This window comes from Erinaceus europaeus, chromosome 8, assembly GCF_950295315.1.
Source record: "Erinaceus europaeus chromosome 8, mEriEur2.1, whole genome shotgun sequence".
In the NCBI taxonomy this organism is placed as follows: Eukaryota; Metazoa; Chordata; class Mammalia; order Eulipotyphla; family Erinaceidae; genus Erinaceus; species Erinaceus europaeus.
This window is the reverse complement of record NC_080169.1, coordinates 32,683,136-32,827,314: the sequence shown is the minus strand read 5'-3', so window position 1 is coordinate 32,827,314 and position 144,179 is coordinate 32,683,136. Positions and strand designations below refer to the sequence as shown.

At 37.0% G+C, this 144,179-nt stretch overlaps 1 long non-coding RNA gene and 1 other non-coding gene across 2 annotated transcripts; both read right to left on the bottom strand.

The window, feature by feature from the left end:
* Window positions 1-76,086: 76,086 nt before the first annotated feature.
* LOC132539975 (U1 spliceosomal RNA) lies at window positions 76,087-76,251 on the bottom strand. Its single transcript, XR_009551277.1, has one exon. It is a non-coding gene; the product is annotated as a U1 spliceosomal RNA (small nuclear RNA).
* Window positions 76,252-90,396: 14,145 nt separating this feature from the next.
* On the bottom strand, window positions 90,397-125,602 carry LOC132539772 (uncharacterized). The gene is made up of 2 exons (XR_009551072.1): window positions 125,369-125,602; window positions 90,397-92,774 (listed from the first exon to the last, which is right to left on the bottom strand). It is a non-coding gene; the product is annotated as an uncharacterized LOC132539772 (long non-coding RNA).
* Window positions 125,603-144,179: the final 18,577 nt, after the last annotated feature.

Here is a 144,179-nt window from a genome sequence, read left to right as displayed (position 1 = left end):
ATTTGGACATTTTTTATTCTGTTAACAACATATCTTACACCATTCTTCAGCAAAATTGTCACTGCTATTAGTGAAATCACACTGATAAAAATATGAAAACCTTTACAAGCATCTTATTTTGTCTGCCTGCCATCAATTACAGACTAAACCATTATTGGTGCTAAGAAAGAAAGATTTATTAATTAAAACCAAGTATTAAACAAGCAAGCCCATTGTACCATGCAGAGGCTGATATAAATTCTTCCACCTTTCTCCCCCACCACTATTCTATAGGCCCTTGGCTCCAGCCACATGGCCCCCCTGTCCAGTGAAATGGCATGGGGACAAACCAGTTGTTCTGTTGTTCTCAGTCAGGTTATGGAGCCAAGTTCTGTGCTATTCCAGTGTATATGTAACTAAATATCCATTTATGTACTCAGTTATAATTTCTTCCTCTAACAATTTCTTCTCCCTTTCCTAGTCTATTACATTATTTTATTTATTTATTTATTTACTTGGGTAGAGATAGAGATATATCAAGAGGTAAGATAGAGAAGGAGAGAACTAGAGAGACACCTACAGCATGGCTTCACCACTTGTGAAGTTTTCCTCCTGTAGGTGGGGGCCAGGGACTTGAACCTGGACCCTTGTGCATTGTAGTATGTGTGCTCAAGCAGAAGAGCCACCATCTGGTCCCTTTTTAAAATTTGTATTTTATTTATTTTTATTTTGTTTACATTATTTTAAACAATAAACTTAATTTCATGTTGAGCAGAATGTTTCTAGTGAAAATCAGACTATATTGATGTCATTTCACAAAAGACTTTGAGTTTGAATTGAAAAGTATAATTGGCATTTACTGAATTTGGGGAAAAAAACAATAATATGCTTCATAAAGGTAATGCATAAAATTGGAAGAGAAGTAATTTACACACTTTCAAATAAGAAATTAATCTTAAATACTTTCTCTTTATGTTCTTTATTAAAACAACCAATATTAAAGGGTCTTTACAAAAGTATACAACAATTACTAGATATTTTTTTCTTCTAAAAATATCAGCTAGCACAGGAGCAAAGGAATCTGAAACTTCTACATTTAAATTTCTGTAAATGGATATAAAGGGAGTAAAAGTCACTTTCACGTGAACTGAGATGCCATTGGCCTCCACTGGAAATAATTGCACTGCACACAAAATAACTCTCTATAAGATGGATTTTATTTGTGTTTTTATTATGTATCAGGCAGTAACACTGAGAAATTTAGGAATAATAAAAAACAATTCTCAAAATAGATGAGAGATTTCTTTCACTGGGTTATTAATTATGGGAACTATCTTTGAATCTTTGGACCTGCTGCTGAGTTGCTCACATTGAGAAGTACAAAGTGAAGACCCTGCTGTGTGGGTAAACTGATGACTCACTTTTAATATCAGGTTGAGCCAGGAACTCAAACACTGCCAAGTTTACTCCACAGGGAGTCACACTTCAACCCACTCACATTTCCTAATAACAGCCCTCTATTTCAACAATGCTGAAATAAACTGAGCTCCTTTCTGGCATTTTGATTTGTAAATGAAGGTAGCATGTAAAATAATGAATCACAATGATTTCTAGGATTCAGTTTTAAAGCAACAAGTTGAGGGGACACCTGTGTTACAATAATGACCTGGAATTTCTTAATAAAAATTAAGAAAGATTCAAATTTAGCATATGGTTTGCCTCTAAGTTTCAAAATTATTTTACCTGCAGGACAAGAATATAATTTTGCTGTTGTTTATAACTATGAAGATGGTGGAAGAGGAAGGGGAGCATTTATAAATTTATGCTTGTAAAAATAGTAGTTTGAAAGAAGTTTAATTTATAAACCTGGGCCAAAGAAGTTTCATGGGATATAGGCTATGCTGTGCTGTGTTTTGACATTGGGATTTAAGCTATCACACTAGTCAGGATTTTTATGACTTCTTTAGATGTGTTTATTTGAAATCTCTCTGGCATTGCCTGGTGAACTCTAGACATGCAAAAGTACCCTGAGGGCACACATTCACATCTGCCAGATTTGTTTCCCATTTTTCTCCTTTTAGAACTTCAACTTTGCCACCACTGCCACCCAGATCAAAAGTCTTGTGTTTATTGTCCTGGCCACATGGTGGAAAATATATCTTTGAGTAAGCCTTGCATTGGATTTCCTGCCTGAAAAGACAAACTACTTTTCTGTCCAGACACAGAGATTGTTCTTAAAAGTGGCTCGTGTTTGCAAATGAAGCTGCAATGCCACACTGATTGCAAATCCAGCAAACTTTCTAAATGGTAACAAATCACTGCTTTGGTTTTGTTTCTTTAATATCCATGTCCCTTTTCTTTCCACCGCGGCAGTTTGTAAAAGTCATCCTAAGTACATGTTGTTCTTCCTTAGAAATCAGATCGGATTGGAAGAGGCAGTTGGGAGTGAAAGCATTCATAACTGAAATGAATCAACTGAGGTTTTTGGTTTTATTTGTTGATTTATTTTTATTTGTTTGCTTGCTTTGTTTTCCATCCCAGGGCATCACTGGGACTTCCTGCCTATAAAAATCCATCATTCTAGGGGGACTTTTTGGTTGTTGTTGTTTGTTGATTTTCTTTGATTTTTTTTTTTTCCATACAGAGGGAGGTGACAGAAGAACAGAAGAACGGCATTACGGCACTGCTTCACTGCTCATGAAGCTTTCCTTTTGTGTGGTGTTCTTGTGTCGTGATTGAACACCAGAGCCTTGGTCCTTGCACATAGTAAAGTATATTTTTCTACTGGGTGAGATATCTCTAAAGCCTGAATTTTTAGAGAAAAGCCACATATCAATCACACTTCTTAAGTTATAATAGTGTGGTACCTTCGTGATACTACAGATATTCAGAAAATTAAATAAATAACTCTAATTGATCATATATCCAAGACTAGTATCATACCAAGGGGAACATTATTATTCAACAATTATCAAGACAGAAGCAGCCAGTGTGGTGATTGATGCAGACATCTGTCATTCTGACTACATTAGATACAGAAGCATTGGCTTCTCTGTTTAGAAATCCTATTTTGTGGCCTGACCTTTGTTTTCCTTCCCTTTCTTTTCCTTCTCTCTTTCCTTTCTTCTTCTCTCTTCCTTCTTCCTAAATAAATTATTTTTCAACTATAAGACTTCTGAATGAATTAGTAATATTCTAGTACTAAAATCTTAAATGCCAAAATGCCCACATTTTTAAAAATGGCTTTAAAGGGGCCAGGTGGTAGTACGCATGGTTAAGCACTCACATACAATGTGAAAGGACCTGGGTTCAAGTCCCTGGTCCCCATCTGCAGATGGAAAGCTTCACAGGTGGTGAGGCAGGTGTCTCTCTGTCTCTCTGGCTCTCTCCCTCTATATCTCTTCCCCCCTCTCAATTTCTGTCTGTCTCTATCCAATAATCAATAATTAAAATATAGAAAGGTATTAAAGACATGTATTCCATAACTGGTTTTTATTTTTAATAATTTACTTCCACTTTCATTGAAGGGTAATATAATGCTTTACTTACCTCCTTTGAAAGTGGTAGATGCTAATTTGATTTTATTTGCTTAAGGTTTCTTCTTCACAGATTCATCTGACTAAAATTGTATGCTATTTGGTTGATGCAAGAATAAAAATCATTTTATGTAACATGTATAGATTTTTTTTGGCTTAGTTAAAGAAAAAGTAGCTCTCTTGAAATCTAACACAAAGGAATGAAAATTTCTTAGAGAGAAACAAATGACTGTTAAAGCACCCCCTTTGGAATTTCCCATCTCCTTTTGGCTGGAAAAGGACAGAGAAAATATCATAAGAAATATCACAAGAGACCAGAATTTGAGTCACCAGATTTCTACTCCCACCTACCATCCTAAGACATTTGAAAAAAATACCATATGATACCGGGGCTAGAATGATTTGGGAGATATAAGGCTTCATTTAAATATTGTACAATATCTCTAAATACAATTTTCCCATTACACATAGTGCAGAGTTCTATTTTATTCTGCAGAAAGATGGATGAGCCATTCAAGACCCTGTAGATAACAGTTTAGAAATTTCTCAATATATTAAAAATAGAGTATCATATGATCCAGCAATTCCTTTCCTAGGTATGTATCCAAAGAAAAGCAGTTATCAACACAGATTTATGTATGCCTATGTTCATCATAGCACTTTGTATCATAGCTAAGATTTGAAAGCAACTCATGTTTCCAAGAACAGATAAAAGATGAAAAGCACAATGGAATATTACTGTGCTGTAATTTTTTTTGTTTTGTTTTTGATAATAGCATGGATGAACACAGAAAGCTCATACTAAGTAGAAGAAGCAAAAAAGGAGAAGGGTAAATACCTGATGATCTCCCTCATCAGTGAGATTTAAGAAAAAGCAAATGAAAATACAAGATGAAATTTAGTAAACTGATCAACACACCCAAGGATTCAAAAGTGGGAGGCAAGAGATGGATAAATGAGAGATAGAGGTCATAAAGGTCTGGGCAGTGGTGACTTTAATAGAGCACACACATTACCATGGGAACCCAGTTTCAAGTCCCATGCTCCCTACCTGCAAGAGGGAAGCTTCAGGAGTGGTGAAGCAGTGCTGCAGGTCTCTTTCTTCTTCTCTATCCCTCCTTCTTTGTCTATATCTATCAAAAAGAAAAAAGAAAATGGCGACCAGGAATCATGAGTTTTTTATGCATGCCCAAAGTCCCAGGGATAAATAACCTTGGTGCCCCCCCAAAAAAATTGGATGTCAAATTACCTATATGGGGGGAGATAGCATAATGATTATGTAAAGATATTTTCATGCCTGAGGCTTCAAAGTCACAGGCAGAACTGAGTGATACCCAGGTAAAAAAAATTCTACGGTAGAGAGAGATGATAAATTAGTGATGGGTGAGTTCTGCAGTCATCAGTTTTTGGCAGACAAGATGCTGTAGCCCTATAACAATAGCTTATAAAATAATATTACATAAATAAAATAATAAATAAAATTTATCTATTATTCAGAATAGCTATACAAACAAATGTCAGAATTTCAAGCCTTGAAGTCCAGAGGAGGAGACATTTACAAGGGAAATTTATGTATTCTGCACTCCTTTGAAAAATCAAAACATATGATGCAGAACAGAGAAGAGTGTAGACAAAAAAACAGACTTTTGTTTTCAAACATATGTCTTCTCCAATGTGAAGTTTTCTGTGAATATTTATACTGCTGTTATTGTTCTTTTAAATAATCAGTTTATATGCCATTGCTATTATCATTGAACTATCACTATTAATGCATCTCTCCCCATGAGAAGATGAGTACTTTCAGAAAGAGTAGGCATTCAATACAAGATTGTGAAACTCACAAACAATAATGTATACTAGGCAAAGCTCAAGAGTCTTTGAACTATCACTCTGTAGTAGGCATAAACTTTTCACTGGGTAGACTTGCAAATTTACTTTTCTCAGCAGGAATGTACTCAAGTGCAAGAGCAAGGAGTTGGACTTAGCTACTATACTATGTCAATAAAATTCAAGTTTCTATATACTGAGAGTTCTTTATATACCTTTAAATTACAAAATATTTCATTATTCATTATTTAAGCCTCCTTTAATCCCTTGGATTAGAACCATTTCACAAGTGGATAAATCTTTAATTACTATAGGAGTTTTCATTCACATTAAATTTTCTCTTCAGTATCACTCTTTTTCTCTTAGAGGTCATCCTGTACACTCACTCAACTGAAAATAATAATGAATTCTTAATGAAATTTCTTTCCAAATTAATATTGTAAGAGTTGGTATAAGCTTGAGAATATTATAAATTTTACAATCTTTCTTATTTTAAAAGCCACACAGGTAGTAAACCTATATTAAACTTTTAAGAGAAATTCTAGCTGTCTGGGAAGAGTAGTGAAATATATACATATAAAATAAAAAGAATTCCATACAAATATATAAAGAAATTTAGGTGATAGGACAATTGAAATTATAAATGTGTTGGGGACAATATATGAGACCACCTCTCTATCCCCCCTCATCTCTCTTCACCTCATATACAGATTCAGAAATACACTTCTCCTTTCCCTACTGGTGACCACCCATACTCAGTAATGATTACCTTAGGGGTAATTTAGTAACATGACACATGGAAATATGTGGGTCACACACAGTCTGAGATTATTACTCAGTACCAATACATTAAATTTTAAGGCATTTATTATATTTGATCCAATAATTATCTCATTAATATTGAGCACTCCATCCACAAAAGAAGTAGCATAGTGGAATTTCACATTGGAATGTGAACTAAAGAAGAGATTGAATTGAGATGTGGAGGGTAAAAGGGTTTCATAACTACTCAGTGGCCATATGAATCTCCTGTTTAGTGTAGTTGGTAATTACTCATGTGGCATGACCCCTAGAGGATAAGCATGCTTGTTTCCACAAGGACTATCAGGCCACAACAGTTAACAGAAATAGAATTTAGGATGGATGGATATAAGAGAAGGGGATGAAAGTATTTCATTGAGAAGATACCTAAAACTATTTAAGAGAAGCAGTGAAGGAGAGTGGGAAGACTTCTTTCCAAGCCACTTATATTTAGAGGTATATTAAAAAAATAAATTTTCACTATGAGATATTTAACTATGTAATAAAGCCTATCAGAAAGATGAAAAGTTTTAGTACATTCAAAATATATAATATGTTGATTTTTAAAAAATATATTCTTCACAGAATAGACTTAACCTTCTTATTTGAGGTACTCTAAAGTAATGAAAAAAAGTCACTATAAACTAGAAAGAATTTTGGCAGATCTAAGTTGTAGTGACTGATACTCATTTCATTCTTTTATGACTTTTAGAACTTACATCTTTATGAGCTTTTGGAATATTTACTAGCTGTTTGTCACTATCTGAGAACTGGGAGTAAAATAACAAATGATTAAATCTTGCTGTATATTATAGGCAAAAAAAAAAAAATCAACCATAATGAACTATTATAAGTGTTACGATAGGGAGGTAATAAATGTTGTGAAAGGCATAACAAAAATTCCAGAGTCAGTTTAAGGGTGGAAATAAGATTAAGTAAATTATATACTTCCTGAAATACGGAAGATGAGTAAAAGTGCACAGAATTGAAATTTTATTTAATATAGTTGCTAAGATGCTGATTTACATGAAGTAAGTCTTGAAGGCAGACAACCTGCTAGGCAAGGAAACCTCTATGACAACAAATAAATAACATCATGGAAACTGGAAATTATATATGATATATATCATATTACATATATATGCACATGTATACTCACCATATCATATCAAAATTTCAATTTGCATTTTGCTTTGATGATAAAACAGTTACTTAAGGGGTCAAATCAAATTATATTTCACAATTATTTCATTTGTTTTGCCTTGCAGAATCTGACAGATCTAGATACAAATATAAATTTCATTGGGTATTTGTTGTATGAATCAGGTAATCAGAAAAATTCTGTATTATGTTTTAATAGAAAGATTTTGGTGCAAGATAATACTTTTGGTGCAGATAATACTTCATCTCTTCTTTTTTCTTTATAAACTATATTTTGTTTTAATATTTACTGCTAGTTCAATTCCCACTGAAACCCATAAATTGTAGGGTTCTACTCTTGACTGACTCATCTAATCACACTGAAAATTTTGGAAGGAAAAATTACTATATAAGTTTGTTTATTTTCCAATACCTTGCTAATCTGAGGATGTCTTTATAGCACAATAAAATCATTGGGTCAGTATTCTCTCCATTATTAAATATTTAAATTATTCTGTCATCATCTTATGGAATTTCTCTGGTAACATTTTGGAAATATAAGAGTGCTTTGTTTTTCCTTTTTGATAGCTGCCCATTTTCTTTCTCCTGAATGCTATAATATACTTTTAATCTTGAAATGTTATGTTTTTACAGATTTTTGTGCTATTAAACTCAATGCACTAGCTTTACTTGAAAACTTTTATGGTCTAGGACTTGCAAATTACATCTTCTTGTTATCTAAAAAGTTCTCTACCCATGCAGTGAAACTGTTTTCTCTAAAGAATTTTAATTACTTTTCAAAATTATCTATATATTTTAAAAAATAATTTATTAATTTTAGTTTTTCAATTTTTATTTAAATTTTTATTAGTGATTTAATAATGATCAGCAGATTGTGGGTTAAAAGGGGCACAATTACATACAATTCCCACAACCAGAGTTCTGTATCCCATCCCCTCCATTGGAAGGTCCCCTATTCTTTATCCCTCTGGGAGTATGGGCCAAAATTCTTTATGGGGTGCAGAAGATGGGAGATCTGGCTTCTGTAATTGTTTCTCCACTGGACATGGGCATTGTCAGGTCAATCCATACCCCCAGACAGTTTCTATCTTTCTCTACGGAGTTAATGCACATGAAATACTAGACTTCAAACTGAAAGTTGCAGTCATAAAAATTCTGAGTTCTACCAAATAATATTTTCCCAGACACTAGTCTGTTCTATCTCTCTCTCTCTCTTTCCTTTCTACTTGTTTTCTGGGCTTCACTTTTTTGGATAGAAAAAGCTAGACAGGAGGACTGGGCAGTGGAATACATGGTCAAGTGTATATATTAAAGAACACAGGGACTTGGGATCAAGTCTCCAGTCCCCACATAAAGGGGGGAAGCCTCATGAGTGGTAAGGCAATATGAGGGAGCTCTCTCCTTATCTCACCTTTCCTCTCAATTTCTGTCTCTGCCCAACAGCAGACCACCCCATCATCTGAGGCCATAGTTAGTGAATCCTTGGATTCCCACACAGATATGAGGCCTAGACCTCGAATAAATAGATCCCTCTCTCTGCTCTCCTATCACTTCCATCGCAGATATCATGTAAGCCCTCTGTGGGTCCTCCCTATAAAGCAGCAATGGTAGAGACTACTCCACTTTCTGAATGGAGGTGATCCTACTCTGCCACTCAAGGAAAACTGGTCCTGAAATGTGTGCATCTAGAATGTTCCTAATGACTGTGTACTGCTCAGACTGACAGGGACTCCGAGATAACACAGGTTCCTATGCTAAGTATGAATGTGTAAGTGACCTAAATCACATTATGGGGGTAAACAGTTAATTTTATTCATAGATTTTCTTCAAGTTTGGGAGTTACTCTGCCCTACTCCAACTTTCTTGTCCTATTCTCAACTCTGACACCATCTTCCCAGACAATATTTTTGTCCAACTCCACATAGCTATAAAACCCAAGCAAAAAGTACAAAGTCATGGACACCTAGGAATATACTTAAAATAAACTTCCTTATGTCTTTATACCCTAAATCCCAATTTCCATATGCTCTATTCCTATTTTTTTGTTCCTGTTCATTAATCATTTTGTCCTGTTTTAAATCTTACCGCCTTCCAGCCATCAAGTTGCCGATGCAATCATGATTCCATTCTGACTTCCCTGGGTAGATGACCTCATCAATATGTCCCAGAATCTCATCTCTCCAGACCCCTACCCCACTAAGAAGATAGAAACAGGCTAGGAGTATGGATAAACTTGCCAATGCCCATGTCCGGCAGAGAAGAATTACAGAAGCCAGAACTCCTACCTTCTATACCCTAAAAAGAATTTTGGTTCATACTTTCAGAGGGGGAGAAACATTAGGGGAAAATGACCAGAGGGCTCTAAACTCCAATTCCATCAGGATCTAGAGAGAAAAGAGGGGGGAAAAAAGAAGAACATTCAAAAGTAGTACTAGGTGTATCTATGACTCAGAGAGAAAGAGAAGGCAGGATCATAGAGTAAATGGGCAAATACATATATAAATATAGACAGATAGTTATACAAATAATAGTTAACCCGTGTCTGTAACCTTGGGAGAGCTACTGTAGTTTTCATTGGAGGGTATGCTGATAGTGGGAATGGTGTGGAATTATACCCCTGCTATCTTATAATTTTGTAAATCAATATTAAGCAACTAGTAAAAAAAATTCTCTCTTGGGGCCAGGTGGTGACGTGCCTGGTTAAATGCACCTGGTTAAATGCACCTGGTTAAATGCACTTTAACGTGCCTGGTCCCCACCTGCTGTAGGAAAACTTCACAAGTGGTAAAATGGATGCAGGAGTCTCTCTCCCTCTATATCTCCCCATCTCAATTTCTCTCATCTCTATCAAATAATAAATAAAATATTTAAAAATGTTCTCTGCTTCTACCCACAATAAATAAAAATGAAATAATTAAATAAGTAATAAAATGCAAGACAGAGAAGCAGAGATAGAGTGGACGGAAGGAAACCACAGCACCAAATCTTTCACTGCTGTGGGAGCCAGGTTCAATCTGGATCACATACACCTTGTTCTTCTGACTGCTGTTTTTGTTGACACACATTTTGAAACATGATTTTCAATATTTTTAGTATCATTTAATTGTGTTTTAAATGTTTTTTCTCCCTCAGGACTTCACTGTTCTGCATGGGTTTTTTTCAGAAAGGAAAAGTCAGAGACAAGAAAGGGGAAAACACCACCGGAAAGAATTGTCCCTTAGTGCAACTGAGCTTAGCCGGATGCTTAGTTCCATGGAAGATAAGCAGGTAATCTCCCAGATGAGCTATCTTATTGGCATGTACATATATTTCTTCAAACTTTAGAGTGAAAAATAAGAAAATATTTAGAAAACTCTTACCCAATGTCCCCCAATTTCTCTTTTTTTCTTTTCTCTTCTTTTCTTTCTTTTCCCTCTTAAGTGAAGATAGGTTTGTACTGAGCATGAAGGTTGACAAACATGAATTGAGGACTGGGAAGATCAGAGAAATAATGACATCACCCTAGAATAAAACAGAAAGGAAATTAACCAAGACAAGAAAAAGAAGAGCTGAGAAAAACAGAATGTTTGATTAAAACCAAGAACTATAAATTTGTGGTTTCTGCCCTCAGGGAACATAAAAATCCAGTGGGGAAAATGAGAAGTGCTCAGACCATTACAACCCAAACAATGTACAATGGTACATAATTGTGAATAATCAATTCAAATAAATTTATGACTCAGACTTTTTCCATTTTTATGATGATCAGACATTCCCAAGAATAAAAAAATAAATATTTTCACAATCCCTCAAGATGTTTAAAAAGAATGACATACATGATCATATCTTCCATTCAGTCTATTCACTTTCAGGCAAGTTTATTTATAAACTTACCACTCATACTGATATTAAAGTTACCTATACTTAATTAAATTATTTTATACATTTAAGTATAAGCTGAACTAATTTCCTCTAAATTGTCATTACTTTCATTTTTCATTTTAATATAGGCATAGGTAAGTTGATAAAAACTGCGTTTTTTCTCTAAATATGCACTCATGTTCAGAGAATACTGCATATATTTGAGACTGTTATTACTATTTGAGATTTTTAGTTTTTACCTGGAAATGTTTCAAACAACTGTGCAAAAGAAGCCTAAATTATGAATTATAGTACCTATACTAAAACATAAAAAACCACCAAAATTGTCCTGTGAAATTACAAAATGTATATAAATACTTATAGTAAGACATTGAGAGCTATATGTTAATCTATTGAAACCTTTCAAGTATGATTTTTTCAAGCATTCTATGAAATTTTATTATTTTCAAGGATAAAAGTGGCACATATGATAATTAACACAGAAAAATGAGAAAAATACTCATTTTTAAGTTTTTCATGGGAAGTGGGATGAAAGCATGTCATCATCTTTACTATACACAGTTGCTTAGATATTTAAGTAATTACCTCCTTTTCTCTTTCCCTTAGCTCTATTCTGGTCATGTCAGAATTGCAGCAACTGTTGAATGACTGTGTAAGCCAACCAGGAAATTGAAGATTAATGTATCAAAATGGTGCTAAAAAATAAAGATAATAAAGTAAATTTAAAAAAGTTACCCCACTATCCAAACATGGTTACCAGTAATTTCTTTCTTCAGATGTTGTTTTTATATAACTATGTATTTTTGCTTTCTATTGAATTATGTACTTTTCAAAAAATACTTATATAAATAAGAAATATTATGCCCAGTTTTATACATCACAGAAAAATAATATAATTATGTAATGTTTATGTTTATATACTTAATATTTAGTTTTGTCTTTCATTACTATAAATTAAGCTACCTATAAAATATTATGTGTATATTGGCATGGAGGGTAAATATCACACTATTTTCTAGATATATATTTAAAATTTGATGAATTTAAGGAATTTTTTACATTACATGTCAGCATTAAATATGATAATTTAAATAGTACTACCAGTAAACTGTTGGTAAGAATTGACTTTTATTTTTTAAATTACATTTATATAATATGCAAATTTTTACATGTAACTATATACTAATCCTTTCCCTTTCTTTTTTAAACTTAATTTTAATAGTGATTTAATATTGTTTTATGAAATCATAAGATTAATGTGTATGGTTCCATTTTTAATAAGTCTATGTGTTTCAGTTCTTTGTATTTTTTGTGTATGAGTGAAGTTATAACTGTATTATCTTTCAGAGAAACTCAAGTCATTTGGTAACAGATAAAATTTAAAGTAACAAGAAAACTTGAACACAAACACCAAAACAAAGAACCTCACAACGTTATATATGATAACAAGGATAAGGAAAACAAAAAAGAAAGTTGTAAGAAAGAATAAAAATTACTAGAAAGAAAATGATATCATTTAACAAAGCATAGAGGACTACATGCATCTAAGTGTGTAATACACACGTGTGCTATACATACAATTTATATATAAATATAATATTTATCAACACATCTAAAAGAGTCTTAAACTATTGTCTCACCATTCTTTGCTTGAAGATCTTTTACCTATTTTTCTGTCCCTTTACATACTTTAAAGTTGTCTCAAATTTCTATGGCTATTGTTTTGGGGCCTGTTGGGGGGCCTGTAGATTACCTTTCTTTGTGGCACTCCTTTCAATAACGCTTGCAAGGCAGGTCTAGTAATGGAAAACTCTTTTAGTTTTTCTACATTCAGTATTGTTTAGATTGCTCTTTCATATCTGAATGATGGTCTTGTAAGGTAAAGTAAAGACAGCTGATAGTTGTTGTCTTTTAAAACTTTCAATATACCAATTGACACTCTCCAATCCTCCATGGATCCTGCAGAAAAATCAGATGCAAACCTAACTATGTTGCTTTAATAAGTCATTGTCTTCATTTTCCTGACAACTTTTAAAATGTTTTCTTTGTCCTTAACTTTTGATAGTTTCACAATGATGTGTTTTTGTGTAAGTCTATTCAAATTTAGGAATTTGGGAGTTTTTTGTTTGTTTTGTTTTTGCTTCTAGGACATCTATATCAATACAATGTCCCAAATTAGGTGATTTTGCCTGTTATTATTTCTTTGATATGGTTTCTGTTCCTTTCTCTCCTTTGGTTCTGATATTTCCTTTTGTAGTAGAGTCTTCCATCTCTCAGAGTTACTTCATTTTTTCCTAAGTAATTTCTCTCCTTTTAAGTCAAACACTGTGACCAGTTTGTCTTCTATTTATGATGCTCTCTCTTCTATATGGGTAAGTCTTCTTCAGTAACTTGCTATAGATTTACATGAAGTTTCTGGCCTTCATCTTGGTTTTGCAGAAGTAATGTTTTCCTAGTTTTATCCATCTGTTTTGGTTTCTGTTGTTTCCCACAGGTGGTGCTAGGTTCTGTTTTGTATGTGTGTTGTGAAGGGAGGGGAGGATCTTTGAAGTTATGTAGTATTATGGTGCTTGAAGTCCCTTAGAGACATAGCTGGGGGAAGGGAGGGGGTCCCAGACCTCCTTCTCTTCCCAGTCTGTTTCCTCAAAATAGGAACTCTGCTGTGAGGTCAAAGTCAGTTTTCTTGCCTGCAGGGCAGCCTGGCTTCAATTTTCAGGGTTTCTATAGCAGCTGAGACACCTTAGAGCTTGATAGGCTTCCCTAATACCACAAGGGTACTGTGTTCTCTTCCCCAGTTCCTCTGAACAATTTCCTGAAGTTTGCTCTGAGCCTGTGACTTCTCCATTCTAAAATGCAGTCCAAAGCTCCTTTTTTGAAGTCACATGGGCCCTTTGAAACTGCCATGTGGATTTGAAGCACTTGCCAAATACTGTGCCTGCTGGTGTCTCATACTGCTTGAGTCCTTCTCTTGCTCCCCTTCTACTCCTGCTATACACACACAATCACCATTTTCAGATAGTGATGTTCCTTTCTTACCAAAAATCAATGAAATTAATTGATTTTTTGTTGTGACATTTGTTTTCTAGGGGAGAGCCAACTTTCTGTGACTAGATCACCATAGCTCCTCCCAGGAAGTCCTCATATATATTTAAAGATTATCAGCAAACATGAGAAGATTCATTCACTATCTTACTTTATTGTATTAACACATAAACTCATGGTAAATGTAAAAAATCCACAGACTAATTGAGTCCTGGAGGTTCAAAAGTCTGAGGAATGAAGAAGAAGGAAGCAATGCCCAAATTCTGACAAGATGGAATGATTTTACAAATTTAAATAACAAAAATAATGTAGCTATTATGGGGTATGCACAGCATGGAAATAAACATGTTATACATAGCATACTGTATAACTTGATATATGTGTCAGGATATATTGTAAGATTCTGCCTCTCCTGAGGGCCATATTTGTCCCTTTCATCTAGATAGATTGTAAGAGATGGATACAGAGAGTGAACGAGATAGAAAAAGAGAGACACTGTAGCGTCAATTTACTGCTCATTGAACTTCATGCCTATAGGCACTCCCATGTGGCTGTCTCGGGTTCATGCCTATCCCAAGTCCTTTCACATAGTAATGTATGAACTCAGCCAGTTGAGCCAGCTGCTAGCCCCATAACTATATCAAATTTGACATAATATCAGTGAAATATGGAGAAGTTAGTATCTGTGCTAACTAATCCCTCCAAATATTATAGTCATTATCAAAGAAAATATTTTGATATTCTTAAATAGGTGATGGTTATGCCATACATCCATACAATCTGTATTTGTCCACTTGAGATGCTATAACAAAATACCACAGATAAAATGACAGGAACACGTGGCACAAAGCACAAGGACCGGCTCAAGGATCCCGGTTCAAGTCCCCGGCTCCCCACATGCAAGGGAGTTGCTTCACAAGTGGTGAAGCAGGTCTGCAGGTGACTATCTTTATCTCCCTCTCTCTGTCTTCCCCTCCTCTCTCCATTTCTCTCTGTCCTATCCAACAACGATGACATCAATAACAGCAATGATAATAATTACAACAATAAAACAAGGGCAACAAAAGGGAATAAATAAATATTTTAAAAAATCTTTAAAAAAGAACTTATAAAAAATGACAGGAACAACAGAAATATAACTTCTCAATTTCAGAGACTAGAAGTTCATGATTAAGAAGTAAGAAAAATCAGTTTTGGGAGAGAGTTCTCTTTTCATTCATACATTGCATTGCTGTCTTCATGACTTCTCTACTAGATCAGGACCTACTCTTAGGACCTTATTTGGCTATAATATTCTTAGACACCCTACTCTTCTGACCTTATTTGGTTATAATATTCTTAGACACTGTACTCTTATGACCATATTTAGTTATAATATTCTTAGACACCCTGTCTCCAGATGTAATCACACTAGTGATAAACACCCTAACATGTGACAGGTATAGGAGAAAATAGTCAATCAATAATATCCAGCGGAAACACTCAGTCCATAAGGGATAAGCTTATTGGTAAACATTTTAACTGTATTTAAAAGTAAGTCCTGGGGCCAGGTTGTGGCACAGCTGGTTGAGTGAACATGTTACAGTGCACAAGAACCCAGGTTCAAACCCCTGGTCCTCACCTACAGGGGGAAAGCTTCATGAGTGATGAAGTAGGGCTGCAGGTGTCTCTCCATTCCCTCTCAATTTCTAGCTGTCTTTATCCAATAAATAAAGATAACAAAAAAAAGTTTAAAAATATTTTTTAAAAAGTAAATCCCTCCATACTAATAAAACCATTTTTTTGTTTGCTTATTAGTGGTTTATGAGATTAAAGTGTATAGTTCCATACCACATCCACCACCAGAGTTTAACTAAATTAAAAGTAGTTACTTACAAATGCATCATTCTGAAACTATTTAAATAAGGTCTAAGTATTCTTCTTAAGTCGAAATATTAAAGCAAATTTAGAGACCATCAAAATAGCTCACGTGGATAGTTGCATTGCTTTGCCATATGTCTGACCCATGTTTGAGCCTGGCCCCAACAACACTAAAAAAGTGCTCTAGTTTCTCACACATACACACTATCTATCTGAAAAACTCAGCCCCTTAGGTCCAGTTGGTGGTTGACCTGGTTGAGTGCACATGTTACAGTACACAAAGACTAGGGTTCAAGCCCCCAGTCACCACCTGTGTGTGGGGGTGTTTCATGAGGGGTGAAATAATGCTGCATATATCTCTGTTTCTCTTTCCCTCTCTAACTCCCCTTCCCTTTCAGTTTCTCTGTCTCTATGAATAAATAGTAGATAAATAGAATAGTAAAAAAACAACTCAGCCCCTTCTTAGAGGTGAAATCTCTGATGACCAAAAGAGTGAAGACACATTTTAAAGCAGATTTAGTCATATCTCAATTTTGAAAACCATTTAAAAACTAATTTGAGTCTCAGTTTTACCTTTCAGTCTTACCATCATTTTCCAGAGCAGATAGCAGAGGTGGAGTTGGAAAAGTCTGAAATCACAGTACAAGTATCTCACTCTAATCATTGCGAATGATCAAAAACTACCCTCTGCACAGGTGAATAACCTGTTTGCACAATCATCCTTCCTTTTCCTAAAAATAACAATTACATTTATAAGTCAAATAAGGGGGTTGTGATTGACATATTTCAGCTTTGAATGAATATCTAACTTATGCACCTTAAGCCATGCAAGAATTTCTTCTTCTTAAGGATGAGTTTTTCTCAAGTTTACATGCTTAAGATGATAAGTCTTTGCCTTATGTACTTGCTTTGGAGTGTTATTGTGAGTAGTGCACTGTATATGTAAATTAATGCATATTGCAGCTTCCCAGTCTACCTTAAGTATCCTAGAAAAATTGCCTTCACTATGAATCTTTACTTTGTTTAATTTTGGCCTTGCTAATGTTCCTGTTACATAACTTTCCTAAGTCTAGTCATTAACAGAAACCCATTACATGAATAAACCCTCTTACTGTTTAATATTTCTAGTTAAATTTCAGAGCATTTTCTACTCTTGTAGCTGTGAAAATAATTTACTGCAATGTTTTCTACTTTCTTTTATTTCATTTAAGAGAAAATATCTTTCTGGAATGGATTATCACAAAGCAATTCTGTCAAAAGCAAAGTATCTAATAACCTCTTCGATGCTGTGCAACAGCTCACTATTACAATACTTGTCAGGGGTATTAAAATGACATACAGAGTGTTGTTTATTGCTCCAGAGTAAAAACCCCTGCCTGTTGTTTTTCAAGAAACTCTTTGTTTCTTCTCAAGGCGTGCTTGGATTTACTCCCTGATATGATTTCCATTCCTTGAGCCAAGGCCTCCGTGATATACCAACCATGATCTACTGACTACTCTCTTCTATACATCAAACAATGCAGGAATCATTGGAGCATATTATTTTTAAAAACAGGTCTGGTACTTTTTGGCTCTTTTGTAACTGTTATTATTGGAATTTTTACAATTTTATGGAATTCAATGGGACCCTACAATTTCCTTCAGTGTAGGATTTCTTCTTTCCTGTGTTTTTATGCCACAAAACTGAGTTTCAAAGAGAAACACGAGAAACATTCTTCATTCTGCAAAGAATAAAAAGGTCTCAGCAAATTCCTAATCTAATTAACATCTTTAACAACTCAGACAATAAATTGACTGCAACTGCTCTTGAAGCTCTGTGCCACCTTGTTAAGCTCCATTCCAAGACTGTTATAAATCAAAGGAGAAATGCGGGGTCGTTGCACATGTTTGTTGCTTGTTCCAATGTGAAAGGCTGATTGCTTTACCAACTGCTCATTTAGACTGGATCTTTTTTTTTTATACTTGTTTAGCATTTCATGTTCAGAAAAGAGGCCCCTCTGAATGCATAGGATTACAAATTGGCTACAGTTCCTTAGGCCAAAATCAAATAACCTGGTTACTTGGCTTATTATACTATGCACACTTTTTCAAAGAGAATCGTAGTCAAATTGAAACATAAAAATAAGGAAATACTACCATTCAATATTTGATCAGAAATGACAGGATGCTATCAAAAACTTATAATGCATTTTGTAGTAATAATTCTATAAGATACTACTTGAGAACTCTATTCATTCTGTCATTGTGATAAAGCTATTCCTCTGAAAGTACTGGATCATCATTTGTATGAAATCCATCTTTTTGTAAAAATGAACATTACCTCAGGGGAGGCTGCTCAGAGATAAGAGTCCTGGATAAAGTTAGCGCTTGAGTTCCAATTTCCAGTGCCACATGTATAGAGTAATGCACTGGTTCTCTTTCTTGAGTTAATATAAATACATCTTCTAAAGTATATATATAAACTAGATCTTTACACAAAATAGATGGATACAGAAAGCAAAGCATTGTTTAGTCATTTGAATGTGAATGCAAAATGTATTCTTTCACATACGTGACTATTGTGGAGAACCTAGCTGAATGTGTTTTAGTAGAATGTACTAATAGTGGTTATGCAAAATATGTTTATAGCTGAGGCTCTGAGATCCCAGGTTCAATCCCCAGTATCACCATAAACCAGAGCTAAGCAGTGTTCTGGTATTTCGCTCTATCTGCATCTTTCTCTATATCCCTTTCATTAAAACAATTTACTAGTATTTACAAAGACCAGCAGCCTGAGGTTATATCAACATTTTTAAGCTAGAGTTAGAGGATTCCTCCAGGATTTTTTTAAAAATTTTATTAGTGATTTAATAATTATTAACAAGATAGGTGTAAGATAACAGAGGTATAACTCCATACAGTTCCCACTATCAGAATTTCATGTCCCCTTTATTGGAAACTTTCCTACTCTTTATCCCTCTGGGAATCTGGACTAAAATTCTTTACAGGCTGCAGAAAGTGGAAGGTCTGGCTTCTATAACTGCTTCATGGACATCGGCATTAGCATGTAGATCCATGGCCCCAGCCTGTTTATATATTTTTTTTCCTAGTGCAGTATTCCTCTGGAGAGGTTAGGTTCCAGGGCACATTGGTGAGGATATCTGCACAGGGAAATTAGGATGGAATCATGGTAGCATCTGCATCTTTGTGACTGAAAGGTGGTCAACTTGATCAATAAACAGGAACCCAAAGGGAGGAATAAAGCAAAAAGAAGTAATGGAAATTACTTTTTTTATTTTTCCACTTTATTTGAGGTTAATGGTTTACAGTACAAGACAACTATCTGAAGAGATCTATGTACATGTTATGTTCTTAGCTCAATTTTTAATCATCCAAACTTGGAAGCAACCCCGATACTGAGCCCAAATGAGTGAGTAAGGAATTATTTTAATGTCCATTTCAAAAAAAACTTTTGAAATTATCATTGCATAATATTCAGTCACCAAATAACTTTGTAGAAATGGAAAAAGTCAATTAATTTGCATTGTATCAAGAACAAGGGAGGGTTTCTGTTCACAAAAAAAAGAAAGTGAAGCTATAAAGAATCTTATCCTATCACATTAATTGTTAAGCTAGTATGAATAATTGTATTTTTAAATAATAATTTTGTAGCTACTTATTTAAACAGATAGGTATATAGATAAATCTTGTGTTAGATGCTGTATTCAATAGCTTGGTTGAGGAGTATCTTGCTAGTAGATAGACCTAGAATTTTTCTTTTTTTATTTCTATTTATTTATTTTACTTTTTAAGTTTTTACCATGGAGCTGATTATCACTGGTTTATTGTGTAGGGAGTTGAACCTGGGGCCTTGTAGCCTCAAGCATGAATGTCTTTTTTTGTAACCATTATACTATCTCCTCCACCAATGATTGATCCTTTCACTTAATAATGTTATCAAGATGCTTAAATTTCATGGAAATAAATTTCACAGAATAATTATACAACAAATACTAATATAATCTAACCCCATATGTGGTGATCTACTAAAAATAAATCACAGAGGATTTAGTTGGTAATGCAGTGGGTTAAGTGCTGGTAGTGCAAAGAGCAAGGACTGGCATAAGGATCCCGGTTCGAGCCCCCGACTCCCCACCTGCAGGGGAGTCACTTCACAAGGGTGAAAGTATATGATAATAATCAAGTAGTTAATATAATTATGATACATCAAATACATGCAAATTATTCATCAGATTAAGAGATAAGTAATATTTCATGTACCAATATTGAAAAACAAAGCTTATAAATTAACAACCTTAGAATAGAAGAGAGTAACATTAAATTTCTATGCACATTACTGAGGAATAATTCTTCAAATTAATACTAGTTGGTAGAGGTAGTACTTTATGGATAAATGTCTTTTCTACATTGGGAATGGTTTAGCAATATTGTTGTATTGGTACTAATTTTTCTTTTTAGATTTTTATTAGAAGTTTAATGCTTGACAGTGCAGTCATTGACATATGCATACAATATCATTATGTACCAGGCCCCAATGTTTCCTTCCTGTCCTTTCTCCTCCTCCCTCCCCAGGGTCCTTTATTTCAGTGCAATACACCAGGTACTGTTTTTATATCTACTAAAAAATAAACATGGTAGATAATCTTTTAAATCCATCATCTATAGATTGATAAAGTCTCAGTGAAAATAACTATTTGGAAAAATAGTCTAGCTGGTCAGTATTATATAAACATATATTTCTTTATTGCTCTGAGCCAACTTTTATTTTAATTAAGAAGAGAAAGACATAATCTGAGAGACAGGAAGCAAGAGAAACAGGCCACAGCACCTTTCAGAAGCTTCCCCCAGTGTGGTGAAGACAGGCTGAAAACAGGTTCATGCAAATGACAAAATAAGCACATTGTCATCTTGCTGGACTTGTATTTATTTGTAAACTTATGTGAAGGAATGAGAAAATATAGAAGATAAATTAAATTTAGCTTATGTATCTTTCCAGGAATGGTTAATGTGTCATGAAAGTGAGCTGTGTAACTACTGGAAATTTTATAGCCTGAGTCAAGTGTAGGTTTCAGCAACTGAGGAATAGTTGTTGAGGATTGTAAAAATAAGAATTAAAATTATCTTGTAAAGATGCATTCTTATGTTTTCTTATAATATGTGGACTGATGTTTACTAAAAGGCTGACATTACTCGGGGGAGACCTTTCCTTTGATAGTATTCTCTAATTCCATTCCAGGAGGTCCACTTCCTAACAAAGTCCCAAAACCTAGATATAGACCAGGTCCTGTAAGATAGAGCATATGTTCACATGTATCCATAAATTAGGGCAAAATATATACCTGAAAGAAAAAAAACACAATAATCTGTAGTGAGTCAGTATAAAGTTCATAATAAAATAGTGTCTACTTAGACTTCGATACCCTCCTCACCTACTAATTCCTACTACAGTTCTCTCACTCTCTCCCAAGCTAACCTTATCAAAGCAAGGGCTGCAAAAGCTGAAGAAGGGCAAGATTCTGGCATACTTAACGATGACTCTTTAGTCACTATCAGGCCACCCCATCAGCTGGAGCCCTAATCAGGGAGTACTGAGATTCCCAAACAGACATGATGGGCCTAGACCTCAAATAAATCCCTCTCTCCATTGTTACCAGTCATCTCTATCAGGAACAACACAATAGTAAAGTAAAGTAAAAAAACAAAACAAAACAAAATAAAAAAACACTAGTATAGCCACAGGACCTTTGGAAAATGACTAAAATATGCATACTAGCTATCTACAAAACAGAGACCTCCCCCCCATCAACTCTTCACCTGCACTATTCCAGCCTTTAGGTCCATGATTGGTCAACAATTTGTTTGGCTTTGTATGTTAACTCTCTTTTCTTTTTTTTTTAATTTATTTTTTATTTAAGAAAGGATAAATTAACAAAATCATAGGGTAGGAGGGGTACAATTCCACACAATTCCTACCACCCAATCTCCATATCCCATCCCCTCCCCTGATAGCTTTCCCATTCTCTATCCCTCTGGGAGCATGGAACTAAGGTCATTGTAGGTTGCAGAAGGTGGAAGTTCCATTGTAGGTTGCAGAAGGCCTGGCTTCTGTAATTGCTTCTCCGCTGAACATGGACATTGACTGGTCGGTCCATACTCCCAGTTTGCCTCTCTCTTTCCCTAGTAGGGTGGGTCTCTGGGGAAGCAGAGCTCCAGGGCACATTGGTGGGGTCTTCAGTCCAGGGAAGCCAGGCCGGCAATCTGATGACATCTGGAACCTGGTGGCTAAAATGAGAGTTAACATACAAAGACAAACAAATTGTTGAGCAATCATGGACCCAAAGGTTGGAATAGTGGAGAGGAAGTGTCAGGGGGGTACTCACTGCAAACTCTAGTGTACTTCTAATTTCAGGTATATATTTTGCACTAGTTTATGGATATGTGTGAACATATGCTTTCTCTCACAGAACCTGGTCTATATCTAGGTTTTGGGACTTTGTTAGAAAGTGAACCACCTGGGATGGAATTAGAGAATACTATGAAAGGAAAGGTCTCACCCCAGTAATGAAGCTGAAGGGTTGTCATTCCACACGTGAAGTCTCTGGACACAGTCTGAGCTGAAGCATGTTGAGGTGGCAATCACTGTGTTGATTAGGTTGAGATCGGCAGATGCAATATTATTTGATATGGATTGGGAGAGGCATGCGGGAAAGGGGGCCCTATCCTAAGGTTCCAAGACTGGGGAAAATATAGGCTCTATACTGGAGATGTAAAGTTCCTGTTGTTTTAGGGTTCAAAAAGACAATGGGTAGTTAATGTTATCATCACATTATTTGGTAATTGGGTTAACTTTGAAAAGTCCTATTGTTAGGGTTTGCTATATAGTACCCAGTATCTTGTATGTAGTTCTGCCATTGGTTGCTTCTGATCTACTTGGTCTAGGCTTTTGAGAGAGTCTGCATATCAAATACACTGCCTATATATTAAAAAGACTGAGTCTGTGTTTAAAAAACTTCGAGACATATAATTAATTTTCCCCCTCTCATATTAATTAACTAGTGATTTATATGACTACATTTCACTAGGAGTGTATATAAACATCATTCCCACCACCAAAAGACTATGTCCCATCCCACTCCCCACCCCCCACCAGCCCAGGAAGCTGCATGTCTACCCCTCACCACAGGGTTTTTACTTTGGTGCCCTATTTTCAATTTAGTCAGATCCTGGTTTTAGTTTCCCTTTCAGATCTTCTTTCTCAACTTCTGTTGATGAGTGGGATCATCCCATACTCATCTTTATCTTTCTGACTTAGCTGACTTAACATAATTCCTTCTAGCTCTGTCCAAGATGGGTCAGAGAAGGTGGGTTCATTGTTCTTGATAGCTATATAATATTCCATTCTGTATGTATACCACAGCTTTCTCAGCCACTCATCTGTTGTTGAGCACCTGGGTTGCTTCCAGGTTTTAGCTATTATGAATTGTGCTGCTATGAACATAGGAGTATACACTTCTTTTTGGTTGGGTGTTATGGAGTCCTTGGGGTATAACCCCAGGAGAGGAATTACTGGATCATATGGAAGGTCCATGTCTAGCCTTCTGAGAGTTTTCCAGACTGCTCTCCACAGAGGCTGGACCAATTTACATTCCCACCAGCAGTGCAGAAGGGTTCCTCTGTCCCCACAGCATCTCCAGCATTTGTTGCTGCTGTCCTTTTTGACGTATGCCATTCTTACAGGAGTGAGGTGGTATCTTAGTGTTGTCTTAATTTGCATTTCTCTGACAATCAGTGACCTAGAGCAGTTTGTCATATGTTTGTTAGCCTTTTGGATCTCCTCTGTAGTGAATGTTTTGTTCATATCCTCTGCCCATTTTTGGATGGGGTCATTTGCATTTTTGGTGCTAAGTTTGCTGAGCTCTTTATATATTTTGGTGATTAGTCTCTTGTCTGATGTTTGGCATGTGAAGATCTTCTCCCATTCTGTGAGGGGTCTCTTTGTTTGTTTAATAGTTTCTTTGGATGTGCAGAAACTTTTCAATTTGATGTAGTCCCATTGGTTTGTTTCTGCTTTAATCTTTCTTGCAATTGGGTTTATTTCATCAAAGATGTCCTTGAGGTGTAGGTGGGAAACAGTTTTACCAACGTTTTCCTCTAAGTATTTGATTGTTTCTGGTCTAACATCCAGATCTTTGATCCATTTGGAGTTGATTTTTGTTTCTGGTGAGATAAAGTGGTTCAATTTCATTCTTCTGCATGTTACAACCCAGTTTTCCCAGCACCATTTATTGATTTGGTTTTTTTTTTCTTTTTTTTTTTTTTTTTTTGTTCCTCCAGGGTTATTGCTGGGCTCCGTGCCTGCACCATGAATCCACCGCTCCTGGAGGCCATTTCCCCCCCCCCCCTTTTGTTGTCCTTGTTGTTGTAGCCTCATTGTGGTTATTATTATTGCCATTGTTGATGTTGTTCGTTGTTGGATAGGACAGAGAGAAATGGAGAGAGGAGGGGAAGACAGAGAGGGGGAGAGAAAGACAGACACCTGCAGACCTGCTTCACCGCCTGTGAAGCGACTCCCCTGCAGGTGGGGAGCCGGGGGCTCGAACCGGGATCCTTACGCCGGTCCCTGCGCTTTGCGCCACGTGCGCTTAACCCACTGCGCCACCGCCCGACCCCAGCACCATTTATTGAAGAGAGCCTCCTTTTACATTGAATGCTTTGGGCCCCCTTATCAAATATTAGATGTCCATAGGTGTTGGGATTTATTTCTGGGCTTTCAATTCTGTTCCACTGGTCTGTGCCTATTTTTGTTCCAGTACCATGCTGTTTTGATAATGATGGCTATATAATATAGTTTGAGATCTGGGAGTGTGATGCCTCCATTTCTGTTTCTTTTCCTCAAGATGGTTTTGGCAATTCTAGGTGTTTTCAGGTTCCAGATAAATGATTGTAGTGTTTGTTCATTCTCTTAAAGAAGCTTTGTGGATCTTTGATGGGTATTGCATTAAATTTGTATATGGCTCTGGGGAGAATATTCATTTTGATGATATTTATTCTTCCAATCCATGAGCATGGGATATCTTTCCATTTCTTGGTATCAGTTTCTATTTCCTTGAGTAGCGACTCATAGTTTTCAGTATACAAGTCTTTTACTTCTTTGGTCAGCGTTATTCCTAGGTATTTGATTGATTTTGCTGAAACAGTAAATGGGAGTGATTTCTGAATGTCTTCTTCTTCAGATTTAGAGTTTACATAAAGAAATGCCACGATTTTTGTACATTGACTTTGTAGCCTGATACCTTGCAATATTGCCTAATAACTTCCAGTAGTTTTCTGCTGGATTCTTTAGGTTTTTCTATGTATACTATCATATCATCTGCAAATAGTGAGAGCTTGATTTCTTCCCTTCCAATCTGTATTCCTTTGATTTCTTTCTCTTGCCTGATTGCTATGGCAAGAACTTCCAGTACTATGTTGAAAAGTAATGGTGACAGTGGACAGCCCTGTCTAGTCCCTGATATGAGTGGGTATGCTTTCAGCTTCTGTCCATTGAGTATGATGTTGGCTGTAGGTTTGCTATATATAGATTCCAGTATCTTCAGGAATTTCCCATCTATTCCCATTTTTTGTAGAGTTTTGAGCATGAACGGGTGTTGGATTTTGTCAAAGGCTTTCTCTGCATCTATTGAGATAATCATGTGGTTTTTGGCTTTGCTTTCATTGATGTGGTGAATGACATTGATTGACTTATGGCTGTTGAACCAGCCTTGCATTCCTGGGATGAATCCCACTTGGTCATGATGAACAGTCTTTTTGATGTGCTGTTGTATCTGGCTGGCCAAGATCTTATTTAACATTTTGGCATCTATGTTCATCAGAGATATTGGTCTGTAGTTTTCCTTTTTTGTTCTGTCCCTATCAGCTTTTGGTATCAGGGAGATGTTGGCTTCATGGAAGGTGGAAGGGAGTATTCCTGTTTCTTTAATCTTATGGAAAAGTTTAAGAAGTATGGGTACTAATTGTTTCCTGAAAGTTTTGTAGAATTCATGTGAAGCCATCTAGTCCAGGACTTTTGTTGTTGGGTAGATTCTTAATATAGGTTTCAATTTCTTGGTCTGTAATTGGTACATTTAGGTTTTGTAGTTCTTCATGGTTCAGTTTTGGAAGGACATGTTTCTAGGAAGTGATCCATTTCTTCCAGATTCTCTACCTTGATGGCATATAGTTCTTCATAGTAGTTTCACATGATTCTCTGGATTTCTGTGGTGTCAGTTGTGATATCTCCTCCATCGTTTACAATTCTATTAATTTGAGTCTTCTCTCTATTTTGTTTAGTGAGTCTGGCTAGGGGTTTGTCAATTTTGTTTAATCTTTCAAAGAACCAACATGTGGCTTCATTGATCTTCTGTAGGGTTCTCTTATTTTTGATGTTGTTTATTTCTGCTCTAATTTTAGTGATTTCTGTCCTTCTGGTTGCTTTAGGACTCCTTTGTTCCTCTTCCTCTAAGTCCTTGAGGTGTGCAGTAAGGTCGTTAATTTGAGCTTTTTCTTGTTGTTCAATATGTGATTGTATGGCTATAAGTTTCCCTCTCAATACTGCTTTAGCTGTGTCCCAAATATTTTGATAGGTTGTATCTTCGTCTTCATTTATTTTCAAGAACATTTGAATTTCCTGCTTGAGTGACTCTCTGACGCAGTGGTTCTTAAGGAATATGTTGTTTAGTTTCCAAATTCTGTGTCTTTTAATAATTTTCTGTTTGTTTTTAAATGTTAGTTTTACTCCACTGTGGTCTGAGAAGATACTTGGGATGATTTCAATGTTTTTGAATTTATTGATGCTGTCTTTGTGGCCTAACATGTCGTCTATCCTTGAGTATGTGTGATGTGGATTTGAAAAGAAGGTGCATTACAGTTTTTTTTGGGGTGAAGGACTCTAAAAATGTCCAAGAGGTCTAGTCTGTCAGTCTCTTCATTTAATTATCTTTTATCTTTGTTGATTCTCTGCTTTGTTGATCTGTCTAAGGGTGTATTATTGTATTACTATTGATGTATTTTTGAAATTCTTTCAGTAGGTGCTTGATATATTTAGATGGTCCCTCACTGGGTGCATAGATGTTAATAATTGTTAAGTCTTCTTGGCTGATTGATCCTCTAATCATTATGTAATGTCCTTGCCTATCTTTTATTACTTTATTTAATTTAAAATCTATCATGTCTGATATGAAAATGACTATTCCTGCCTTTTCTTGTGGTCTGTTAGCCTGTATGGTAGTTTTCCATCTTTTCACTTTAAGTCTGTGTTTATCTTGTTGTGTCAGGTGGGATTCTTGCAAGCAGCATATGGTTGGGTTATGTTTTCTGATCCATCCCCCCACTCTGTGCCTTTTGATGGGTGAGTTTAAGCCATTGACATTTATTGATATTATGGATTTAATGTATTGTAGTGCCATTGTTCAACCAATTTTTGTTTGCTCGGATAAATTGCAAGTATTTCTGATAAGTTTGATGTGGTAGTATTTGTACATTTAAGGTTAACAGTTATCTGCAATTTTAGGAAGAAGCCTAGGTTGTGCTCTCTGTGTACCAAGGGGCATCATATTTCTTTTTCTTTTTATTTCATTACTATAAAGTTTTTTTATTTATTTATAAAAAAAAAAAACACTGACAAAACCATAGGATAAGAGGGGTACAACTCCACACAATTCCCACCACCAGAATTCTGTATCCCATCCCATGCCCTGATAGTGTTCCTATTCTTTAACCCTCTGGGAGTATAGACCCAAGGTTATTGTTGGGTGCAGAACTTGGAAGGTTTGGCTTCTGTAATAGCTTCCCCACTGAACATGGGCATTGACAGGTCGATCCATACCCACAGCCTGCCTCTCTCTTTCCCTAGTGGGGAGGGGCTCTAGGGATTTGGATCTCCAGGACACATTGGTGGGGTTGTCTGTGCATGGAAGTCTGATTGGTATCATGCTAGCATTTGGAACCTGGTTGCTGAAAAGAGAGTTAACATATAAAGCCAAACATGTTGTTGACTAATCATGAACCTAAAGGCTGGAACAGTGCATATGAAGAGTTGAGGAGGTCTTCGTTCTGTAGATAACTAGTAGGCATATTTTAGTTATATTCCAAAGGGCCTGTGGCTATACTAGTTTTTTCCACTGAGCCTGAAATCTAATATGCAGATGGAACCTAGTTATTGTCTGGGAGAGATGATGTTATGGCTGGAAAATTTGAGGCATCACTTTGGAAATTTAACCAGTGCTAAGATAATGAAAATAAATCTTGAATTATTTATATATTTATGTATTTTACCAGAACACTGCACAGCTCTAGTTTATGGTGGTGCAGGATATTGAACCTGAGACTTCAGAACCTCAGGCATGAGAGTATGTTTGCATAACCATTATGCTATCTATCCCTGCCCTATCTTGAATTTTTTTATGGAATCAATATTTGATTGACTATTTGTTTCCCACATTCATGTAAAACTATATTAATGAGTGGACTAAATACATAATTGAATTGAATTTTTACTCTTTTTCATATATTTCTCTAGTACATTATCATTATTATTATTATTATTTTCTTGAGCTTTGCAGATGAAGCAGAGGAAAAGTTTAAATACTATTTTTTTATCATATATTGAGTGGCAAGATGGATGATCTGTAGATAGTAGGCCTATCTTAGTTATATTCCAAAGGGCCTATGACTATATTAGTGTTTTTTTTTCCTGAGCCTGACATCTGATATGCAGGTGAAACCAAGTTATTTTCTGTGGAGTTGATGTCATGGCTGGAAAAAGGACCAGAAAGCTGGGTAGGGAAGAGAGTAGCTCCCAAATATGGTAAAGGTGTATATATGTTGTTGACTGTAAACCCCATCAATTTGATCTGATCTGGTGCCCATATTTAGCTTCAGAGCCTATAAAACAGAGACACCCCCCCAAATCTTCATCTGCACTATTCCAGTTTTTAGGTTCATGATTAGTCAATAATTTGTTTCACTTTATATGTTAACTCTTCTTTCAGCCACCAGGTACCAGTGTGTCCTGTGTCCTGGATCCCCATTTCCCTGGAGCCACGCCCCACCAGGGAAAGAGAGAGACAGGCTGTGAGTATGGATCGACCTGTCAATGCCCATGTTCAGCAGGGAAGCAATTACAGAAGCCAGACCTTCCACATTCTGCACCCCGTAATGTCCCTTGGTCCATGCTCCCAGAGGGATAAAGAATAGGAAAGCTATCAGAGGAGGGGATGGGATACAGAGTTCTGATGGTGGGAACTCTGTGGAGTTGTATCCCTCTTATCCTATGGTTTAGTCAGTGTTTCCTTTTTATAAATAAAAAATTTAAAAAAAAGAATAGCAAAGCTATCAGGGGAGGGGATAGGATACAGAGTTCTGGTGGGAATTGTGTGGAGTTGTACCCCTTTATCCTATGGTTTTACTGGTAATTCCTTTATATAAAAAATATATCTAGGAATAAACCTAACCAAAGAAGTGAAAGACTTGTATACTGAAAATTTTGAGTAACTACTCAAGGAAATTGAAAAAGACACAAAGCAGTGGAAAGATATTATATGTTCATAGGTTGGAAGAATTAACATCATCAAAATGAATATACTACATGGAGCCATATACAAATTTAATGCTATCCCCATCAATATCCCAACCACATTCTTTAGGGGAATAGAACAAATGTTACAAATGTTTATCTGGAACCAGAAAAGACCTAGAATTGTCAAAACAATCTCGGGAAGAAAGAACAGAACCAGAGGCATCACAATGCTAGATCTCAAATTGTGTTATAGGGCTGTTGTCATCCAAATTTCTTGGTACTGGAACATGAATAGACACACTGACCAGTGGAACAGAACTGAGAGCCCAGAAGTAAGCCTCCACACCTATTGACATCTAATCTTTGACAAAGGTGCCCAGACTGTTAAATGGGGGAAAATAGAGTCTCTTCAACAAATGGTGTTGGAAAAAATGGGTTGAAACATGCAGAAGAATGAAACTGAACCACTATATTTCACCAAATACAAAAGTAAATTGCAAGTAGATCAGGACTTGGATGTTAAACCAGAAACTATCAGATACTTAGAGCAAAATATTGTCAGAACTCTTTTCCACATAAATTTTAAAGACATCTTCAAATGAAACAAATCCAATTTCAAAGAATACTAAGGCAAGCATAAACCTATGAGACTACATCAAATTAAAATGCTTCTGCACAGCAAAAGAAACAACTACCCAAAAATAAATAAATAAATAAATAAATAAATAAAATAAAATAAAATAAAATAAAAAAAGAAACAACTACCCAAACCAAAAGACCCCTCAAAGAATGGGAGAAGATCTTTACATGCCATACATCAGACAAGAAGTTAATAACCAAAATATATAAAAAGCTTGCCAAACTCAACAACAAGAAAACAAATAAACCCATCCAAAAATGGGGGGAGGACATGGACAGAATATTGATCCCCCAAAGAGATCCAAAAGGCCGAGAAACATATGAAAAAATGCTCCAAGTGTTTGATTGTCAGAGAAATGCAATTAAAGACAACGATGAGATGCCACTTCACTCCTGTGAGAATGTCATACATCAGAAAAGTTAACAGCAGCAAATGCTGGAGAGATGTGGGGTCAAAGGAACCCTCTTGTACTGCTGGTGGGAATGTAAATTGATCAAACCTCTGTGGAGAACAGTCTGAAGAACTCTCAGAAGGCTAGAAATAGACCTACACTATGATCCTGCAATTCCTCTCCTGGGGATATATCCTAAGGAACCCAACACACCCATCCACAAAGATCTGTGTACAGATATTCTTAGCAGCACAATTTGAAATAGTCAAATCGTGAGATCTGGCTGGGCTAGTGGCTCTTTCTGTGAAATAGTCAAATCATGGAAGGAATCCAGGTGTCCAACAACAGATGAGTGGCTGAGCAAGTTGTGGTATATATACACAATGGAATACTATTCAGCTATATGAAAAAATGGTGACTTCACCGTTTTCAGTGGATCTTGGATGGAGCTTGAAGAAATCATGTTATGTGAAATTAGTCAAAAACAGGATGAATATAGGATTATCTCACTCTCAGCAGAAGTTGAAAAACAAGATCAGAAGAGAAAACATAAGTAGAACTTGAACTGGAATTGGCATATTGCACCAAAGTAAAAGACTCTGGGGTGGGTGGGGGTGGGGAGAATACAGGTCCAAGAAGGATGACAAGGACCTAGTGGGGGTTGTATTGGTATATGGAAAACTGGGAAATGCTATGCATGTACAAACTATTGGATTTATTGTGGAATGTAAAACATTAATTGCCCAATAAAATTTTTTTTAAAAACCTATCATGATGTCATGCACATGTAATATATTCTTAAATAGAGACTTCATAAAGATATAAGTTGACAATAAAGTTACTGATTCTACAGAAGTAATGTCTATGAATATTGGAATTTATATAAAGTAATTCGTAAGTTTCTACTCTTTTTGGTACTATGATATGAATGTATATGTTTAACAGAAATCACATATTTTCAACCAAATGCAGTTTTATCTTATACTACTATTTTGAAATGTTTTCTTTCCCTTTCACAAACTGAATATTCCCCTAAGGAGGGTATAAGAAGAGGTACAATGTTCCTTCAACTTACTAGAATTCAATGAAAAACCATTTTTACAAGCACAGAAAGAAAGGGTTGTTGCATGTTCTGGTTTATTCATAAAACTACGTTGGAAAGACATTCTTGCAATTCAGCTTTTGGCAGTGGACCTTTTACAGGAACAAAACCAATAAAAGTCAGTGTGCATTAAGAAATTTATGGATCAAAAAAAGGCATTTTGGCATAAAAAAGAAATTCTCTATAACCTGAGTTTGACTTATGATAATCAATTCTGTTGAGCTAAAATGATATATTTAACTCACAGAGCGCTAATTTCATAGTACCTTTCTTTCCTCCAGCTGTTCCTGCATAGGTGTTAGAGTTAATTAACTGCCATTTTTCTCAGTAATTCAGAATCTGCAATGAATCAAAAACCTCTGTGTTAGTGATTATAGAAAATGGCAACACTTGCTTTATTATGTAGCACATTCTTATTCTAGTTGTTAAATGCTGGGAACAGTTATCCCAAAATTTATCATGAATCACTATTAGACTTTTGGGCCATAACTATTAGACTATTAGATATTCTCCTCATATGCCAACTTTATATTCATTGATGCACAGACACACACAAATGTCTATGTATCCATATCTAAACATATGCATTGGTACACTAAAGATGCATATTACTATCTTATTTGCAAATATTGTTATTGTTTCACTACTATGTTCCAAATAAGGACCACTACCTTTAAACACAGAAGTTCTTTTTGTTGCTGCATTCTTTAAATCTGAATATATAGAAAGAATATTGAGATTTGCCTTTGTACTTAAAGTTGTAGCAAGAAAGAATGTCTGTTCTTTCTTTCATTTTATCATGGAGAAAATTTAAGTTGTCACCACGGTTTAGTCATCTGTAACTCAGAGATACTCAAATTTATCCTTATCTCTCAACTGATAGCACTAAAAACAGCACCTATCATATTTGATCCATTTGAAAATTTACTTCTAGAAATAATTCTATGATTGGAAAGACGCTCAGCTCATTAGCATACTGTCTGGGCAGACTGTTAGGAAACAGTTGCTTCCTGTACCTTTGATCCTGTGGCAGAGGTAAAGAGTTCCTAAAACCAAGATCCAGTCTCTTGTTTATAATCAAAGTCTGCCCTGGAGGCCAAATGTGTATAGTTCTGCTGCCAGAACCTCAGAGGACTTGCCATGTGTTTTTCACCTTGCAGTTTCTATCAGAGAGTTTCCACTGGGTACTGTGTTTCCCTTTTAAGAGGCTGATGATAAGACTGTACAGTTACTTCTGTGACTAAAGTCACCATATGCATCAATGGGGCTCTTTTGTGGCAGAAGTCTCCAGGTCCACAGAAGTTTGTTTCTCCTTTCTATTTCTGATAGATGGAAGTGCACTTTGAAAAGAACATCAGGCAATTGGAATTGGAGTATTACACCAAAGTAAAAGACTCTGGGGTGGGTGGGGGGGGGTGGGGGGGGAGAATACAGGTCCATGAAAAATGATGAATGAAATAGTGGGGGTTGTATTGTTAAATGGGAATCTGGGGAATGTTATGCATGTAAAAAAAAAAAAGAAGAAGTAGAAATGCAAAGCAGAAATTGACTGAGTTTGGAGTATGGCACCAAAGTAAGAAAGCAGAAGTACACTAGAGTTTGCAGTGAGTACCCTCCCTAACACTTCCTCTCCACTTTTCCAAGCTTTGGGTCCATGATTGCTCAACAATTTGTTTGGCTTTGTATGTTAACTCTCTTTTCAGTCACCAGGTTCCAGGTGTCATCAGGATGCCGGCCAGACTTCCCTGGATTGAAGACCCCACCAATATGTCCTGGAGCTCAGCTTCCCCAGAGACCCACCCTACTAGGGAAAGAGAGAGGCAGACTGGGAGTATGGACCTACCAGTCAACGCCCATGTTCAGCGAGGAAGCAATTACAGAAGCCAGACCTTCTACCTTCTGCAACCCACAATGACCCTGGGTCCATGCTCCCAGAGGGATAGAGAATGGGAAAGCTATCGGGGGAAGGGGTGGGATATGGAGATTGGGCGGTGGGAATTGTGTGGAGTTGTACCCCTCCTACCCTATGGTTTTGTTAATTAATCCTTTCTTAAATAAAAAATTAAAAAAAAAAAAAGAAAAGAACATCAGGTCCTTGAAAAGAACATGAGGTCCAGCATTAACTTTTCAACATATTTCCCATTAGGACCTCAAGGACTCATTTATTAAGTTAGTATACTGGGTGATCCCCTAACAGCTTTATTATAATGTCTATCTTCCACATCACATTGGAAGTTCTATGAAGATAAGGCCAAGGATTTTCTTTTTGTTTAACATAGCATGTGTAGTGCCTATAGCATATTGATTAGTACTTGGTAGGAAACTGATAGTTTCTTATTAATTTCATTTTAAATCATAACATAGACTTGTGTGAATAGTCGCTTATCTGATACTTAGTTACAAAGATGATTGATTTGTTATGATTTTCGAAGCCCATCCACACAAGAAAGTTTGATTACCATTGTATCTACCAAACATATGGTATCTGATTCACCAATTCTCAACTTGCTTTTGAAGTTTTCAAAAATAATGGAACTAATATTAAAAGCTATTTTAACAATCAATTCCGGCTATTTGGCTCAGAGTTCAAAATTTTTTTCTTTCTGAAGAAATTGCCTGGGAGCAATTCGATATTACCTTTCTCAGTGTTTTCCTTAGAACTTGACATTAGGGAGTTGGGCAGTAGTGCAGCGCATTAAGTGTAGGTGGTGCAAAGCGCAAGGACCAGCATAGGGATCCGAGTTCGAGCCCCTGGCTACCCACCTGCAGGGCCGCCGCCTCACAAGTGGTGAAGCAGATATGCAGGTGTCTATTTTTATCTCCCTTTCTCTGTCTTCCCCTCCTCTCTTCATTTCTCTCTGTCCTATCCAACAATGAGGACATCAACAACAATAATAACTAGAACAGTAAAACAAGGGCAACAAAAGGGAATGAATAAATATTTTTTTAAAAAGAACTTGGCATTAGGTCTCAGTTATTTAGCCAGTTGAGGGTCCAGTTTACTATGTCTACATTTAAGGTAGCTACCCCTTGTTTACCTTTTACATATTAATATGATTAACACATCTTTAAAGCTTATGCTTACACAGAGGTGTGGTTTTCATTTCCTCTTTATAAGCCCTGGCTAAAAATAGAAAAACACTGCAAAAAGAACATGGGGCATATTCTCTTTGGAACAGATATCATTCTGTCTTCATTTTTTCCAAGGTGAACATTGGTCCTCAAATCTAAGAATTGTTATTCTGAGGATTTATTTGCCATTTCAGAACTACTGACAGGGTCCCTCGCACTAAATAAAACATAGGAGGTGACATACTTCACTTTCCCACTGGGCATAGAGTTGAGGTAATTATGGCTCTGGGTTTTGTGCATTTTTGGAATTTAAAACTGTTGCTTTGTCAGTGTGTTGATTTTATGGTCAGTCTCAAGAGTAAGTAGATTTCAAAAACATAGCCAGTTAAGAAGAGAGTTGGCTGACTACTAGATAGAAGTATCTGGATAATAGTAGTATTCGTCCCACAAGATGGTTCTGAAAGGAGGGTTATAATTGACTTAAACTATTTTTCACTGCCTGTTCTTTTAAACATGTGGCTGGAAAGCCTTGCTAGTCTCTTAACTCAAACACTTAAACATATTCTGTAACAGTCAGGCAGCATAAACCAACACAAAGAAAGTATTGTACTTCATCATTTGCCTAGGTTTTTCTACAAGATCAAAAGTGAAATATATTTTCTATTTGAATTGGAAATATGAAGTCAGCATTTTCTTATTAAAACTTTAAAGATTCTTTGTGTATTACAAGAAAGGCAAAAAGAAAAAATTGGGTTGTATCTCCTTAAAGTAATAAAAATGGAGTAAGACTTTGTTTTCTGAAAATGTTGCAGGCATATCAAAGATACCATCAAACTGTTCGCATGCATAAGGAGATAGTAAATTCCTGAAGATAGTAAATAGGATTTAGGAATAAAGTTAAATCTTATGGACTGTGAGTATGTGACACTTTCAACAAGGACTTGTGTTAAGCTTAGCTTAGAGTGATTTGTAAAGAGAATGTTTGTGAATTAACTAACAGAGTTTCAGAAATTTGCAGTGGGTGTTTATGTGAAAGAAAATGATTCTCACATTTTCTACATATGTTAGAAGTGTCATTTTGGATAGAACAATGGTGCACATGGTTAAGAGTACATATTATCATGAAGAAGGGCCAAGGTTTGATCTCCTGCTCCCAGCCTGTGGGGAAAGGGGGCTCACAAATGGTGAAGTAGGTCTTTCTTTCTCTTTTCCACTCTCTCTCTCCTCTCAGTTTCTCTCTGTCTATCCAATAACATGGAAAAAAGAATAGGAAAAATGGCAGTAGCAACAGTGGATTCATAGTGCTTGCACTGAGCCCCAGTGATAACTCTGGTGGCAATTTAAAAAAAAATTGTGTCATTTGTAGTTAATATGCAATTGTCAAATATCCCTAACAAGAATTGTGTAGTTTTATTGTATAATTAGAATTTGTAGCTAAATAAAAGTATCAGAAAACATTTTCTTGAAGTATTAAAGTATCATATAACTAATTATTTGCATCTTTTTATCCTGTGTCTACCATGCTCTTCCTAGCAACTTCAGAGCTCCTAGCAACAGTAACAGGCACAAAGCAAGATAAGGTAAGGGTTAACTACCTTGCTAACATCTGCCATTTCCTTTGTTGTTGATATAAGTCATTATCGCAGGTATGCGATATGTCTCTGATATCTGATTACTGTAAAAAATTGGCGACTAATCCCTAGCACCGCAAAAACGGTATCATCTGTTTTCCATCTACACCATGCCTCGGCCTCGCGTGAGCTGAATGTGCAGCTTGGCGATACGAGAATCCGGCATGAAGCCCAGCCAGTCTATCTTGGCGTTACTCTCGATCGCACGCACCCTGTCATTTCACGAACATCTCATAAAAACTGCAGCAAAGGTGGGCGTGAGGAATCACATCATTGCAAGACTGGCCAGCTCCTCATGGGGCGCGAGCGCTTCCACACTACGATCATCATCTCTGGCATTATGCCATTCCACTGCAGAATACTGTGCCCCAGTATGGTTCTGTAGCCCCCATGTCCACTTGGTAGATCCCAAATTATATTCCTCCATGAGGATAATTTCTGGAACCATCCTTTCCACCCTGGTTCCATGGCTGCCAGTTCTTAGCAACATCACCCCACCAGATATTCGTTGGGATGCGGCATCATCTAAGTTCATTTCCCACGTCTATGCTCGACCGGACCTGCCAATATACGCGGATATCTTCGCCCACCCTGTCCAACGCTTGACGTCTCGTCACCCAATCTGGTCCCCTACGCCTACACTGAACTTCTCTGTTCCAGACTCTTGGAAACAGAGTTGGCAGTCAGCTGAGGTAAAGAACAAACACCTCATCACAGACCCCTGCAAGCGTCAACCCGGCTTTGACCTAGCACGTTATGATTGGGCCCTCCTCAATCACTATCGAACAGGCCATGGCCGGTGCGCCGCTATGTTCCATCACTGGGGAGCCAGAAACGACCCGAACTGCCCCTGCGGCTACAGACAAACTATGACCCACATAGTCAACGACTGCCACCTCTCCAGATTCAAAGGAGGTCTCGAAAGTTTACAGGCTCAACCTGACGCTGTTGACTGGCTACGGAAGAAGGGCAAACGCTAGAAGAAGAAGATCGCAGGTATGAAATGGAATCTCACATCAGTTTGATTTGCATTTCTCTAATGATAATTAAAGTTGAATAGTTCTTCATGTGTTTGTGTACCATATGTATCTCTTCTTTAGAAACTCTATTTAGTTCTTCTGCCTACTTTTAATTTTTTTCTTTTGTTGAACTATACCAGCTCTTTATAGATGCTTACTTAATGTCAGTTATTTGTCAGATAAGTAACGTGCAAATGGTTTATCCTACTTACTGGGTTGCCTGGTTATTCTTGTGTAATTGCTTTCAGTGTGTAGAAACTTTTTAGTTTCCCATACACTAACCATACCCAACTGCACCCAGCTGTGACCAAGTAAGTGAGTTTCTGTAGAAATCCCAATCGTAACTTGGTGAGTTTTCAGGTGATTTTTCATTGCTTTAACTAGTTGATCAGAGGAACTGACATCAGGCAGCTCCCACTCCAGGGCCATGCCTCTGAAAGTCCATTAAATGATTAAATCTTAATCTGGAAGAGTAGACATGCAATCTCCTCTTGATATTTAATGTTATTATCAGTTGTGATGAGAGGTCAGGAAACTCCTCTCAATCTAAATACTATTCAGGTTACATTTATTCACTGCTACTGAGACTAGAGCAGGAAAACCAGATTTGATGAAAAAGGCCTGAAAGCTTCTATCTGATGCCTCAGGTATATGGAACTACTTCTTAGTGAAGACTCTTTATATTTGCTTGTTTGCTTGCTTCTGCTTCAGCGTTATCTCTGGGACTCAGTGCCTGAATTCCTCCACCATTCCTAGTAGCCCTTTTATTTTCTTTCTCACTTGTTTATAGCATTGAGAGACAGAGAGAGAAGTAAGAAGATACAGAGAAGGAGATATGCTTGCAACACTGCTCCACCACTCATTAAGCTCACCTTCCACCACACAAGAGGAGACCAGGAACTTGAACCTGGGTCCTTGTGCATGATAATATGTGCATTGTACTGGGTGAGCCACCATCTACCCCTGTTTTGTAATTATAATGCCACAGTCACCTTGGTAGAGGAGAGAGCTTCTTGGTTTAGTGGAACAGGCCCCACCTCCTTCTGAAGTTGTTTTGGCCTTAGATTAGAAAAGATAATTGAGTTGAAAGTTAAGACTATATTTAGAGTCCCCAGAATGAGCCAGTATGAGCCAGAGCTGAAGTGAACTTAAAGAAAAAAAAAAAAAAGAGAGAGAAAGAGAGAGAGACAACTATGTTTAGAAGATTCAGTAAATAACCCAGATGGTATTGTTAACTTGTTAACTGAGTGTCCCATTTTCTACTAAATGTTGTTTTTGTTTTTTTTTTACTTTACTTTGTAAAAAGTTCTAATGATATCATCTGCATTTTCACTTTAGATTATTATCTAATATTATATGTTTGTAAGGTGGATTTCCTCTGAAGTATTTACCCATTTGAACTTACCACCAATTAAAATCTGCCTATTTAATATCTGTAGGTATATTTTGTCTCTCTAAACAAAATAATAGCCAATATTAGTAATATCACAAAGCACCATGACCTCAATCAGTCAAAAGAAAAATCTCTAAACAAAGAGCTAGAGATACATATGCAGTACAATATAAGTGGAGTCCTATCTATCTTGGACTTGTACCTCTAATTTGTTTTAAATTCAAGAAGAAAACTCTCAGAATCAGAATTTCGTAAATAAAATAAATTTAGCAGTAGACAGGCCACATAACATAGGGATTAAAGGCAGAGATTCTGAAAACACTGTATTAACATTTTAATTCTGACTACAGATTTTTGAATATTGGAATCTTTTTCAAGTTAATTCTTCATATTGTGTGTGATCAATTATTTTTCTTATAAAATGAATATAATTATGATGTCTGTCATTACTACCACATTATTTTTATCATACCACTTTCATAAAATGGAAAATATCATTCGACTTTTTCACTGAATTCAACATCTGATCTAAAAGCTTAGCCTCTACGTAAGGCTATTGACTCTCACTGTTTACAAGGCTGTGTTAATGGAGGGACATAGAAAATACCATCATGAGTGACAGCAATGTATTTTTTATGATGCCAGTTGTTAAGTGTTAAGTGAAATTGTTCATTTTGATAGGCATATTTGAACTCTATAGTAAAGGTTCAAGGTTTTCAGGCTTTTTTTTTTTCAATTTTAGAAGTAGAATAACTGAGTCATAGATATGTTTTAAATCACTTTCTGGAGATCACATAGCTAGCTACTCATTAATTCAGTCATAAGATACTGTTTCTGAATTAAGGCCTGGATCTCTTTCCACTGCATTAACCAGGCACTCAAACTGCAGTAGAATTTTTTCCAAAGTAACACAGAAACATAATGTCTTGTCCCAAAGGTGCTAGAATGCTAAAACATGAGATGTGATTTAAATTAATTGTCACATTCTGTGGAAAAGAAATGAAAATATTATTCAAGTTTAACTTTTGAGACAGATTCAAATAAACTGAACCAAATATTTGAAGAAAATTCCACAAAACTACTCCACTACTCCAGGAAGATGAATCAAAATTCAGCCAAAGCCATCAATGACATCCTCCTACTATTTAAAATGGGAACTATAGTCCATGGTACTATCTTGTATGCCATCTCTCAGAACATACTTTCATATACATATGCAAACCTGTTTCCCTGAGAAATAATTTTCTTTATAGATTTCCACATTTTAATTGAGTAAATGGGGAAGAATGTTTTTGAAGCAGTGAAACTAGTAGTCTCCATGAAGTTCCTGGTTTTAATGTATTTTATGGATCAACTAGTATAAATGAACAGAGACCACAAAAATGTATTGCAACTATTTCCCTTTTAAGATCTTTTTTATTAGTGATTCAGTAATGATCAGTAAGATTATGGGATAAGAGGGGTACAATGCCATACAATTCGCACCACCAGAGTTCCAAATCCCATGCCCTCCATTAGCAGCTTTCTTATTCTTTATCCTTCTGGGAGCATGGACCAAAGGTCTTTATGGGGTGCAGGAAATAGAACGTCTGGCTTCTATAATTGCTTCTCAACTGGACATGGGTGTCAGCAGGTCAATCCATAATCCCAGCCTGTTTCTATCTTTCCCTAGTGGGATAGGTCCTCAATTACCTATATTGTCTAGAGTATTAGAGTGGACAGGGAGAGTTTGCCTTTAAAAACAGACGATTCCAGGGGTGGGGAGGATACTCATTGTCCATTTTTCAGTTATGGAAATAAAGACTAGTGGATTCATTTGTTTACTGTTTATTTCAAAAACATTTACTACTTGCTGGAGAATACATAGCAGCTCATTGTCATAGACTTTCATGCTTGAGGCCCTGAAGAAACATTTCAGGTTCAATTCCCAGCAGCACCACTGGAAGCCATAGGTGAACAGTGAGCTGATTAGGAAAAAAAAAAAAAAGGAAGGAAGGAAGGGAGGGAGGGTGGGAGGGAGGGAGTAAGGAAAAAAGGAAAGGAGAGGGGAAAGAAAGGAATAGAAGCTTAAATTTCTGGATAGGTAAATTGCCCGCCTAAATAGCATACTTTGTCACACATACAATCAAGACTTAAACCTGGCCTGCACTGCACTGAAGGAAACTTCAGTGCTCTAATGTCATTCCTTCTCTTTCTCTGTCTCTGGCACTCTCTACTTGAAAAAAGTCAGTTTTGAATGGTAAATAACCAACCATCAATGACAAAAAAGAGAACTCTTTATAATTTTATAATATGTTATGAAATGATAAGGTTTAAAGATAATAGAAATAAGCAAAGAACAAATAACTCTGACATCACAGAGCATCCTTTTAAATAACTCAATGTCACTGAATAAAAATGGAGATAACTGTATCTACTTCAATAAAAACATATTTTTTGGAGTCTTATAAAAATTATCCCTGACCTAGACATATTTGAGTTCATTGAATGCTCTAATCTCATTAAGCCAGTAGGAGAATGGTTCTAGTAAGTGAAGATTTCAAGCCTAATTTAGTTGCATGTTATTAAGCTGTAATCCTTACTGATCTCTAGGAAATAAAATGAATGAGGAAAACCCAAATAGGATCCAATAAAAGGGAAATATACCATGAATAAAAAATGAAAATTCTGTAGCTCTCTCTTTTTCTCTTTTACTTTTTATTCTGAACTAATTTTAGACTTTAAAAAATGTCTCAAAATATTCATGAGATTGAGATAGAGGAGGTTTCACAGAGATGGAGCACAGGACTTTTAGGAGTAAGAGCCTACGTTTGATCCCTGGTATTGCATGTGCCACAATGATACACTGGTGTCTCTCTGTCTCTCTCTCTCTCTGAGAGAGAAAATTGACTGAGTTTGGAGTATGGCACCAAAGTAAGAAAGCAGAAGTATACTAGAGTTTGCAGTGAGTACCTCCCTAATACTTCCTCTCCACTTTTCCAAGCTTTGGGTCCATGATTGCTCAACAATTTGTTTGGCTTTGTATGTTAACTCTCTTTTTAGTCACCAGGTTCCAGGTGTCATCAGGATGCCGGCCAGACTTCCCTGGATTGAAGACACCACCAATGTGTCCTGGAGCTCAGCTTCCCCAGAGACCCATCCTACTAGGGAAAGAGAGAGGCAGACTGGGAGTATGGACCGACCAGTCAACGCCCATGTTCAGCGAGGAAGCAATTACAGAAGCCAGACCTTCTACCTTCTGCAACCCTCAGTGACCCTGGGTCCATGCTCCCAGAGGGATAGAGAATGGGAAAGCTATCGGGGGAGGGGGTGGGATATGGAGATTGGGTGGTGGGAATTGTGTGGAGTTGTACCCCTCCTACCCTATGGTTTTGTTAATTAATCCTTTCTTAAATAAAAAAAAAAATAAAAAAAAAACCATTTCAAAAAGTTTTACTACAGCTTTCACTCAGATGCCTCTGTTAATATCTAGATAACTATAACATGACAAAACCAATAAGCTAACACTAATAAAGTCTGAATTATTCTATAAGTCTATAGTATAATTTATACTACAGACAATTTTTGGTGTTTTTTATCAATTTCTTTCATTTGTTTCAGCAATCAATCAATAATGACAGATACCATTTAGTCATCATATTTCCTAAGTCTGTTTCAATGGCAATTCATTTGATTTTCTTGTCTTTTATGATATTAACACATTTGAAGAGTGTAGACTAGGCAGAATGTCTCTCAGTTTGATTTTTTTTTTCTCATGATTAGAGATTGTACGTTTTTGTAAAACTAACAGACTGAGATTGTATGTTTTAGTGAGACTAACATAGACATGATAAAATTTCAATGTGCTTCATGAAGTCACTTGTGATAGTGGCATGTCTTACTACTTACCTGGGTCACATGTTATTGTTTTGTTCCAGGGTATTATTATTATTATTATTAACAAATACTTTAGGAGATATTTCACAAATGCTCTTTTCTTTCTCAAAGCTTACCCTCGAATTTTTGTAAACATTGGTATATTTCATAGAAATAATTACTATTGGGAGTTGGGCAGTAGCGCAGCAGGTTAAGCACAGGAAGTGCAAAGCTGCATAAGGATCCCAGGTAGAGCCTCCTGCTCCCCACCAGCAGGGCAGTTGCTTCACAGGTGGTAAAGCAGGTCTTCAGGTATCTGTCTTTCTCTTCTCCTCTCTGTCTCCCCCCCCATTTCTCTCTGTCCTATCTAATAACAATAGTAATAACTACAACAAAAATAAAAAATAGCAAGGGCAACAAAAGGGAAAATAAATAAATATAAAATAATAAAAAAAATTTAAGAAATAATTACTGTTACATTAATGATATTTGCTTCATACTTTCCACATTTATAATTTTTGTATGGAAGAGTTATCTCATCTTTTCCACTTGTTCATTCAACATTTATAAACCCATGAATTATAGCACAGTAATACCTAATTTCATTTGTTCTTTACTCAACTTTTTCCATTTTTAGCCATCATTTTTTAATGTCTGCATCTTTTGTACATGTGCATATCCATTTTCAGTACTTACTTTTTGATACAATAAAATGACTCACTTAGAAGGAGGTAGGTAAATTTGAGAGTGGATTCCAAGTTAGACTTTTATAGTACTTTCAAATGTTAAAAACAGAAAACTATTCTCCACTGAGACTTTGTTGAGGAAAAAAAAATTGATGCCAGTTAACATCTTCTGACTATTATCATGCTAAACTACTTATATTTAAGCCTTCTTTAACTTTCTACTTTATGAATGTATTATTGAAGTAATTTTTGAACTTCTTTCACTGACTTTGGGAGGAATCTTAATTTTCAATGGGCTGTGTTGTGTGTTTTGTGTAGAAAATGAATGGGGAGTATTTTATTTACTTATGAACACTCTTTAGTACTGCTGAATCAGGGCCTATGGGGGTAAGGCCAAATAAACAGCCATTTTCAGAAATGTTAGGTGGACTTGTTGGCTTTCTTGTGCATTTCAAGAAGACTCTAATGTAACTTGTCTGTAGTCTATACCTACTTCCAAAACAAGGATCAGCAAATAATGGCTTGTGGGATTTATTTAATTCACTGGTTTTATTAGTTTTGTTTTAGAGCCAAGAAACTATTTGTTATGTTCTCAAATATTTCTATTATTCCAAACATTCTTCTTTTTTTCTGTTGACCTTCAAAGTCTAATACATACTGTCTCTCTCTTTAAGAAAAAAAAATCCATGTCATTGCCTCTGCCTAAAGTACTGCTCTATACTTTGCTCATTTGACTGACACCTACTTGTCTTTTGAAACTCAACTCTAATATGCAGTAATTCTCTTACTGACCATGTAGAGTCAGAGATTTGTCTTCTGCTTAGATGTTCAGTGAACTTGCATTATTATAATATCTTTAACACAGGATGTGCTAGACCCAGAAGGTGAGAGAGAATCACATGCATACCTTCTCTCATGCACATTCAGTAACATCACACTGGTACTTTCAAAATGACTACTGTTGGAGTCTTTACACCATGGAGAAGTTTTCAAAACTGATTCATTTATTAAGGAAAGAAAGAGAGAGATAACTAAAACATCATGCTGGAATGCATGATGCCAGAGGATAGGACTCAGGAACTCATGCTTCTAATTCTAAGTTCTACACTCTAGTAACAAGCTACCTCCTGGGTCACAAAACTCTTAAATATATTCAAAGACCAGAAGACAAATAAAAGAAGTAGAAATGATTTTCATGTATTTAAATACTTTAAATTATATTACTGACTCTTTGAAGTAGAAGGCTTTTAGAAAAGATACTAAATTAATTGTATCACATTTATATGACTTGTACTTCAATATTACTTTTGTAAATTAGAGATTAAATAGTATCATCTATAATCTCATATACCATTATTAAATAATTAGTAAAAATTAAAAAAGTAAATTTATGGATGAACATAAGTAATAGATTTCAGAATGCTGGTCTCTGGAATTTTTCATTCATTTCATAGTTTGATTCATTCCACTACACTGGAATAAAACAATTATCAAACTCATTTCTTTTTTTTTATTTTTTTGAGATTTATTGAATAATGTTTTACAGTATAGTATTTTTTTAGCACTTTCATCACCAAAGGTTTGTATCCACATCTCTATCCCATTAGATTACCTCTATAGTTCCCCCAGTCTTCTATTTAGTTGACATATTTTCACATTCCTATGCTCAATTCTCTACATTCCACATTAGTGAAATCATTCTGTAGTTGTCCTTCACTAAACAAAATCTTCTCTAGTTCCATCCATTTTATTGCAAAGAACACAATATCATCTTTTTAAAAAATTGTTGAGCAACACTCTGTTGCGTATTTTTTCTTTATCTAGTCATTTGTCGAAGAGCATTTTGATTGTATCCAAGTTTTTGCTATTGTGAATTGAGACATTATGAATATAGTGAATCAGTGTTATATCTTTCCATGTCAACATTTTCTCCATTCTGTGCTGACTCCATTTAATCTCCTCTTCGATTCTTTATTTAGACATATATGTTTTAGGAAACTATTTTTGTTTAGAGAACTCAGCAAGGTTAAAACTAGGAAACTAGATCCATGCCTCTTTACAATTATTGATGATAAAGGAAAACAAGTGGAAGGAGTAAGAAAAATATGCCTTTGTGAAAAATAAGCATGCAGGTATGTAATGGGATAATTTTACATTCTAAAACATCCTACACATGTTCTATTAAGTGGTCACAGCCACATGTAAGGATGTGTACTTGACCCATAGCTAGTCTAGACTTGAGATGTACTTATAAGTGTAAACTACAGACTAGATTGCAAAGATGCAGTAGAAAAAATCATTTAATAACTTTTACATATACAAGTCTTTCACTTCTTTTGTTAGGTTTATTCCTAGATATTATATTGTTTTGTTGCTATAGTAAAAGGAACTGATTTCTGGATTTCATTTTCTTCTAACTTAGTGTTCGCATAGAGGAATGCCACTGACTTTTGAATGTAAATTTTGTAGCCTGACACCTTACTATATTGCTTGATGATTTCCAAAGCTTCTTGCTGGATTGTTTAGGTTTTTCTATGTATACTATCATATCATTGGCAAATAGGGAGAGTTTGACTTCTTTTCCAATCTGTATCCCTTTAATTCCTTACTCTTGCCTGATTGCTATGGCAAAAACTTCCAACACTGTGTTGAATAGTGATAGTGGGCAGCCCTGTCTAGTACCTGATCTGAGGGGAAATGCTTCCAGTTTTTTACCATTGAGTATGATGTTGGCTGTAGGTTTGCTATATATAGACTCCACTATCTTCAGAAATTTTCCATCTATTCCCATTTTTCCCCAGGTCTGAATGCAAGTAAAATAGGGGTAATAATAATAATATACCAACTCAAAATAAAAATATTTTTGAGAGAATTTTACAAATATATGTAGAACACATCTGGTTTTTATTAATATGTCGGCATGCAATTATGTAGCACTGTAATATATTTCATATATTATGTATAATACATATGCAAATTTAATGTATAATTAATTGTACATACACAAGATATATGAGCAACACATTTACAACATACTGTATAATTGTATTATGTAGCAATAAAATTTTATTGCATGTACTTACTCTATAGAAAACTCATCATTACATATGCTTAATAAATCTGATACTAGCACAGAAAGAATTTCAGTTCTAGCAATGCATTTTTACTTTGTACACAAATAATACACACATATTTTGTATCTGATATATATGATGTTATACAAGGTTTATAAATACAAGGTTTCCTCTACAATGTCTCTCTAGTTCCCAGTGAGGAAAATGAATATTTTCCAAAGGATAAATAATTCTTTACATGCCCTAATCAATCCCTTTCTGAAATTTTGAGGCATAGGTAATACATCAGTTCCATCACTATGGATATCAGCTCATTTCTCTGATTTCTTCTGTTTATTTTCAAATGTTCATGAAAATTTTTCCTCATATAATGTTACATTTTTTTTATAAAATAGAAAAAGTGAACTACATAGCTTATGTCCTAAAAAAAAAAAAAAAAAAGTCAGTTAATCTTAGTAACAGTGGAAAACCCAAAAGGCATAGCTATTTCTACAAATTAAAGATTCCTAAAAAGACAGTGGAAAAATTAAACTAGAAGTCTGTATGATTGCATCTAAATCAATATCTGAGTCTTTGACAATGTTCTAAACGTGATGCTCTTTCTTTTTGTTTCAGAAAGGAAACTACAGATTTGACATTCTTATTTTACAAACTCCAAATAAATTTACATTTCCAAAACACATGTAATTTACACAACCATCATCCCCCAACAAAAAAGAAAAGTCTCTCCTTACCATACTGTCAAGAATCATTGAAAATGATCAGTAAATCTGTGGTGGGTAGTAAGTTTTTTTTTTTTATCCATTGAATTCAAAATACCCATGTTTTCTTCCTTTCTTTCTTTTTTTTTTTTTTGCCTCCAGGTTTATCGCTGGGATTCAGTGCTTGCACTACAAATCCACTGCTATTGGCACCCATTTTTTTTCTATTTTATTGGATAGGACAGAGAGAAATTGAGAGAGGAGGGGGAGATAAAGGGAGAAAGAGAAAGATAGGCACCTGCTGCCCTGCAGGCTCAAACCTAGGTTCTTGCATGGGTTTTTGCAGTTAGTACTATGTGCACTTAACCAGGTGTGCCACCATCAGGGCTCTGTATATTTTCATGACTTAACATTACAGAAAGCAAGTGGGAAATGCATTGTTCACAGTTGTTCTGCAATTTTAAATAAAGATTAATTTTTATAGTCTCAGTACTCATAGGTACTACTAAAACTAATTCACAAGTGCAGTCCCAAGATCTTAAAACAGTCCATGTTGTCACAGAGTAAAAGACAGACAGTCCAAGTGATGGTGTTGCCAAGACAAGAGAGTTGTATTTGGCTCTTCTACTTGAAGGACAGTTGAGCTACTGTGGAAAGCCTGGGAATTTGACTTCTGCTATAATTGGATTAGATCTTTCCAGCAACTCCTTCAAGGAGATATTAATTTCATATGGAACCTGCAGTTTTTCCAATTTGAGGCTTTGATATACAAATAAACGTTGAAACATCAATTCTGATCCTGTCATGCTAATAAAATCGGTGAGCAGATTTGTATAAAACAGTATGAAAGAAACAAGGTAGTGGACCTTTTTCTTCAGAAGACACATGAAAAAAAATGGCTAAGTTTGAGATTTTCTCATCACTAAATTAATCTCACCCTGTGTTATCATAAAAATCAGAAGTTATAGTGGGTGAAGAATCAAACTTTATCTTTCTCGAGGAAATATTTAGTAGTGTCAACAACATTTTGCAAAGCACCTTCATTATCCTACATTCACCATGTGCTTAAAGTTGACACATCTGAAAAAAATGTGGAATCCTCCTTCAAAATCAATTATACTTGATGACTATGCTACACAATATAAGCATCCTACTCAAAGTGTATTCAAAATTAAACATGACATTTAGCTTTTCCTTTAGCAAGCTTTAGATTTATTAAAAAAAAAATGTTACCGAGTCAATACAGTTTCTATACACTCAATATCCCTGCTGGAAATATACATTTGCCAAAACTAGTAATTCCATACTGGTGTACTATTATTAGCCAAAAGTTCTTTAAATAATGTCCTTTTACCATTCTAAGGTAGCATGGAAAGAAGTGTCTGTTTCCTTAGTTTTTTTTTTTTTCTTTCTATTTCTCAGACTTTCTTTGTTTTTGATGACCAGTACAATTTGGGGGAGCATTAAGAAGATATTTCATAAAATATCCCCTAGCTTGGGTTCATCTGATGCTTCTCTTATGATTAGGTGAGAGCTATGAATATAAGAGAGAGTTACAGTGGGCTAGTATATGTCTACTTTCTCAAATGCGCACTACTCTTATCCATCTTTCCTTTGAAGAGGAAGTAACTATATGTAAGCAACACATGAGAAGTAGGGAGTTATGACCCACTTCCTAACACGAGCATATTTATTTTTATGGTTTCTAAATTCTTTATTTTTTAAAGGATTTATTTATTTATTCATGAGAAAGATAGGAGAGAAGGAACTAAACATCACTCTGGTACATGTACTGCCAGGGATCGAACTCAGGACCTCATGGTTGAGAATCCAATGCTTTATCCTCTGTGCCACCTCCCTGACCACCTAAATTCTTTATTTTTTATGGGATATATATTTTATTTATTTATTTATTTATTATTTTTATATTACAGAATTACATGTTGACAGGGACAGGGATTTGAATCCACACTATTCCCAACAATGAGACTTCTGATTCTTCACTCTCCCCACTTCAGACCACCACAGTTCCCCTAAGGTTGTAGATATGGGCCAACTAACATCACTACAACTATCTGTCCACATTTATACATAGTTTACCCTGTCTTTTCTAATTCAACTTTTCTTCCACTACAAGCAACTCATGACAACATAACTACCTCCATATGTCCCTCTCCTTTTCCTTCTCTCTCTCTGGGTGCTGATGGAGCTGGAGTTCAGAGCCCTCTTATCTTCATCCTATCACTTTTCCACCACAGGGAGTATGGATTAAGGTTGTTTTGGGGGAACAGGAGGAAAGAATTTTGACTTCTGTAATTGCTTTTCTACTGAGCATAGGCATTGACAGATCAATCCATACCCCCAACCTGTTTCGACTTCTCCCCAGTGGAGCAGAGCTCTGTAGATGCAAGGGTTCAGGACACATTAGTTAGGCTGTATGCCCAGAGAATTCTGGGTGGAGTCAAGGTAGTATCTGGAGGGTGGAGCCAAGATGGCGACTTGGAAATAACACCTGGTGTGAGCTCCAAAAAAAAAGTGGCTTAAAGGGAGTCAGGTGGTAGCACAGCGGGTTAAGCACACATGGCATGAAGAGCAAGGGCTGGCTTAAGGATGCAGGTTCAACCCCCCTGCTTCCCACCTGCAGTGGAGTTGCTTCACAAGTGATGAAGCAGGTCTGCAAGTGTCTCTCTTTCTCTCCCCCTCTCTGTCTTTCCCTCCTTTCTCCATTTCTCTCTGTCCTATCCAACAACAATGACATCAATAATAACAACAATAATAACTACAAAAACAATAAAAAGTAACAAGGACAACAAAAGGGAAAATAAATAAATATTTTTTAGAAAGTGGCTTAAACCTGGGATTCTCTGGAAAGGGTAGAATAATTGGCATGTTCATGAAAGGGTGAATAAGGAGTGGTCAGGGTGATACCAAAAAAGAGTGCTATAACCACAAAAACAGTATCAACAAGTTCAAGAGCATTGGAATCGTCCCAAGTATCTTCTCAGGCAGTGGAGTAAGTTAACATTTAACAACAAACAGAAAACTACTAAAAGTAATAGAATTTGGAAACTCAACAACAAGCTGCTTAATAACTGTTGGGCCAAAGAGGCACTCAAGCAAGAAATTCAAATGATCCTGAAAATAAAGGAAAATGAAGACACAAGCTATCAAAATATTTTGGACACAGGTAAAGCAGTACTGAGAGGGAAACTCATAGCCATATGATCACACATGAAAGAACAAGAAAAATCTCAAATAAATGACATTACTGCATGCCTTAAGGACTTAGCGAAGAGAAACAAAGAAACCCTAAAGACACCAGAAGGATGGAAATCACTAAAATTAGAGCAGAAATAAACAACATTGAAAATAAGACGACCATATAAAAGATCAATGAAGCCTAATGTTGGTTCTTTGAACAATTAAACAAGATTGACAAACCCCTAGCTAGACTCACTACAAAAAAAGGGGGGAGTACCCAAATCAATAGAATTGTAAATGATAGAGGAGATATCACAACTGACACCACATAAATCCAGAACATCATGTGAAACTTCTATGAAGAACTATATGACACCAAGCTAGAGAATCTAGAAGAAATGGAAGAATTCCTGGAAACATATACCCTTTGAAAACTGAACCAAGAAGAACTAAAAAATCTAAATGCACCAATCACAGACAAAGAAATAAAAACAGTTATTAAGAATCTTCCCAACCACAAAAGTCCTGAACCAGATGGCTTCACAAAGGAATTCTACAAAACCTTCAGGAAACAGCTAATACCTATACTTCTAAAGCTCTTTGACAAGACTGAAAACACAGGAACACTTACTTTCACTTTCTTTGAAACCGACATTATTCTGATACAAAAAGCAGATAGGGACACAACAAAAAAAGGAAAACTACAGATCAATATCTCTGATGAAAATAGATGCCAAAATACTGAACAAGATCCTGGCCAACTGTATACACCAGTATATGAAAAAGATTGTTCATTATGACCAAGTAGGATTTATCCCAGGAATGAAGTCTGGTTCAATAAACTTAAGTCAATCAATGTCATCCACCACATCAATAAAAGCAAAACCAAAAACCACATGATTATCTCAATAGATTCAGAGAAAGCCTTTGACAAAACCCAACACCCATTCATGCTCAAAACACTAAAAAAAAATTGGAATAGATGGGAAATTCCTCAAGACAGTGGAGTCTATATACAACAAACCTGCAGCCAACATCACACTCAATGGACAGAAGCTGAAAGCATTCCCCCTCAGATCAAGGTCTAGACAAGGCTCTCCACTATCACCATTACTCTTCAACATAGTATTGGAAATTCAGCCATAGAAATCAGGCAAGAGAAAGAAATCAAAGGAATACAGATTGGAAGGGAATAAGTCAAGCTCTCACTATTTGCAGATGATGTGATATTATACATAGAAAAACCTAAAGAATCCAGCAGAAAACTACTGGAAGTTATTAGGCAATAGAGCAAGGTGTCAGGCTACAAAATCAATATACAAAAACCAGTGGCATTTCTCTATTCAAACACTAAATCTGAAGAAGACATCCAGAAATCACTCCCATTCACTGTTGCAGCAAAATCAATAAAATACCTAGGAATAAAGTTGACCAAAGAAGTGAAAGACTTGTATACTGAAAACTATGAGTCACTATTCAAAGAAGTAGAAAATGATACCAAAAATGGAAAGACATCTCATGCTCATGTATTGGAAGAATAAATATCATCAAAATGAATATTCTCCCCAGAGCCATATACAACGTTAATGTGCTACCCATCAAGTTCCACCAAGATTCTTTAAGAGAATAGAACAAAAATTACAATCATTTACCTGGAACCAGAAACACCTAGAATTGCCAAAACAATCTTCAGGAAAAGAAACAGAAATGGAGGTACCACACTCCCATATCTCAAACTATATTATAAAGCCATCATCATCAAAACAGCCTGGTACTGGAACAAAAATAGGCAGAGACCAGTAGAACAGAATTGAAAGCCCATAAATAAACTTCCACACCTGTGGACATCTATCTTTGATAAAGGGTCCCAAAACATTAAATGGAACGAGACTCTCTTCAATAAATGGTGCTGCGAAAACTGTGTTGAAACATGGAGAAGAATGAAACTGAACGACCTTATCTCACCAGAAGCAAAAATCAACTACAAATGCATCAAGGACATGTATGTTAGACCAGAAACTATCAAATACTTAGAGGAAAACATTGGTGGAACACTTTACTATCTAAACCTCAAGAACATCTTTGATGATACAAGCCCAATTGCAAGGAAGACTAAAACAAAAACAAATAAATGTCACTACATCAAATTGAAAAGCTTCTACACAGCCATAGAAACCATCACACAAACCAAGAGATCTCTCAGATAATGGGAGAAGATCTTCACATGCCATGCATCAGAGGAGAGACTAATAACCAAAATATACAAAGAGTTCAGCAAACTCAGCAACAAAAAAGCAGATGATACCATCCAAAAATGGGCAGAGGATATAAACAGAACATTCACCACAGAATATATCATAAAGGATAACAAATGCATGAAAAAAATTGGTCCATCCTCTGTGGTGAGCAGTCTGGAGAACTTTCACAAGGCTAGACATGGACCTTGCATATGACCCAATAATTTCTCTCCTAGGGATATATCTCAAGGACTCCATAACATGCAACCAAAAAGATATGTGTACACCTATGTTCATAGCAGCACAATTCATAATAGCTAAAATCTGGAAGCAACCCAGGTGCCCAACAACAAATGAATGGCTGAGAAAGCTGTGGTACATACATACACAATGGAATATTATGCAGCTATGAAAAACAATGGACCCACCTTCTCTGACCCATCCTGGATGCAGCTAGAAGGAATTATGTTAATGAGATAAGTCAGAAAGACAAAGACGAGTATGGAATGATCCCATTCATAAACAGAAGTTAGGAAAGAAGAACAGAAAGGTAAACTCAAAAAGCAGCATTTGACTGAATTTGATGTAGGGCACGAAAGAAAAAATCTCTGGGTTGAGGGCAAATGTGGATATTTGGCCTCACTGGGGGTGGGGGGCAGTAGGGAGAGGGGTTGAATGGGATGGGAAACAGCCTTTTGGTGGTGGAAATGGTGTTTATATACACTCCTATTAATTTATAGTTCAATAAATCACTACTTAATTAATATGAAAGGGGAAAATTGATTGAATGTCTCATACTTTTTATGCATAGACAATAGGTTGAGTCTTTGATATGCTGACTCTCTTAAAAGCTTAGACCAGGGAGAACAGAAGCAACCAGTGACACAGCTATACACAAATAATGTCAAAGGACATAAATTATGGTGATATTGTGTATGATACAGCAAATCCTAATGAAGGGATTTTTCAAAGTTAACCCACTTGCCAAATAATATGTTTATAGCAATAACTATCTACTGCCTTCTTAAACTCTAAGATAGCAGGAACCTCCCATTTCCTCTATAGAACCTATATTTCCCCCAGTCCTGGAACCTCTAGGGTGGGGCTCACTTTCCTACATGCTTCTCTCAATTCATACCAAATGATATTGCATCTGCTGATTCCAACCTAATCAATGCAACGAGTACCACATCATCATGCTTCACTTCAGACTGTGTCTAGAGACATCAGGCATGGAATGTCAACCCTTCAGCTTCATTACTCAGGTGAGACCTTTCCTTTCATAGGATTCTCTAATTCCATTTCAGGTGGTTCACTACCTTAGAATTATTAATAGCTTTAAATTTAAAAATCTAAGTCAAATTTACATCTGTCAATCGAATGACACAATTTGTAGTCACCTTTTAATATCTATTTCTCATCTATATAAGTTAAATAATTAAGTATGAGTGATTATTTGGTTGTCAGCACTTTAAGAATAAATAACTTGATGGGAATTTTATCATAATTTGAAGTCATAATACTCTAAAAGTTTCTGTATGTAGGCAAAAAACACTAAGTGGATTATGTCTAATTTGAAAAAACTCTGAGTAATCCCATCAAATTATGACCCTTTAAAAATGTCCCTGTTTGAAAGAGGCAATTGAAAATATTTTGTGGAAAATTTAGGAATTTGCATAAAAGTATAGCTGTTAAGGATGTCAGAGGTTTGATATTCTAAAGAAGCCGAGAAGTCACTGAGATTATACCAGGATTGTAATTTTAGAGCCTAGCAAAAAGTGAAAGTTCAATGTTGTTAATTTATCTATTACCGGACTTAAAATAAAAAAAAAATAATAAAGTAACATTTTGTTATGCCACTAACTAATATGTTATTAGGAGAATCTCACACAAATTTAAAGACTAAAGGGAAAGTTCCTTATGAATTTTAACTTTACAAATGTCTTTAAAATATGATACACTGTTTGTTATTTGAGGGTAGTAAAGAAGAGAGAGGAGTTTGGGAAAGGAATCATAGTGAGTAAATTCTTTTTACTAAGTCTTATTCAGCATAACCCTATGGGTTTTCCACTGAATATTAGTAATAGTCTTTTCTTTTTTTCTACTAGTAATCTCATGTGGAAGCACCATCTCTTGAGAATATAAATTTTACCCTTTAAAAAGGATATTTAATGTTGGTAAGCGTTTTTGAACTTCTTACTTTTTGGTTTTATTTTAAAGGTCAACTTCTTTTATACCTTTATAATGTTTTTTAAATCTTTTTTTATTTTTTAAATCTTTATTTATTGGATAGGAACAAATAGAAATCAAGAGGGAAGGGGGTGATAGAGAAGGAGAGAGACAGAGAGACACGTACAGCACTGCTTCACCACTTACAAAGCTTTCCCCCTGCAGGTGGGGACCAGGAGCTAGAACCCAGGTCCTTGCACATTGTGATAAATGCGCTCAACCAGGTGCACCATCACCTGGCCGCTGTACCTTTAGAATGTTAACCCAGTATATTTATATTTTCATTTGGTGAGGTGTCTCAGCAACAATATTGTAAAAAAATTAGTTTCACCTTCTCTTTTTAAATATTTAAGGCAGGACATATTAACTGAATCTTAATTATTTTTGCCCTATTTCAATAATACCTATGTTGTTTCTTATTTTCTGTAAAATATATTTTATTTTATGGTTTTGTGGGATTTTTATTTTCTCCAATGTAACAATAGCCTAATTCTAAAGAGAACTCTTTACTTCTAGAAAATGCTTTAGGGTATGTTACATACATTATTGAAGGAGTAAAAAAAATCCATGATATATTGTCAAAACTCTACTGATAAAATTTTCTTTTTATTTATCCAGCCTACCATCTCTCTTGCATTACTGTATTTACCTGCCTACTATCTCTCAATATAGTGTTTTAAGTACTATGCTAATGAAATTACAAATCATACAATTGTTACTCAATTCTATAGAAACAGTAAAAAGTTAAATTTCCAGCTATGGTTTGCATTCAAAATGTAGATCTTATATGCCAGATGAGTGTCACGAAAAAAATTAATGCTACAGAATTTCTCCCACCAAGACAAAACAAACAAATGGTTTTCTTGAGATTGAAGCACTGTAATTAAGATAGACATAAAAGCAGAAAAGGGCAGGTTATCCTTAAAGGATATGCTACATTTTGAAAGATTAAGTAATAGTAAACTTATGAATGAATACATCCATTTATTAGTTTATTTAGAAATGTTCATTATCAGGGGTAAATGATATGTGTTAACATAGGGAATACCTATGTGTTAACAACTGTACTGTAAATCATTACTCCTAATGAAATGGTAAAAAAAAATCTTCAAGTCATTACACTAGTTCTGCAAAAGAAATTAAGGTCATTATATGAAGCAGATTTGGTGATTCAGTTTTTTTTTTTTACTAAGAATCAAATCTGTTTTTGACAGTGAAATGTATGACTAGAACTAGAAGGGGCTACTCATGTAAGAAATTTATTGCTAGAGTCAAATGGCATTCAAACATTAATTAATGGATTTCTTTGAGAAAACAGCGATGACAAGTCTTTTACTTCAAAGAGGGTGAACAGAAGTGATAACATTAAGAGTTTGGTTCATGAGTTTTGATCCAGCTTCTGTAGAAATAAATAAAATAAACATAACTCCATAGCAATATCAATATTTAGATGTGTTTGACCAAAATTTGGGCATTGTAGCTTAGATCGATTGATAAATAAAACTAACCATAACCTTACCATACAAATACTACCACTACTACTTATTTTGTTCTTGTTGCTATTATTATTATCACTATCATTACCATTATTATTTTGCCAGAACACTGTTCAGCTCTGGCTTCTGGTGGTGCTGGGGACTGAACCTGGGGGTTCAAAGTCTAAGGTAGGAAAGTCTCTGAATAACCGTTATGCAATCTCACCAGCCCTGGAGCTACTTTTAAAATACAGTATAATCATTTACATCAGTAGACTTTGGATGAAGCAGATTATGGTCAACAATGTGGCTGGACTTCACCTTTAAATTCTTGCAACAGAGTAGCCAAGATCCCCCTAAGAAGGACTTGAAATGTATTTACCGATTGTATTCATATCTGATCTGCAACATTTACTCTTCCTTTAATTTCTGGCCTGTTTGTCCTTAAAATTAGGATCTTGCCAGTCCCACAATTTGGAGGGTTAATTCCTTAAAATAATTCTATTTTGTGCCAGTGAGAGAATTCACCAAGGCCTTCCTACTTTGCTATGCATCAGACCCAAGTTCAAGCCCCAGACAGTCATGGTACTGGGAAGAAGTTTAGAATTGTGCTCTCTGTCACTCGCTGCCTGGAAAGAAGCCCTGGCAACCACAAAAAAAGAAAACCTCTCTCTCTTTCTGTCCCTCCACATATACACACAAGAACATATATAGATCAACATGACTATATTTCTCCTTATCTATATTTCTTTGAAGAACAAAAACATAGAGGAATACATATATTGTCAAGCTCTGATTGTTGATGGAATCTAGAAATTATGATACCCAGTGACTGTGAGCATAGCTAACACTCACAGTTGATTTCTAATTATACTCAAATAAAAGGTTCTGGGTCTTTGGAAAAGTACTTATTTCAACACTGAGGCATGGAAAATAAGATGAACCTGAAAAATCCTGTGGTGCCAGGAAATGAAAGTGGTATGAAAATAGACTGGGGTGGGCATGTTAGTAGGACACACAACAAACAGAAAGAATTTACCATGCCTAGATTTGGTACAGCTTGAGCTTTTGTTTTTTGTTTGTTTTGTTTTTTGTTTTTGTTTGTTTTGGTACAGCTTGAGCTTTTGTTTTGTTTTGTTTTTAGTTGCCACCAGGGTTATTCCTGGGACTCAGTGCTGGCACTACAAATTCACTTCTCCCAATAGCTATCTTTCCTTTTCTTTCTATTTTGTTTGACAGGACAAAGATAAATTAAAAGGAAAAGAGAATACATAGAGGGAAAGAGATAAATACCTCCAGACCTGCTTCACCACTCATGAAGCATCCCTCCATACAGATGGGGCACAGAGGCTTCAACATGGGTCAGCCCCTGCTCAGAATAACATGTGCGTTCAACCGGGTGCACCACTGCCTAGCCCCCAACTATAACACAATTTTAGAACATTTCTATTACTTCAATAAATTTCCTCATGGACCTACAATATGATTATTGATATTCACAGAATAACTTGCTTGTATTTTAATTGGGGTGACAAGTTAACATGCAAATTAAGTTGTGAAGAATTAATTTCTTCACAATGAATGTCAATAAATATGCAAAATTTTCAACTTAATTTACATCTTAGATATATTTCATGGTTTTAAACTTTTCTAACAAGGGTGCTACACATAATTTGCTAGGGTATGTGGCGGGGGAGGGTGGGCTTATGGTGCTGTTGTAAATGGAATTGTGACTTCAAAGGGCAGGTGGGGGCACCCCTGGTTGAGTGCACACGTCATCATGTGCAAGAACCCAAATTCAAGCCCCTGCCCCCACCTGCAGGGGAAAAGCTTAATGTGTGGTGAAACAGTACTGCTGTTTCTCTCTCCCCCCCCCCCCCCGTTTTCCCTCCCTTACTCTCACTCTCTTTGCCTGAAGGGTTATCACTGGGACTCACTGCTCCTGGCAGTCATTTTTTCCATTTATTGAATAAGATAAAGAGAAACTGAGAGAAGGGGAGACAGAGAGGAAGAAATAAAGATAGACACCTACAGACCTGCTTATCTGCTTATGAAGTTTCCCCCCAGCCATAGAGAGTCTGGGGCTTGAACTCAGATCCTGTGCAGGTCCTTGGCATGTAACTGGGTTTGCCAACACGCACACCCATTTCTCTCCCTCTCTATCTACCCCTTCCCTTTGGATTTTTCACTGTCTCAATAAATAAATAGATAAATATTTTTTAAAAGAAATTGTGATTTCACTTTAAACTATAACTGTTTCTTACTTGCATGTAGGAGACCAGTTACTTTTACACATGAACCATTTGTCTTTCTCTGTGATAGTAATGCTAAAGTTTTTTTTTCTATTTTTTATTTAAGAAAGGATTAATTAACAAAACCATAGGGTAGGAGGGGTACAATTCCACACAATTCCCACCACCCAATCTCCATTTCCCACCCCCTCCCCTGATAGCTTTCCCATTCTCTATCCCTCTGGGAGCATGGACCCAGGGTCATTGTGGGTTGCAGAAGGTAGAAGGTCTGGCTTCTGTAATTGCTTCCCCGCTGAACATGGGCGTTGACTGGTCGGTCCATACTCCCAGTCTGCCTTTCTCTTTCCCTATTAGGGTGGGTCTCTGGGGAAGCAGGGCTCCAGGACACATTGGTGGGGTTTTCAGTCTAGAGAAGGCTGGCCGGCATCCTGATGGCATCTGGAACCTGGTGACTGAAAAGAGAGTTAACATACGAAGCCAAACAAATTGTTGAGCAGTCATGGACCCAAAGCTAGGAATAGTGGAGAGGAAGTGTTAGGGGGGTACTCACTGCAAACTCTAGTGTACTTCTGCTTTCAGGTATATATTTTGCAGTAGTTTACGGATACGTGTGAACATATGCTCTCACAAAACCTGGTCTATATCTAGGTTTTGGGACTTTGTTAGAAAGTGAACCACCTGGGATGGAATTAGAGTATACTATGTAAGGAAAGGTCTCACCCGAGTAATGAAGTTGAAGGGTTGTCATTCCACACATGAAGTCTATGGACACAGTCTGAAGTGAAGCATGTTGAGGTGGCAATCATTGTGTTGTGTTGTGTTGTGCGCGGGCCAGGGAGATGAGAGAGAGGGGGTCCAGAGCGAAGAGGAAACACAAATCTTCATTTGTGCTGGTACCTCAGAGTTGGGTGCTAGAGAGGCAGGTTGGGCCACATGGAGGTAGCGAAAATGGCCGCCTCACGCAGTAACGTTTCCTGCGTCTGAAAACCGGAGTGAAGCGCTGGCAAGAGAGCGAGATGTGGAAGAAGATGGGCTTTTATAGGAGCAGGTTTCGCAAGAATGGGAAGGGGGAGCAGTACCCATAGAACTCCAGGATAGGATAATAACTCTCATGAGAATGGGAGGGGGGAGGAGTAAACAAAGCAGTCCAAATATCACGGGGATATAGACAATGCCCTGAGGTCACAACATGGCTGAACAGGCACTCCGAGAATGTCCCAACTCTAGCAGGAACTAGCAGTAGCCTGAGGGGACAACATGGCAGATGTGACTGCATTGGCACAATTTCTCAGCAGTGTTGTTTACATTGTCATCAGCAGATGCAATATTATTTGATATGGATTGGGAGAGGCATGCGGGAAAGTGGGCCCTATCCTAAGGTTCCAGGAAGTAGAGGCTCTATAGTTGAGATGTGAGGTTCCTGCTGTCTTAGGGTTCAAAAAGACAATTGATAGTTAATGTTATCATCACATTATTTGGTAATTGGGTTAACTTTGAAAAGTCCTTTTGTTAGGGTTTGCTGTACATTACTCAGTATCTTGTATATAGCTGTGCTATTGGTTGCTTCTGATCTACTTGGTCTAGGCTTTTGAGAGAGTCTGTATACCAATTACAGAGCCTATATATTGAAAAGATTCAGTTTCTGTTTTGAAAAACTTCTAGACATACAATTAATTTTCCCTCTCTTATTTAATTAACTAGTGATTTATATGACTACATTTTACTAGGAGTGTATATAAACACCATTCCCACCACCAAAAGACTGTGACCCATCGCTCACATCCACTCCCACCCCCCACTGGCCCAGGAAGCTGCATGTCTACCCCTCACCACAGGGTTTTTACTTTGGTGGCCTACTTACAATTTGGTCAGGTCTTGCTTTTAGTTTCCCTTTCAGATCTTCTTACTCAACTTCTGTTGATGAGTGGGATCATCCCATACTCATCTTTATCTTTCTGACTTAGCTGACTTAACATAATTCCTTCTAGCTCTGTCCAAGATGGGTCAGAGAAGGTGGGTTCATTGTTCTTAATAGCTGCATAGTATTCCATTGTGTATATATACCACAGCTTTCTCAGCCACTCATCTGTTGTTGGGCACCTGGGTTGCTTCCGGGTTTTAGCTATTATGAATTGTGCTGCTGTGAACATAGGAGTATATACCTCTTTTTGGTTGGGTGTTATGGAGTCCTTGGGGTATAACCCCAGGAGAGGAATTACTGGATCATATGGAAGGTCCATGTCTAGCCTTCTGAGAGTTTTCCAGATTGTCTCTCCACAGAGGCTGTACCAACTAAATTCCCACCAGCAGTACAGAAGGGTTCCTCTGTCCCCACAACCTCTCCAGCATTTGTTGCTGCTGTCCTTTTTGATGTATGCCATTCTTACAGGAGTGAGGTGGTATCTTAGTGTTGTCTTAATTTGCATTTCTCTGACAATCAGTGACCTAGAGCAGTTTGTCATATGTTTGTTAGCCTTTTGGATCTCCTCTGTAGTGAATGTTTTGTTCATATCCTCTGCCAATTTTTGGATGGGGTCATTTGCTTTTTTGGTACTAAGTTTGCTGAGCTCTTTATATATATTTTGGTGATTAGTTTCTAGTCTGATGTATGGCATGAGAAGATTTTCTCCCATTCTGTGAGGGGTCTCTTTGTTTGTTTAATAGTTTCTTTGGATGTGCAGAAACTTTTCAATTTGATGTAGTCGCATTGATTTGTTTATGCTTTAGTCTTCCTTGCAGTTGGGTTTATTTCATCAAAGATGTCCTTGAGGTGTAGGTAGGAAACTGTTTTACCAATGTTTTCCTCTAAGTATTTGATTGTTTCTGGTCTAACATCCAGGTCTTTGATCCATTTAGAGTTGACTTTTGTTTCTGGTGAGATAAAGTGGTTCAATTTCATTCTTCTGCATGTTACAACCCAGTTTTCCCAGAACCATTTATTGAAGAGAGCCTCCTTTTTCCATTTAATCCTTTGGGCCCCTTTATCAAAGATTAGATGCCCATAGGTGTTGGGATTTATGTCTAGACTATCAATTCTGTTCCAATGGTCTGTCTGCCTATTTTTGTTCCAGTACCATGCTGTTTTGATGATGATGGCTTTATAATATAGTTTAAGTCTGGGAGTGTGATGCCTCCATTTCTGTTTCTTTTCCTTAAGATGGCTTTGGCTATTCTAGGTGTTTTCAGGTTCCAGATAAATGATTGTAGTGTTTGTTCCATTCTCTTAAAGAAGCTTGGTGGAACTTTAATGGGTATTGCATTAAATTTGTATATTGCTCTGGGGAGAATATTCCTTTTGATTATATTTATTATTCCAATCCATGAGCATGGGATATCTTTCCATTTCTTGGTATCAGTTTCTATTTCCTTGAGTATCTACTCATAGTTTTCAGTATATAAGTCTTTCACTTCTTTGGTCAACTTTATTCCTAGGTATTTGATTGATTTTGATGCAACAGTAAATGGGAGTGATTTCTGGATGTCTTCTTCTTCAGATTTAGAGTTTACATAAAGAAATGCCACTGATTTTTGTACATTGATTTTGTAGCCTGACACCTTGCTATATTGCTTAATAACTTCCAGTAGTTTTCTGCTGGATTCTTTAGGTTTTTCTATGTATACTATCACATCATCTGCGAATAGTGAGAGCTTGACTTCTTCCCTTCCAATCTGTATTCCTTCAATTCCTTTCTCTTGCCTGATTGCTATGGCAAGAACTTCCAATACTATGTTGAAGAGTAACGGTGACAGTGGACAGCCCTGTCTAGTCCCCGATATGAGGGGGAATGCTTTCAGCTTTTCTCCATTGAGCATGATGTTGGCTGTAAGTTTGCTATATATAGACTACACTATCTTGAGGAATTTCCCATATATTCCCTTTTTTTGTAGAGTTTTGAGCATGATGGGTGTTGGATTTTGTCAAAGGCTTTCTCTGCATCTATTGAGATAATCATGTGATTTTTGGCTTTGCTTTTATTGATGTGGTGAATGACATTGATTGACTTACGGATGTTGAACCAGCCTTGCATTCCTGGGATGAATCCCACTTGGTCTTGATGAACAATCTTTTTGATATGTTGCTGTATCTGGTTGGCCAATATCTTGTTTAATATTTTGGCAACTATGTTCATCAGAGATATTGGTCTGTAGTTTTCCTTTTTTGTTCTGTCCCTATCAGCTTTTGGTATCAGGGAGATGTTGGCTTCATAGAAGGTGGAAGGGAGTATTTCTGTTTCTTCAATCTTACAGAAAAGCTTAAGAAGTATGGGTACTATTTCCTGAAAGTTTTGTAGAATTCATTTGTGAAGCCATCTGGTCCAGGACTTTTGTTGTTGGGCAGGTTCTTAATAATGGTTTCAATTTCTTTGTCTGTGATTGGTGCATTTAGATTTTGTAGTTCTTCTTGGTTCAGTTTTGGAAGGGCATATGCTTCTAGGAATTGTTCCATTTCTTCCAGATTCTCTAGCTTGGTGGCGTATAGTTCTTTATAGAAGTTTCACAGGATTCTCTGGAATTCTGTGGTGTCTGTTGTAATATCTCATCCATCGTTTACAATTCTATTCATTTAAGTCTTCTCTCTTTTTTGTTTGGTGAGTCTGGCTAGGGGTTTGTCAATTTTGTTTAATCTTTCAAAGAACCAACATTTGGCTTCATTGATCTTTTGTATGGTTCTCTGATTTTCGATGTTATTTATTTCTGCTCTAACTTTATTGATTTCTGTCCTTTGGATGCTTTAGGGTTCCTTTGTTCTTCTTCCTCAAATGAATGACCTCTAGTAAGGTCGTTCATTTGAGTTTCTTCTTGGTGTTTAATATGTGATTGTATGGCTATAAGTTTCCATCTCAGTACTGCTTTAGCTGTGTCCCAAATATTTTGATAGGTTGTGTCTTCATTTTCATTTGTTTCCAGGAACATTTGAATTTCCTGCTTGAGTGACTCTCTGACCCAGTGGTTCTTAAGGCGTATGTTGTTTAGTTTCCAAATTCTGTAACTTTAAATAATTGTCTGTTTGTTGTTAAATGTTAGTTTTACTCCACTGTGGTCTGAGAAGATACTTGGGATGATTTCAATGTTTTTGAATTTATTGATGTTGTCTTTGTGGCCTAACATGTGGTCTATCCTTGAGTATGTGTTATGTGGATTTGAAAAGAAGGTGTATTCCAGTTTTTTGGGGTGAAGTACTCTGAAAATGTCCAAGAGGTCTAGTCTGTCAATCTCTTCATTCAATTCTATTGTATCTTTGTTGGTTCTCTGCTTTGTTGATATGTCTAAGTTTGAGAGTAGGTTATTGAAGTCTCCCACTAGTACTGTATTACTATTGATGTATTTTTGAAATTCTTTCAGTAAGTGCCTGACGTATTTAGATGGTCCCTCATTGGGTGCATACATGTTAATGATTGTTAAGTCTTCTTGGCTGATTGATCCTCTAATCATTATGTAATGTCCTTGCCTATCTTTATTACTTTATTTAATTTAAAATCTATCGTGTCTGATATGAGAATGGCTGTTCCTGCCTTTTTTTGTGGTCCGTTAGCCTGTATGATAGTTTTCCATCCTTTCATTTAAGTCTGTGTTTATCTTGTTGTGACAGATGGCATACTTTCAAGCAGCATATGGTTGGATTATGTTTGCTGATCCATCCCCCAACTCTGGGCCTTTTGATGGGTGAGTTTAAGCCATTGACATTTATTGATATTGTGGATTTAATGTATTGTAGTGCCATTGATCAAAAAAAATTTTTTTGTTTGCTCTGATAGATTGCCAGTATTATAGTGATGTTCTTGTTTATAAGAGGTCTTTTAGAACCTCTTTCAGGGCCGGTTTGGTGACGGTTGCCTCCTTTAACTGTTGTTTGTCTAAGAAGGTTTTGATCCCTCCATCTGGTTTGAATGAAAGTCTAGCAGGATATATTATTCTTGGTTCAAACCCTTTTTCATTCAGGGCTTGATAGATATCTTGCCATTCTCTTCTGGCTTTTAGAGTTTGAGTGGAGAAGTCTGCAGATAATCTTATGGGTTTTCCCTTGTATGTGACTTTTTGTTTCTCTCTTGCAGCCTTTAGGATCCTTTCTTTATCCTTACTTCTTTTCATTGTGACTCTGATGTGTCTTGGTGTCTTCAGGTCTGGGTTGATTCTGTTTGGGACTCTCTGGGCCACTTGAATCTTGATGTCCTTTCTGTTATTCAGGTTTGGGAAGTTTTCTTCTATTATTTCCTCTAGAATGTTTGCTTCCCCTTCCTCCCTCTCTTCCTCTGGCAGGCCAATTATACAAATGTTACTTCTTTTGAGATCATCCCATATGTCTCTGTTGTTGTTTTCAGTGTCGCTTAATCTCTTTTTAAGCTCTTTCACCTCTTTCTTTGTTTTCTATAACTCATCCTTTGTCTAACTAATTCTGTTTTCTGCTTCTGTTAGTCTGCTTTCCCTTGCCTCAGCTTCTTTCTTCATTACAGCTATTTCAGCTTTCAGTTCTCTAATTGCCTCAAGATAATCAGTATTTTCCTTGGGGGTCTCAACTGTTGTTTCCCTAATACTGCCATTCCTTTCCTCCAATGTTGTTTTCATTTCTGTGATTAATAAGTTTATTATTGTTTGCATACTTTTCTTATCTATGGTTACTTCTGGCTGATTTGTTGTTTCTTCTGGGCTCTTGTCTTCATTCATTGGGGTAGCAGTTTTATTTGTTTTTGATCTACCCATTTTTTGGATTTATGTGTTTTTTTTTATGCTCTGTTGTTCCTCAGTTGTTGTGTCTTGAGCACAAGCTACACTGTACTAAATACCTTTATGACAATTGCACTCACCAACCTCAGGAATTACAGTAGCAACTGAAGCAAGTATTGAAGCAGTTTAATCACTACCAGTTATCCAAACAATTTCTCCAGTCCATGAAAAAATAGTAACCAAATCCCAGTGAAGAAGAAAGAGAAAAGAAAGAAGGGATAGCAAGAATAGACAATTATACAAATCTACTATCCACTGTATATTCTTGGGGTAACAAGAGGGGAAAGGGAACTAGAGCAGAGATACACACATAGAGAGTCCACTCTGAGTCAGATTTCTTCTCCAAAATAATTCACAAATTCAGAAAGGCAAAGAAGAAGGAAGGAAGAAGTGTATGACAAGATAAAAAAAATAGAAAAGAAAAAGAAAAAAAGAAAAAAGAGACAAGTGAGAGGAAAGGGAAAAGATAAGAAAAAGAGCTGTAATTAAAGAGCAGTGAAAAAAAAAGAGCAGTGAAAGGAAAGGTTTTTTTTTAATTACTTTATTTTTAATTTAATTTAATTTAATTTAATTTATTTTAATTAGCTAGGAGGAGAAGGGAGGGGAGGGTCTGTAGAGGAGGTAGGAGTAAGGAGACAAGTTCCTCCCACAATAGATAAGATGCCCAATACCCTAATAATGAAAGATACCCTAAGAGTTAATTCTGATCAACCTAAAGGGGGGGAAGATATATGCCTTTATATAATATTAATAATAAAATAGAGATGGGTAAAAAAAAAAAAAAACCTGTCCCAGATTACCTCAAATCTCATGATCAGAGGCAGCTGAGAGTAAAAAGAAAAAGATAAGAAAAAGAACAGTCATAAAAGACCAGTGAAAGGAAAGAGTTTATTTATTTATTTATTTTTAATTATTTAATTAGCTATGCGGGGTGAGGTGGGGGAGTTGGCTACTTAGAAAGAAAAAAGGCCAGAGATTTCAGAAGGGTATAGACTTAGAATGAATGATACTCCCTGGTGGGACAGGAATTTGATAAAGACAGAAGCTCAGCAGGGGAGCCTGCTAGGAGCTGGTCCCCAGGGACTAGTTATGGGGGGGGGGGAACGGAGGAGGTGTGCTTAATAATTAAAAGGAAAGAATTTTTCCCCCCTTTTTTCTACTCTATTTCTTAACCCAAATTAAGTTATAGTTACCTTCTTGGTGTCACCGCTAGGACCCCTTATTGACTGGCCTACTAAAGGCAGAAAATCCTACCATTTCCAGAAGATGTGGTCAGAGCTCAAGCCACTAGCAGCTTCTCAGTCCGCCATCTTCCGGGAACCCCCCATGCTAAAGTTTTTGTCATTGACATTGAACTGAGTCAGCCATCACTCACCACCCAAAAAGCTGTAGATTTGTTGCCTCAGCTGGAGAAGTAGAGGTGGTGAGACTGGGGGGAAAAAAATGCACTGATTTCCCTCAATGTAGCAAGCAGATTTTCAAGAGTCAACACACCTCATTTCATTGTGTTTGCATCTGTTTCCTTTTATTCAAATTATACCTGATGGATAAACCCTTGAACTTCACAGTTATCAATGAGTGTCCATAACCAGATTTTGATAATGAGGGAGTATCAGACAATACCAAATGCACTTAGTCCCTCAAATAAACTTTATGTTCAAGAAAGGAGTTAGTTGATTGATTTAAAAAAATTATAATGCAATAAAATACCTCCATAATATATGCAAATGTTCATTTAAGAATATATATTTCTTGTAACACTTTGATTCAATATTTCTAGCATGAACAGAGAACTCATGGCATTACAGACTTAGAACCAAGTAAAATGTTAAAATTTTTGATAAATACTATTCAAGTACTTAAGATTACCAGATATATGTGGGGTCTGGTGGTAGCAGTGGGTTAAGCGCATGTGGCACAAAGTGACCAGCGTAAGGCTCCCTGCCTAAGGATCCTGGTTGGAGCCCCCAGCTCCCCACAGGGAGTCACTTCACAGGAGGTGAAGCAGGTCTGCAGGTGTCTTTCTCTCCTCTTGTCTTCCCCTCCTCTCTCCTATCCAACAACAAACAACATCAACAACAACAATAATAAACACAACCAAGTCTACAACAACAAGGGCAACAAAAGGGGGGGAAATGGCCTCCAGGAGCAGTGGATTCATGGTGCAGTCACGGAGCCCCAGCAATAACCCTGGAGGCAAAAAAAAATTACCAGATATATGATAATTTCTCCTTGATTTAATAACTATTCTTTAAATGCCCCAGAAGAGAAGAGAATTGGTATCTAGGACTATACAATCTGGTTCTGATCAAGTTTTAGTGATAATGGTAAATGTATCTGTATCTATACATTAATCAAGCTTTCTATCTAATCTTAAAGACAGTATAAGTCCTATTTGACTTCTCTTTGATAAATAAAGTTCATTAGATTTAGCTGTGTCATTTAAACAAGCAATATAAAGACAAGTCCTGTGAAATGAAATGTTGGAGTCATAAAAGTAAAAATGTCTAGTTTTTTTTTTCTGCCAAAAAACCATCAAAAGTAGGAAATCTTAATTTCCTATGAAACATTCTTGGAAATGGAGGACAAGGAGTTCTGATTAAATACACATTTGATACAGCTGTGCAGAAATAGCATATAAATCCTACTAAATTGTCAAGGCAACACAAACTGTCCTCAAATATTTTAATTAATCATTCCCTTAAGCCTACATGGGAAAAAATAACAGGATTATACAATAACACCACGGAACAGTCACAAATTCAGGAATTATGTTCTACATATACTTGATGCAGTTTTCCCTGAAAAATATTAAGTCCAGTAGTTACAAATAATAAGCAATAATAAGCTAGAAATTTAAAAGTATATTTTTATTTTATAGTAGTATTCTATAATACTATGTAGGCTCACTAGTAAAGAAATTGATATTCTAACAACTTGAAAAATGTGTCCATTTGTGTCAATGTTAATATTTTTAGTAGACTTATATTCACTAATAATCAAATCTTACAAATATATGCAGTGTAGATATTTTGATTTTTCTTCAATTCTCTTTATTTTAAGAATTGTTTTATTTTTATTTATTTATTTATTTTCCCTTTTGTTGCCCTTGTTGCTTGTTGTTGTAGTTATTAATGTTGTCATTGTTAGATAGGACATAGAGAAATGGAGAGAGGAGGGAAATGGAGAGAAAGATAGACACCTGCAGACCTGCTTCACACTTGTGAAGCGACTCCCCTGCAGGTGGGGAACCGGAGAATCAAACCAGGTTCCTTACGCTGGTGCTTGCATTTCGTACCACCTGTGCTTAACCTCCTGCGCTACTGCCTGACTCCCTCAATTCTCTTTTTTATGTTACTTGGATTCTATAGAACATTATAGACACTCATTGGTAGTTTTCTCCAATTCACTGTTCTTATTATTAATGTTATTTCTTTCTCTGTCATTCTTGACTCGCCTCATCTAATACTGCATGAGTCTAACCATGCTATCAATTACCTGCTTTGCTAAATGTGTACAACTCGGTAATAATGAAATAGTTTACATAACCCATGAGAAGGTATCATGATATATTCATAACAACAACCTAAAGTGTTATGACCTACTAATTCCTTTTCTAGGGATATACCCAAAGGACTCCATAATGCCCAACCAAAAAGATATGTATACACCTTTGTTCATAGCAGCACAATTCATAATAGCCAAAATCTGGAAGCAACCCAGGTGCCCAACAACAGATGAATGGCTGAGAAAGCTGTGTTATATATACATAATGGAATACTATGCAGCTATGAAGAACAATGAACCCACCTTCTCTGACCCATCCTGGATGAAGCTAGAAGGAATTATGTTAAGTGAGCTAAGTCAGAAAGACAAAGATGAGTATGGAATGATCCCATTCATAAACAGAAGTTAGGAAAGAAGAACAGAAAGGTAAACTCAAAAAGCAGGATTTCACTGAATTTGATGTAGGGCACCAAAGTAAAAATCTCTGGGTTGAGGGCAAGAGTGGATGTTAGGCTTCACTGGGGGTGGGGGTTAGGGAAGGTGGAGGATAGGAGGGGATAGAGTCTTTTGGTGGTGGGAATGATGTTTATGTATATTACTTTGTAGTCATATAAATCACTAATTAATATGAGAGGGGGAAAATTGAATGTCTCAAACTTTTTAATGCACAGACCATAGGCTGAGTCTTTGATATGCTGACTCTCTTAAAAGCTTAGACCAGGGAGAACAGAAGTAACCAGTGACACAGCTATACACAAATAATGTCAAAGGACATAAATTATGGTGATATTGTGTATGATACAGCAAATCCTAATGAAGGGATTTTTCAAAGTTAACCCAATTGCCAAATAATATGATTATAGCAATAACTATCTACTGCCTTCTTAAACTCTAAGATAGCGGGAACCTCCCATTTCCTCTATAGAACCTATATTTCCCCCAGTCCTGGAACCTCTAGGGTGGGGCTCACTTTCCTGCATGCTTCTCTCAATTCATACCAAATGATATTGCATCTGCTGATTCCAACCTAATCAATGCAACGAGTACCACATCATCATGCTTCACTTCAGACTGTGTCTAGAGACATCAGGCATGAAATGTCAACCCTTCAGCTTCATTACTTGGGTGAGAATTTTCCTTTCATAGGATTCTCTAATTCCACTTCAGATGTTTCACTTCTTAACAAAGTTCCAAAACCTAGGTATAGACCAGGTCCCATGATATAGAACATATGTTCACATGTATCCATAAATTAGGACAACATATATACCTGAAAGCAAAAGTACACAATAGTTTGCAGTGAGTCAGTATAAAGTTCATAATGAAATAGTGTCTACTTAGACTTAGATACCCTCCTCACCTACTTCCTATCACACTTCCCTCAGTCACTCCAAAGCTAACCTTATCAGAGTAAGAACTGCAAAAGCTGAATAATGGCAAGAGACTGCCAGCTATCCACAAACAGAGATCCCCAACTCTTCATCTACATTATTCCAGCCTTTAGGTTCTTGATTAGTCAACAACTTGTTTGGCTTTATATGTTAACTCTCTTTTTAGCCACCAGGTTCCAGATGCTACCAAGATGCCAACCAGACTTCCCTGGACTGACAACCCCAACAATGTGTCCTGGAGCTATGATTCCCCAAAGCACCATCCCACTAGGGAAAGAGAGAGACAGGCCGGGAGTATGGATCGACCTGTCAAGCCCCCACTCCTCCACCCATCAGGCTCACTCTGTCTCTTGCTACTCTTACTTATCCCTCCCTGTCTTGTGCTAGTTCTTTTTGAAGACACTTACACACTATCATTCTGCTTTCTTCCCAACAGGTTTCTGTTCACCCCTACACTGCTATTCCCCTGACAGAGATGAAGCCTTTTACAGACATTGACCCAGTTATATATGGCCATTAAGTAAGAGGAAGATGTTGGGGAATTGTGAGGATATGGTTGAGCTTGGAAGGGCTTGAGCCTGAGGGGTGTGTCAATCCTGTTAGTCTCTCTCTCCACGGAGAGGTTGAGCAAGGAGGGACAGTAGAACCCAAAAAAAGGTGTGCCTCTTATCAGTCTCCCTGCCTCACAAAGTGCCCCACACTCCTGATACTATGGCAAATAGTTAAAAAGAAAGGGGGAGATGTTGGGTAGTATGCCACCTCCCCCTGGCTTCTGCTTAACCATATGCCTATATAGGGATTTACTGATCCAAAGCTTTGGTCTATTTACATAAATCACTTTTACATTTACACAAAGCACTCCCTCCAGGGCATTGGTGGTTCAGTGATAGGATTCTCACCTGTTCCACCCCCTCCTTGTCACACTCTGATTTTCACCAGTCACTTTTCTCTCCACCATCTCTATATCACATCCTGTTTCCACCCTACTTGGAGAGTATAAAAACAGCTGCTCTTCTGATTAAAGACACTTGGAAATTGCTTTCCGGCTCCGAGAGTTCCAGAGTGTATCTCCTGCGGAAGTTAGTGCGGCACGAGTTCCTGATCCCTCTCCCACGCAGCAGCCTAGATCGGCTCCAGTTGAGTTCTCTCCAAGCCAGAGAGCACTAGCTCGGGAAGAAGTACCCTCAGGCTATCCCGGCAGATAAAAAAAAAAAAAAAGAATTTTCTTGGGAAATTGTGAGGATGTGGTTGAGCTTGGCAGGGCTCACAAAGCACCCTGCATTCCTGATACTATGACCTATCTACATAATCATTGTTTTGCCTGAAAAATCCCTACCCATTCTATTCCTTTGATTTATCTTCTTTCTATCCTCAAGACACTCCCTGCCTCCAAAGTAGTATTAATCCTACCAGTTAATACCCTCACAACAGTTGCTAAGGAAGTTCCTACCTTTCTAGCCCCATTCTGCCTTTCTCCACCATTTCCATTTCCAACTTGCTACTTCCAGGTCTGTCGTTTAAAAGCCATGGCTCTCTGATCAATAAAGACATTGCATTGTCTTGCCACGTGTTTGGTTCCTGAGTCATCTCCCTTGTGTCTCTGCACCATCACCTGGCCCCTTCATTTTTTTTTATGTAAAGTATGTGACAGGCTTGTCATCTCTTGTACATGCATCTACTAATATCACATAAAAGATATTAGGATGGCCTGGAGAGCACACACTTTACTATGTACAAGGACAGAGGCTCAAGGTCCTGGTCACAACATGAAAGCATAACATAAGAAGAATCTTCACATGTGAATAATGGTTGGTGTCTCTCCTCTCTCTGACTTTCATACTCCTAAGAAAAAGAATTGGTCCTTTAACATGGTGGACTACAGAAAATAAAAAGTATCTTAAATCCCTCTAGAATCCTTGCCCAATCTGTAGTTCATTTGCAGTTTAAAGAGAAAATCATAGTGTAAGTATGATTCCAAAAACATCTAGGTCTATTATAGGAAGACATAGGAAGTGACCAAAGCAATCTGGGGAAATACAACTCTTTCCATTTTCTTTTAAACCATATAAATTTAACAAAATTGTGCAGAAAAAAAAATAGTAGGAAGTAAAAATAAGAGAGAAATGACACATGAAGTAGGAAGTCAATGTTACAACAGAAAATAATTTGGAAGAGAATATAGTATGGTCATACTCAATTCATTTAGCACAACTTCTATGCACATCTATATGTGATAGGCTTTAAATTTCTGAGTAAAAAAGTTTTCAATGAAGTCATCTATAACAATCCTTCTGACAATGAGATTTTCAAAGTTAACCCAACTTCCAAATAATTTGGTTATAGCAATAACTATATATTTATTGCCTCTTAAAACCTAAGACAGTACAAACCTTCCCCTTCTACTATAATGCCCATACATCTCCCAGTCCTGGAACCTCTAGGTTAAGGCTAACTTACCTGCATTCTTCTCTCAAGTCATACCTACTGATGCCACATATGCTGATCCCAACCTAATCAATGCAACCAGTACCACCTCAGCATGCTTCACTTCAGACTGTGTCCAGAGATGACAGGCTTAGAATGTCAGCTCTTCAGCTTCATTATTCTGGTGAGACTGTCCCTAGCTCATAGGACTCCTTAACTCCATTTTGAGTGGCACACTTCTTAACAAAACCTCAAAACCTAGATATAGACCAGGGCCCATGAGATAGGGCAAATGTACATGTATCCATAAGTTAGGGGAAAAAATACACCTTAAAGCAAAAGTGCACAATAATTTGTAGTGAGTCAAAAAAATGAAGCAAAAAAGTAGAAAGAACTAAAAAGACACCTTAAAGTACCTAATGAAACAGTTTCTACTTAGACCTAGATGCCCTCCTCACCTACCTCCTAATACATGTCCCCCAATCACTCCAAAGTTAACCTTGTCAGACAAAGTAAGGACTATAAAAGCTGAATAGGGGCAAGAAACTGGCATACCTTAACAGTGACTCTGTAGTCACAACCAGGCCACCCATCACCTGGGGCCCTAGTCAGGGAGCCATGGGGTTCTCGCACAGACATGATAGACCTAAACCTTTAACAGGTATCTCTCACCACTGTCACTGGTCATCTCCACCAGGAACACCATAGTGGAACCCTTTCTAAGTCCCTATAGGACTTTGCCCTCAATGTGGATCAATAATGGAAGGGAGGTTGAACAACATACTCTACCTGAGGAAGATGGCTCCTGAAATTAGTTCAGCCTGGAATGTTCCTAGCTGTGACCACAGAATGTGAGCTCAGACCTACAGGGATGCAGAGGTTACATAGGCTCCTGTCCTGAATATGGACCCCAGGCCAAATTGATGGGGTTTACAGTTAAGAATATTTATATACTTTCTTCATATTTGGGAGTTAGTCTCTTCCCTGATCCAGATTTCTGGTCCTTTTTCCAACTATGACACCATCTCCCCAGACAATAACTTAGATCACCTGCATATTAGACGTCAAGCTCAGACAAAAACTAGTAGGGTCATGGGCCCCTTGGAATATACCTAAAACAGACCTACTAGCTTTTTCCAAAATGGAGACCCTAAACCTTCATCTGCAATATTATTTTCTTTATGTTCATGATAAGTCAACAATCTGTTCCACCTTATACCTTAAACCTTTTTTAGCTACCACATTCCAGACTCTATCATCATGCCAACCGTACTTCCCTGGGAAAGCTTCATGAGTAGTGAAGCAGAGCTACAGGTGTTTCTCTATCTCTATCCCTCTCTACTTCAGTTTCTCTCTGTATCAATCAATCAATAGGTATTTTAAAAGGACTCAAGATGGTGTCCATCTAACAGCTCCTGGATATCTCACTGGAAGACAGACAATGTTATCAAAAAAATACAAGACTTACAAGGACCCATAATTTTAAAAATAATTCCTTGTGGGGGTCGGGTGGTAGCACAGCAGTTTAAGCACACATGGTGTGAAGTGCAAAGACCTGCATAAGGATTCCGGTTAGAGCCCCCGGCTCTCCACCTGCAGGGGGGGTCGCTTCACAAGCGGTGAAGCAGGTCTGCAGGTGTCTATCTTTCTTTCCCATTCTCTCTCAATCTATCTCTGTTCTATCCAACAACAACAATAGCAATAACAACAATAGTACCAAAACAACAATAAAACAAGGGCAACAAAAGAGAAAAAATGGCCTCCAGGAGCAGTGGATTGGTAGTGCTGGCACTGAGCCCCAGCAATAACCCTGGAAGTAAAAATAAATAAATAAAAACAATTCCTTGCAACACAGAATGTGCAAAGCAAAGGAAGAGAAACACAAAGAATACAGAAGTGAGAAAATGCCAGCCTAAAAGTTCAAATTCCTTCCACATAGGGCTCAATGCCCTTATTACGAGTTAAAAGGACAAGCAGTCCTGGAGATCCCAATAAAAACTAAAGCAGTCAACGTTACAATGAGCTTTTTTTTTCTTCTTCTTCCTTATTTATTTAAGAAATGAGACATTAACAAAATCATAGGATGGGGGGTACAACTCCACACAATTCCCGCCACCCAATCTCCATATCCTATCCCCTCCCCAATAGCTTTCCCATTCTCTATCCCTCTGGAAGCATGGTCCCAGGGTTGTTGTGGGTTGCAGAAGGTGGAAGGTCTGGCTTCTGTAATTGCTTCCCCGCTGAACATGGGCATTGACTGGTAGATCCATACTCCCAGTCTGCCTCTCTCTTTCCCTAGTAGGGTGAGTCTCTGGGGAAGCAGAGCTCCAGGACACATTGGTGGGGTCTTCAGTCTAGGGAAGCCTGGCCAGCATCCTGATGGCATCTGGAACCTGGTGGCTGAAAAGAGAGTTAACATACAAAGCCAAACAAATTGTTGAAGAATCATGAACCCAAAGCTTGGAATAGTGGAGATGAAGTGTTGGGGGGTACTCACTGCAAACTCTAGTGTACTACTGCTTTCAGGTATATATTTGCCCTAGTTTATGGATACCTGTGAACATATGCTCTATCTCCTGGAACCTGGTCTATATCTAGGTTTTGGGACTTTGTTAAGAAGTGAACCATGGAATGGAATGGAATGGAATGGAATTAGAGAATATTATGAAAGGGAAGGTCTCACCCAAGTGATGAAGCTGAAGGGTTGTCGTTCCACACCTGAAGTCTCTGGACACAGTCTGAAGTGAAGCATGCTGGGGTGGCACTCATTGCCTTGATTATATTGCAATCAGCGGATACAATATTATTTGATAAGAATTGGGAGAAGCATATGGGAAAGTGGGCCCTACCCTAGGGTCGCAGGACTGGGGGAAGTTTAGGTTCTATAGTGGCAATGTGAGGTTCCTGCTGTCTTAGGGTTCAAGAAGACAATGGATAGTTACTGTTATCATCACATTATTTGGTTTGGGTTAACCTTGAAAAGTTCCTTTATTAGACATACAATCAATTTTTCCCCTCTCATATTAATTAAATAGTGATTTATATGACTACAATTTAATAGGTATATAAATAAACACCATTCCCATCACCAAAAGATTGTGTCCCATCCCACCCACCCATCCCCACCCCCCTGCCGGACCAGGAAGCCGCATCCAGGAAAACTTAGGTTTACTGGGTCAGCTTCCCATCATACCTGGTACCCCAGCACCTCCATCCAGCATACCTACTCAAGAGTTCACAGTCAGTGGAGTACACTGCGTGGTTTCTCCAACCTCCAGTCTCCTACATTGCCATTCTTCAAGCCTCCCAGTATGTGCAAAAGTGGGCAAAAGTGGGAGAGGCAGTAGCGCAGCAGGTTAGGCGCACATAGCACAAAGCACAAGGATCCCAGTTCAAGCCTCCGGCTCCGCACCTGCAGGGGATATAGACCAATTCTGACTTTTTTTTTAAAAAAAAAAAAAGTCAGAATAGTGCAAACGTAGTCCCCCACTACCACAAATTATGCAGTCGAGTTTCCCACATTTTGGGAAATCGCAGGTGTCAGCATATCCAGAAATTGTTGGATAAGATTCGCCCTGGGAAAATCACCCTTGTGGCCATGGTTATCTCCCCTGCCAGTCAAATATCAATTCTGACTTTCTTAATTGACATTTTTCTAATTGTCCTGCAGAATTTGAGGTAAACTATATAGGAAAATAATAATTAGGAATAAAGTTAACAAAGGAAGTTACTATTGTACACTGAAAATTATATGTCACTTTTCAACAAAATAGAAAATAAAAAAAATGGAAGTGGAACAAGGTCATGGAGAGAGATCCAGAGGACCCACAATCCCATGAAGAGGTGCTCAAAGTTATTGATCATGAGAGAAATGCAAATAAAGACAACAATGAGACATCACTTTACGCCAATGAGAATGTCACACATCAGAAAGGGCAGTAACAACAAATGTTAAGAGAATGTGCCGGGGAAAGGGGATACTTCTGCACTACTGGTGGGAACATACATGGATTCAACCTTTGTGGGAAAACAGTCTGGAGATTTCTCAGAACATTAGATATAGACATACCCTATAATCCAGCAATTTCTCTCCTAGTGATTTACTCAAAAGAAATAAAAGCACCTATCAGAAGAGATCTATGTATACATATGGTCATAGCAACACAATTGTAATATGTTGGGCCATGACTGTAATTAGCATATGATATCAATCTGGCAGTCATACAATAGATTTACACAAAACCACAAGGGATTGTAGGTGTATAGAAAGTTATTTAGGGAGCCGGGCGGTAGCACAGTGGGTTAAGTGCACGTGGCACAAAGCACAAGAACCAGCATAAGGATCCCTGTTGGAGCCCAGGGCTCCCCACCTGCAGGGGAGTCGCTTCACAAGCAGTGAAGCAGGTCTGCAGGTGTCTGTCTTTCTCCCCCTCTCTGTCTTCCCCTCCTCTCTCCATTTCTCTCTGCCCTGTCTAACAATGACAACACTGATAACAACAACAATAATAACTATGACGACAATAAAAAAACAAGGGCAACAGAGAAATAAATAAATAATAAAAAATAAAAAAGGTTTATTTTTAAAAAGTAAAATAAAGAGTTATTTAGGGGAGTGTCTGGCAGAAAACACTCTGTTCTTGTTGGTTTCCTCCTGTTCTACTTCTTTCCAGACCCACCATGCCGCTTCCTCCAAACACTTGTAACTGTGCTTCATAACTGGACTAAAAACTTGACTTTTGGTCATTATGATAAGCTGGTCTTTGCCTAATTTGCTACCATGTTTTTTATGTATCTAAGTAACCTTCGATGTAGTAAAAATCCTATTAAACCTCCCTCACAAAGCCCCTGAAGCTTTTATTTTTTAATAACTATAGTAATAGCCAAAACCTATAAGCAGACCAGGTGTGCAACAACAGATAAGAGGCTGAAAAAACTGTAATATATATATCTCAGCTGTTAAAAATGAGGTTGTTGCCTTTGAGTTATTGTGGCTAGAACTAGAAGACATCAGATGTCATGTGAGATAAACCACAAAAGAGGACAAGTAAAATTGTTCTCTTTTATCAGTGATTGTGCTATAATGCATTAATTCCCTCAACAGAAAAGATAAATAAATAAATAGACAAAAATATTTTAAATGGAAATCAGATATTTATCTCCAAAAAGACTTTATGTTTTTCAGAAAGCAAATCAAAGAACTAATAAATAGATAGAATAAATTCCTCCAGGATACTGAAAATGCCAAAGATCTGACTTTGAATTCACTTGGATCATTCATTAATTGTTTGATCCTGGGCAAAACTACATAAATAAACTTGGCCCTCAATTTATTCATTGATCAAATAAATTCAATACCAACAGCTTGTGAAAATGTTTTAAGTAATACAAAGGACATCAGCATGATGAGAGAGGAAACCATGTGTTTAGATTCAAGAAAGACTACTGCTATGCCATTTATAATGTTTTATTTGCTTCTGCTTTTGCTCTTTATATGTGGTACCAGGATCAAACCCAGGACTATGCACATACAAAACACATGCTGAGCCACATTCCTGACCTCAAAGTTGTACCTTTTATGTTGCTTATGCTGTAAACTACATATACACATATGAGCCATACACATATATACATATGTATGCAAGTACACATTAGAGTGTTATATACAACATTTTGTACTGGTAGTATTTATGGTGTGAATATGTCAATATTTTTCTTTTTAAGTAATAATGTAAATGTAACCTTTGCAATTAATAAATATCATCAGTTGTATTTAATGGTTATTCTTCTTGGACTTAGATTTAATTACATAGCTATCTCCACACTAATATGCAATTATTATTTTATGCTATATTTGAAATATTACAGAAATTTTAATTTAATTTTACCATCTATTTAAATTTACTACATGTGCAAAAAATTGAAAGAACTTAGTTCATTATCAGTTCTGCCAATAAGTCATGGTTCGTTGAGAAAGTTTCTTAATTTCATTGGCTATTGATTTCATCCTCCAGAAAATTATATTATATTACAACTGATACCTTTTTCATTACCTGAAAATCATTATATTAATATTTGATGTTAAAAAACACTTACATGAATATAAAATAGCAAGTATTTCTGACTGTTTATGCTACTGTTCTAAGCCTTTCCATCTGCACACAAACAAAAAAAAATCATAAAACCTTATGAGGTAAAAGATTGTTATAATCTTCATTTTATAACTGAGAAAACTGAGGTGCAGGAAGTATAAACACCCCACAGCCACTCAGGGTTTTCTTTCTTCCCCATGACTTGGTTCTGGCAGCCGTGTTCTTTCTATTTAGTTATGTATGTATTTATCAAAATTTTATTTATGCCTTCTGTTATTTTTTATCACCAGAGTTATAATTGTGACTTCATGCCTTCACATTTTTTTTTTGCCTCCAGGGTTTTTGCTGGGGCTCGGTGCCTGCACTATGAATCCACTGCTCCTTTCCCACTGTTGTTGCTGTTATTGTTGTTGTGGCTGTTGTTGTTGGATAGGACAGAGAGAAATCTAGAGAGGAGAGGAAGACAAAGAGGTAGATAAACACCTGCAGACCTGCTTCACTGCTTGTGAAGCGAATCCGGTGCAGGGTGGAGCTGGGAGCTCAAACTGGGATCCTTAAAGGGTCCTTGCGCTTAAGCCATGTGCGCTTAACCCCCTGCGTTAACCACCCAGCCCTCGCCTTCATAATGCCACCATTCCTGGTGGACTTTACTTTAAGCTTTACTTCTTATAAAGTTTCCCCCATGTATACCCCTATATGGTGGTATATGATGGCTGGAACCCAGATTTCATGCATTTAATAAAATGTACACCCTACCAAGTGAGCTATCTCCTGGTGCCCTGAAAATCAGTCTTAACCATAGGCAATTATTGTAATTATGGCAATAGTGGGAGTCGGGCGGTAGTGCAGCGGGTTAAGCACATGTGGCGCAAAGCGCAAAGACCTGCATAAAGATCCCGTTGGAGACCCCAGTTCCCCACCTGCAGGGGAGTTGCTTCATAGGCGGTGAAGCAGGTCTGCAGGTGTCTCTCTTTCTCTCGCCCTCTCTGTGTTCCCCTCTTCTTTCCATTTCTCTCTGTCCTATCCAACAACGATTACAACAATAATAACTACAACAATAAAAAACAAGGGCAACAATAGGAAATAAATATTTTTAAAAATTATCGCAATAGTACTTAATTCATATTTACTTAGTCTATCAGGAGCAATATATATATGTCTTAAAATAATTTGTTCAGCCATATTAATGGCTGTTTCACAAATGTCTCCACCAAAATGTATTCACTTGTTTCTGTACCCTGTGTAGAAATATACTTTACTTTATATTATTGGTTAATGTTTTACCCTACCACTCCTTGTCATCCATGAATCATCCTTTCCTCCAACAGATGAATGGATTTGCTTAAGGGATACAGAAAATAAAAATCATTTGAAAGTTACTTAATGTTTTTTTTTATCAGTACTTTTGAAATCCTTAGAAGAGAGGCTTTCTTTTTGTCAACATTTCAACTTATTATGCAATTTCTAGGGAACACACTTTATTGCATCTTGCTGGTAACAAGTTCAGCAAACATAAATTCAAGTCGAGGTTAAATAGTTATGCTTTTTGAAGATTTTATATCTGGTGAGGTCTGCTCAATGTCACCAGGTTTCCACAGCAATATAGTTGCAACATTCCTTCTGAGAGAACTTACATTGGGCACATTGAAGCAGATTTATGTCATCGACTCCCACAAAGTATTAATCATTCCTTGAGGTCATTTTCAGCTATCAAAGTAAGTGCATTTAAAAAAAAAAATTACCAAAACTGCCTTACAGTCAGTTCTCATGGTTAGCTCTATGTTGTAGAAAAACAAAAGTTGAAAATTCACAAAACAAATGTCTTGGTAGAGAAATTACAAAGATTGAGACTCAGGTGAGGGTGTTGCCATTCATTAGAACACTTAACAAAATGTCCATGTTATTAAAAGCAGGACACACTTAGAAGAAAGTAAACAGATTTATCATCCTGGTTACAATTTTACGAGGTACAATGTTGAAAAGTTTCACTGTCTGTGTGAAATTCTGACAAGATAATTTAGACACGCTAGACTGGTATGTCCTTTCTGTCAGACGCTAGAAAGAAAAAAAAAATATTAAGAGCAGAGCACACATTTCTCATTCACAAATGGGCCAAATTCTTAAGAACTGTTTGGATTTTCCAAGATCTTTATCTTTGTGGAAGTCAAATAACAAACTCTGGTGCAAGTTTGGGAGCTGATTATTGCCTAACTAAATATATGTAATGGAACATAAGAGGATGAATGCTGACATTTAGTCAGAAGTATTTCTTTATTAAGTCTCAGAACTTGCCTGACAGAATTGTGTCTCCACTGAAGAACTCAGATCTGAACTATATCTGTATCTGCGTTTGCAGTACAGGATAACATATGCTATCCATATACTACAATCTACCAAGCTGTAGTTCTGAGTTTATGGAAAATACACTCATAAAACTTTGGGTGGGGGGGGTACAGAGGACTAGACACAGAGAAGGCAGAGAGGCAGAAAGAAAATGAAAATATCACAGCACTGAAGCTTCCTTCAGTGTAGTGGGGGCTGGGCTTGAGTCTGCCACACAGAGAAAAGCAGCAGCACACTATCCAAGTGAGCTATTTTCTTTGGCCCAACTCTTTTACCATTTTAATTAATGTGGATGAGTTTTTTTTTAATATTTGTTTATTTATTCCCTTTTGCTGACCTTGTTGTTTTTATTGTTATAGTTATTGTTGTTGATGATGTCATCGTTGTTGGGTAGGACAGAGAGAAATGGAGAGAGATGGGGAAGACAGAGAAGGAGAGAGATAGACACCTACAGACCTGCTTCGCTGCCTGTGAAGTGACTTCTTTGCAAGTGGGGAGCTAGAGGATTGAGGGATCCTTACACCGGTCCTTGTACTTTGTATCACGTGTGCTTAACCCGCTGCACTACCACCCGACTCCCAGGATGAGTGTTTTTAACCAATATGTACATGATTTTATTTAAGAAGAAGATATAGAAACTTAAAACCCAAAGCATTTTTTTCTGACTGCCCACCACTTTTTCTCCCCAGTCCTAAGAGAGATCTTTCAGTATGCTGAGATACCTACAATTGGTTCCAAAGCTCATGCCTCAAAGAAAGAATGTTGACTTCCTTCCTGAAATAATTCACCTTGAGACAAAATTTCTTCCATTTCTATGTGCATTGAATGGTTGTTGAGGCACTTAATCAATCTTTAATTAAAGGTGTTCGTAATATTTTTCTTTCCCACTTCTTCTTCTAGCGTTTTCCCACTAACAGTTGATTAAACAGTAAGCTTTATTTTTTTAAACCACTAAAAAAAGTTGAGTAGTTAATTTTATACTTCATTGAAACATTTAACGGTTTGTAAAACCTTGCTAAACTGGGAGTTGGGCTGTAGCACAGCGGGTTAAGCGCAGGTGGCACAAAGCCTTGTACAAGGACTGGCATAAGGATCCCGGTTCGAACCCTGGCTCCCCACCTGCAGGGGAGTCGCTTCACAAGCGGTAAAGCAGGTCTGCAGGTGTCTAGCTTTCTGTCCTCATCTCTGTCTTCCCCTCCTCTCTCCATTTCTCTCTGTCCTATCCAACAACGACTACAACAATAAAACAACAAGGGCAACAAAAGGGAATAAATAAATAAAATAAATATTAAAAAAAGAAACCTTACTAAACTTCAGCTGTATATTCAGTGAATTTCAATGCAGGTTTACCCAACTTATAAGCATTGAGTAATGGAATAAAAAAAAATCAGAAAATAAAAAGGTAAGTACTTTTAGGAAATTCAATTCCTAGGGAGTCGGGCAGTAGCGCAGCAGGTTAAGTGCATGTGGTGCAAAGTGCAAGGACCGGCTTAAGGAAATTCAGTTCCTTTTGAATAACAACAAATATTGACCAGATAATTTAGAGGGAATAGTGTCTTTACAGAGTATTTTCCAAGTTTTCTCTGAAGCTTAATGCCACCTTTTTGTCCCTAATTATAACTGAATGGAACTTATTTTTATTATTTTTACTAATAATTTAAAATTGATATACAAAATTATAGGATAACATGGGTATAATTCCACAACTTTCCACCAGAGCTCTGTATTCCCTCCTGCATTCGTTCTTCCAAGTCAGAGGTATGGGTTGCCTGTTATTTCTATAACTATGTGTCTATATTTGTATATATTTGCCCATATTTTCTATCCCTGCCTTCTCTTCTTTTTTAAGTCACAATTACTGAGTGTCTTTTTTTTTTTTTTTTTCTCTTCTTTCTCTAGGTCCTGATGGAATTAGAGTTCAGAGCTCTCTGGTCATCCTCCCCTAACATACTCTGGGAGTATGGACCAAAATTCTTTATGGGGTACAGAAAATGGAAGTTCTGGAATCTGTAATTGCTTCTCAACTGGATATTGGTTTTGCCAGGTTCACAACCTCAGCCTGTTTCTATCATTTCTAGTCAGGTAGGGTTCTGGAAAGGTGAGGTTCTAGGACACCTTGGTGAAGTTATCAACCCAGGGAAGTCAGGATGGAATCATAGTGGCATCTGCAACTTGGTGGCTGAAAGGTGGTAAGGTATAAAGCAAAACAAAATGTGTAATAAACAGAAAACAAAAAGTAGGAGTAGAGAAGATGGGAATAAGGATTTTTAGGGTGGATAGAATCTAGGAAGTCTACTTGTGTTCCTAGGGGCTTATGATCGTGGTATTTTTTGCTGGAACTTGATAGCTAACATGGAGGTGAAGTGCTAAGGGTCTGGTATGTCATCTTGACATCTTTTGAACTGAGCATCTTTTGTTTATCCTTGACCATGTATATGAAAATTTGACTTAAGACTCTAAATAAACAATATATATTATACTTAGTTAAGATTAGATATTATACAAGGCAAACTTTGAGTCGAATGACAAACATAAATTGTCCCCCGGCTCCCCACCTGCAGGGGAGTCACTTCACAGGCGGTGAAGCAGGTCTGCAGGTGTCTATCTTTCTCTCCTCCTCTCTGTCTTCCCCTCCCTCTCTCCATTTCTCTCTGTCCTATCCAACAACAACAACAACAATAATAATAACTACAACAATAAAACAACAAGGGCAACAAAAGGGAATAAATAAATAAAATAAATTTTAAAAAATAGTCTATTCCATTGTGGCAGTGATAATATTGCATGGGGTAGAGGGAATACTCTAACAGGAAAAGAACTTACTTTAAACATCTATTTAATACTACTCACCTAAACATTTAAAGTGTATAAATCCCCTCAAAGAGGAAAATTCTTATATGTCACAATGACCCCTAAGTGTACTATGGGTCACATTCCCTCCCACTTCACCACTTTTTCATTCTAATTCTGTTACTTTTTAAAATTATGTCTAAGGACTGTATAAGGAACACTTTCCTCCCACCTTAAATATTTTCAACAACAGCTTTTACATGAATGTAGAAGGAAATATTCATAATGAAGAAAATAACATAATTTGTAGAACTTTAACTTTTAGCTTCTGTGCCCCTCAAAATTTCAGTTTTGCTTCTCATTAGCTGCTCTAGACTTACATCCCTGTCCCTACAAAGTTTGTATGTTAAGTAGCTGATATCTAATGTGATGGTATTTGGAAGTGGAGTATAGAGGAAAGTGATGAGATCATTGTGATGGAATCCTCACAAGCAGACTTCAAGCCAGTAGAAAAGAGGCCTCAGAGAGTTTTCTTGGCCCTTTTCACCATGTGTGGATACCTTCAGAAGGCAACTCTCTGTGAAACAGGAAGCTGGTCTTTACCAGACAAAGAAGCTGTCAGTTCCTTGATCTTGCATTTTACAGCTTCAAAAACTGTAAGACGTAAATTTCACTTACTTCTAAGTCATCCAGAGAATGGTATTCTGTTATAGTAGCTCAACTGCAGTAACACATTTCCCCTGGCATAATTTCATAATCTGAAATGCTGGGTAGTAAATGTCTTTGAAGTTTGAAGAATATGAGCTACTTCTTCAATATCCAATGTTCTCTGTGTGAAAGAGCTATATGAGTATTCCAAACTGAATTGTGTAATAGCTGCCATTGAATTTTCACAGATACTTTTACTGTAAATATGAAAACTCAATAAGAAACCACAGAAAAATAAGCAGTGCTACTTATAGAAAATAATGTACTTTGTTAAGTATAAGATATCATGGAAAGGCACTAATGATTTACCAAAATCTAAAGTCTCACACAAAGTTATAGACAGTCTATAAATATATACTTGAAGAAATGTAAAAGTAAGTGTGACACATAATCAGTAGAATTACAATCACTTTCCTCTTTATATAGTAAATTATTTTACTAGACATGTTGTTAATTTATACTGATTCATAAATATCTGACTGCCACCCATTTACACTTTAACAATACCTTGTTATTCTGGGTGGTCAGTCATACAGAAACTTAGAATAAAGTTGTAAAATGGAAAGTCATTGTATTCAACCTCTATCCAAACTTATTCTTGGAACAGTCTTCCTTTGAGAACTATAATAATGTTAAGGTTCATGAACCTTCCCTCTGTCTCCTCAGAAACTTATCCAGATCAGTATTTCCCCATATTTCACAAAATGAAAGTTGGGTATGTGGTCAGTTTTCCTGAGACATAGTGCCAAAAAGTTAAGGTTATATCAATAGTGAAGTGAATGTAACAATCAAGCATCCTTTCTACTAAAAAGAGAGGAAAAGAGACCCAATTTCATTTAAAAGTCTGAACATTTTCTCTGTTTCATAGTGGCCTAACACTGCTTCCCCTACCACACCCAATCCCACAAGGCTCTTAATTGGCATGCCTGATAATATTGTTTTAAATTTAGTAGAGAAGGCCTCCCACCACTAACTGTTTCTATAGAGTGTTATTGAGCTCTTGGGGCATTTTCCCTCCAAAGAAAGCATGGAATTCCTCTCTGAAATATTTATTTCTCTAGGTTTCTAAGTGGAAGTATCTCGAATTAAAAGGGGAAAAAAAGTGAGAACAAAAGAATGGAAGAGCAGAGGAGAAACTATTAGGAGTGGTATGGAAAAAGCACAAAAAAGATACTTTTTGGTAAATGATCTTTATGTAATTTTAGTGACTTTATTATAACCTATCAAATACAAAAGAAAGCAATGTGCACAATTTCTAGATTGCTGTTTAACTGTTATAATCAACCTTGGCCTTGCACAGATTTTACTTAAGAAAAATACTTCTGGAATTTTTGTATATCTGTATTCAGTTGAGAATATATTAAACTTTTGTCAATTGATATTTGAAATATGCTACAAAGATTCAGTAGTGTTGATTAAAAAAGCATACTTATCATTTCTCTTATCTTTGGAAATACAAGTCTTTACAAGTTACCAAACAAGGAAACAAATGACTATAAACTGTTACCTGATAGTCAGGCAGTAGCGCAGTGGGTTAAGCGCAAGTGGAACAAAGCACAAGGAATGGCATAGGGATCCTGGTTCAAGCCCCCAGTTCCCCACCTGTTGGGGAGTCACTTCACAGGCAGTGAAGTTGGTCTGCAGGTGTCTATCTTGCTCTCCCCTTCTCTGTCTTCCCCGCCTCTCTCCATTTCTCTGTCCTATCCAACAACGACGACACCAATAAAAACAACAACAATAATAGTAACAACAATAATGAAAACAACAAGGGCAACAAAAGGGAAAATAAATAAATAAACAAATAAACATTTAAAAATACTGTTACCTAATGAGCAGGCCTCCTTGGACCTAAAATGATTTATTTTTTCTTGAATTTTTACATGCATCCAAACTCTAAGAACAATAATAGATAATTTACCATGTGAAGTTATGACAAGATAATGTTATGACAGTAGTTTTCCAGTAGCACTCCCTCCTCCCCCAAATTAAATTCTAACATGTTCAGAATATTTGCGTTACGTCACAATGAAATGTCTCCTGTTCAAAATATTCAATTGAATGTATGGTACCTCAAAGTTTACTAAAGGAATATATTCTAGATTTCTTTTAATGTTCTTGTTTTGGTTAAAAAAAAAACTCCACTGTCAGATAGTTTTGGGGCTATATAATCATGTTTGATTTTCTTCTTACCATATCCTTTATGTGCTCTTGAATGATCCAGATCCTTTCTTATGCATCAAAAAGAGATAATCACCAAAGAGTGGGTATTGGCTGATAGGTACTGATGTCAGAAAGATCAATCAAAACGAAGAGGCAGAGTTCAGATTCTCAGAACTTTCCAGCCATCACTTCCACTTTCTTATACATCCAGGTAACTCTGAAGTCTCACTCCAAGATTAAAAACATCTGCTAGAGGAATTGTCAAACAGTCTTGGAACACTTAGTCAAATTCACAGGAACTCCATCTGGGACTGGTGATACTTAAATTCTTTCATATCTTTAATTGTTTCTAGCACCTCCATAGATCAAAGTTCTCTCCATAATCCTTTCTTTCCATCATGGCATATTTACCCATTTTATATCAAAATATATAATCTTTACCATCTGGTTTCATAGGAGAATATAAATCTTTATCAAAGTAGATTAACTTTAAGTAACTTTTTTTTCAGCTGTGTGTTCCTGTATTTCTTTCTTATGTGCAAATTTAAGAAAATCATCCCCTCTTCATGTTAGACTTTGACTAACATGAGGATTTCTAGGCTTTCCTAACTGCAGAGTATTTTTACATTTGCCTTGTGTTTGAATTTAGAAGTTCAATGGAATTCACTGTTTTGTTATTTTCCACCTTTTGTGCTAGACTGACATATATTTCTCTAATAACATATCACAAAATCTTGATCATAATTTTGCACATTGAAAATCTGCATATAGTCACAAAATAATAAATACCTGAAAATATTATTAGGTTTTACCAATTTTTAGCTCTGGCTCAAAGAAATGACTGGCTCAATGAATAGTGTAAAAAAACAATAAATTATTATGTGAGCATGTACTCAGTAAGTATTACATACAAATAATGATAATTGTAAATCAGTAAAATGAGACTGTTTCAACTATCAGAAAACTAAAATTAGAGTATATAAACAGAAATTTGTAGCAGCTTAATTCATACAAATGAATGCATCACTCTAGTTCATAAACTCCTATAAACCATTATTCATACTTTCAAATTATATTTTAATTACACTAATTATAACTTTCTACAATTCCACAACATATATACTCTTTTTTTGCTCAAAGTATAAACAGCTTCTCTCTTCTTTCTCCCTCCCTTTCTTTCTGTCTTTCATCTTTGCAATCTGTTTACAGAGCACTGCTCAGGTCTGGCTTAGGTTGGTCCTGGGGACTGAACCTAGGACTTTTGCTGCCCCAGGAATGAAAATCTTTTTAAATATCCATTGTGCTGTCTGGCTAGCCCTATATTTTTATTTCTATTCAATGTACTCTTTTTATTATGCATACAGTCTTGTTCTTTAACATACATAATCCATTATTCATCAGCAATTATTGGTGGTTAAATCTTACAATGTTTGTGTTTGTTTAATTTGTTTATTTGCTTTGCTTTGCCACCAGGATCTTTATATGCCTATTCTACTACTCCTTCTGGACTTCCTTTTACATAGAAACGAAAGGGAGAGAGAAAAAGAGAGACAGATGAAACATCATAGAACACTTTGATGTGACACTTCCCCTATGCAAATGCTCTCCTGTGGTAATCAGTGGTTTTCTACCAGGTGAGCTATCTCCTGGGCCCAAAATGTTCGTGGTTTTCTTTTTGTATAGCGAACAATTGGGTTTTTTAAATTTTTTTATATTTATTTATTTTCCCTTTTATTGCCCTTGTTGTTTAACATTGTTGTGGTTATTGATGTTGTTGTTGTTGGGTAGGATAGATAGAGAGAAATGGAGAGAGGAGGGAAAGACAGAGAGGGGGAGAGAAAGACAGACACCTGTAGACCTGCTTCGCTGCTTGTGAAGCAACTCCCCTGCAGGTGGAGCCCGGGGACTCGAACCGGGATCCTCACACTGGTCCTTGCGCTTTGAGCCAGGTGCGCTTAACCCGCTACATCACTGCCTGACTCCCTGGTTTTTTAAATGACGTTTCTGATCCACTATCAGTGACTCAGTATTGAAAGCACAGGTGGAAATTTCACTAATTGCAGTCAAAATTTTAAATCACATCCGTTCAAGTCTTCAACATGGTAACATAAACTTGAACTAAAATGTTACTTCTAACTGAAGACAAAAGTGTGGTATTTATTTATTTTTTCTAAGTCAGGGCCTCATGAACAAGTTCCAGAATACTTTATAACTTAAGGAAAAGGAATAGAGAGAGGAAGAGACATGATAGTATCAAAGCTTTCCTCAGCCTATGACACTTCTTTTAGATATTGGGTCACAAGCCTGAACCACACACATAGTGTGGAATGCAGTCTACCCAGGTATCTCTCAAATCTTTTTTTTTTTTTAATTTGATAGAGCTAATCTTTTCTTCCAGTTTGGATAATTACCAAATCTTTGATCCAAATATCTAAAGGAACACTTCAATAATCTTTCTCTTATAAAACACTAAATAAAGTTAGTATCTCTTACTATCTAGGAACACACCATAATATGTAAATATGCCTGACCTTACACTATGACATATGTCATTAAGTACTAAGAAAAATGAACACCATCAACTGTTGAAAAAATTATCCATGTCCAGCAGAGAAGCAATTATAGAAGCCTGACCTTCCACCTTCGGCTCCCCATAAAAATCTTTAGTCCATACTCCCAGAAGGATAAAGAATAGGGTAACTTTCAATGGAGGGGAAGGGATATGGAACTCTGGTGGTGGGAATTGTATGGAATTATACCCCCTTTATTCCATAATCTTGTCAATCACTATTAAATCACTAATAAAATAAAAAAGATGGGCTGGAATATAACTCAACTATTAAAATGATAGTGTCATCTCAAAAAAAAATCACCTAAAAACTTATCAATATACAGCTGTGACTTAAGATTTCAATGCTGTTACTCCAAAGAGGCTGAAACAATAGCAGAGTGACCCTATATTGGCATCCAAGAAATTAAACTGGCCTGGAGACTCAGCATAAAATCTCCCCTCTCCCACAACTATGACTTCTTAAGTACCTCATTTTGCCACAAGTATGTACATGCCTGGTCAGGAGTGAAGGCAAAAGTCTCAAAACTTAAGAGGTCGTGGTCAGTGGTCATTAGTGCCATTTGGGTACTTAAAAAATAGAACACATGGATGTGAGGGAGATCCAGCTGTGACATTTGTCACCCCATTGATCATCAAGGTTGATTGGGCTGGAATGGCTGGCTAGGTGATTGTCCCCTTTTTCCCTCACAGCTCCTTGTGCATCCATCCCAAAGCTGTGTGCTCAGTCAAAAAGGCCAACCTTCCCAGAAGAGAGACAAACCAGTCTTCACTCCAGGATATAGGAATAGTTGCACTCCCCTGCTAGATCCTACAAACAGACTCTCAAAATAGAACATGTGGTCAGAAAAAGACAGGCAGGGAATAGTTGAGACCACAAATCTTGATTTCCTTTGAACACTAAGGAGAAATGATTTCACCAAGCCTCTCCCAACTCCTCTACTTCCCCAGAGGATAGAACAATAGTACTGACATCAAAGACATTAACTCAGCCTGGTTACACAGGATAAAAATCTCACCTGATCCACCAAGAAATATAGACAGCAATGACAGAAACCCCAAAATAACAAGACAGACACAGATCTCAAAAAGAAAGACAGAATTCAGAAATATCACTATGAAATCAATTCAATTTTATTATGAATCAAGAACTCAGTGATCAATTTATAATTTACCAAATAATTACAGAGTACAAAGAGAACTGAAGTACCTAAAGGACACTTTGAATGCAGTTCAGGTTAAGAGGCCTCAGAAGTAGACTTAAGCAGGTGGAATTGAGAATATCAGTGCTAGAAGACACAACCACCACACTCTATGAATTTAAAACTCTTGGAAAATAATGGTTTAGGAAAAATGACTCTATCCGAAAGATGATGAACATCAGAGTTATTGTGGTCACTGAGGATGAAGAGAGGTAGAAAGGAAAAGAGAAAATATTCATAGAAGCTATATAGGAAAATTTTCCATACTTGAGCAATTTCAAATATAGGAATACAAGACGGTGAAGCACACCTAAATTCTTGAATCCAAAATGGCACACAACAAAGCACATCATCTTAAAACTACCTAAAAGCAGGGACAAGGAAAAATATTGCAGGCTTCACAGTAAAGGGAGAAAGTTACATAAAAATGTAGAACCATCAAGCTTTCTTAAGATTTCTTATCACAAACCTTAGAAGTAAGGAGGAAATGGAATGGCATATTCAAAGTACTAAAAGGTAAGAATTTCCAGTCATTAATATTCCAAATATGAGGGGGAAATAAATATATATTTAAATATTCATAAACTGAAGGAATTTGCCACTACCAATCATATCTTGAAAGAATTATTGAAAGGAGTCCCACAAGAAAAGAAGAAGCAAAATAATTCCAAATTTTAATGGGATAATTAGTATTAGAGTGAAACCAGCATCACAACAATAAGGAAACACAGTCCAATGTTGGTGAACCAAGGTCAACTTTTAAAAAGAATCTTGTAGAAATTGTCAGACACAATAATCATGATAATGACAAAACAGAATACAACAGAGAGACAAATAGGAAACATATAAACAGGAGGCAATACCTTGACAAAAAAACCATCTCCATAGTAACATAGTAAGAAACAGAAAAATAAAATAAAATAAACGGGAAAAGATTCAACCAGAACATAAAATAACCTCAAAACTAAAACCAGAAAGGCTAAATAAAGCAAACCACCTTTCTCAATAATGACTTTAAATGTAAATGGATTAAATTCACCAGTCAAAAGATTTACCAAACTTGCTGAATGGATTAAAAGCAGATCACTGTCTTCACCAACGCTGGTCATCTCCATCAGGAACAGCACTGTGGATGCTCTTGTGGGCATCTACAGGACCCTGCCCTCAATATGGGTCAGCATTGGTAGGGAGTTCCCCAGTCTCTGAAGGGAGGTTGGTCAACATGCTCTGCCACTCAAGGAAGATGGGTCCTGCAATGAGTGCAATCTAGAATGTTCCTAGCCATGATCACAGAATTTGAGCTCAGACCTATAGGTATGTAGAGGTTACACAGGCTCCTGTGCTGTATATGGGCCCCAGTTCAAATTGATGGGATTTATAGTTAACAATATTTATATGCTTTTCCTATATTTGAACGCTACTCTCTACCCTGATAGAGCTTCCTAGTCCTATTCCCAACTCTGACACCATCTTCCCAGACAATACCTTTAACCCACCTGCATGTTAGCTATTAGGCTCAGGAAAAAATTATTAAAGTCATGGCCCATTGTAATATACCTAAAATAGACCTACTAACCTTTTCCAAAATGGAGATCTCAAATCTCATCTGTTATAGTCATTACTAAACTATTTGTTCTGCTTTATATCTTATTGCTTTTTTCAGCCACCAAGTTGCAGATGTTACCAAGACACCAACCTGACTTCACTGGGCACATTATCTCACCAATGTACCCTGGAACCCTACCTCTCAGACCGCTGGCCCACTAGGAAAAGATAGAAATAGGCTGGGAGTATGAACCAACCTGCCAAAGCCCATGTCCAGCAGAGAAGCAATTACAGAAGCCAGACCTTCCATCTTTTGCACCCATAGTGATCCTGGGCCCATGCTCCCAAAGGGACAAAAAAAAAAAAAAAAAAACAGGAAAGCTTCCAATGGAGGGGATAGGATACAGAACTTTTGTAGTGGGAATTGTGTGGAATTGTACCCCTCTTATTCTATGGTCTTGTTATTCCTTATTAAGTATATATAATCAATAGATAATTTAGAATAGAAAAACCAAAGATAATAGAGGTAGTCAGAGAAAAGAACAATTTCAATAAAATTACCAAATATAAACACAGATTCTTCTAAACTATCACAGGGAGAAGGGTATACCCATGTGTCAACAACTGAACTGTAATTTATTAATCCCTCAATAAGGAAAGTTAAAAAAGAAGATAAATGTCAGTTATCAGAACTTCATTGACATAATGTATTCCGGCACAGGATGTAATATGGCATTAGGACCCTAGAGAAAGAGAAAAAGGACATAATTAGAAAAAATACTCAAAATAAATAATAATAACAGAAAACTCTCCAAAGAACTGAAATAAATGTGGCATTCAGTGAGCATAAAAGAAATCATTGCCAAAGCATATCAAAAATTAAATTAATGGAAATTAAATATAATGATTTTTTGAGAGTAGTCAAGGAATGATAGAACTTCATATATTGGAGAAGCTCAACTAGAATTACAGAAAATTTATTATAATCCATGGAGACTAGAAGGAAGTGGCACATTTTTTTTCAAGTGCTATAGGAAATTATTTTTTAGTTCAGTCCTAAAGCTAGGAATATGTGCTTCAGAAATAAAAGGAAATAAAAATCAAGAAAAACTAAGAGAATATGGCCCACAATATATGCTATCCCTAAAAGAACATGAGAATTTCTCTAAACAGAAATAGAAACAATATAAGAGTGACCTTAGCAAATAGAAAGGAATTTTACTTATACGTGGAATAAGAACAGAAAGAGAAAACACAAAGTGACACTTGGACAGGGTTTGGTCTATTGAACCAAAGCAAAGGACTCTGAGGAAAGAGAGGAAGAAAGGGGGTGGAGACAGCAATGTGGTTCAGGTACACATGATGGGAAAGGACCAAAGTAGGGGGTAAGAATGTTTTTCAGATACCTATCACTGGAAGATAAGAAGTTGTACTTACGTGTCAAGAATCGCACTATGAACTAGTAAATATCGCCCCCACAAACAGAATGACAGATGAAAGAAAAAAGAGAAAGAAAGAAAGAGAAGAGAGAAAGGCAAGAAGGAAAAATGAATATAAGCAAAAAATGCTAAAACAGAATGAGCTTTTATTTTTTTTCTAGAGTGTGTGATATGCTTAAATTTGAAGAAAACCATGGAACTGTTGGATATGATTGTAAATATATGTGGAGAAAATATTTAAGACAATTGTAAGTGGGAAAGAGAACTCAGAAGTAAAGGGATCTTGAAAATTCAAAACAGTTGAAAATAAGAGCATCAATACACCTTGATGCTACAAATACATAGTAAATAGAGCCACAAGAAACGTGTGCAAAGTTATGTATTCAACATACTATGTCTAAATTAAAATAAAATTCTCAAAAATATATAAATAACTGCCGGGATAGCCTGAGGGTACTTCTTCCCGAGCCGGTGCTCTCTGGGTTGGAGAGAACTCAACTGGAGCTGATCTAGGCTGCTGTGTGGGAGAGGGATCAGGAACGCGTGCTGCACCAACTTCCGCAGGAGATACACTCTGGAACTCTCGGAGCCGGAAAGCAATTTCCAAGTGTCTTTAATCAGAAGAGCAGCTGTTTTTATACTCTCCAAGTAGGGTGGAAACAGGATGTGATATAGAGAGGGTGGAGAGAAAAGTGACTGGTGAAAATCAGAGTGTGACAAGGAGGGGGCGGAACAGGCGAGAATCCTATAACTGAACCACCAATGCCCTGGAGTGCTTTATGTAAAAGTGATTTATGTAAATAGACCAAACCTTTGGATCAGTAAATCCCTATATAGGCATATGGATAAGAAGAAGCCAGGGGGAGATGGCAACTACCCAACATCTCCCCCTTTCTTTTTAACTTTTTGCCATAGTATCAGGAGTGTGGGGCACTTTGTGAGGCAGGGAGACTGATAAGAGGCACACCTTTTTTGGGGTTCTACTGTCCCTCCTTGCTCAACCTCTCCGTGGAGAGAGAGACTAACAGGATTGACACACCCCTCAGGCTCAAGCCCTTCCAAGCTCAACCATATCCTCACAATTCCCCAACATCTTCCTCTTACTTAATGGCCATATATAACTGGGTCAATGTCTGTAAAAGGCTTCATCTCTGTCAGGGGAATAGCAGTGTAGGGGTGAACGGAAACCTGTTGGGAAGAAAGCAGAATGATAGTGTGTAAGTGTCTTTAAAAAGAACTAGCACAAGACGGAGGGATAAGTAAGAGTAGCAAGAGACAGAGTGAGCCTGATGGGTGGAGGAGTGGGGGCCTGATAAGCCGAGGGGCTAGAGGGGTGATCTGGCATTGCAAAATCCCGAGTCAGCCTGCTACAGTCATTCTTCAAGAAGTCCAGGAGTATAAAAGGAGTGTCCAGCAAGTTCTATAGAAGCATCAGTCCAATGTCAACGGCCAGGAAATAAATGCCACACGTCTATCTTGATGGAGGAGGACGGCCACCGGAACTTTTCTTCTCTGTAGAGAGTGACCTGGAACCGCCAAAACATGATGGGCGAAACAGAAGCAGGAAGAGCAGACACCGATGGTTGAGAGAAAGGCAGTAGGAAAGTCTTGTCCTTCAGAGTCTGTGAATCAGGTTCTCCAGATCGTGTCAGGTCACATCATGGGTTTCTGGGGATGGCTGTAATTGTGGGTGATGTCAGAGGTCAGGGGTCCAAGATGGATTTCTGGGGATTCTATATGAGCAGATGCTTCTTTATGCGAAGGCTTGTCATAGCTGTAGTCAATTACTTATGAAAAATCTTTGTAACAAATTAGAAGTTTACTACAATTGATAACTCAATGATTATAACTGGTTTAGGTATCTTTATAATTTTGTGTAAAGGTCATCTTACGTGACCTCATGTAGCAGTCTTTATATAGCAAAGTTTTCATACCGAGTTTAAGTTACATATATTGATTCTTGACTATTTTTACATTGGGTTTTTAAGCAAACTCAGGTTACTAGAGTTAACACATTTTAGTGACAATTTTTTTTTTTTGGTACATTTACAATATCAGATTGATGCCAAATTTGTTGTGGATTAATTTCCACAAGATAGCTTACAGGACATTTTTGGGGGCCCTCCAAAAATGTCCTGTATAGAGAATTTGTATTTTAACTTAGGAGATGATGAATTGTCACATTGAATATTTAGAGTTTTACCTTAAACACTCAGTTACTTAAATGAATTGATTTTACCTCTTCTCGTAAAAATGTAACTTCGAAGTTACGATTTAACTGTCAAGTTAATGTTTACCAAACTTGAAACATGCATATTAAATATATAGTTTATAACACACAGGAGGAGAAAAACTTGTAAATAAGATATATCATTTCAAATGTGAATTTAGAACTACTGTCATAGTTGAACCATCTTTACTCACACAGTTTAAGACTAAACATTTCATATTGATATCAAGACTTAAAAAAGAAATCAAAAGGGGGAATGAACAATTTTTGGACTGTTTCTGGACGTCTCCAGAAACCATGGCTGCGTCCAGCCGTTTGATATAAAGTCAGTTAACTTTCAGAGTACTCTGAGCACAATGGGTCATACAAAAATTTTGGTCACTCAACTCACTCAATTTTTTTTTTTTTCACTCACTCACTCACAAAACACAACTGGCCAGTCATAGCATAAGACATTCATTCGGGGGGGGGGGGGAGAGTTCTGTGAATCAGATTTTTTTTTTTTTTTTATTCTGCCATGCTGTATTATGGATCCTGGGGTGCATCCTGTAGCCAGTCCTCTTGCAGCCAGTCTTCTTGCAGTGTTTCTTGTTCTTCAGGGATATCAGCACCATCATGTGGGTATTGCCGGACATGGCGGGCAGGAACCCAAACAGGCTTGGAGTAATTTTGTGGAAAAATACATGCGAAACCCCTCCCCATAGTCAACAGGGGGTCAGGTCCTTTCCAAATTTTATCAAGTGGGTCTTTCCATTTGACTTTAATAGCTGGGAGGGTGGGTGGTGTTTGCCAATGAAGAATTATAGGAGGTTGGTCGGAGTTTTTGTAAATATTAAAGAGATTTAATGTAGTTAAGGCTTTTGCCAGCTGGATATTAGGGGGGTACATTTCCCCTTTTTCTTTATTTAATTGAGCCTTAAGAGTTTGATGGGCCCTCTCAACAATGCCTTGTCCCTGTGGATTATACGGAATGCCTGTAGTATGAGTAATGTTCCAGAGGGAACAAAAATCTTTAAATTGTTTGCTGGTAAAAGCAGGTCCATTATCCGTTTTAAGTTGAAGAGGTAAGCCCATTACAGCAAAACAGGAGAGCATATGGCTTATAAGCTTTTTTGAGTTTTCTCCAGTCTGAGCTGTAGCCCACATAAACTTAGAGAAGGTATCAATTGAGACGAACACATATTTTTGTTTGCCAAAGTTAGGTATGTGGGTAACATCAATTTGCCAAAGAGCGTTGGCTTTTAAACCTCGAGGATTAACCCCCAGAGTCTGAATAGCAGGTGTTTTGATTAGACCTGCACAGGAGGAACATGTAGCAAGAATACGTTTTAACTGTGGCAGAGGAATATCAGGAAATCGAGCTCGAAGACCTTTAAGATTAACATGGGTTAGGGAATGAAAGTCAGCAGGATTAGAGACAGAGGCTAGGAGAATTCCTGTGGAGGCAAGGCGGTCAGCTGCAGCATTCCCTTCGGACAGGGGACCAGGAAGAGGGCTGTGGGAACGTAGGTGCTGAACATACAGTGGATGGGTTCGAGAACAGAGCATAGAGGCAATTTGAATTAAAAGAGGAGAAAGTGGGTTGTCATCAATTCTTACATAAGATCGAGCAAGCCATGGAAGTAAGTTAACAGTATACACACTGTCAGAAAAAAGGTTGAAGGATTCTGGTACAGCTTTTAATGCAAGGAAAACAGCATAAAGTTCTTTGTACTGAGGGGAATTCAGGAAGTTCAGTAAAGAGAGGTTTGGGGTATTTCTGGTCTGGATAATATATAAGGGCAGCAGCTCCCTTTTTTCCACCATCAGTGAACACTGTAGGAGCAGAGGGGATGGGATCTCGAGAGAAAAGTTTAGGTACTAGTAGAGGCAACAGAGGTAAAGAAGCTATCAAATTATTAGAGGGAAAATGATTATCTAATTGTCCTGGAAAACCCATTAAACTTATGGCAAAACGAGAATGGTGGCGTATGAGCCATTCTGTATCAGTGAGAGAAAAGGGAAGAATGATTGAATCTGGTTCCCTTCCTAAGACCTGAACCGATCTGTTTCTTCCTTGGCGAACCATAAATGCTAAGGCATCAATCTCGGTAAGGAGTCTTGGAGCTCCGCCTACTGGCGTATGAAGCCATTCGAGAACGCCATGTTTCTGCCACAATGCCCCCACTACCGTGGGGGTGGAGTTAAAGATTAGAAGATTTACTGGAGAGGAGGGGGAGAATCGAACGAGGTGCATGTCCTGGAGAGCCTGGTTAACTTTTTCCAAAGCCAAGGATGCTTCGGGGGTTAACATACGCTTTGAGGAGGGCTGTTTGTTTCCTTTTAACAGATCGAACAGTGGTTGCAGGCAGCTCGTAGGCAGATAAAGATACTGCCTAAGCCAATTCAAATTTCCAAGAAAACTTTGTAAAGAAGCAAGAGTGAGATTAGAAGGAAAAGTAACACAAGGTTTTAAAGGACGAATCTGCGTTAGGGAAATCTCTGAGCCTAAGAAAGATATTGGAGGGATTAGCTGTATCTTCTCAGGAGCTACATTAAGTCCACTTCTCTTTAAGGCAGGGATTAGAAAATCACGTAGGGCGGAGAGATCTGTATCTAATTCTCCCCATATTAACACGTCATCCATATAATGAAAAACCTTAAGGCCCTTATGAATATATGGAAAAAGGGCAGATTTAACAACCTCTTGACAAATAGTAGGACTATTAGCCATGCCCTGGGGCAGTACCACCCATTCAAATCTATCGGCAGGGCTGGCATTATTAATAGAAGGAACAGAGAAAGCAAAACGTTTACAATCTTGTGGGTGTAAGGGAATAGAGAAAAAACAATCCTGTATATCAATAGCTATGATTGGAATTCCTGTGGGAATTGCGGAAGCAAGAGGCAAACCCCTTTGGGGGGAGCCCCAAACCTGCATGGTTTTATTAACTGCACGAAGATCTTGGAGGAGGCGCCATTTTCCTGAGCGCTTTTTAATTACAAAGACTGGAGTATTCCATGGGCTCCGAGAATGACGAATGTGTCCCAACGATAACTGCTCTTGGACGAGTTTTTTTAAAATTTCTAGCTTCTCCCTAGGCAAAGGCCACTGTTCCACCCAGACAGGCTCATTAGAAAGCCAATCTAAGCGGGGAGTTCTGTTACGAACAGTGGCAGTTAGTATTGGGGGTGCTGGTTGGGTCTAGCAGTCTCACAGGAGTGAGTGTGGTGTCCTGCAGAGGTGTCTGAGGATATCACTACATCTAAAGATTCCAGCAAGTCTCTTCCCAATAAATTGGTGCTTATATCAGCTATTAAAGGCTGAAAGCGTCCGGTAGTCCCTTCTGGATCTTCCCACACAAGGGAATCTCGTGTGCGGAATGCCTGAGTCAATCCTCCAACACCATGTAAGCGTGGTCCTGGGAGGAGTTCCCAACTCTGGGGAACCTCTGCTTGTCTTAATATTGTCTTATCTGCTCCCGTGTCAATCAAACACTTAAAAGGAATATTACCAATCTTTACTGTCATAGTTGGGTGACCCCTTTCTAAAACAGGGGTGGTCCATAAAATCTCAGGCTCTGAATTCGAGCTGTTCTCTTGCTCCAGCCGGTTATTTCTATGCTGGAAGTTCCCACATACCACGGGTTCCTCCTTCTGCTCACCCTCTGTTATTGTTACTTGGCGTGGTGGGTATAGCGACGGATTGGGTCCCAAGCTGGGCTTCTGTTTGTGGAAGAAGGGCACAGCACCAAGCGGGCGACCTGCTTCCTTCCCTCTTGGGGGCGGGGCTAAGGGAAGCCCCATACTTAGTTTAAATCCCTGTTTACATTTGGCAGAGGCGTGCCGTTCCTATGGAACCTTGACCAACAATCTCTCCTCCAGTGAAATCCTTTCTGGCATCTGGGACAAGGCATTCGTGGTCTCTGATTCCCTGTCTGGATGCGGGGTTGCCCTGATTGGAGGCGGGGTTGCCCTGACTGGAGGTGGGGTCGCCCTGACTGGAGGCGGGGTCGCAGTCTATTTTCTAGACATTGGTTACGCCAATGCCCTTGGCGACCGCACTGAAAGCAAGCTCCTTTTTGCTTATGTAAGGTAGCTGCATAGGCCTGTAACATAGGTCCTTGAAAAGAGCTTGATCTGAGATCCTGTGTAGCTAGAATCCAAGTATCTGGGTGTTCATTTTTAAGAGTGATACAGGCCTGTCGAAAATGCGGAAGCATTCCATCCCAGACTATGGATCGCAGTAGGAGAAAACGAGCGTCAGGATTATAAATCTTCCTTTCCAAACTCGACTGGACCCTGGCAATGAATTTAGCGAGGGATTCATCAGGTTCTTGTTGCAGGGAGAGAATGGGGGCTGAGGCTGCTCCCATGGGTGGTGTTAATCGCTCCCATGCTTTTAATGCACACAGGCGTACTTGATCAAAATACCCCGCTGGAAACTTGGCTTCCGCCTGTTGAATCCCTGTTTCTAATTGGCCTGTTCCAAACAATGCATCAAAATTACCCTCTGGCTGATTTTGAATATTTTTCCGCGATTGTTGTAAACATTCATTGCGAAAGAATGCCTCCCATTGCAGGAAGAGGGGGCCTGGGAGCGTAGCACGAGTCACATCTCTCCAATCTTGAGGGGTATTAAGGTTCTGAAGCAGGCCTTGTAAAATGGACCTGGTCCATGGGGCATGAACACCGTCATCTTTGATAGCCTGGCGTAGTTCCTTCAGGTCTGTGGCGGAATATGGATACCAGGCCTGAGGTTTTTGTCTATTGGGGGCAACATTGACCGGAAATGTGTGGACTTCCTCTGATAAGTGTGTAGCGGTAGGAGGAGTCACTGAAGTGGAAGCTTCTGGACAAGTGGCCGAAGAAGTGGTTTTGGAGGCTACAGGAGAATTCGGACATGTGTCTATCAAAACAGGGTGGGGTGAAGAAGCAGCCGTGGAGGCAGCAGGAGGTTCCGGACACGTTTCTGCCAAAATGGGGGTGGCCGAAGAAGTGGCTGTGGAGTCCAAAGGAGAATTCGGACACGTGTCTGCCAAAATAGGGGCCTCAGGGCAAGATGCCAAAATAGGGGCCTCAGGGCAAGATGCAGAGGAATTAGGGTGGGTCAAGATCACGACAGGCCTTTGCTTCTTCTTGTTTTTAAGGTGCTGGTTAAGTTCTATGATTACTTCCTTTATCTCTTGGACCTCAGCCTCTAGTTTCTTAAGCCTTTTGAGAGGTTGCCCTATATATCCCTTAAAAGCTGCTATGATGATCAACAGGATATAAGGTGAAGCCCCGAGAAAAATGTCCCAGATATATAAAAATTGTATACTGGAAAAAGAATGCAGGATTTGGAAAAGATTTTCCATGGTGGAAAGATCTCCGGAAAACAATAAAAAAGAAAAAAAAATCACAGTGCCTTAACACAATATTGCAGATACCCAAAAGGTGTGTACTTATCTAAGATGTCTTCTTGTAAATCTGCTGCTTACGGGTCCCTGTTCGGGCACCAGATGCCGGGATAGCCTGAGGGTACTTCTTCCCGAGCCGGTGCTCTCTGGGTTGGAGAGAACTCAACTGGAGCTGATCTAGGCTGCTGTGTGGGAGAGGGATCAGGAACGCGTGCTGCACCAACTTCCGCAGGAGATACACTCTGGAACTCTCGGAGCCGGAAAGCAATTTCCAAGTGTCTTTAATCAGAAGAGCAGCTGTTTTTATACTCTCCAAGTAGGGTGGAAACAGGATGTGATATAGAGAGGGTGGAGAGAAAAGTGACTGGTGAAAATCAGAGTGTGACAAGGAGGGGGCGGAACAGGCGAGAATCCTATAACTGAACCACCAATGCCCTGGAGTGCTTTATGTAAAAGTGATTTATGTAAATAGACCAAACCTTTGGATCAGTAAATCCCTATATAGGCATATGGATAAGAAGAAGCCAGGGGGAGATGGCAACTACCCAACAAATAACCATGCAAAGATTACTAAAAATTAGAAATGAAGATTCTCAAAAATATATAAATAACCATGCAAAGATGTACTAAAAATTAGAAATGAAAGAGGGAACAAATGACAAACTAACGTCCTAACATATCAATAGTAACACTAAATATAATCAGTCTAAACGAACCAGTTAAATTTGGAGATTGACAGATTGGATAAAATTCATGGTCCATTAGCTGAGAGGTATCTCAGTAGTTAGAGTACAGGACTTGCATTTACAAGGCTCTGGATTCTATAAGCACTACTATGACAAGTTCTCTGAGATTTTTTTTTCTACTCTATCTTTAGTACAAATATAAATAAGTCTTTGATATCAAGCATCTATAAAGAATTAGTACAGCTCAGGAAAAGAAAAAATAACCCAATAAGAAAAAGTGAGCCAAAGATCTAAACAGACAGTTTTCTAAAGAAGAGATACACATATCCCACAGACACATGAAGAAATGCTCCACTTCACTTATCATTAGAGAAATAAAAATTAAAACTACATAAGACAATGGATTTTATCAATAAGACAATAAATTACAAGTATTGGCAAGGTTGTAGAGAAAAAAGAACTCTGCTCCATTGCTAGTTGGAATGAAAACTAATACAACTGCTTTGGAAGACTACAAGGAGAATCCTTAAACAAATAAAAATGGAATGATCTTATGAAACAGCAATATCAGCCTTAGGCTTTATAAAAAAAAAACTCAAACATTAATTGAAGAGATATATGCATCTTTATATTCATAGTTGCATTATTGATGATAGCCAAAAAGTAGAAGCAGCCTAAATGCCCGTCAACAGATGAATGACTAAAGAAGATATGAAATATATACTTCATTGAATATTAATCAGCAATCAAAAAGATGATTTTGTGTACTATGGGACAAAATAGCTGGAACTGGATGTGATTATGGTTAGCAAACTAAAGAGATAAGTGACAGTTACTACATGGTCTCTCTTATGTGAAATCTAACACATTAACATGCAAAAAAAAAAAAAAAAAACCCAGCTCCAAGTGTTTCCAATACTTTGTAAGAACTACAGTGGTTACCTCTGGGAGGTAGTAGGGTAGGAACACAAAACTTTGGTGGTAGTTGTGGTGTGGAACTATACACTGTAATTGTATAATATTGTAACCCACTATTAATCACAAATAAATCTATTTTTTGTTTTTTTTTATTTATAAAAAGGAAACATTGACAAAACCATAGGATAAGAGGTGTACAACTCCACACAATTCCCACCACCAGATCTCCATATCCCATCCCCTCCCTTGATAGCTTTCCTATTCTTTAACCCTCTCGGAGTATGGACCCAAGGTCATTGTGGGGTGCAGAAGGTGGAAGGTCTGGCATCTGTGATTGCTTCCCCACTGAACATGAGCGTTGACTGGTTGATCCATACTCCCAGCCTGTCTCTCTCTTTCCCTAGTAGGGTGGGGCTCTGGAGAAGTGGAGCTCCAGGATACATCAGTGGGGTTGTCTCTCCAGGGAAGTCTGGTCGGCATCATGGTAGCATCTGGAACTTGGTGGCTGAGAGGTAACATACAAAGTGGAGCTACTCTCTTCCCTGATCCAGCTTTCTGTCCCTTTTCCAGACATGACATCATTTCCCCAGGCAGTAACTTGGACCCACTTGCATATCAGATGCCAGGCTCAGGAAAAAAAAAAAAAAACTAGAATAGTCACAGGCCCTTGGTAATATAAATAAAATATGCCTACTAGTTATTTACAAAATGTAGGAACCCCCCAACTCTTCATCTGCACTACTCCAGCTTTTAGGATCATGACTGTTCAACAATTTGTTTGACAAATAAGTCTATTTTTTAAAGCATGAGCCTAGATCGTGGGAGAGAGTGGCAGTGGTACCAAGCAGGACTTACTTGAAAGTGTTCCCAAGTTTGATCCCTGGCAACACCAATAGTCAGAGTTGGGCAGCACTCTGGTCAAGGAAAAAAAAAAAAAAAAGAAAGAAATCTTGGCCTTCCCTCTCTTTATCTTTCTCTGCTTCTCTGCCTACCTGAAGTAAAATGAATGGGGGAAAAAATTCAGCCTGGGAGTTGTAAAATCACACATATATGAGGTCACCATCTCATGAAAAATATTCACATCCCAACCATATGCTGTTGTCAGTAACATCACTTCAAATGCAATACTCTAGGTGGAGAATATGCACTTACAAAATAGTATGTGACAGTGGACTGGAAAGACAACATACTGTTTACGCAAAATACTTCCATGCCTGAAGCTCCAATGTCCGAAGTTCAGTTCTGAGCACCATTTTAACTATTGTTAAACTAAAGTTTAATAATACTGATGTCTTTCTCTCTGTATCTCTCTCTCATTAAAGTAAAATATTTTTAAAGATAAATTATGGGATTAATCATTGTTGGGAATATTGTAATCCATTATGACTCTTAATTGTCAAAGCCAGAAACTAAGAGGAAGACAGGACCATGTGGGCATAAGCATACATCATTTTAGTATTAGCATAAGATATATAGCGTGAGAGCTGGAAGCTATTTAGAGGTGTTTTGTGGAAACAACTCCTTCTTGAAATCTGCTCTCTTAGTAGCCAGTCTCTTTGGGAATACAATCTAGTTGCTAGACAACAAATTTATGATAGAAATAACTCAGCCCATGTGGGTTACTGTTTTTTAGTTTGTTTTGTTTTTTACCAGAGGACTGGTCAGCTCTGACTTAGGGTGGTACGGGGAATTGAACCTAGGGTTTGGAGACTCAGGCACGAGATTCTCTTTGCATAACCATTATGCTATATATGCCATGTGTGGGTTACTGTTAGACTTCTGTTCTTTCACCTGTTCTCAGTGTAACTTAGCTTTATATTTATTGGTCCTAAGACATGAACTTCAAGCTGCTATCACAGCTTCCAGGAACCAAATAAAAGCACCTTTTTTTACCTACCCAAATGTCTGCCTTTGTTGTTCTTTTCAATAATCATTAGAAATCTTACTGGCTATACTAATATCAGATTGATTTTTGGAGCAAAATTATCAAGAGACAGGAAATTATGTAGCTAAAAAAAAAAAAAAAAAAAAAAAAAAGGTCCTTCCACCTTCTCCATCTCACAGTGACCTTGGGTCCATACTCCCAGAGGGTTAAAGAATAGGAAAGATACCAGGGGAGGGGATGGAATACAGAATAATGGTGGTGGTAATTGTGTGGAGTTGTACCCCTCTTATCCTATGGTTTTGTCAGTGATTCCTTTTTATAAATAAATTAAAATTTTAAAAAATGGTCAATCCATAAAGATATAGTAATCATTTCTTTCTCTCTAGTGATGTGCTAGGGAAGAAACTCAAGAACTTGAGAGTGCAAGATACTGTTTAGAAACCTCTCCAGCCCAATTTTTTTCTTTAATTTTTAGAGAAACAGAGCTCTTCTCTTCTATGTTTACTAGCCCTGTCTCCAAATGCCATTACATTGTGAATTAGGCCTTCAGCATGTTAACTTGGATTAGGGGAACAGAAAGATTCAGTCCATAACAAAGGAAGAGTACTAAAAACCCTAGAATTAGAAAATATGTAATCAAATACTTACTTGTTCATACAATTTCACATCAAGTTTTGACATCTTATAAGGAAGTCTGAATGTTTTTAAATTCAACTTGAGTTGGGAAGGAGTTTACAAGATTGTAGTAAGCCCTCTGGTCTTTTCCATGATGATAATCAACATTAATTGTGTTTGTCTGGATAAATGTGTCTGCTTAAGGATAAAGTTAGGTCTCCTGAAATGAATGTTTTTGGTGTAAATAGATGTGGGATTCATAGTGCTTAAAATTGTTTGTTGTTTTAGCTTATTCATCATTGCACTGTTTGTATGATATAGAAACATGGCAATCTCTTTGCAGTCCCAGTGGCACATTATTTCAGCTTCCAATGAAGCTGTCTAAGGAACAGAGCCCTGCCTACATTAATATAAAAATACTAGGTGAGATATTATGAAGAATATATTCACTTGGATGCTTATGGAAATGTGAGCCCGGTTTTCCTGGGGTTAATAATTCTCTTTAATTTCGTTGTTTACAATAACAGAACTTAAGGAAAATAACCATGGCATGGTGTCTGCTGAATGTTGAAAACAGGATGATTCCCAACTAACCACAAAAACTACAGGTAATTCATGCCAAAAAGTTTAGAGAAAAATATTTAATCTATTTAAATTGTATTAAGGAATTTTGGAGTTTGAAATGATTTCACAGTGAAAGAAAAAGTTCACAATGAGAATTCAAAAATCATCCATGAAGTTACAGGCATTTAAGAGGGTAAGAGAGAAACAAAACAATGAGAAAGAAAAAAATGGTTATGGATATGAAGAAGTTGTAATAGACATTTCAGAAATGCAGAAGGTGACCAAATGCATAGAGCTTAAAACAAATATTGGCAAAGAGCTTATAATTACTGAGGATAGCTTAAATAAGACATATATACCTCAAATTTGCATGATGTTATGTTCAATGAGTGTGTTCTCAAATTAATTATTTGCTGTTTTAAGGACTGTCTATATTATATATTGCCGGGCAAGGTTAGCTTCGCGGGTGGGAGATGACCAGGGACTCATGGCTGAGCTGGGAAGCAGTGCAATGCAATGCCATGCTGGCTTTATTCATCTGCATTTATACTCTCCAGGAAGGAAGTGGTAGGGTGTAAAAACAGAGTGTAACTAGGAGAGGGGGCGGATCGAAAAAAGAGTGCAAACCAGTGGGGATTAAACCAGTGCCCTGCAGGCAGGGCGGATTTCTGATAAAACAGTGATTATGTAAATAGACCACAGCATTAAGCAGTGCAAGCGAAACTAACATGATAATCAAAACAGAAGGGGTCTTAGAAGCAGAACAACATCTCCCCCTTTCTTTTTAACTAATGGCCATAGTATCAGGAGTGTGGGATCAACAGAAACCTATATCATGCAGGCATTTTCAAAAGCACTGGCACAAGACAGGGAGGAACAAGTAGGAGAGCAGCAAGAACCAGTGTGATGCCAAGGGGAGGCCTGAGGGGGTATTTCCTAGCCACTATGTTGCAAACACTATCATGATTCCACTCTGAATTCCCTTGGCAGATAACCTCACCAATATGTTCTAGAACCCCACCTCAACAGAGCCAGGCCCCACTAGGGAAAGATTAGAAACAGGCTGAGAATATGGATCAACCTGCTAATGCCCATGTCCTGTGGAGAAGCTATTACAGAAGCCAGATTTCCCACTTTCTGCACCCCATAATCATCCTGGGTCCATGCTCAGGATAAAGATAAAGAATAAGGAAACTTCTGATGGAGGGGATGGGATATGGAACTCATGTGGTAGGAATTGTATGGAATTGTACACCTCTTACTCTACAATCTTGTCAATTAAATAAATAAAAATGTTAAATTTTTATATCATTTATCTCCTCACTCACATATAGAGTTGTGTTTTTTTGCTGAGCAATGTTAGGTGAGTCAGTAACTAACTACTACTCTGTGTACCTAATAAGAACAAAAATATTTTACTTAGATAATATTAATACTTAATCAAACTTAGAAAATTTAACATGAATTTGCAATCCTATTTAACATAGAGGGTGTATATAAAGAGTTACCTTCATAGCTTTTAATTTGATTCAATTGTAAATCAAAATCATGAATTACATTTCGCTGTCATATAATCAATCTCCTATAATCAAAATTTGTTAATGCCTTTCCTGGCACTGATATTTTTAAAGAGTTAAGGCAATATGTTTTCAGAATGCCACTCAGTTTAGATTTGTGAGATGGTTTCTTTATGAGAAGAAACATTTTTGGCAGAAATTCTAGCCAAGTGATATTAGATCTTTCTCAGTTCACAGTATTGAAAGCACATGATGCTACTCTGTCATCATTGTTGATGTTAAGTTTGACAGTTGGGTTAGATAGAATGTCTTCATTGGAAATGTTTATCTTATCTGTACTATTATAAGTGAGGAGTATGGTTCCTTTAACATTTATTAGTTTATGTTATCCTGTTACTTTTTTCTTGAAACCAGAGTACTACTCAACTCTGGCTTGTGGTGGTGCCAGGGACTGAACCTGGACCCTCTGGTGCTTCTGTCCTTAAAGTCTGTTTGCACAAACTGTTGTACGATTTCCCCATTTATGTTCTTTAAAGAATAGGTTTCCTTCTAATTTTTTTCTTGTCACATTGGGTCACTATTAGATGCCAAGTTTTCTGACAGAAAAAGAGAAGCAGATAGAGGGAGAGAGAAAGACACAAAGGCAATAAAGCTTCTTCTAGTGTGCTGGGGTCAAGCTTGCATCTGGATTGTTCATATGACAAAGGAGGCACTCTCCCAAGTGAATTATCTTGGCAGTCCTAATTTTATCGCTTATTCTGCTTGTTCCAACCCATTAAATATATTTTAGAATCAGTATAAGTTTTTGAATTATATGTTTAATACTATACTTTTTGTGGCTGGGGAAACAGTTAGAAAGTGGTTCGCAGAACATGCACTCCTGAAGCTTCTGTTCAATCTGTGGATGACATGTACAGTGCTCTGTTCTCCAGAGCCCCCTCCCTTCATCATGTAAAACTATCTCCGATGAAAGAAATAAATCTAAAAAGTTCTTACTATCATTCATTGGTAGCAAAAAAAAAGTCTCAAATTTGATTAGTAAGAGACCCTTGAAGCTAGTTTTTACATTCTTGATATATATTCCATCAGTTTTCTAAGTATGTTCTTTTTTTAAAAAAACTTTTTATTATCTTTATTTATTGGATAGAGACAGCCAAAAATTGAGAGGGAAAGGGGTGACAGAGAGGGAGAGAGACAGAGAGACACCTGCAACACTGCTTCACCACTTGTGAAGCTTTCTCCTTGAAGGTGGGGACTGGGGGCTTGAACCCGGGTCCTTGTTCACTGTAATGTGTGCGCTCAACCAGGTGCACCACCACCCAGCCCAACTAAGCATGCTCTTATTTCCTATAAATTTGAATGTCCCAGTATCACCTTGTACCTTTTTCTCCAGCCCTGGAATCAACCATTGTGCCTAACAGTGTTTGTCCCTTCTAGTATAGGATGATAATTCAAAGGTGTTAGCAAGTAATTGTGGGTGAGTACTGTTAACAGAGTGCCTTTAAATTAGGAGTTTGCCATAGATAGACGTCTTTAATCCAGTCCAGCACTGTAACGTATTTCCTTAATGTCCTTCATTTTATATTAATATCTTTCTTCTCCCATAACAACAATCCTAGCTTCTCAATAGTTATCAATATATATTAATACACTTACTCAATTCCAAAAGATGTTGAAATTTCTATGCCAAGTCATCACCAATAATAAGTTGGAAAATAAAGCTCATTGTATCTTCAACTTTTTTTTTAACTTCAAGAATATATACCACTGAGACTGCATGATCAAATTACTATTTAACAATTATTGTTTATAAATTTATAACTTATTTCCTACTATAATTAACAATTATTTTTTGTGAATTGTTAATGTTTTTCCTTGATTTGTGATTTATTGATTCGTTGCTAGTTCTAATTTTAGGATTTTTCCCATTTCTTTGCTGAATTAATTTTATTTTTATTAACATGATGCAAAAGTTCATTTTACTTGCCATACTTACCCACTGGATTTCTAGCAACTTTTCTTTTTTTTGTGGGGGGGGGGAATCTTTTTAAATTTTTTTTATTATCTTTATTTATTTTTTGGATAGAGACAGCCAGAAATCAAGGTGTTCAGGGGAGACAGAGAGGGAGAGAGACAGAGAGACACCTGCAGCACTGCTTCACTGCTCGTGAAGTTTTCCCCATGCAGGTGGAGACCAGGGGCTCGAACCCAGGTCCTTGTGCACTATAACATTTCATAATAAGTGATTTCTTCTGACTACATACATGTTTTTAAGAAAAGAAAGTATAAGGTGATTGTGAATTTTCTTTTTTTTTAGTGTCTAAAAATCATTTTTATTTACATTTAAACATTTTTAATTTAAAAACAAATGGATGAAATGACCCTCTAGTTTATTCAGTGGCATATTACTAACCAGTTGGAATAAATTTACAATGCATTTTTTATTTTTTAGTTTTCTTATCTTTATTTGTTGCATAGAGACCATCAGAAATTGAGAGGAGAAGGGGTGATAGAGAGGGAGAGAAAGAGACACCTGCAGCACTCCTTCACCATATGCAAAGCATTCCCCCTGCAGGCAGGGACCGGGGGCTAGAACCTGGATCCTTGTACATTGTAACATGAGTGCTCGGCCAGGTACACCACACCTCGGCCCCACAATTTTTTATTTTATTTTATTGGGGGATTAATGGTTTACAGTAACTACAGTTGTTGATACATGTCTAAAATTGACTGAATTTTCTTATTCTGTCTAGACTGCTATTAAATTGCCATAGATAAATTTCTTTGTAAACAACAAAAATAAACAGAACTTTATTTTTCAAAGTTTTGGAGACTGGGAATCCAAGATAAAGGTCTATGCTGAATCATTCTATGTATAGTGTCTTTCCATGGTGAGAGAACACTCAGGGCACAAAACCCTTTCATGAATATTCTACCTTTAGAAACTCCCAAATATCCCACGTCCTAATAACTTTAGCTCTGGATATTTGAATTTAGCATAAAAATTGGGGAAGAGGGAGCACAAGCTCATCATTGTGTGAAAGTACTATAGTTTCTTCAACCCTTCTACAAGTAATGCTGCACTACATAACCTTGAGCACATTATTTTTGTATTTGGGGAGAGGGAATATATCAGGTTGAGTTGCTAAAAATACAATTTCTAAACAACAACTAATTGTGAACATATTTTCCTGGTAAATTGTCTATTCAAGTGCTTTGCCTATTTTTATCTCTTGATTTTTTTTTTTTTTGTAAAACATATTTATATGAAAGAGAAAGAACTAGAGCATTATTTTGACAAATGTGATGACTAGGATAGAACTCAGGAACTCATGTTTGTGAGTCCAATAGCTTATCTACTATGCCACCTCCCAGACCACACATATCTTACTTTTTCAAGAATTCTTTTACTATTAATAATGGTTCTAAAAATGAGTATCCTACCCATTAGTGTGGTGTAAGATATGGCCAAGAATTGTGTTGAAATTTGAAAGTAAAATTTGTAGATAGTAAATTTTTAAACAAGAAAAAAATCAAAACTAGATCTAATAATAATCATGGAAGCAGTGATAATAATATTACTCTATTAATTACTTTCAAATCTAGCTTGTTGTCTAAAAGAATAAAGGATCTGGGGGCCTGGCAGTGGCACACCAGTTTAAGTGCACATAGTACACTTAAGGACCCACTGAAGACCCACTAAGACCCACTGAAGGAACCTGGTTTCTGCAGCGGGGACACTTCACAAGCAGGTCTTCTCTCTCCCTCTGTATCTCCCCTTCCCTTCTCAATTTCTCTCTCCGACCTCTCAAATAAAATGAAAAAGAAAGGGGGGTGGTGGTCACTGGGAGCAATGGATTCATTGTGCCATCATTGAGTCCCCATGATAATACTAGAGGCAAATAAATAAATAAATACAAACAAACTAAAAAGATCTCACCAGTCCTAGAAAAATGCAACAAACTCTCATCAAACCTACGGAAGCATGTTCATTGTTTGAGCATGTTGACTGAATGATAGCAAAACATTCACTGAAGAATCCTGTTCAAAAATGAATCATATTGTTTTATTTTATATGTCCATCCTTATTTGGTTTACAGAAAGTATGCTTTTTCTCCAAACTGTTATACAGATCCTCTGTATCAGCTTTTTGGCCAGAACACCAACTGCCACTACAGACACTCTCAGTGGTAGCACTTATTGTCTCCCTTTATGTCTGTATCATTGGCCAAATAACATCTCATTTTCCTTGTATTTCCTAGCTCTATAGCATACATACAGCTTGAGAATCTTTATGACTACCAACAAGGAAAATGAGATAAAATATCTCAAAACTGTCTAGATCACAACATACTGGTTCCCAAAATAATATATATTGTATATACTAGTGTGAATAACATATATATTAGCAGGACTGGGAAATATTTGAGTACTGGACTTACAAGTTTCATGTCCCAGGTTTGATTCTTGGCATCAGTGTATGCCAAGGCTGAACAGTGCTTTAGTGCCTTTTTCTCTCTCATAAATATAACCAAGTAACTTTTCAAATCAATATCAGTAATCCTATAATATTATTACCTTCATAATTATCTTTATTTACTTACTTCCTACCAGGCTAGGCACCTACACAATGAATCCACTATTCCCAGTGGACTTTTTGTTCCTCCACCCCTCTCCCCCTGCCCTTTTATTTTATTGTGACAGGACAGAGAGAAATTCAGAGGAAAATGAGAGATAGACAGGGAGGGAAAAAAGACAGAGGCCTGCAGCAAAACTATACCACTCATGAAGCCATGGTCACGTGTGACCTCAAGTGGGTGTGCCACCAGGTGGCTCCTAACCATTTTCTTCTTTTCAATTTTTTCTTTCTTTCTTTCTCAGTCATTCTTTCCCTTCAACTTTTCCTCAACATCTTAATTATATGTTTCTCTACCCAAATCTTTACTATGTAAAGTCTTTGCTGATCATAATTTCCTCATGTAAAATGCATTTCATTATGGATTATGGACCATATAATTCAGATTTCAGATAATAAGATGGTCCCATTTGACTATATTACTTATTTATAGTATTTGTTACATATTCAGTATTCAAAGTTAACTTCTGAACTTCTATGGTAATAAAGGCCTGTTTGTACCTATTTTTAGTTACATTTTGGACCTGATGGTAAATAATTAACTAGTGAGTATACTCACTCAGATAAACTATACATCAATCAGTGAAACAGTCTGTCACGTTTGTAAAATGTCACAATCATACATTAGCAATTTATTACCCTATCTTATATACTCTTATACTGTTCTGAAACTTTTTGACCATTGTTTTATTTTTCCTTGTGCTACTATTCAGATACATCTATAGTCTGATTTATAATTAAATAGGCTGCTGCTTGACATACAAAATGACTCAAGTCTACAACCTGAGACAGAATATCTTTCAAGAGGAATCAGATTTATCTCAACTAATGAGTCTTTAAATTTCCTTTCTACTGCCAACTGCCTATTATTTTTTATTCAGTGTGATATATGCTGAATCCAGGAACTTTCTTAAATGCCAAAAATCATTTTTCCTCTTCACATTCTTTCTCCAGAGAGTCCCACATTTGTGTTCGCTCACCTCAGCCCTGATCCACATGCCTGCTATTTCCATCCTAGTCATCTCGGTGAGCTGCCAATCACTTTGCACTTGGACAGAAAACTTGGGGTTTTTGAGTTTACATTGACAAATATCCAGAGACTGGGTTCACCCCACCTAATACGTTTGGATTTTGATACTAGTGTTATTTTTCAAGTAGACTTCTAGAAATGAAAGGTCACTTTACCAAATTCCCATGTCACTGGGCTGTTTCTGTGTTTACTTTCTACACTTTCCCAGCTACAACACAGCAGCCAGCCTAAAAGGAGATAGCAGAGGGAGTTAGGGTTACATTAAATTTCACAATGAATACTTGTTGACTGACTGCTGGCCAATGACCTTATTTACTAAAGGGATTTTTACAGTTTTGTGTTTCCTTCCAAGCCACGTCAGCAACAGTTTTTCTTTTTCATCTCAGTGCTGAAGACAAAATGGTGAAAGCCTGGTATGATGCAGCTTTGACCAACTTTATAAAAAAGAGACCAGAAGACTATGAAGAAATTATCTAGGAATAGCTAAAGATCCATTTCTTTCACACTTCTAGTGGTTCAACAAAATCACTGTAAACCATTGAGACAGCCTGTTTGTTGAAGTGACATTAATTTCTCTCAAAAGGTAGAGTAAAAAGTCTCTTGATTTAACATATTCAATTATTAGTAGTTGCAGATACTTGTTTTGGGGGAGATTTGTTCTGTTCCCTCCATGGCCACACCTCCTGGAAGTTCCCTTTGCTAGTTTTTTAAAAATATATTAATTTATATTTATTCCCTTTTGTTGCCCTTGCTTTTTTTTTTATTGTTGTAGTTATTAGTTCTGTTGTTATTGACATTGTCATTGTTAGATAGGATAGAGAGAAATGGAGAGAGGAGGGGAAGACAGAGGGGGGAGAGAAAAATAGACACCGGCAGACCTGCTTCACCACTTGTGAAGCGACTCCCCTACAGGTGGGGAGTCAAGGGCTCGAACTGGGATCCTTATGCTGGTCCTTGAACCTTTCCTGTTTTTTACAAGAAAAAAATTTAGAGTAAGTTTCAATCCAAATGCAGATTAAAAATTACCTACATATGCACCACTGGGAATTCATGTGTTATAATTCTGGTTGCCCAGGTTATATAGGAAGGATATTTTAGGACTATCTTCATTTAGTATCTATGAAGATCCAAACATCGTTCAATGGCAGCAAAAACTACTATGATAGCTGAGACATACAAAAAGGCATCAAAGCCTTAGACACTACGTTGCAGACACTATCATGATCCCATTCTGACTTTCCTGGGCAGATGACCTCACCAATGTGTTCTAGAACCTCACCTCTCCAGAGTCCTACCCCACTAGAGAAAGACAGAAATAGGCTGGAGTAATATGGATCAATCTGTCAGCACTCATGTCCATCAGAGAAGCAATTACAGAAGCCAGAAATCCCACCTTCTGCACACACACCTCCCCCCAAAACAAAATTGGTTCATACTTCCAGAGGGGGAAAAATGATAAGGGAAGATGGCCAGAGAGCTCTGAACTCCAACTCCACCAGGACCAAGAGAGAAAAGAAGAAAAAAGGAAAGATATTCAGAAGTATAAATAGATATAGGTGTGACTTAGAAAGGAAAAGAAGGCACTATTAAAACAGGCAGATATACACAAATGTAGACAGATGGTTATAGAATAATACTTAATACATATCTGTAACTTTGGTAGAATTACTGTAGCTTCCAATGGAGGGAATGAGGATATAGAACTCTGGTGGTAGGAATGGTGTAGAATTATACACCTATCTTATAATTTTTGTAAATCAATATTAAGTCACTAATAAAATTTTTACAAATAGGAAAGACTGAAGACTATATCATCATGACATCCATATAATTACTATTACTACTGTTATTATTAAGTCTTAGTTTAGTTGTCATAGATACTCAAAGATTTGTTCCTAGTTTTCTGTATCTAAGATTTTAATACACCACTTCCAGTGAGGTTTTGGGAAATTCTGTGAGTCTGATATGTATGCATCAAAAATCATCTAAAAGTTCCATATGCATATACATATAAATAAAACATTATATTCATATATATGTGAACATATAAATAAAACATTATATTCATATATATGTGAACACATTCTTCCAGTAACAGGATAACTCATTTTCAATATCAAAGTACTTAGAAATAAAATTAACAAGCCAAAAATGGGAAGTAGAAAGTCAGAGAAGGAAAGGAGTAAGATTGAAGTCTTTTCCTGAAACTCTTTGGACACTGTTCTACACGTAATTTTTTTTTTCTGAAAGCAAGACTAATGTTATTTTATTCTTGCATATGTAGCCAATCTCTTACTTGCTCTCTTGTCCTCTCATCCCCCACCTCCACATCTCTTTCATAGATACTAATATATTTTTGGCAAGCCATCTTTCTCTCATATCCTTCACAACTCATTTTTATTGTAGTAGTACCTTTCTTCTTGTCAACATGATTTCATAGTGTGTTAAAATTCATGAGACAGGTTTCTTAAAATCTCTCTGCATGTATACTATCTTTGATTTTTAAAATGATTAATCATATCAACAAGTCATTTCCAAAAATATATATATTTTCCCTTTTCCTGGGTTCCAAGGTTTCTGGCATGAATCCCTGATCAAGTGAATTACTTCAAACATTGTTAGTGGTGAAAGAGGAGTCCAGAGGTGGTGGACACAGGTTTAAGTCCCCAGATGGGATTTCACCAAGTATTGTACAGACCTCATCCTTTCTCTTTTCATTGAGCATACGCACATACATCAAAACAGCTATCAAGTGTAAATATCTTAGAGGAGTATGCATTTGAATAATCTCTCTCCTAGTTATGTCTTTTTTTTTTTTCTCAGCTCTGGTTTATGATGGTGCAGGAGATTGGACCTATCTTCGCCCACCCTGTCCAACGCTTGACGTCTCATCATCCAATCTGTTCTCCTACGCCTACACTGAACTTCTCTGTCCCAGACTCTTGGAAACAGAGTTGGCAGTCAGCTGAGGTAAAGAACAAACACCTCATCACAGACCCCTGCAAGCGTCAACCCGGCTTTGACCTAGCATGTTATGATTGGGCCCTCCTCAATCGCTATCGAATAGGCCATGGCCGGTGCGCCGCTATGTTCCACCGCTGGGGAGCCAGAGACGACCCGAACTGCCCCTGCGGCCACAGACAGACTATGACCCACATAGTCAACGACTGCCACCTCTCCAGATTCAAAGGAGGTCTCGAAACTTTACATCAGGCTCAACCTGACGCTGTTAACTGGCTACGGAAGAAGGGCAAATGCTAGAAGAAGAATTGGACCTGGGACTTTGGATCCTCAGGCATGAGAGTCTCCTTGCATAACCATTATGCTATCTACCACCACCCTCTCATAGTATGTAAACCACTCTGTATCAGACTTGTTATCTCTAATTCTAATGATTACAACAAATTTTATGTTTATTCTACAATCCCTGAAGAACTATCCCTCAAGAATGTAGGGATAGTTCAGAGCTGTGAAGTGCTCTGGTCTTTCTCTCTGCATCTTCCACTGTATCTCTCTCTCTCTCTCTCTCTCATTGAAATAAAATATTTTAAGTTTAGTGAAAATAGGTGAGAGTGTCTCTTGCACTTGAAGAAAAGCAAATAATTCAGCTGGGATAGTTTGGCTGGGACCAGGAGCAAAAATAAATTTCTACATAAGAACTCTCCTTTTATAAAATAGCTAAATAGCTTTTATGCTTTATTCAAAAGAGGATCTGCAATCAATCACAAAGTGAAAATAGTTAAGGCAAAAAGGAGGTGTGACAATAATATAAGACCTGAATGAACAGAATTGGTCCCAGAAGGAAGGAAAGTAAGACAGAGAAGCATGAAAATAGCTTGACCTTTGGTTGCTGGGAAGCAAATGAAGGTTTCTCTGTGGTCCCCTCAGCACAAATCAAGTCAAACAAGGCGAAAGTCACCTGAAGAAACAGACATAAGTCACTGTGTACATTTGTTTCCCCTACCACAATTCAGAAGGAGGACCAAATCAATTCAGAATCCATAGCTTTGCTTGTATGAGTGATAGCAGGTCGTTTTCAGAGGTCCAAGTCCAGCACTGTATTTATTCAGTGTTGAAATGTAGTAAGGGAATGGGGAATTGGTTGACTTCCAGAATTATGAAATAAAACATTTGGCCACAAAATTAACCAAATGAACAAAAATGTCTTTTGAGGTTTGTTGTGATAGCTGCATTTTACATCAAGCCTACTTTGAGATGTATAGGATTTTCATTTTATACTACATCAATTTATCTCTGCCAATGAAAATCAATAATGTCTGAATACACATAATACTATGTATTATGAAATCCCCACTTTTCCCTGAACCTCTACACAAATCAATACATGGATCACTATAAAAGGAGACTTACTTTTGGCACTGATCATTTCACCAGGGAGGTTAAGTCTCTACTTTTTTATTTCCCAAAATTAATATTAGCACACACCCTGAAGTATATTCACTTAAATGCTGTCAGATTCCTTTGTCAGCTAAAATTGAAACTGGATACTCATGCAGATTTAATTAAGTTGTATTCTCTCAGCTCTGGGTTTTATTACTAGTCAATAAATACCTTATAAAACTGAGATGAACCCACCTACTCTATACAAATATCTAAACTGAGAGTCAATACATCAAATTATCCCCAGTATTATTGGTATTACATTAAAATCCTAAAGTTTAAGTTTAAAATGCAAGTTTGAATAAAAACTATAAATTATCTTTTTAGCTACAGCAAAAGAAATACATTGTCTTAATATAGTAGAAATATCACTCTGCTTAAGATCAGGAGACTTGTTTTATCTTCTAGATCTGAAGCTAACTATATTCTTTTTATTCAAGATATTTTTAAGAATATTATATGTGTTTTGTTTAAAGGAGAGACACACAGACAGAAAGACACAGAGATAAAACACAAGAACAATGCTCAATTTTTGGTGGTACTGGAGATTGAACCTGGAACCATGGAGCTTCAGGCATGAAAGCCTTTTGTATAGGCATTATACTGTCTCCTCAGCCCTGAAGCTACCTATATTCTTTATATTGAATAAGACAACCATCCTTAGTCTTTAATTCCTCCTCCATAAAATAATGTTTATAGATTAGTTGCTCTTTATGTATTATTCTTTCCTGTGTTTTGCTGAATTATTAAACAAATGTGGTTCATTCAAGGCTTCTACTAAGAGAAATCCAGAATCAATGCATATCTTACAGTGAATTCACAGTACTGAATACTCTTCATAAAATCACCCTAAAATGATAACTAAAAACTATCATGATAGAGAATTTATCAAATAACAACAAGCTTATGTCACCATGCTAGACACTAAGATATATATAATAAAATACACAGAGGTGGTACTGGCTAGACTCCTAGGAATACAGGAGACAAAAAGAGAAAATAATTTCCCACATAAAACTATTCTCCTTCAAAGAAACTATTCTTCCCTCAAAGAAACTATTCTTCAGGCTTTACATTCAGCATGATTCTATTCACTTCCAACTTAACTATAACCAGGAAGAAGCTAACAAATTTAGTCATCTTTGCCACCTGCAGTTAGTACACATCCAGATCCTACTCTTTATAGGAAAGTCTATTCACAACTTTTGGGAGGGAAAAATCATTGTAGTAGCCATTCTAAGTTCAACTCCTAGAAGTTCAACTCCTAGATACTTGTTTCTTTATGCCAATTACTAGCTGACAAGTAGTTTGGTGTGTATAAATTATTAAAAATAGTCTATCTTAACTGGCAGCCATACTAATTATGTCCAAATCTAAAGAAAAATTATAAAGCTTCTAAATTTTACTTTCTATCCAACTTGGATTTTTTTATTTGCTTTTCTTCTAGTAAGACTTCCAAAACTGTGATAAAAAAAGAGTAAGGAGGGAGCAAGGTGGTGGCACACTGGCCAGTGCACATGCTATAATGTATGAGCTCCCAGTCTCCACAGGCATGAGAGAAGCTTCACACGTAGTGAAGCAGTGCTTTATGTGTCTCTCTTTCTCCCCTTTTATTTTAAATCTTTATTTATTGGATATAAGCAGCCATAAATCAAGAGAGGAGAGGGAGGAGTTAGAGAGGAAGACAGACTGGGAGACATCTGTAGCACTGCTTCACCACTAGCAAAACTTTCCCCCTGCAGGTGGAGACTGGGGGCCCGAACCCAGGCCCTTGAACATTGTGACTTGTGCTCAACCATGTGTGCTACTACCTGCCCCCTTCTTCTCCCTTTCTATCTCCATCTTTCTTCTCAATTTCTGTTTCTATCCTAAATAAATAAATAAATAAATAAATAAATAAATAAAATATTTTAATAGAGCAGGGTAAACGGACATGTATATCTTGACCGTGACTTACAGGAAAAACTTAAGGTTTTTATTATTGAGTATGATGTTAGTTGTATGCTTCTTATATATGACCTCATATCTACTTTGTTGAGAGTTTTTATTTTAAGTGATGTGGAATTGCTGTAAAATATATGTGCTTTAGCTATTGAAATGGTCATGCTATTTCTTTTTTTAAAATTGTATTTCTTAATGAGAAAGATAGAGGCGGTAAGAGAGAAAGAACCAGATATCACTTTGGAACATGTGCTACCAGGGATTGAACTCGGGACCTCATGGTTGATAACCAATGCTCTATGCCATTGTGCCTTCTCCCGGACTACAAGTCATCCTATTTCTTATTTTCATTTTGTTAATGTGGTGCATTTGGTGATTTGAATATGGTGAACTATCCCTTAGGTCCAAAAGTAAATCATGAACTTTTAAATGTGTTATTGAATTTGGTTTGTTAGTGTTTTAAGTACTGTTGCATCTTCATTAAAGATATTTAATCATAATTTTATTTTCTTCCAGTATGCTCGTCTGGTTTTGGCATCCAGGTAGTGACAGTCTTAAAAAAAATAACTAGAAAATGTTCCCACTTTGATTTTCTGAAAGAGTTTGAGAAGGATTAGTATGAATATATATTGTGTCTCCTATTACCTTGTTGGACATTTTCATTTTCATTCTCCTTACTAATATCTCTGTTCTTTTTTATTTTTAAATTTCAGTATATTTTATGTTTCTAGGAATATATTGTTTTCTTTTAAATTATCAGACCTTTTGGCATTGTGTGTGTATGTGTAGTAGTAGGAGTAGCAGCAGCAGCAGCAGTAGCAGCTTTATGACGCTTTGTATGGTAACAGCCATAATGTCTCTAAATGTATTCATAATTTTATTTCAGTTCTTTCTTTTTTACTTGGTTACTTTAGCTTAGGTTTTTTTTTTTGTTGTTATTGTTTTTCAGTCATTGCTAGGGTTTTTCATTGTTCCTGATTGACGTTTTTAGATATACAGAGATAAAAAGAAGGCTCACAGAAAATTAGCTTCGACCAGTACTGTCAGGGATGGGCCCAAGCCTAGGTCACATGACAAAGCAGGTACCCTCCAATGTGAGCTATCTCACTGGCTGGAGACTCATCTTCATTTTTATTGTGGGTATTTGTTAGCATAATTTCCTCCCTTTACTGCTGGTTTGTTACATCTGATAAGGTTTGGTGTGTTATTTTTCCTTTTTTAAATAAAGATTATTTTATACCAGAGCATTGCTCAGCTCTGGCTTATAGTGGCACTGGGAATTGAAACTGTGACCTTGGATTCTCAAGTATGAAAGTCTTTTACATAACCATCATCCCAGTCCCTATGTCTTTTTTGACTTTGACACTGGTTGTTCAGAAGTATTATTGACTTTGACACTGGTTGTTCAGAAGTATTATTGTTCAGTCAGTCTTCCTTCTGTGATTGACTTCTATCGTCTTGTAACTGTAATCTGAAAATATACTTGATTTGGTTTTAGTCTTCTTAAATTTGCATGAACTATCAGAGAGAGCACTGTGTGAGCACTTAAGTATGTGTTATCTACTGTTACTTCATGGTATGTCTTGTACATGTCCATTAAGTCCACTTGGTTTTATAGTGTTATTCAGGTTTATTGTTCCTTTTTAATGTTCTGTTTTGTTTTCAAGTGTTGGGAAAATTGGATATATACATGCAAAGGAATGAACCTGTACCCTTATTTGGCACCATACAAAAAGAAAATAAATCAAAATGGATTAAAGTCTTAAATATAAGACTGGAAGCATTAAACTCTTAGGAGAAAACAGGGGAAAGCTTTATGACATTGGTCTTGGTGATAATTTTTTGACATGACACTAAAAGCACAGGGGAAAAAAAGTAGACAAGTAGGGATATATCAAAGTTAAAAGCTCTCCACAACAAAGGAGAGAAAAAAATGAAATGGCAATCTATAGAACAGATAAAGTAATTACAAATCATATATCTGATAAAATATCAATATTTACAATATAAGAGGAACTCACACAACTTCATAGAAAACAAACAAACAAACAGACAATCAAAAAACATAAATCCAGTGGTCCGGGAGGTGGCACAGTGGATAAAGCATTGGATTCTCATGAACTCATGAGGTCCTGAGTTCAATCCCCAGCAGCACATGTATCAGAATGACGTCTGGTTCTTTCTCTCCTCCTATCTGTCTCATGAATAAATAAATAAATAAATTCTTTAAAAAGCATAAATCCATAAGAAACTATTTGAAAATGGACTATTAAATTGAAAAAAAATAATGAAGACATAAATGGTCAATAAATATATGAATAAATATTTAACACCACTAATCAACCAGAAAAATGTAAAACAAAGTAACGGGGCCAGGCAATGGCGTACCTGGTTAAGTGAGCACATTACAGTGTGCAAGGACCCATATTCAAGCCCCTGATATCTACCTGCAGGAGGGAAGCTCCACAAATGGTGACATAGAGCTGCAAGTGTCTGTCTCTCTCCCTATCTCCCCCACCCCCATTCAGTTTCTCTGCCTCTATTCAATGATAAATAAGTAAAATAAAATAAAGATTATTTAAAAAACAGAATGACAATAACACATCAACTCAAGCCTTTACACTGACTATTATCAAAGGAAACAACAAAAGAAGGTAAGGCTGTGGGGAAAAGGGGACTTTAAGATACTCTTGGCATGATCATATAAATTGGTGAAGCTATCAGGGAAATTAGTGTGGAGTATCTAATAAAATTAAAAATAAAAATCCCATAGACCCAGCAGAATCATTTCTAGTTATAGTCATGTGCTGTTTAGGAATACTTCAGTCAATGACAGATTAAATATTATTTCATGGTGTTTCCAATAGGCTCTATCACAGAGGTGTGTAGTAAACTACCTCATCTAGTTTTGTGCAATCAACTAATGATATATTTGTCAAAATGTATGGTGACTATGTAATGAAAGGGAATGAGATCAATGTCAATCATGTCATAACTGTACTTCCATTTTCACTGCAGCATTATGCACAGAAATAGAAGCATCCTAAATTTCCATCAAGAAAATAATAAACTGTTATATATAATTTCAACAAAATAAGATTTAGCCTTTAAACAGGATGGAAAGTCTTCCATTTGTGGTAATACGGATAAACCTTTAAGACATAATTCTTGGGAGTCCAGCAGTAGTGCAGCAGATTAAGTGCAGGCGGCGCAAAGCACAAGGACCAGCATAAGGATCCCGGTTCGAGCCCCCAGATCCCCACCTGCAGGAGAGTCACATCACAGGCGGTGAAGCAGGTCTGCAGATGTCTGCCTTTCTCTCCCCCTTTGTCTTCCTCTCCTCTCTCCATTTCTCTCTGTCCTATCCAACAACAACAACATCAATAACTACAACAATAAAACAACAAGGGCAACAAAAGGGAATAAAATAAATATTTAAAAAAACATTTAACTCAAAACACAAACTGAATCTTTTTAATAGGCTGTGTATTTGATATGCGGACTCTCTCAAAAGCCTAGACAAAGTAGATTAGAAGCATCCAATAGCACAGCTATATACAAGATACTGGATACTGTACAGCAAACCATAACAAAAGGACTTTTCAAAGTTAACCCAATTAACAAATAATGTGATGATAACATTAACTATCGATTGTCTTTTTGAACCCTAAGACAGCAGGAACCTCACATCTCCACTATAGAGCCCCTACTTCCCCCAGTCCTGGAACCCTTGGATAGGGCCCACTTTCCCGTATGCGTCTCCCAATCCATACCAAATAATATTGCATCCGCCGATCACAACCTAACCAATGCAATGATTGCCACCTCAACATGCTTCACCTCAGACTGTGTCCAGAGACTTCACGTGTGGAATGACAACCCTTCAGCTTCATTACTCGGGTGAGACCTTTCCTTTTATACTACACTCTAATTTCATCTCAGGTAGTTCACTTTCTAACAAAGTCCCATAACCTAGATATACACCAGTTTCTGTGAGAGAGAGCTTATATTCACACTTATCCATAAACTACTGCAAAATATATACCTGAAAGCAGAAGTACACTAGAGTTTGCAGTGAGTAACTCTCTAACATTTCCTCTCCACTATTCCAAGCTTTGGATCCATGATTACTCAACAATTTGTTTGGCTTCATATGTTAACTCTCTTTTCAATCACCAGGTTCCAGATGCCACCAGGATGCTGGCCAGGCTTCCCTGGATTGAAGACCCCACCAATGTGTCCTGGAGCTCAGCTTCCCCAGAGACACACCCTACTAGGGAAAGAGAGAGGCAGACTAGGAGTACGGACCGACCAGTCAACGCCCATGTTCAGCGGGGAAGCAATTACAGAAGCCAGACCTTCTACCTTCTGCAACCCTCAATGACCCTGGGTCCATGCTCCCAGAGGGATAGAGAATGGGAAAGCTATCAGGGGAGGGGGTGGGTTATGGAGATTGGGTGGTGGGAATTGTGTGGAGTTGTACCCCTCCTACCTTATGGTTTTGTTCATTAATCCTTTCTTAAATAAAAAAATTTTAAAAATAAATAAATAAAAACATTTTAAAAAGACATAATTATTAAACAGATATAAAAGCATAAAAACTAAATGATACTATGTAGGTTTAGGGAAATATCATAGTGGTTATTCAAAAGACTTTCATGTTTGAGGCTACCAGATCCCAGGTCCAATCCCTGGTACTACCATAAACCAAACCTAAGAAGTTCTCTGGTTAAAAAAAAAAAATATATATATATATATGTAATAAAAAATTTATTATTTCAATAAGGAATATAAAATAGTTGAATAAAATGTAGGAGAATAATTTCTAAATGCTAGGAAGAGAGGAAGAAGCATTATTAGACAAAGAGTACCAAGTTTTAATTACAAGAGTTTTAATTACAATTCTAATGATATATGGAACAGCACAGTTAACATACTTAATAATGCAGCATTACAGATTTCAATTTTTTCTGAAAGCATAGCTAATCACAAATCTAACATATATATATATATATATATATATATATATATATATATATATATATATATATATATATATACCTATTTCTCTAAGAACACCCTAAAAAAAGAGTGATTCAGTAGTGGAAATGATTGTAAAGGATACAGATGAATATTTAGATGATGGAGAGAACTATGCTACACTTTGATTGTAGTAGTTATTGAGATCATTGTATACATTTATTAAAATCATAAACTGTGCACCAAAGGGTGACTTTTACAGCATATAAATTATATTTCAATACTGAAAATAATATAATATTGCTAAAATAAAACTGGGGTAATTCTTGGATACCAAATACACAGGCAACAAAAGAAAAAATAGACAAATTATACTTCATGCATACTAATATTTGTGTGCATAAAAGGACATCATTGGGATGGTAAAAAAAAAAACTTACAGAGGGAGTTGGACAGTAGCACAGTGGGTTAAGCGCAGGTGGTGCAAAGCACAAGGACCGCTGTAAGGATCCCGGTTCGAGCCCCCAGCTTCCCACCTGCAGGGGAGTAGCTTCACAGGCAGTGAAGCAGGTCTGCAGGTATCTATCTTTTTCTCCCTCTCTCTGTCTTCCCTTCCTCTCTCCATTTCTCTCTGTCCTATCCAACAACAATAACATCAATCATAACTACATCAATAAAACAATAAGGACAACAAAAGGGAATAAATAAATAAATATAATTTTTTAAAAAAATCTACAGAATGTAAAGAAATATTTTTTAAAAATATATCTGGTAAGAGTTTAATACTAGGTTGTCAGAAGAAGTTGTGGCAAATTTTTCTATGCAAAATGTCATGACTTTTCTGACAACCCAGTATCTAGAATATATAAAGAACCCCTCAAAAATCACAGCACCAAGACAGTCTAACTGAATAGACATATCTCCATGAAAGTTTTAAAAATATTCAAATTACATGAAATAAGAACAACATCATTATTCATTCAGAAAATCATGTCAAAAGATACCAAGGTACAAGTACAAAAAAAATGAAAGAAAATGGAAGAAAAGTATTAACAAAGACAAGGAAAAACTGAAAGCTTGATACACTGCTGGGAGAAATGCTGGGAGAAATGGGTACCTCTGCTGCACAAAATAGTTGGGCAATTCCTCACAAAGTTAAACCTTTTATGAACCAGCAATTCCATTTCTAGAAAAAAAAAGACAACAGGGATTCAAGCTCATTATTGTATTTAAATGCTTATTATAGCAATTTTTGCAGTAGCAAAAAAGATTTAAAAAAAATTAGCTCAACTGTTCATCAATTAATTAATGAAGCAGAAGAACGTGGTGTGTAGGCCCAGGAATGTAACACAATGGTAGCATACCAGATGTTGATGCCTGAGGCTCAAAGTTTCCCTGGTTCAGTCCCAGCATCCAGCACTGCTAAAGCCACAGCTGGACAGACAATGCTCTGTCTTTCTCTCAGGCAATCACTCTCCCTGTTTCTCATTTTTTTAAAAAAAGTTCTTGTGAAGAGAAACATATTTTAAAAGAACAGTTTATAACACAATGGAATATTGTTCAATCCATATGTATCAGAAATATTCTGATACATACTACCATAATTTTTCTTTCTTCCAAGTCACCTTATGAGGGAATCAAGTAGTGGTTTACAGTATAATTATTGACATATGTGTATAATTTCTCATCTCCCTGTGATATCTGAAAAACACCCTACCAACTCAGTTCACTTTCCTGAAGATTGCATTTTATGATACCTTTTATATGAAATATCCATAGTGGATAATTCCATAAAGATAAAGCAGATTAGTATTTGCCTTGGAAGTGAAGGGTCAGTGAATAGGAAGTGACTATTTAATCGGTACAGAATTTTCTGCTGGGGCAACTAAAAATTATTTTTGAACCTGAAAGATTTGATAGTTTAACAGCATTGTGATACACTGAATGCCATGGAACTGTGCATTTTTAAAATTTTTACTTTTATGTTATAAGAATTACACCTCATAAAAATTAGTTGTTGGGACATACATACACAAATGATGTTCGGTTCCTTAACATTCAACAGTTATTGGAAGAAAGTCAGTCAGACTCTTCAGTTCTGAAATGATGGCTTTAAATGTCACCTTTCTTTTTCCAACTTGGGACTTTTCTTCCACTGCTGTTTCCATCTTGGCTCCATATGTATTCTGGGAATGATGTTAGAAGTTCAGGTGAATATCCCTTATCTCTCTCTCTTATTTTTATTTTTTATTTTTTTGCTTCAGTCACTGCTCAAAAGTTTAAATTTGCCATCAACTGATAAGGAGATTTAAGTGAGGGTTAAGGAGCATTTGACATTAAATTATATACAATATTTCAAACATTTGGTGACTTTTTAGAGTCTGAGATGTAAGTCTGTTGACCGTATTTAAGCATACAGTCTTTTTTCATTAATAATGACCAGTAATATTTATATTATATTTATGCGGTTGCCTATTTATAGCTTCTTTCATTTAGTCTACTGAGTAGCAAACAAGGGGTATCATATTTAAAGATGTCAAAGAGGTAAAATTTTTAAAAAATTTTTTTTAATATTTATTTTATTTATTTATTCCCTTTTGTTGCCCTTGTTGTTTTATTGTTGTAGTCGTTGTTGGATAGGACAGAGAGAAATGGAGAGAGGAGGGGAAGACAGAGAGGAAGAGAGAAAGATAGACACCTGCAGACCTGCTTCACCGCCTGTGAAGCGACTAACCGGTCCTTGTGCTTTGCGCCACCTGCGCTTAACCCGCTGCACTACAGCCCGACTCCCAGAGGTAAAATTTTTTTACTATTAAATTAATAAAAATTTAGCCCTGGTAGTCTTAAATTAAAAGGAGATCATTTTTGCTTCTTACAAGCTAAAATCAGGATGAAGCAACTCAAAAAAAAGTTTTGACTCTATCTCTGCTAGAAATTATTTGTATTAGTGATTTAATAATGATTGACAAGATGGGATAAGAGGTGTACAATTCCATAAAATTCCCACTACCAGAGTTCCATATCCCCTCCCATCCACTGGAATCTTTCCTATTCTTTATCCCTCTGGGAGTATGGACTGTGCTAGGAATTATTTAATGTCACTGAATGAACTATATGTTTCAGTAAATCATATTTTCAAAATAATCATTATTAAGCAAATATCTATCATGGTTATATTTTCAAATTATTTAACAAAATGTAATTCAACAAATAAATATTTTTCAGCACACAAATTCTACATAATCACAAGTAATAAATATGCAATAAATAAATCATAAGAACAGTATCCAAATCCATGGCTTCTGACTTTAAAGAAACAACAGAGTCAGAAAGGTAGCCCTCAAGATAAGTACTTGCTTTATCATGCTCACTACTGAGGTTTTAGCAAAATCTCAGTGCACTCAGGGATCTCTTTTTACATCATGTTACCTTGCTCCTTTTCTCTTTTTCTTTTTCTTTTTGGCCACCAAGTTTAACCCTGAGGCTCTGGTGCCCACAACAGGAGTCCACTGCTTTCAGCCACTGGTTTTCCTCTTTCTTTCTTCTTTCCTTTCTATTTTACTCCATAGGACAGAGAGAAATTGAAGGGCAAGGACAGGGTGAGACAGAGAGGGAGAGAAAGAGACACCCTGCTTCACAGATCATGAGGCATCCCCTTCTGCAGGTGGGAAGAAGGAACTTGAACCTCAGTCCTTGTCCACAGCACGGTGATAGTAATATGTGCACTCAACCGGGGTGCATCATCAGCATCATCATCATCATCATCATCTCTCTCTGGCCAAGAGTGAAGTACCAATAAAAACTTTAAAAAAAAAGGAAAACCAGTTATATAAATATTAAATACCATTCAAAAAGTTATGTCATAGAATCTGTGTAGGATTAGAATATATTATTTTTTTCTAAGGGGTCCATTAAAATATATATAACATATCTATATTTAGTATTTGCCATTAATTTTACCTTAGTGGTCATTAAATGAGTCTGATAGTGCTAACATTTTTAGTATCAGGAAGTTTCATCAACATTAATGAAAATCTTACTCTCTTTTTGCCTACATACTAAATTATTTAGTTAGCAATGTGAGCTACAAAAACATTCCATATTTAACGCAATACTCCACCTTGTGGTAGACTGTGAAAAATGTACATAAGTTTCTAGAACAATGAAGAAATGATTATAACAAATTTACTGACTTAGCTCTTTTATTTCCTCTTTACACTCTCTCTCTGGAAAAAGTGTAAAAATTTTTATGTATGTCTAGTAGTGATATTCTGAATAGTAATCACTCAAAAGCAAAATTTCAATTTAATTCAGTTAAAGCAGACTTTAAAAGAAATTAAAACACTATGTGATATTATTGACCAATTTTAATGCATATATATTGGTGAAAAAATTTACATTTATAATGGAAAAGTTAGCTTAGTTGTCTCCAATCAAAATCAAGGTAGAGGCAGGCTCCCTATATTATTAAGCATATATGTAATATAATACGGGGTGAAAGTTTTTCTGAAGAAAGCAATATGATACCTTGATTTCTCAATAATTAATGTTAAGGGAACTGAAATAAAAAAACATTTTGTAAGCATTCTAAAGAATTCATGGGGAAAAAATAAAATTACTTGTTTCTCACTTTCTCTCTCTCTTTGTCTCTTTTTTTTTTTTTTCTTTACTACCAGGGTTATCACTGGGACTCCATGCAGCCACTACAAATCCACAGCTCCTGGCAGCTTGGCAGCTATTTTTCCCATTTTAATGGATAGGACAGAAGAAATTGAGAGACGAGGCAGAGAGCTCCAGGACACATTGCTGGGATCGTCTGCTCAGGGAAGTCCAGCTGGCATCATGGTAGCATCTGAAACCTGGTAGCTGGAAAAGAGTTAACATATAAAGCCATATAAATTATTGACTAATCATGAACCTAAAGGCTGGAATACTGCAGATGAAGATTTGGGGGTCTCCATTTTGGAAATAGCTAGTAAGTCTATTTTAGGTATATTCCAAAGGGCCCATGACTTTATTATTTTTTGTCTGAGCCTGACATCTGATATGCAGGTGGACCCAAGTTATTGTCTGGGGAGAATAATTAATTAAATATATTTTTTAAAAAACATGCATGGCAAGAAAAAAGATTTAAAGAAGTGTTTTTTTTAAGTAGAAATAATCCTCTTACAAATGGGAAAAACTACACTCAGCAGTTTTGGGGTTTTCATGTCCTCAGTCAAAAAATAAATTTACAAGTATTATCCTAAGTCTTCTTTTAATGAACAAGTATTTTGTTAAGACAATAGGTTAAGAATGCCATTTTATTAGGAAAATCATCCATACTCACAAATTACTTAATAGACAAAAATTAACTCAACATTCAAACTGAAGAAACACATAAAAGTCATTTTCTAAGACTTTAATCATAAATACTGATTTGTAAGAGTGTGCAGTGTTCTTGAATCCATCAAATCAGGCAATAGACTTTTACTACATTCTTTCAGTACATGTATTATATATATAGGAAAGAGTAGCACAAGAACTGTGAGAGCTTTATATCTAGAAGTGAAAAAAATTCAAATTCTGTTAGCTATCAACAATTTCTGGCTTAATCATAAATCTTTATAAAAGAAACATGAAAAAAAAAAGAAAAAGGAAAGAAGGAAGGAAGGAAGGAAGGGAGAGGGGAGGAAAAGAAAAGCATCATGGTAGCATCTACAACCTGGTGGCTGAAAAACATTAAGATATAAAACAGAATAGGAAATCTATCAGGGGAGGGGATGGGATAGGGAATTCTGGTGGTGAGAATTGTGTGGAGTTGTACCCCTCTTATCCTGTTTTTTGTCAATGTTTCCTTTTTATAAATAAAAATTAAAAAAAAAAAAAAGGTAGATGCAACCTGAGGAAGATGGGTCATGAAATTGGTAAAACCTGGAATGTTCCTATTCATGAACACAGAATGTGAGCTCAGACCTACAGTGATGCAGAGGTTACATAGGCTCCTGTGCTGACTATGGGCCCCAGATCAAATAGATGGGGTTTACAGTCAACAATATTTACACATCTTTACACCTTTCCCATATTTGGGAGCTACTTACTCTCTTCCCTGATCAGCTTTCTGGTCCTTTTTCTAGCCATGACATCATCTCCCCAGACAATAACTTAGATCCACCTGCATATCAGGTGTCAGGCTCAGAAAAAAAGAAAAAAACACTAGTATAGTCATGGGCTCTTCAGAATATAACTAAAATAGGACTACTAACTATCTACAAAATGGAAACCCCCCAACTACTCATAAACTTTTCCAGCCTTTAGGTTCATGATTAGCCAACAATTTGTTTGGCTCTATGTGTACTGGAGCCTCGCTTCCCCAGAACCCCACCCCACTAGGGAACCAGAGAAACAGGCTGAGAGTATGAATCGATCTGCCAATGCCCATCTTCAGCGGAGAATCAATTACAGAAGCCAGACCTTCCACCTTCTGCAACCCACAATGACCCTGGGTCCATACTCCCAGAGGGGTAAAGAATAAGAAAGCTATCAGGGGAGGGGAGGGGATACAGAGTTCTGGGGGTGGGAATTGTGTGGAGTTTTACACCTCTTATCCTATGGTTTTTGTCAGTGTTTTCTTTTTATAAATAAAAATTAAAAAATAAAAGATAATACTCATCATTAAAGTGCTGGTCTCTTGCCCTCTTGCCCTTATCCAGCTTTTGTAGTCCTTACTTTGTCTGACAAGGTTAGCCTTAGGGTTATAGATGGTAGTAAAAAATAGGTAGTTGGGTATCTAGGTCTAAGTAGAAACTATTTGATTAAGTACTTTATGGTGTATCTTAGGGAATATTTCTATATGCTTGCTGTATTTATTGAGTCTCTGCAAACTGTTGTGCACTTCTGCTTTTAGGTGTATATTTTCCCCTAACTTATAGACACATATGTACATATGTCCTATATCATAGGCCGTGATCTATATCTAGGTTCTCTGGCTTTGTTAGGAAGTGCACCTCCTGAAATGGAATTAAGGAGTCCTGTGAACTAGGAAAGTTCTCAGCAGCGTAATAGAGCTGGAAGGCTGACATCCCAGGCCCAGTGTGTCTGGAATGAAACATGTCGAGGTGATACTGGTTGCACTGATTTGGTTGAGATCAGCAGATGCAGTATCAAATGGTATGGATTGAGAGAAGCATGAAGGAAAATGAGCCATTTCCCAGAGGTCCCAGAACTGGGAGAAATATGGGTTTTTATAGAGAATGGGGAAGGTTCCTGCTGTTTTGGAGTTTAAGAAGGCGATAGATAGTTATTGTTAGAACCAAGGTATTTGGGAGTTTGGTTTACTCTGAAAACCCCATGGTTAGGATTTACTGTGCTATACAAGACTATCTACAAATAACTGTATCTTACACATTAGCAAGACCAGTTGCTTCTGGTCTCCCTGGTCTAAGGTTATACGTGATTTAATAGTTCAAAGAAAAAAAAAACTCATTACTAGAAATGGATTATCAACTTAAGCTCACTGTTAAAAATTCAATTAGCTTACCAATTTGAAAATTTAAGTGCTTAGATTGAAGGAATATATACACAGAACTGGGGTCTATGGATCAAAAAGTTTGAGACATTCAATCTACTTTTCCCCTCTTATTAAATAGTAATTTATAATACTATAAGTTAAGAGGAGTGTATATTAACACCATTCCCACCACCAAAGTTCTGTGTCTCTAACCCTAACCCCCTATAGTGGAGCTGAAAATCTACCCTGCTCCTGCCTCCAGAGTTTTTTACTTTGGTGCAATACTCCAAACTCAGTCAATTTCTGCTTTGTGTTTCCATTTCTGTTCTTTCTCAACTTCAGTTTATGGGCGGGATCATCTTTCTCACCTCCTCTTCTCTCAATTTCTCTGTCCTATCCAACAACAACAACAATGGAAAAAAGATGCAGTGGGTTCACAGTGCAGGCACCAAGCCCCAATGATGACGCTGGAGGCAAAAACAAAAAATAAAAATAATAGGGACTGAGGTGGCTCACCTGGTTAAGCGCACGCATAATAGTACACAAGGACCTGGGTTCAAGCCCCTGGTCCCTATCTGCAGGGGAAAAGCATCAAGAGTGGAGAAACAGGTCTACAGGTGTCTCTCTGTCTCTTTCTATCTTCCTCCCTCTCAATTTATCTCTGTCTCTATCCAATAACAAATAAAATAAAATAAATGTTTTAAAAGTAATAATATTGTACCCTTAGCAACTGGAGAGGGCTTCAAGGTAAAATCTGCTATAAGAATGATTATTTCCAATATACAAAAGATATATACAAGGAGACGTGAAGGAAAATAGGAGGAGGTGTGGTGATGAAATATATATACTACAGTATCTCTTGTTTTATTATGTTGTAATATATTTGAATATCTCTATATGGAGAGAAAGGTACAGAGAAAGAGAAACAGAAGCCAGAGCACTGCTCACATCTGGCTTATGGTGGTATGAGGAGAGATTTGGATTCTCTGGCATCAAAGTCTTTTTATATAATTATTATGCAATCTTCTTCACCCAGCATCACTTACTTTTATTCACTGATAATGTTGGAAAGACTCAATTTTTTTTTGGTCTTATTCTAGAAATTCACAGAAAATCTGAACTATTAGGGTTTATTTCTGGGTAGGCTTCAAAGAGATGTCTACTTGAATTTACTTAAGACCTTTAAAATTATAAAAATATAGTCATATTTGCCTAAGTAAAATCACTTGTTGAAGATGACTATCAGTCCAATGAGGTTTACAATTATGTTTTATTTAATATTACATGCAAGATTTGTGTCCAATTTTATGCTATTTTAATCAATTTTACAACTGCCTTATTTTTACACTTTCAAATTACTTTGGTGATTACTTTGTCATTCACGTAACTGCAATTAAGTATTATTATTGGGTTATTAAATTATTCTAATCTCATTTAAATCTACCTGGTCCTTAATTATTTCAATTCTTCTCAAAATAACCTTCAATTTTTTAGCTGTACCATATCTTTGATATAGAGAATTATAATTTCTACCATAATAGAATTACTTGTACTTTTAATTTTAATCACTCCTTGAAAGTTTTAAAGCACTTTTTCTTATTTAATTTTAGAAGTGACACAATCTGAATTAGCAAGAACATATGTTGAAGTATAATTGCCAAAACTTACATCAAAATATCTTCTCCTCTCAGGTCCTTCAAGTCATACGATTATAACCTGGACAACAAAAAGTTAGAACTGAAGTTGAATGATGTTACAGTGTTTTACTAAAAAGTAAAAATAAATATTACCATTAGCTATTTTGACTTACAAAAATAAATATTTAGTTTTCACTTCAGAAAGCACACAATATTTAACATAATTTACTGGCACTGTGGGCTGATTAGTGATTAACAATATTGTTAGTCCTTTACACATCTTTGTACATAAACATTTTTTTCTATTTGCTTGGTTTTGCTTTTGGTTCTTAAAAGATTAATTTAAATCCTGTCATTTGAGGGGCTTTTTAGGATGAGAAATTTATTACTTAGTAATGTTAACAGTCATAGTCATATTTACCCCACAAAGTTTATGTCCTATGAATTAACCCTACAAAATTTGTACATTTTGTAAGAAAGGTGACATAATCATGTGCCTAAAGATGGTTCACCACAAGAAAAAGTAAACTGATCTGTCTTATGTGGCCACATATTGAGCAAAGTTTGAATTAGAGTCACACGATTCAGAACATCAATGCCATTTGAACAACACTCTTTAGTTCAAAAGTCCACAGGTGAGGGAAAGAAGGATGTTGAAATCACATGCTAATCACACCTACAGCTTTATATGCACTTACCATAAAGCATACAAATAATAAGTGTCTGATATACTACATTTAAAGTTTTATAAACAGAATGTAGTACCAAGTTTCTTCTCTCATCGTTTTTTGTTTGTCTTCACTTTATTGGTGGGATTAAAGACTTATAGTTTTACTGCTGATATTTAAGTTATCAATACCCCAAGACCTCTTTTCACACCCACTCAACTTCTCCCACCCAATTCAAAGGTTTCGCTGTTTTCTTTTTCTAGTATTGTTTCTTAAATTCTACATATAAGTGAAATCATCTGGTGTTTGTACGTCTCTGTCTTATTTCTCTTAGCATAATGCCTTCAAGTTCCAACCAAAATGAAGCAAAGAAGATAACTGTCATTTTTTTTAGCAGCTGAGTAGTATACCATTGTGTATTTATACTTCAACTTTCTATAGCTACTCAGCTGTCATTGGATATCTGAGCTGCTTCACAGACTGGATTGTTAAAAATTGTGTTGTTGAGATGGGACTCATTGCATTGATTAGGTTGGAACTGGCAGATGCAATATCATTTGGTCTGACTTGAGAGAATCCCCACTTGGATCCACCTGCATATCAGATTTCAGGCTCAGGCAAAAACAAATAAACAAACAAAAACACTAGTATAGATACAGGCCCTTTGAAATATAACTAAAATATGCCTACTGGCTATCTACAAAATGGAGGACCCCCTCCCCCCCACACACACACTTCAACTGCACTATTCCAGCCTTTAGGTCCGTGATTGTTCAACAATTTGTTAGGCTTTATATGTTAACTCTTTTCAGTCACCAGGTTCCAGATGCTAGCAGGATGCGACCAGACTTCCCTGGACAGACAACCCCAGCAATGTGACTAGGAGCTCCACTTTTTCAGAGCCCTTCCCCACTAGGGAAAGAAAGAGACAGGCTGAGAGGATGGATCGACCAGTCAATGACCATGTTCAGTGGGGAAGCAATTACAGAAGCCAGATTTTCAGCCTTCTGCATCCCACAATGATCTTGGGTCCATACTCCCAGAGGGTTAAAGAATAGTAAAGCTATCAGGGGAAGGAATTGGATATGGAGGTCTGGTGGTGGGAATTGTGCAGTTGTACCCCTCTTATCCTATGGCTTTGTCAATGTTTCCTTTTTATAAATAAAAAAATTTAAAAAGTTGTGTTGCTCATAGATCCATTTTAATATTTTCTTTGGATAACATCAATATTCTTCATATACTTTGATAACTTTTCTACCATATAGTGGAGTGTAAGGGAGGTAGTTAGAAAAGAATTATGCATATTTTCAAATTACAGAAGAAATGAGATAGAGTTCACTATGGCAAAATAATTACAAGTCTAGATAATTTTCCCAAATACTCAATATACTATGAACTCACAACTTTAATTTTGCTGTGTCCAAGTGCCACAATGAACTAACTCACCAAAACTCAATTTTATTCAAATTAATATTAAAAAATCTTGGGAATCAGGCGGTAGCGCAGCAGGTTAAGTGCAGGTAGCGCAAAGTGCAAAGACGGGCATAAGAATGCGGGTTTGAGCCATGGCTCCCCACCTGCAAGGGAGTTGCTTCACAAGTAGAGAAACAGGTCTGCAGGTGTCTTTCTCTTCCCCTCTCTGTCTTCCCCTCCTCTCTCCATTCCTCTCTGTCCTATCCAACAACGATGGCAACAATAATAACTACAACAATAAAACAATAAGGGCTGTCGTTTTGTGGCGGCGGGACATGGACGAGATAAAATCCACGCAAAGAGGGAACACAATCCTTTATTCAGGGTTGGGTCAGAGCGCAGTGGTTTGGGCCACGTAGAGCCAGCCAAAAAATGGCCGTCCCCGCTATGCACACCACCCTTCTGTGTCCCAGGTAAAAAACCTGCCGAGGGGGGGGGGGGATACTGCCAGAGAGGTCAATAGCAGAAACAATATACAGATTTCATATAAAGTTGAAATTTGTCTGGCAGCTAGTCTTTCAAGCTATACTTCCTGAATATATAATTAATCATCATTCTTTTTTTCTAAGACCCTAGATTTTGATTGCCAATAATTTTACTATGTACCAAACTATATCTAATGATATGAGAGGGAGAGAGAAGGAGAGAGGGAGAAAGAGAGGGAGAGAGAGAGGGAGAGAGAGGGAGAGAGGGAGAGAAGGGGATAGGGGGAGAGAGGGAGAGAGGGAGTGAGGGAGACAGGGAGACAGAGAGAGAGAGAGAGAGGAGGATAGGGGGAGAGAGGGAGAGAGGGAGTGAGGGAGACAGAGAGGGAGACAGTGAGAGGGGGGGATAGGGGGAGAGAGGGAGAGAGGGAGTGAGGGAGACAGAGAGGGAGACAGAGAGAGGGGGATAGGGGGAGAGAGGGAGAGAGGGAGTGAGGGAGACAGAGAGGGAGACAGAGAGAGGGGGATAGGGGGAGAGAGGGAGAGAGGGAGAGAGGGAGTGAGGGAGAGAGGGAGACAGAGAGGGAGACACAGAGAGAGAGAGGGAGAGAGGGAGTGAGGGAGAGAGGGAGACAGAGAGGGAGACAGAGAGAGAGAGAGAGAGAAGAGAGAGGAAGTAGGAGGGCTTTATAGGTCAACACCCAAGAGTGACGTGTAGGGACAGGATTGGTTGGGAGAGGCATTTGTGAATATCGCGGGAAGTGGCAAAACCTGAGGGCAAAGACTGCATCTGCATTATTCCCCAACAAAGGGCAACAAAGGGAATAAATAAATAAATATTAAAAAAATCTGAGCAACTTTCTAGCATACTTAAATAATAGTGCAAAGCCTAATTTAAACACGTCAAGTTTTTACAATAACTAGTTCTTGACAACAGTAAAGTGTACCTTGACTTTGAGAAACAAAGATTTTAACTAAAAGGGTATTTAGCATAAAGAAAAGAATACTGCCAGAGAGGTCAATCAATAGCAGAAACAATATACAGATTTCATATAAAGTTGAAATTTGTCTGGAAGCTAGTCTTTCAAGCTATACTTCCTGAATATACAATTAATCATCATTCTTTTTTTTCTAAGACCCTAGATTTTGATTGCCAATAATTTTCTATATACCAAACTATATCTGATGATTTTCCTGATGTCATCTTTACTCAATGTGAATTTATAATTCAGTCTCTATTTTTATGATTAATAATTGTTTATTGCTTTTATTTTTTTATAATTTTTATTTATAAAAAGGAAACACTGACAAAAACCATAGGATAAGAGGGGTACAACTCCACACAATTCCCACCATGGACTCCATATCCCATCCCCTACCCTGATAGCTTCCCTATTCTTTATCCCTCTGGGAGCATGGACCATCATGTTAGCGTCTGGAATCTGGTGGCTGAAAAAAGAGGTAACATATAAAGCCAAACAAATTGTTGACTAATCATAAACCTAAGGTTGGATAATAGTGCAGATGAAGATTTGGGGGTCTCCGTTTTGTAGATAGTTAGTAGGTATATTTTTGTTATATTTCAAAGGGCCCATGACTATAATAGTTTTTTTTTTGTTTTTTTTTTTGTGCCAGACATCTGATATGCAAGTGGACCCAAGTTATTGTCTGGGGAGACGATGTCTAGGCTGGAAGGACCAAAAAGCTGCATCAGGGAAGAGAGTAGCTCCCAAATATGGAAAGGTATATAAATGTTGACTGTAAACCCCATCGATTTGATCTGATCTGGGGCCCATATTTAGATTTGGAACCTATGTGACCTCTGCATCCCTGTAGATCTGAGCTCACATTCTATCATCATGAGTAGGAACGTTCCAAGCAGCCCCAATTTCAGAACCTATCTTCCTCAGGTGTGGTTCTCCCTTCCTGTCCCCATTTATTAAATTTCACTTATAAGCAAGATAATATGGCACTTGTCCTTTTTTGTCTCATTTCACTTAACATGATGTCTTCAAGTTCTATCGAAGATGAAGCAAAAGAGATTATTTCATTATTTTTAACAGCTGAATAGTATTTTATCATGTATATATAATACCACAAAAATTTTAGCCATGCAACTGTATCAGTTATTGGACATCTGGTTTGGGCTATTACAAATTGTGTTGCTATGAACATAAGTATATACAGACCTCTTATGATAGGTGCTTTTATTTAATTTCCTTTGGGCAAATTCCCAAAAGAGAAATCTCCACACTGCTTTCCATAACAGTTGGACCAATGTATACTCCACTAACAGTGCTCAAGTGTTCCTTTTTGCCCACAGTCTGTAACATTTTTCTGTCTTTTCTAATTTATGGCATTGCCACAGGTATAGAGTAGTCTCTCATTGTTGTCTTTATTTGCATTATTTCCATGATGATCAGTGACCCTGATGATGTGTGCACTTAAAACACCTGGCCCCTGACTTTGAGCACCTTCTCATGTCTGTTGGCCTTCTGGATCTTCTTCTCTTTCAAGTTTCTGCTCGTGTCCTCACCCTATCTTCTAATGGGATTATTATTTTTATGTTGTTTCCTGAGGCCTTTATATATTTAGGTTATTAGTCCTTTATAGGATGATTTGTTGGTTTGTGTGGTATGTTGACAACAGTCATAAAATAACAGCTCAACAGAATTTTAAAAAATTAAAAGACCTAGAAAGACATAAAATGAACCAGTCTTAAAAAAAAAGGAGTTTACCTTTTTCATGTGTGTGTGTGTGTGTGTGCGCGCGCGCGCATGTGTGGTAGGGGGAATGGCTGGGTTGTGGAAGACTGTTTTCACTACGTTTAATTCAAGTCTGCTTCTAAAATGTTCATTTTGAATATTTTGGAGACCAGAAGTTTTCACCCTTTAAATGTTAATACAGGTTTTCTGTATATTGAAACAAATCAAACTCAAAACATAGACAACTGACAAAGGAACCTAAATCTAGACTAGACTATACATGTATTATTTTCTTTCTCTGTGACATGCAGATTGGTAAAAATATACAGAATCTCTTACATTGGCTAGATGAAAATAATACCTCTGTTGGTTTTCCTTATTCTGCTGATTTATACCCACTAAGGCACTTTGGTAGCCCTCTTTCTTTTTTCATTTGTTTTTCTTGCATGGAGCAATAAACAATGTGCCAGCACCACAAGCCACAACCTCTAGAGCAATGAAGGCTGATTCAAACAATGAATGAAGAAGACTGAAATAAATTGCTGCCTCAGGGTTGGCTATAACTAATAAGTGTTTTTAAAAATGGCTTCTTTCTCATTATTTTAAAAATGAAATGGAAAAACTGTATTTTGTATAATGAAATAAAATCTTTCAATATCACGACTTTATTTATCAATGCCTCAGCTGATCTTTCTACCACCTAAAACCTCTTATGATAAGCACATAACTCTGGGTTATATAACAGAATTTACATCTTATTGAATCTGTTTGCTCAGAAATTGACTATTTCACTTAGCAATAGCTTTAAATTACACTAGTATACTGAAATATTATGATTCTTTATAACAATGTTTCAACTTGAACCTCATTCCATTTTTTTTACTAAATGAAAGACTGAATTTAGTGAACAACTCTATAAAAAGTTTAAAATGCCCATCATTTCAAAATGCTTAGAATGAGAGTTATATTTATCCCATATCAGGACAAGAAGCTATCTTCTGGAGTATCATACAAATAATAATGAGATAATGACCTCCTCCATGGTGAGAGTGGTACTTATTCTTACAAGTCCTCACAAGTTTGGGTGACAGATCATATTACTTATTACAGTGCCTTTTTTTAATATTTGTCTTTTGTTGCCCTTGTTTTATTGTTGTAGTTATGATTATTGTTGTTATTGATGTCATCGTTAGAAAGGACAGAGAGAAATGGAGAGAGGAGGGGAAGACAGAGAGGGGGAGAAAAAGACAGACACCTGCAGACCTGCTTCACTGCCTGTGAAGCGACTCCCCTGCAGGTGGGGAGCCAGGGGCTCGAACCGGGATCTTTACGCAGGCCCTTGCGCTTTGTGCCACATGCGCTGTGCTAACGCCGACTCCCCATATTATTACAGTAAGTGAATATCATCTTCAAGGTGAATTAGATTCTTTCTCCTGATTTGTTGCTGGAACTGAGTCACCTGGTTGTGTAGGGCAGCCCCCCTACTCTGCTCCAGCTTTGATGCTGTAGTCTATTTACGTAATCATTGTTTTGCCTGAGACCCATCTTGCCTGCAGGGTATTGGTTAATCCCACTGGTTAGAACCTTCTCAACAGCTGCTATGGAAGCTTTCTACATTTGCGCTCTTTTCTCCACCCCCTCTCCTAGCCATTTCCTTTTCCCACTTGCCACTTCCAGTTAAAGATATATATAAGGGTGTTGTCTCTGATCAATAAAGGCATTGCATTGTATTCCCGCTCTGCCACAAGTTCCTGGTCTCTCTCTCCCAAGTCACTGAGTAAGCAGCAGCCCAGGTTGGCTCCGGTCAAGTTCTCTCCAACCCACAGAGCACATGCCCAGGAAGAAACACCCAGCTAGCTAGCCCAGCAGGTTGGATCTGTAAAATGTCTACAGGGAATACCTATGAGTGATTGAGAGAAACCCATAGTACTTTCCAGTAACTTTTAATCTTTCCTGAGGTTCACCTGTAATTTATACGGCATCCCTGGCTTTGGGAACAATTCTCTTCTCCACTTTATTTTTATGTTCAAGTAAATTCTATAGACTTGGTTTTGCTGGGAAAAATAATCATAGACAATAAAATGAGATGGGGAAGGAGTTCAGTATATTGCTGTGAATGCCTTTTACTGCATATGGTAGTGTCAGAGATTCAACCCAGGACTTTGGGTATATAAGTCTGATGCACTATTACTTTGCTATCTTTCAGGCAATATTTGTGAAATTCTTGTTTGAACAAATAGAAACTGTCAAGATGAATAATGTTAACTATGCAGATGTTAACTATGACTCTAAAAACAAAGCAAAAAAAAAAGTAGTAATTAGCATATATGAAACCATGGCCCCCAAAAGCTGTCTTGTATGACCCTGATAGGAGCTTACCTTAAAATGTGTTGAAAGGTAACTGTGGTTAATATGTGAATAGGAGAACCTTAGCCACAAGCCAGTACCCTGAGATCGATGCTCTAAGGGTTGAAAAAAAGTAACTTTAGTCACATCACAGTTTAATCTCAACAGTCTGGAGGGACAGCACCCAGACACCTTGAGATGGGAGAATGTCAGGTGTGCTAGTGGCAAAATATTTATTAACACATAAAAAAGAACAGGAAGATCAAAGATGCTTTTAGGTAAACAAAACAGGGGCAAATTACTTCAAAGGTATGGGAGACATATCAAGAATGTGTTAGGGAATGGAGTGATAGTGCAGCGGGTTAAGTGCACATGGCGTGAAGCGCAAGGACCAGCGTAAGGATCCTGGTTTGAGCCCCCGGCTCCCCACTTGCAGGGGAGTCACTTCAAAGGAAGTGAAGCAGGTCTGCAGGTGTCTTTCTTTCCTGGTCTTCTCCTTCTCTCTCCATTTCTTCTCTCTGTCCTAACAACTTCCCAAACATATTTATATAACTAGCATCTCAGAAAATAGAAATGAAATTCCTTCCAAAGCAGACTAGGGTTGTTTACCATTAAGTTTTTTTGTTTTTTAAGTAATGTCTCCTACTGCACGTCTTTTTATAGGTCATTATGATTTTTTATTTTTAATAATAATCAAGACCATAGCTTAAGAAGGGTACAATTTCACACAATTCCCACCACCAGCTACGTTTTATTAGCAACCCTAAGCATAGGGTTTCTTAGCTGTGATCCAAGTTCACTTTGTCCACAGTATCTATCTGGGGCATGCAGTATTATGCTCAAGTGGCTTAAGGTGTAAGAGGAATTGACACAAACAAGAAACTGATGTGCTTGATGTACTTTGAACAAAAGTCCTGTCTCTAACCCAGGCATCATACATCTTATGCCAACATATATAAAATTGTGAGACGTATCAGGTAGCTTTTGTAAGTAATTAAAAAGTCACTCTTTAGTTCTTTATGCAAGTGAATGAAATTCCAAATAAGCAGTATGCTATTTATAACAGACTATACTGACAGTAAAATGCAGAAATTTTTAAAAATTTTTATTTATAAAATGGAAATACTGACAAGACCATACAAGAGCGGTATACTTCTACATAATTCCCACCACCAAAACTCTGTATCCCATCCCCTCCATTGAAAGCTTTCCTATTTTTTTTTTATTCCTCTGGGAATATGGATCACTATGAGGTACAGAAGGTGGAAGGTCTGGCTTCTGTAATCACTTCCCCATTGAACATTAGTGTCAGCAGGTCGATCCATACTCCCAGCCTGTCTTCTTCTTTCCCTAGCAGGGAAGGGGACTGGGGATGCAGGGCTCCAGGACACATTGGTGGGGTAGTCTGCCAAGGGATGCCCTGTTGACATCATGGTAGCATCGGGAACCTGGTGGCAGAGTAATGAAGCTGGAGGGTTGACATTCTACGGCTGATATCTCTGGACACAGTCCGAAGTGAAACATGCTGAGTTGATACTGGCTGCATTGATTAGGTTGAAATCAGCTAAGGCAGTGTCAATTGGTATGAATTGAGAGAAGCATGTAAGAAAGCGAGCCTTAGCCCAGAAGCTCCAAGAATGAGAGAAATAGGGGTTTTTATAGAGAATGGGGAAGGCTCTTGCCGTCTTAGGGTTTAAGAAGGCAATAGATAGTACTGATATAACCAAATTATTTGGCAATTGGGTTAGCTTTGAAAATCCCATTGTTAGGATTTTCTGTAGCATCCAAGACTTCACCATAATTTATGTTGTTTTTAAAATTTATTTATTTAAAAAAGGAGACATTAACAGAAGCATAAGATAGGAGGGTTACAACACCACACAATTCCCATCATCAGATCTCCATATCCCATCCCCTCCCCTGATAGCTTTCCCATTCTGTGTCCCTCTGGGAGTATGGACCCAAGGTCACTGTGGGAAAAGGTAGGAAAAAAGTCTGGCTTCTGTAATTGCTTCCCCGCTGAACATGGGCATTGATTGGTCGATCCATACTCCCACTCTGCCTGTCTCTTTCCCTAGTAGGGTGGGTCTCTGGGGAAGTGGAGCTCCAGGACACATTGGTGGGGTCGTCTGTCCAGGGAAGTCTGGTCGTCCTTTTATGCTACTTTCATATAGCTGTATCTTATAAAGTGACACAACCAGTTGCTTCTTTTAATTTATTTATGTCTTAATTTATTTTCCCTTTCGTTGCCCTTGTTGTTTAACATTGTTGTGGTTATTGATGTCATTGTGTTGTTGGTGGACAGGACAGAGAAATGGAGGGGAGGGGAAGACAGAGGGAGAGAGACAGACACCTGCAGATCTGCTTCACCGCCTGTGAAGCAACTCCTCTGCAGGTGGGGAGCTGGGAGCTTGAACCCGGATCCTTACACTGGTCCTTGCACTTTGCGCCACTTGCACTTAACCTGCTGCACCACCACCCGACTCCCAACCAGTTGCTTCTGTTCTCCCTGGTCTAAGCTTTTAGGAGATTTAATATTTCAAAGAATGTTGGGCCTTAAACCAGCCCCCCTGCTCTGCTTATATAATCATTGTTTTGCCTGAAAGATCCCCACGTTATCCCCTCAGAGTATTGCTAATTCAGTTAAAACCATCACAACAGCTGCTAAGGACGCTTTCATCTTCCCAGCATGCCTTTTGCCTCTCTCCATCCCCTTCCGTAACCATTTCCGTTTCCAATTTACCACTTCCGGTTTTTCCCCAAAAAACCCGCTATTCCAATTTTACCCCTTTTTCTCTTCCTCATCCTGACCTGGAGAAGGGCTGGTGGGCAGGCAGCCATTTTGCTAGCTCCACATGGCCTAAACTGCTGTGCTCACACCCAACTCTGGGGCGTCCGCATGAATAAAGATTTGCTTTCCCACTCCACCACAAATTTCTAGTCTATTCTCTCTCTCCTGCTATGCAAACCGACAAAATAACAAGCCACTTTTAGAAATGTATTAACAATTTGAGCTCACTGTTAAAATTCAATCTGACTGCCAATTTGAAGTCTTAAGTACTTAGAGTGATGGAACTTATACTCAGAGCATAGTGAAACGGACTTTGAAATTATCTAGCTACCAATTCAATGCTTTCATTTTATAAGGAACATATTCTAGAGAAATAAAATTGTCAAGAAACAGA